Genomic DNA, 144,179 nt, shown 5'->3' with positions numbered 1-144,179 from the left:
GATCCAGGACACTCATCCCGGATCCCCAGCAGACAGTGCTCCTTTCTGCTGTATGTGCAACTCACACACATACAACAGAAAACATCCTCTCTGTGTGAGCCGCATCTGCGGCCTACACATAGAAGAGACGTGACCTCTTCCCCCACGCAGTGCAGGCGCTGATGACGTCACTCATTGGCACTTGCACTGTGGAGGATACTGTGCCCCTGCTGTGGAGATCGCTGTGTGGGACACATACAAGTGAGCCAAAAAAATCTTTTCTATCCTGGGGCTGGGGGGACCTAGGCCTGTACCTACCGCGGGGGACAGTGCTGCCTGTACCTGCTGTAGGGGACAATGTTGCCTGTACCTATTGTCAGTCATAACTATATAGGGGATTATTTAGAGGGAGGGGGTTGGGCCGTTGTGTGAGCCATATGTATTTTTTTTTTCTTATGTTAATTTATTGTTCATTTTGCTTTGTTCTTTTTATTTACAGCATTTATTTATTTATGTTTTATACGTTTTTATTTTACATTTTATGTCCCCACGTCAGGTCACAAAATACCTTTCGGGGGATTTTCTCACTACAATGCATTTTTTATTGCTGATTTCCCCATAACTGGGGCTGACATAGTTGCATCAAACAGAAAAGAACGATGTGGCACTCACCAGTACTGCAATCTTCTTCTTTATTATAGGTTACTTACATAGCGGGGACAGACATTTACAAATGACAGCAATGGTGTACAGATAAGAGGTGATCGCGGTTTTGTGCCTGCCGACATTTCGTCTGGCCTCCACACACATCCTTACGTCACTAGGGAGCGTATAAATACTTGCCCATACAATTAACCCTGTTAACACCGGTGACAAACACAGTGAATATAAAAACAAACTCCGGTCCTGTCATTCATTCCTCATTCCTGTCATTCATTCCTCATTCCTGTCATTCAGACCTATCGGGCCTAGTGCATCCAGTTAAATTATCCACTTTGCTTCTTTTTGCAATAGTATTTTGTTTCTGTCTCCTCCTCTCTTCAATATGTTAAGTCTCTCGAGTCCTGCAAATTTTAGGACTGAGGTGCCTCTACTACATGGGATATAAGCCTAGGGGCCCCTTTTCCAGATTTCACTGAATAGAAGTTTTCTCTAATTCTAATAAAGAGCTGTCTGGCTGTCTTCCCAATTTAATAGAATCCACACGGGCATATTGTTGCATATACTACAAATGCAGTCCTACATGTAATAAGTTGGTTCACTGTAATTTGATTACCTCCTAAATTAAAGTGCTTACATCCCATATTGAAATTACAAAAATTACAGTTATGGTACCATTTTAGTGAGCAAACTATGTTTTACACTTTCCTGCCTTTTTAGTTTATCACCTATGGTTATGTTTTTTTCTATATGTTACTAAAGGTTTTCTTACTACAATATCTCTTATCTCTGAATCACTTTCCAAGATATACAATTTTTTTCTTATTGCTTCTATAGCTTGATTATTAGAAGTGTTCTGAAATAAAAAAATAAAAAAAACTTTATTCCTTTTATCCTTTTGTTTTGTTTTAGATTTTAGGATATCTTTCCTTGTTACTTGACTGATTCTTTCTTGGCTTTTTTCTATAAATTTTTTGGGGGATATTTTTTTCCCAATAGCCTATCTTTTAATTCCTTGGCTTGTCTTTTATATGTCTCTTTTTCACTATTCTAACTATTACATCTATTCTTTTTAGACGTACTAGTTGTCCATATGGTATCCCAGTTTTGACACTGTTCGGATGTGAGCTATTATACTGTAAGATTGTATTTCTCGCCATCTTTTCTCTATATCCTTCTGTTCTTATGATCTAATTTTCAATGATCATTTTTAGAATTCTAATGATTCATTGCCAAAACAGCTAGTGAAACCTCATATTAATATCATTAATTATGTTTAAATATATTACAAATTCTTCAAATTGATCCTCGTCAAATTGATCCTCGTCCACAATCAGACAAATAATGTAATTCACTGTAAAAATGGATTCAGTGAAGAAAACACATCAATTTTTTCAAAAATTGCCAGGAATAAATTTGCATACGTGCAGGACACCAGCGTCCCCATCGGGGTCCCAGTGTCCTGCTTGTACCACTCATTCTCATATTTAAAAGTGCAGTTGCTTAATACCAAATCCAAAGCATTTTTAACGAAGAGTTTGAATTCCATCGTTTTTTTTCTGTACTATCAAGAAATTCTCTGATTGCCCTAGGGATGCTGGTGTACAGGCTCTCAACGTCCACTGACACCAGTCGGTAGCCTGGTTACCATTCGAACTCCTCTCGGATCTCTTGTAATTTGTAAGTATTTTTAATATATGACGGAATAGATGTAAGGAGGGGGCGCAATAACCAATCCAAGTATTTTGGTAATGCCTCGGTCACTGAGCCAATCCCTGCAACTATAGGTCTTCCAGGGGGTCAGCTCAGCGACTTATGGACTTTGGTGAGAGAATACCATTTTGCTGGCGCAGGGTGTAAAGGTAACAATTTTTCAGCTGTCCGGGAAGAAATTATGTTTTTCTCAACATATGTGCTTAACAATGTTTGCAGATTATTCTGTATTTTTTTAGTAGGGTCACACGATAGTTTAGTATTGGCTTCCTGGTTCTCCAACTGTTGTAGCGCCTCTTCTTTATAGTAATCGTTGCTCATCACTACTATACTTTCTCCTTTATCAAATCTACTAATACGGAGGTCACTGCGAGATTGTAACCATTTGATGGCTCTATTTTCTTTTACTGTTAGATTGTTTTGAGGAGTGGGCTATATTACAGATTTAATATCACTAATTACAGCTTTGGAAAATAAATATATTTGACTCATCGGCTGAACTGGTGGGGAGAAATTAGATTTTACCCCTTTCATAAATACCTCTAGTTCTTTTTTCGTATCACATATATTAATAACATACCCTTCCTCTGCCATTTCTACCAGCAATCTAACACACTTTTGTTCTTTCTCATCAAATTCTTGCACTATAGAGAAACCCAAGGGGCCTATCTCTGCTGGTATCTCTCCCTCCTAGTTTTGATGAGGTGCAATTTCAAAATGATTTATATAAAGGCATGAGAAAAATTAATCTGCGTACATTTTTCTGAAATAAAGGTGATGGTTTACAAAAAGGGGGAAATAAAAAGGAGAGCTAGATACCAGCAGAATAAATAGTGAAAAAGAGATTTATGAAAGACAAGCCCAGGAATTAAAAAATAGGCTATTGTATAGAAAATATCCCCAAAAAATTAATAGAAAAAAGCCAGGAAAGAATCAGTCAAGTAACAAAGAAAGAAATCCTAAAATCTAAAACAAAACAAAAGGATAAAAAGGAAAAAAAAAGTTGTTTTTATTGTTTCAGAACACTTCTAATAATCAAGCTATAGAAAGAGCAATGAGAAGCAATTGGTATATCTTGGAAAGCGATTCAGAGATAAGAGATATTGCAGAAATAAAACCTTTAATAACATATAAAAAAATCATAACCATAGGTGATAAATAGGGATGAGCGAATTGAATCTGATGAATCCAAATTTGTTACGAATTTCAGGAAAAATTTACTTCTCAACAAATGCAAATATCGCCACGATTCAATCGCACAAATCACTTCATTAAACTCCATTTAGTGCGGTCCAGGCTCTAGGGCATCTAAGATGGCAGCTCCACATGTCAGGACATAGGACAAGGAATGCTGGCATGGCGGGTAGGTGGGATGACCCTGAATCACATGCAGCCTATCAGCAGCCAGCCCTATATAATCGGCAGCCATCTTGCGGCCAGTCACATCAGCGTTCTATTGCAGAGAGAGAGGGACAGAGAGCAGTGTGTTGCACAGAAAAGCATTTTTACAGCAGCGATTCACCTCAAGGCTAAATCCAGCCTAGAAGCACTGATAGGGAAGGGAGAGAGATTGAGAGAGAGAGTGCAATTTTGGGTATAGTACACAGCGACTGTGTGCTGCAGCACTGGTGTGTACAACAGCTAAAAAGCTAATAATAACCAGCCAGTTAGGGTGAGCAGAGCACTAAAGCCATAATCCTCTGCTATTAGTGCCTAATACTGGTTGCGTAGCGGAGCGTATTGTCCTCTATTAAGTGTAACGTACATAGGTGGTGTACCATTTTGTTCCTGTTAAAGTCTTAAAGGCCTAGTTACTGTGAAAGGCCAGCCAAAAGTACACACCTGCTGCTGTTGTAGACAAATACTGTTTTAAGCGTAGTGGAGTGCATATTACTTCCCTCGTAAGTGCATACCACATATGTACATCTAAGTGGTGTACCATTTTGTTCCTGTTATAGTCATAATGGCCTAGTTACTGTGAAAGGCCAGCCAAAAATACACATCGGCTGCTTTTGTAGACAAATACTGTTTTAAGCGTAGTGGAGAGTATTGTACTCCCCTCATTTACGCACTAAGTATGTCAGGCAGAGAAGTGCCAGGACATGCACAGAGTGGCAGAGGCCTAAATTCATCAGGCACAGGCAGAGGTCGCAGCAGGCTAGGGGCAAGTGGCAGCAGGAGTCGCAGCGAGACGCCTGAGCTCCTGGTATCAGCTAGCGGTCGTGTCTCGACTAGCAACCCATCTGCTGTCATTGACTGGTTAACTCGGTCATCCACTTCAACACAAGTGACATCTGACACCCCCAGTCAACAGTCAGTGGGTTCCTCAGACACAACTATTAGTTGGCATGGCCCAGGAGCAATCCCTGTACTCCAATTGCCTCTGTCCTATGCTGTTCCCTCCCCCATAGAAATATCCTGTGCTGTGGGTTCAGCTCCACTTTTTAGTCAGGATGATCTACTAGAGGACAGTCAGCAGCTACTGCCTAGCCAAGAAGTGGAGGAGACATCCCTCGCTTCCTTCGCTAGGTGGGCAAGTAGTGATGAGGAGAGTGGCGTGGTAGGTGGTGTTGGGAGCATTCAGGCTACTGAAGCACTGTTCATGGACTTGAGGAGGACATCAGAAACGTGCAGACACAACTCGATGATGATGAAGCCGATCACACTTGGGAGCCGGGTGCAGTAGGGGCTTCATCATCATCATGATATAAGGGTGGCTGGTTGCCTGTGAGGCAGCCGTTAAGCTAGCAAGGTGGTAGCATGGTTGGGAGTCAGCATGGTGGCAGCAGTGGGAAGTCTGCAGCCTACCTGCCCGGGAGGTAGTGGAACAGGGGTCCCTGGAGTCGGCAGCAGTAGCAGTCAGTCAGTGGAGACTATTGGGGGGAAAATCAGCTACTCTGCGCTGTGGGAGTTTTTCATCAAGTAACCTGAGGATGTTAACATGGCCACAAGCAATTTAAAATAATATGTTTAATCTTTTCAATTGTGAGACCCTTTGGTCTCGTCAGGCTGCTGCCACCTCCAGACTGTGTCATTCTGTCACCATATGGTCTCCTCTTGTGGCTGCCACCTCCAGGCTTGGTCGTTCTGCCACATTTTGGTCTCCTCATGTTGGTGCCATCTCCAGGCTGTTCACTGTGCCGACATGTGGTCTCCTCATGCTGCTGGCACATTACATAAAATTTAATATGTAATTAATATGTTAATCTATTTGAAATCTTCAATTTAAATAAAAAAAAATCTTTTCGATTATGAGGCCCTATGGTCTCATCAGGCTGTTGCCACCTCCAGGCTCAGTCGTTCTGCCACTATATAGTCTCCTCTTGCTGCTGCAACCTCCAGGCTGTGTCATTGTGCCACCATATGGTCTCCTCGTGCTGTTGGCACCTTAAATTAAACTTAAAAAATTTTAATCAATCTAAAATCTTCAATTTAAATTTGACTAAATATCTTGAATTTTTTTCTATTGTGAGGCCCTATGGTCTCGTCGGGCTGCTGCCACCTCTTAGGCTCTGGGGGCGCTGAGAGGCAGGGGCTGCAACAGGTGGTCGCTCGCCTCGTGGAGGACAGCCAGCTCGATGCTTACCAGAATGGGTCCTGAAAAAAGGATTTAAAGGGTACCTCTCATCAAAAAAACTTTTGATATATTATAGATTAATGTATGCAGAATAACTTTACAATTGCATGTTATTAAAAAATATGCTACCAGTCCTGGCAGAAAGCATTTCAGACTCATGCTGGAGTCCTAAACACTACGAGCAGCCAGTCTGCTTTGTTCACAAAGGAGAACACTCAGAGCTGCCAGCCTGCTTTGTTCACAGCCTGTTTGGCTGTGAACAAAGCAGGCTGGCAGCTCTGAGTGTTTAGGACTCCAGCATGAGTCAGAAATGCTTGCTGACAGGACTGATCGGGAAAAATACAATAGAAAGAAGCCTATTTTTCATTAACGTGCTATTGGAAAGTTATTCAACATTCATTAATCTAAAGTATATCAAAAGTTTATTTGATGAGAGGTACCCTTTAAAAAAATGTAAATAACTTTAAATTATATAAAAATTACATAAAAATATCTCTTTAATCTCTTCAATTGTGAAGCCAAATGGTCTCCCGACCCTGCTGCCACATCCAGACGCTCTGCGTCAGTGATTCTAATAGCGATGCCTGTAATCTGCATGTCATACTGAATAACAGTACACTCCTTATGCCTGTTATGACAAGGCAAAGTGTTCTACACCCCTATTGAGGCTCTCTCTAAGCCAGAAATAGCCATTTTTAATAGAGATTTGCCGCAAATAAATTCGCACTGAAACAAATTTTTTGGGAAAATTTGGCGAATCAGCCGAATTGAATTTTTAAAAAAATTCGCTCATCCTAGTCATAAACTAAAAAGACAAGAAAGTGTAAAAGATAGCTGGCTCATTAAAATGGTACCAAAAGGAAAATTCTATTGACATAACTGTAATTTTTGTAATTTCAATATGAGATGTAAGCACTTTAATTTAGGAGGTAATCAAATTACAGTGAACTAACTTATTACATGTAGGACTGCATTTGTAGTATATGAAACAGTCTGCCCGCGTGGATTCTATTATATTGGGAAGACAGCCAGACAGCTCTTTATTAGAATTAGAGAAAACTTCTATTCAGTGAAGTCTGGAAAAGGAGCCCCTAGGCTTATATCCCATGTAGTAGAGGCACACGGAGCAGACACCTCAGTCCTAAAATTTGCAGGACTTGAGAGTGTTAACATATTGAAGAGAGGAGGAGACAGACACAAAATATTATTGCAAAAAGAAGCAAAGGGGATAATTAAACTGGATGCACTAGGCCCGATAGGTCTGAATGACAGGAATGACCAGAGCTCATTTTTATAAGGTTTTTATATTCACTATGTTTGTCTAAGGGTCCTTTTACATATATACCTCGTCCGTTGTCAATTCCCTCAGGCATTGCAAAAGCTGCTCCGAAGGGAAAAGGAAACCAGAACAAATCTCATTCGTTTGAATGGGAACGTTCTCAATCATCCGGCGTCTGTTTAGCCGCTGGATGATTTGACTAGCCGGACCGGCACAGACAGGGGAACGCATCTTGTTGCGTTCCCCTGTCCATGCCGCATACTGAGCCTGACACAATTGACATATGTCACCGGTATTAATAGGGTTAATTGTATGAGCAAGTATTTATACACCCCCTAGTGATGTAAGGATGTGTGTCGAGACCAGAAGAAGTGCTGGCAGGCACAAAATCGCGATTGCCTCTTATCTGTACACCCCTGCTGTCGTTTGTAAATTTCTGTCCCCGCTATGTAAGTAACCTATAATAAAAAAAGAAGATTGCAGAATTGGTGAGTGCCACATCGTTCTTTTCTGTTTGATGCATCTATTGGAATGTCTTTAATCATTGTCTGCACCACGATATACTGCTGGGCTCCACCATAGCAGTGGAGGGAAGTGCTGTGGGGGTCCCACCTGATACGAGCAGTGATAGATAATTCTACACCTGTGTTGGGGCTGACATAGCCATGGTTACGGGGAACTACAGCCTCATGACATTGTCTGCAAAGCTGATCTGGATCTGCAAATATCCTGCAGATATCTGGCATTGACAACACATGATCACCTGGCCAGGAAGCAGAAAATGGTGGAGATTTTTCAAACCTTCAGTACTTCTTTTTATTTCAGGTGGTTTGATAAGTCCTTCAGTCTGGTTGTGTTTAAAAATGGGAGGCTGGGTCTGAACGCTGAGCATTCCTGGGCTGATGCGCCAGTAATTGGACACATGTGGGAGGTACTGTGTTACAATAACTTTGATTTTCTTTAGATATATATAAATATTTTTTATAATGTTTATCCAGTGACATTGCATGACTGTAGGATGAGTACACTCAATCTGAAGAGCAGTCCCCCTCACATGTGATATTTGAATTTTTGTAGTTAGTTAACCGAGATGTTTGGTTTTGATAGGGGATACGTTTTACTGCATCTAGTACTCCTTTAATTTTGAGAAAACTGCAGCGAAATATTTGGCGATCTTTGTCTTTGAATTGTGCTTTTACATTTGTCATTGAAACTCTTTAGTTTGAAGTTTTATCATTTATCTAATGACTTTGTTGCCTCCTCCTCTTTTCTTCTTTCTATAATCCGTCTAGTTCATGTTGGCCACAGATTGTTTTGAATTGGGGTACACTGAGGATGGGAACTGCCAGGGAGATCCTGGAGTCGCATTGCCACTACCATTCAGACTGCAGTGGGATATTTCACCCATGGTAACTTTATATGTTTCGAACAATAATTTGAACAACATTTTGATGAGTTTGTGTGAATTTGAGAAAATGCCTTCTAACCCTAGTAGGAGATTAAAAGGGGGATTTTCTAAAAAGCAAAAATGTTGAAATTTGATGCATACCACATATGAGAACAAGTCTTATTTCTAGAAAGAATAATTTACATCACTGTTATTCTTTTTTTCTTTTGACATGATCACATCCTGGTTTTCTCTGTATTGTGTCCCTGCAGAGGTAGCCAGAGGGTTTACATCTTCTTTACTGCTTTTCGTGGCTCTGGGATTGATAGAGCCTCTCTTCAGCAGGCTCTATCAATCGAGTGCAGAGTACACAGATCAATGCAGTCCTATGGAACTACATTGATCTGAATGAGGAATCTAATGATTCCTCCTAAAAGTCCCTTATGAGTCTATTTACACGGCAGAATTTCTGCCGGCCGATTTCCGCTTGAAACGAAAGCCCATACACTTCTATCGAATTCCACATTCCCATTGACGGCATTCCACAAGCGGAAATTCCGAAGTGTCAATGGGAGTGTGGAATCCCATATAAGTGTATGGGCTTACATTTCAGGTGGAAATTCCGCTCCGAGTGATAAGACCCTAAGGGCTCCAACAAAGTGTAAAAAATAAAATTGAATTAAGATTTAACCCACATACATTAACCCCTTCCATATGAAAAGTTTTAATCACCCCCCTTTTCCCAAATTCCATTAAAAAAATGTAATCATAATAAAAATAAACATATTTAGTATTGCCACATGCAAAATTGTCTGAACTGTTAAAATGTAACATTATTTATCCCATACAATGAATCTCTTAAGCAGAACAAAAATACCAAATCTCAGAACTACGTATTTTTATCATATCATATACTCAAAAGAGGTAAAAAGCAGTCAAAAAGTCAGATCAGTACCACAATGGTACAGATAAAAACTACAGATCACGCAAAAAGTGAGCCTTCATAGAGTTCGGTAAGCAAAAAAATAAAAATGTTATAGTTGTCAGAAAATAGCATTTAAAAAAAAAATTCAAAATAAGTTTAGAATTTTTTTTTAACCATAGTAGAACGTGATGCAATCTATACAAATTGTGTATTGTATAAATCGTACAGGCCTAAAATATCAAGATTAAATTTGGTTGCTGGTCAATGCCGTAAAAAAAAGGAGGGTTTTTTATTTTTTCAATCTCACCTCATAAATATTTTTTTTTCTTGTTTTTGGATGGTCGCAATACTTTTATCAACCCAGAGATTCTCTAATAAAATATTGTCTGTCTTCTAGTGTCGAGAGGTCATTGAATCTTCATACCTCACAGCCAAAACACTTGCAGATGATGTGGATTTTTATTGCCTCCGCTTCACTGATTTTGGAAAAGGAGTTATCAAAAAATGTCGGAGCAGCCCTGATGCCTTCTTTCAGATTGCACTGCAGCTTGCCCATTATAGGGTAAATAGACTTTCCTTCCTTTAAAAAACTCTGTTAGTCAGAATGGACAGCAGGAAATCACTGTCAGACAGCTATGTAATGTCACCTGCATTTTTGTAGTCATTTTAACTACATGGATTTGACAGGTTAGGACATTTTAAGGCATTGTAAAAAGCTGTTTGTTTTGTGTAAATTAAATTTGCTGGCTTACTGTGACAAGAGTCAAGTTGCACTGCGCAGCAACACAACTTAACCCTTTCACTGCCAGTTTGCGGTGAACCAAACACTTTATGAAAGTTTGGTGAGCCAAACTTTCAGAAAGCTTGCTAAACTCTAATATTAAGATATTGATGTACAATACATACTTAACAGGTGAGATTCAATGGCTGAAACATAGCTCTATTGCTGTAAGGGTGCATTCTGAGGATGCTGTTAAGGGGTACTCTGAAAAAAAGTGAAAAACGGATGTTTTCAAATAAACTGGTGTCAGAAAGTTAAACAGATTTGTAAATTGATTATATTTAAAAATCTTAATCCTTCCAGTATTTATCAGATGCTGTATGCTCCAGAAAAAGTCATGCAGTCATTTCCAGTCTGACCCCACAGGACTCTCTGCCCACACCTCTGTTTGTGTTAGGAACTGTCCAGAGTGGAAGCAAATCCCATAGCAAACCTCTCCTGCTCTGGACAGTTCCTGACATGGACAGAGGTGTCAGCAGAAAGCTCTGTGGTCAGACTGGAAATAACTACACAACTTTCTGTGTAGTACAGAATAATAAGTAATGGAAGGCTAAAGATTTTTAAATAGAAGTAATTTACAAATCTTGTAAGGCAAAAAGGATTTGGATACCGCTCTCACCAGCGTCGGAAACCTCTCACACCTGTGCAGCAGACTGCCAGCAACGCCTCCGGCAACTCCTTATACTAGAAAAGAACTCCGTCCGGCACCAAAGTATGGGGTAAAAGGCTTGTCTTTATTTATTCCACAGCAGGTTACATACAGATCAAGATGTCTGACGCGTTTCGCGCTTTACAGGGCTTAATCGTAGACTAATGCACCTTGTAACAAACATGATTAAAATACTGAGCGATCCGGTCACATGACCTATCGCATCATCACATTAAAATTACACGGAAGAACTGGATACCTGGATAACACATGGATCGGGCTCTATTTGCATATCCTGAGGTAATTAACTACGCGCTAGTTCACACATTCCTACCTAGCGTTTTTTTTTTATGTTAATCTTTTTCTAGAATTATACGTATTTTACCGCAGACCTCATTAGTTTGTTATATCCATGACACTATCTACATACTTATATGTAACGATAGGACCATGTATATCCCTATACCGCTTGAGGACCAAAAGAAACCAAAAAACTACTACTACTAAACTGAGATCTAATTTAACGGCTACAAGGTATTATGAGAAGGCACCGAGGCTCACTCACTCCCCAAACTCCACAAGGGGATATTCCCGCCCCCATTAAGACCTATTGTGGCAGGTATTGGATCCCTTCTGGAGCGCTTGGGGGAGTGGATGGACCATCACTTGCAACCACTGACAAAAATCACCCCCACATTTTTACAGGACACTAAGCATGTTATCAATATACTTAACGGGGTGCACTGCGAAGATTCATTTTCATGGGCCACGTGCGATGTGGTAGTGCTCTACCCATCAATACCGTGGTCCCAGGGTCTAGAAGCACTAAAATTCCATTTGGAGAACTATAGTGGATACTCCCCTGGTCTGTGGGAATTTGTCGCAACAGAATTTTTGTTGAAACACAATTATTTCATGTTCGACGGTGACTTCTTCCTTCAGACCAGGGGAGCTTCAATGGGGGCGCAATATTCGCCCTCATTTGCTAACATATATATGTTCTTTTGGGAACAAAAATATATATTCAACCCTGACAGTCCGTTCTTTGGAGAGATCCACTGGATAGGAAGATTCATTGACGATTTGCTGATTATTTGGAAGGGTACTGAGGAACACTTTAGAGAATTTGTGCAGTATATTAGTAATAACAATTTAAACCTTAGATTTACCTCCTATTTCAGCAAGTCGTCGGTGAACTTCCTAGACATAACACTAACCAGCAATAAGGACAAAATAGAAGTATACCCCTTTAGGAAGGACACCGCAACGAACTCGGTGTTGTTGGCATCATCATGCCATCCAAGGCACGTGATCAACAATATCACATTCGGGGAACTCTGTCGAACCAAAAGGAACTGTTCAGACAAGGTGCGGTTTGAGCAGGTAAAAAAGGAAACAGTGGATAGGTTCAAAGAGAGGGGGTATGGAGAAAAAGTGCTCCTAGACTCAATAGAAAGAATTGACAATTTAGACAGGAAGGTGTTAACAACATACTCAAATAGAGAAAGCAGAAGAAAGAAATCAAAAAACAGAGATGATGGTATAAGAAAACCTTATTTTGGAGGGCGTGGCTTGGCGCCGACGGTGATGGCCGCACATTAGGAGGGCTCCTGCTCTGCTGGCCATAAAGGAGCTTTAAATCCACAAAGGTGACCCTGCTTTCAGATGGGGAAGAATTCCCGACGTGCACGAAACCCCTCCGCACCCGCCCGGCTGACTTTATCTACCTCCGGAGGCATACCACGCTACTTTCAGCCGTCCCCGGCCTCAGCTTCTTCCTCCCTCACCGCCATTACGGGACCTGCGCTGGGCCTGCGCTCCCGTTCCGGCGCTCACCCAGTGCTACCCACGAGGGATCTCTCTGCTTACCATCTGCCGAAGACACCAGGGACGCCTGCGCTCCGACTGCCGGTGACTGCAGCTGCTGTGACTGAGCCTGTGACCTCGCTTCAGCCGTCGGGGAGCAGCGCTACTGACCCTGCTCCGGATCTCCTGCCTGCTGCTGCGGCCCCTGTTGTGGGCTCTTCTCCTACTCTGGAACTGTTGCCTGTGGCGGTGAGTGCTGCTGGGGGACCTGTATTAACGGCAGATTCCCCCCCTATCCCCGCTCTGCAGCTGTCCCTGGTGGGCTCCTCTCCCTTGTCGCTGGGTGGACCTGCTGGGGCTCCATCTTGGGCCTCCTTGGTGGGGGGCCGGCCTTCTCCAGCAAGTTCTCTGCCGTGCTCAGCTACTCACTGCTGCTCGGCCTCCCACTCCCCTACACAAGTGGGACCTGCCTCTGTTCCCCCAGCCCATTCTCCTATTACCCCTCTGGACCCTCTAGCTGCCTGCTATACCCCCCCCCCCACGTTCCCCTAAGCCACAGAGGTCCAGGCAAGCTGCCATGCAGACCTCCATACCAGCTTCTGGGGCACTCCATCTGTCTCATAAGGGGACCGCTTGCTCTCAACCTGGGCCGGTAGCACCACCGGGGCCGACCCCAGCCCTTCTGTCCTGGGACTTGGCATCTGACTCTGATTTACCCTGCTCGGGCCTGTCTGTGCATTCCTCTGCTCTCCCTGATTTGAGCCAGCTCCTTTCCCAAATTCCTACTAAGGAGGACTTCCGCTCTCTTATTGCTGAGGTTAAAGAAGCCTGCCGAGCGGAGATCTCTATGCGACAGGACCTCCAGCATGTCTCTGACCGAGTGGATGGCTTGGAAGATGCTCATGATCACACCAGAGAGTATATTTCCCAGCTCCACTCTACCATTGCTTCTCAGAAGGACTTCCTTGGGGATCTCCATGCCCATGTTGAGGATCTGGACAATAGAGGGAGGCGTAACAATATTAGGGTGCGAGGGCTGCCGGAAGCTGCACGTGAGGAGGACCTTTTTGCCACCCTGGAAACCATTTTTAACCTGATACTTGGCGAACCCCCCTCCCATAGGATCAAACTGGACGGAGCTCACAGGGCGCTTCGTCCTAAATCTGCCTCGGGCGCTCCACGGGATGTTATTTGCTGTGTGCATGATTTCCAAGTTAAAGAAGCTATAATGGCTAAGGCCAGGTCCCTGAGACATTTTGACTTCAATGGGGCTCCTCTTCAACTTTTTCAGGACTTGTCCTGGTTAACCCTCAGGAAGCGACGACTGCTCCAACCCCTCCTGGAGGTCCTACGCTCTCATCAGGTGCCGTATAGGTGGAATTTTCCATTCGGGCTCCATGCCCGCAGAGATGGTCGCTCCGCTGTTTTACGCTCCTTTTCTGACCTTCAAGCCTTCTGCTCCACCTTGGAATTGCCTGTGCCTCAGTTGGAAGATTGGGACTTGATGTCTCCCCCTCCACCTTTGCCTCCTGTGTGGCAACCAGTCCGAGCTCGCCGGTCTGGTTCTCAGCGGAAGTCTTCACCACCCGCCCTGGGGGCCCCGACTCGGGCTCCCCCCTGAGTTTCTGACTGGGACGTTGTATTTTTTCCTCAATACTTTTTGCTTGGGGGTTCCTGCTGGACTCTGTCTGTCCCCTGATTGACGGAGATTATCCCCTCCGAGCGGTTGACATTTGTTCTAGTTTTATATTATCCCCATCATTATAGTACAGTTGCATTTTTTGGTCACCTGTGGTTCTTATTCATATGTGTTTTTTCTGCAATGGCTTCAGAGTTGGGCACCTACCTTTTTGGTGGTGGTTTTCCAGTTGGCTCCTTCCATTTCCCCTCCTGAGGCCATAGTTATGGATCGCTCATGCTTTGGTTCATGGTCCACATTGATGGTCCTGGCCTCCGCATTGGCTTCCTGGTCAATGGTTTATTTTACTATTATCTGTTGTACTTTATTTGTTTGTTTGTTTATCTGGTATCTGTTTGGTCTTTCGTCGTTTTGTTTGTCTTTGTGTTTTCTCTTGATTTGGTGTTGTTTTCTGTTGGTCTTCTGTTGTCTTGTGTGTCCTTTTCCCCTTTTTTTCTCCCGCCTTAGATTCCCTTCTCCTGTCCGTACAGTTGCTGGTCCCTGCTCTTTTCCAGTCCCCATTGAGGTTTTGGTGCTGCCCGGTGTATCCTACCAGGTTGTTCTTGTGAGTATGCTTCTTTATGGCTGTTTCTTTTTCTTCACTCACCCGCCATGGTCAGGTGTGTTTCCCTGAATGTTAAGGGGCTTAATTCCCCCACTAAGCGACGCCTACTTCAAAGGGAGTTGGTTGGTTTACATGCTGATATAGTTTTCCTTCAGGAGACGCACTTCGACCATTCTGGGTCTTTCCAATTTCTTCAACACCTGTTCCCCCAGTCTTACTCAGCTACCACGAGTAGGAAAACAGCGGGGGTGGCTATTCTGGTCTCTAGGTCCTGCTCGCTTCAAGTTTCTTCCTCTCTCTCTGACCCTATGGGACGATACGTAATCTTAGAGGGTACTCTGGGAGGGGTCCCCCTTTTGCTCTGTAATGTCTATGCGCCTAACACTTCGCAAATCCCTTTCCTGCGTAGGGTTTTTGCTAAACTCCAGAGGTATCCCCCATCTGCATGGTTAGTGGGCGGTGACTTCAACCTCATTTTTTCCCCATCCTTGGACCGCCATTCTGTTACTAGTGCTCCCCCTGCACCTGCGCAGCTGCGCCTGGCTTCGCTTTTTCGACGTCTCATACGTAACTCCTCGCTCTACGATTTGTGGCGGATTGGCCATCCGACGGAGCGCTCTTTTAGTTTTTACTCATCCCCACAAATTGCATACTCGTATTGATTATTTTTTTGGGAATCTCCCTATGGTGCGCATGCTCTCTGATACTTCTCTAGATCCTATCTCCTGGTCTGACCACTGTCCAGTTCTTCTCTCTTTTTCTTCTACCCCTTCCTCTCTGAGATCCTGTCATTGGAGGATGAACGACTCTCTTCTTATAACCTTACCTTCCCGTGAGTCAATTCAGCAGTGTATTTCCGACTACTTTACCACTAATGATGGCTCTGTATCCTCTCAGGCTATCCTTTGGGAAGCTCACAAATCGGTGATCCGGGGCCATTGCATTGCTCTGGGCGCCGGTCTCAAGCGGAGCGCTCTGAATCGATCTCGGGAACTTCGTATGGAGATTGCTCGACTGGAGGCTCTCTTGTTGTGTTCTCCTTCTGTTTCGACCCTGAGGAGCTTGGTGGCAGCTCGGGCACGCTTAAGCGACCTGGCTCTCCATAAAGTTGAGAGGCAATTGCTTTATGCTAGGCAGCGTTTCTATGAGAAGGGTAACAAGGCCCACACTATGCTGGCGAGACGGTTGCGTGACCGGGCTGCTGCTCAATCCCCCTCAGCTTTGAAGGACCCTGCTGGGGTGCTTCATTACCACCCTGCTGATACCTCTCGTCTGTTTGTTGACTATTACACTAATCTTTACTCACTTCCTTCCCAGTTGCCATCCGACCCGGGGGAGAGAGTGGCGGCCCTAGATGCCTATCTTTCTCAATGTGGATTGCCCTCTCTTTCAGGGGCAGACCAGGATGCTCTTAATGCTCCTATTACTGGAGAGGAGATCTCTGAGGTCCTTAAATCTCTCCCCTCTGGTCGCTCCCCTGGGCCGGATGGCTTCCCTTACCTGTATTATAAAACATTTTCATCTTTGTTAGTGCCTAAACTTGTCCCCCTTTTCAATTCCTTTCTAGACGGAGAAACGATCCCGCAGTCTTTCTTGCACTCCCTTATCACCCTCATACCCAAGCCTGGTAAGGATCCTCACGATTGTTCGAGTTACCGGCCCATTGCCCTCCTTAACTCTGACCTTAAGCTTTTTTCCAAGGTTTTGGCAGTTAGACTATGCTCCTTCCTCCCGGCCCTTGTTCATAAGGACCAGGTTGGATTTATCCCTTGTCGCCAGGGTGGAGACAACACTAGGAGGGTAGTGGACCTGATTGATTTTAACAATCGGAGATCTGAACAGGCATTAATTCTTAGTCTTGATGCTGAGAAGGCTTTTGATAGGCTTGGGTGGCCGTTCCTTTTTGCTACCTTACAGAAATTTGGGATTTCGGGGAAGTTTTTGACTGCACTGCGGGGTCTCTACTCCTCCCCTACAGCTTCACTTAAACTTCCTCACTCGCCATCTCCTACTTTTTCTTTGTTTAATGGGACTCGTCAGGGTTGCCCGTTATCCCCGCTGATCTTTGCACTCTGTATTGAGCCCTTGGCTGCCATGATCAGGGGCGATCCGGACATAACTGGTATTTCCTTACATGATAGGGAGTTCAAGGTTTGTTTATTTGCTGATGATGTCCTTCTTACGCTTTCTCGACCTCTACTGTCTCTTCCTTCTCTCTATAGGGTCCTGCATGACTATGGGGTGGTTTCTGGCTACAAGGTAAATCTTTCTAAGTCAGAGGCTCTTCCTCTTAACCTTCCCCCTCATCTTTCTACTCTTTTACGCTCTAACTTTTCTTTTCGGTGGTCTCCCTCTGCTATTAAATACCTTGGGGTCTGGATCTCCTCTCACTATTCCTCACTATACTCTACCAACTATCTCCCCCTATTCAGGGATCTCCGTGCCCTTATGGAAAAATGGCGCTCGCAATATATTTCTTTTTTTGGCCGCATTGCTGCGGTGAAAATGACTGTCCTTCCGAAACTCCTCTACTTTTTTGAAACCCTGCCAGTTCGGGTCCCGCTGTCGGCCCTGCGCTCCCTACAGGTGGCTATATTTTGGTTCATTTGGGACGGTAAAAGGCATCGGCTACCGATGTCCGTGATGTTGGCTGGGCGGGCGTTTGGGGGTCTGGCGGTCCCGGATGTAGTGAAGTATTACTGGGCTGCCCATTTGCGCCATCTCGCGGCGTGGTCCACCTATCATGCCTACAGCCGCTGGATGGAAATAGAGAAGCTGTGGTTAGCGCCTATCCACCCTATCGCTCTCCTTTGGACTCTTCCTGCCTCTGCTCCTACTCTCTCCCCTCTCCTGGGTCCTATGGCATTTTCTAAATATGTGTGGAATTACTGTTCTGTCAAATTTAAATTACTGTCTCCCTCTTCCCCTCTTCAATCTTTCCTTTATCATCCTAGTTTTCCCCCTGGCCGGACCTCTCTTATGGTAAGGCAATGGGGGTCTAGAGGCCTTTTTTGCTGGGCGGATGTAGTTGACCCTTTGATGCGTACCCTCTTGCCCTTCTCTCAGTTACAGTCTCGTTGGGATCTCCCCTCGTCTGAGCGTTTTCATTATTCACAGCTACGACACTTTATGTCCTCCATGCTGGGTGCGCTAGTGGTATCTTCCCCTACGGGGTTTGAACGGCTGTGTCGTGGTGGACCTCAGGCGAGGGGGCTTCTCTCCGATATTTATTCCTTGCTAATCCAACCTCAGGAGGGAGTCCTGGTATCTCATCACTATATGTCTCGCTGGGAGGAGGCGCTTAATACTACTATCACTCTCCCTCAATGGAAGATAATATGGGAGCGGGCCTCTAGGGCATCTATATGTACGGCTTATAAGGAGACTCAATATAAATTACTTATGGGTTGGTACCATACTCCAGAGTTATTGAATAGGCTGAATCCCGATATCCCCCCCCAGTGCTGGCGTTGTGGGGTGGGTTTGGGCTCACTGTTTCATGTTTTCTGGTCCTGCCCTCTTATCACGGGGTACTGGGAGTTAGTGAGTCGTTTGGTATCAGATGTCCTTGGAGTCTCAGTCCCTCCTGACCCTCAGGTCTACCTCTTGCACCTTTCACACTCTGCTCTGCCCAAGAAACTGTTTAAACTGGCTATGCATATGTTCTTGGCAGCTAAGACACTTGTTGCTAAATGCTGGAAGAGGACTCTTCCTCCCTCTGAATCGGACCTACTCTCCCGAATACGTGATATACGCTCTTTAGAATACCTCACTGCCTCTTTGAATAATACTATCCCTGCCTTTCTTTCAGTTTGGGAACCATGGGACCGTTTCTCTGACAGGCAACCTCCCTGAAGCGGTACTGACATCTTCCTCCCCCCCCTCTTTCCCCTCCCTCCTTGTTCCCCCTCCCCCCCCCTTTTCTGTTTGTTTGTTTGTTGTTGTTTGTTCGAGGTTCTGTTGTCCTTGTCTCCTTTTTGTCTTTGTTTCTGTCTTCTCTCTTTGTCTTCGTGTTGTAGAGTCTTAATTCTCTCTTTGAGTATTTGGCTATAAACCTATGTTCATTTACTACAGTCTTTATGGTTTATCTGTGGTTGGGGCTAGTTGTATTGGACTACAACTGTTTCTGAATGCTCTGGTCTCTAGCTTAGCTTGTCATTTGCCCTGATGTGATCGTTCTGGGCATTGCCCCAGTTTATGCTTTGAATGTGTTTTACTGACTTTCTGTTCTTTATGTGAAAATCTTTAATAAAAATTACAGTTGAAAAAAAAAAAAAAAGAAAACCTTATTTTGTTACGCCCTATAGTCTACAATTTAATCAAATAAAAAGCATAATTAATAAATATGTCCCGGGCCTTGAAACAGACCCCATACTAAAAATATAGTGCAAGATGGTATTATGTCAGTTTCATGCAGAGGTCCCACTTTGGGATCCACTTTGTCACCCAGTTTGTTTTCAAGCCAGTCCAATCCCAGAAAAAATAGGGGGACTTGGCTGGAAACAACAGGGTGTTGGAAGTGTGGACACACTAGGTGCATTACCTGTAATTTCATAGAACAAACAAATAAAATAATTTCATGTTGTACGGGCAAAGAATATAAGATTAAAGATTATATCAATTGCAATTCAAAATCCATTGTATACGTGGCCACATGCACTGCCTGTAAGTTACAATACACAGGTTGCACAGGGAATACATTGAAAACAAGATTCCGTAAACATGTAGCCGACATCAAAAATAATGTATCTAGTGTGTCCATGCTCTCTAAACACTTCATGTTCCTACTAGCAACTAGGCATCCACAAGGTCTAAATAAGAGACTAGATTTGATAATCACTTGTCCCTGAAAAATAACGCCTCAATTCATTGCGTTCCACATGAAAAATATTGGTTGACATTTGCTTAGCTTTTACCGTTGAAAATAAAATAAATTAAAATAATATTAACAATAGTGTAAATTATAAAGTAACACAAACAAAATAATAATGCAGCAAATTATAAAAATAATAAAAAATCGGTAAAAAAGATAATAATAAATAATAATAATAAAAACAAAAATAATATAAAATATAATAATAAACACATAACAATAAACAAATGTAACCAAAGTAAATAAGGTAACAGAAATTAAGCATCCCATAATTAATAAACATCTACATATGCGTAATAATATAAACTCACATGTGCAATGCATTATATGCATATATCCAAACCGTTATGTATAACGGAAATATGCATATTTTACTATAAAAATGAATATAGTCTATAATATCTAAAATAATAATAGCCTCGGTGCCCTCTCATAATACCTTGTAGCCGTTAAATTAGATCTCAGGTAGTAGTAGTAGTTTTTTTGTTTCTTTTGGTCCTCAAGCGGTATAGGGATATACATGGTCCTATCGTTACATATAAGTATGTAGATATTGTCATGGATATAACAAACTAATGAGGTCTGCGGTAAGATCCATATAATTCTAGAAAAAGATTTACATAAAAAAAAACGTTAGGTAGGAATGTGTGAACTAGCGCGTAGTTAATTACCTCAGGATATGCAAATAGAGCCCGATCCATGTGTTATCCAGGTATCCAGTTCTTCCGTGTAATTTTAATGTGATGATGCGATAGGTCATGTGACCGGATCGCTCAGTATTTTAATCATGTTTGTTACAAGGTGCATTAGTCTACGATTAAGCCCTGTAAAGGGCGAAACGCGTCAGACATCTTGATCTGTATGTAACCTGCTGTGCAATAAATAAAGACAAGCCTTTTACCCCATACTTTGGTGCCGGACGGAGTTCTTTTCTAATTTACAAATCTGTTTAACTTTCTGGCACCAGTTGATTTGAAAAAATATTTTTCCACCAGAGTACCCCTTCAATGAACGTGGACTGAACCCAGCCCTCATATGGTGGCTAATGACTACACAATCTCTCGGGTAATAAATTTGTTTTCACAGGCAAAACCATGTGGCCTTTGGCCACCATGGCTTCATATACAGTATATGTATATTATATCCATATGTATTTTCCACATTGCTGAACTGGAGCTCTACATGTATGTTTGGTCCAATTAGTGAGATAGAGCCCCTGTTGCTAATATGCAAATGTGTGGGAATTCTTAATGGAGTGCTAAATAACTCAAATATAAGCCGCCAAGTTGAGCAGGTTTTTTTATTTACTTGATCGGTGGTTTGTTAGTGAGATAGAGCCCCTGTTGCTAATATGCAAATGAGCTCCTTTAAGCTGTCAGATTGCCTTTAATATCTACCGTGAATTGAATCTCGTATGTAAACTTTTTCTTTTTCTGTTAAATGTGTTTTGGCAGGATAAGGGTCACTTCTGTCTGACATACGAAGCTTCAATGACTCGCCTGTTCCGTGAAGGTCGAACAGAGACTGTTAGGTCATGCACCTCCGAGTCTTGTGCATTTGTAAAAGCCATGGAGGATCCCAATGAAACTGTGTGTATATGCTTTGAGTCTTATTCTTTTCAATAAGTTTGATCTTATAACGGGAAGAATTTTACTCTGATCATGATCCCCTTTTTTATACAGAAAGAGAATCGCATGGCTCTTTACCGCGCGGCGGCAGAGCGTCACCAGCTTATGTATCGTTTAGCAATGACAGGCAAAGGTATTGACCGCCACCTATTCTGCCTCTATCTCGTATCCAAGTATCTGGGAACTGACTCCCCTTTCCTTCAGCAGGTGAGAACTTCATACATTCTGTTACTATGTGTATAGTGCGATATTTAAGTACCACTAGGCCGCACTAGGCAGAATTTTTTCAAAGTAGACCTTGCTTAAAGGAGTATTCCACCCCTAGACATCTTATCCAAAGGATAGGGGATAAGATGTCTGATCGCAGGGGTCCCACCACTGGGGACCCCCGCATTCTCAGTGGCGGCACCCCGCTGTCATCACAGCGCAGAGGAAAATCTTTTACATACATTAATCTGTGTAGTAGTTGCAGAGTTATGACTGTTTATTCACTGATTGCTATTCCGCTGCTGTGCGCAATAGAGGTGGTGAGCGGCTCACAGAGTTATCCCACCTCCTCTATATTCACTGCCTGTCCCATCCCTGTAATGAACAACACGGGGGAGCCCCTGGCAGGCTCTCCTTTTCTTTTTAACCCCTTAAGGACCAGGCCATTTTATACCTTAAGGACCGGAGCGTTTTTTGCAATTCTGACCACTGTCACTTTAAACATTAATAACTCTGGAATGCTTTTAGTTATCATTCTGATTCCGAGATTGTTTTTTCGTGACATATTCTACTTTAACTTAGTGGTAAAATTTTATGGTAACTTGCATCCTTTCTTGGTGAAAAATCCCAAAATTTGATGAAAAAAATGAAAATTTTGAATTTTTCTAACTTTGAAGCTCTCTGCTTGTAAGGAAAATGGATATTCAAAATAAAACATTTTTGGGTTCACATATACAATATGTCTACTTTATGTTTGCATCATAAAATTTATGAGTTTTTACCTTTGGAAGACACCAGAGGGCTTCAAAGTTCAGCAGCAATTTGGAAATTTTTCACAAAATTTTCAAACTCACTATTTTTCATGGACCAGTTCAGGTTTGAAGTGGATTTGAAGGGTCTTCATATTAGAAATACCCCATAAATGACCCCATTATAAAAACTACACCCCCCAAAGTATTCAAAATGACATTCAATAAGTGTATTAACCCTTTAGGTGTTTCACAGGAATAGCAGAAAAGTGAAGGAGAAAATTCACAATCTTCATTTTTTACACTCGCATGTTCTTGTAGACCCAATTTTTGAATTTTTGCAAGGGGTAAAAAGGAGAAAATTTTTACTTGTATTTGAAACCCAATTTCTCTCGAGTAAGCACATACCTCATATGTCTGTTAATTGTTCGGCGGGCGCAGTAGAGGGCTCAGAAGGGAAGGAGCATCAAATGGTTTTTGGGGGGCATGTCACCTTTAGGAAGCCCCTATGGTGCCAGGACAGCAAAAAAAAAAACACATGGCATACCATTTTGGAAACTAGACCCCTCAGGGAACGTAACAAGGGGTAAAGTGAACCTTAATACCCCACAGGTGATTCACGACTTTTGCATATGTAAAAAAAAAAAAAAATGTTTTACCTAAAATGCTTGGTTTCCCAAAAATGTTACATTTTTAAAAAGGATAATAGCAGAAAATACCCCCCAAAATTTGAAGCCCAATTTCTCCCGATTCAGAAAACACCCCATATGGGGGTGAAAAGTGCTCTGCTGGCGCACTACAGGTCTCAGAAGAGAAGGAGTCACATTTGGCTTTTTGAAAGCTAATTTTGCTCTGGGGGCATGCCGCATTTAGGAAGCCCCTATGGTGCCAGAACCGCAAAAAAAAACCACATGGCATACCATTTTGGAAACCAGACCCCTCGGGGAACGTAAAAAGGGGTAAAGTGAACCTTAATACCCTACAGGTGTTTCACGACTTTTGCATATGTTAAAAAAAAAAATTTTTTTACCTAAAATGCTTGGTTTCCCAAAATTTTTACATTTTTAAAAAGGGTAATAGCAGAAAATACCCCCCAAAATTTGAAGCCCAATTTCTCCCGATTCAGAAAACACCCCATATGGGGGTGAGAAGTGCTCTGCTGGCGCACTACAGGTCTCAGAAGAGAAGGAGTCACATTTGGCTTTTTGAAAGCAAATTTTGCTCTGGGGGCATGCCGCATTTAGGAAGCCCCTATGGTGCCAGAACCGCAAAAAAAAAACACATGGCATACCATTTTGGAAACCAGACCCCTCGGGGAACGTAAAAAGGGGTAAAGTGAACCTTAATACCCTACAGGTGTTTCACGACTTTTGCATATGTTAAAAAAAAAAATAATTTTTACCTAAAATGCTTGGTTTCCCAAAATTTTTACATTTTTAAAAAGGGTAATAGCAGAAAAATGTTGGTTTCCCAAAAATTTTTGATTTTTATTTTTTTTTTTAAAACTTTATTTATGAATTTTCATATAACACAAACCAGTACAGTTATGCACCCAAGAAGGGAGCACAAACAACAGAACAACAGTAAGGTCCTCAATATACAAAGTATAAAACAAGGAATAAGAGACCACCAATACAATCATAATCATAATACACATATCAGAGTGAGATACATCTTGCATACACAGTTAGCTAATCTATGACCCTAACTGGGGCCGAACAACTGTCCGTCCACTGGGACAGGGTAGCTATACGGCTATTAGAAGCCCCACACCTCTTCGCTATCAATCCCTCCAACACGAGGTTACTATGAACCTCCGCCAGAATGGCAGGAAGACTCGGCACCTCAGTCGACTTCCACCTCCGAGCAATGTGAGCCCTCACAACTGTCAGAATATGATACAAAATGGTCATATAATGCGGGGGAACTTGTTCTAAGGACAGGAATAGTAGCGCACTCTCTGGGCCCCATGAGAAGGGGCAGTCCACTAGGTTGTCCAATAACTTTTTAATTTTGGTCCAGAGAGGTGCAATCAACGGGCAAGTCCACCACACGTGTAGCAGAGTACCACTTTCCTGGTTACATCGCCAACACACCGGGGAAGTGGTAGGGTATATTTTAGCCAGACGTACCGGCGTGTAGTACCATCGGTATAGGAGCTTCCTGGAAGCCTCGAAATGGCTAACACATTTAGAATATTTTTTGTGCATGTTAAAGACAAAGCTCCACTGCTCAGCCGTGAATCTGCGTGCCAAGTCCTCCTCCCATCTGGACTTAAACGTACTGATCATTTCCCCCTCCGCCTCAGTCAAAGCTACATAAGCAAGGGAGATACCCCTAGCAAAGGAGTCCCTGCACAGGAAATGATGTTCATACGTAGTGCGAGGCCGAGAGCTATCCCAAGGGAGGGAACTCAGAAAATGTCTAAGCCTCAAATATTTGTAAAAGTCTTTCTGTGATATAGAGAACATGTGTACAATATCAGTGAAAGGCATCAACCCATTAGCATCGCTAATCATTGCCACAGTGAGGATGCCCGCATCTATCCAGGGCTTAAAATCTATGTCTAAAAGATAATCTCCTATAGCAGCTAAAGGGATATCCTTCACTCTAGGTGGACAAAGACTTTTGATCCGTGCCACCTTACTCCACAACCTGATAGCAGCCGCAATAGTGGAGAAAGGAGAAGAGGGAGCAAAGGTAGGGTTAAAACGCAATGCCCAGAGAAAGTTATTAAAGTTAGAAACATTAAGGACAGCAGCTTCAATATCTACCCACAGGGGGGGAACGTCCTGCCACCACCATTTTTTAAGCTGATCGAGTAGAACAGCGTGATAGTACAATTTAAGGTTGGGTACCCCCATACCCCCCTCATGCACAGGACGATACAGTATATTCGCACCAACCCTGGGGTGCTTACCATCCCAAATAAATCGTAAGAGCATTCTTTGTAGTTGTGAGAGGAAGGAGGCGGGCACTATCATCGGCAGGCATCTAAAAAAATATAAAATTTTAGGGAGCAGCATCATCTTAGCAGTGGCAACACGTCCCGCCCATGAGACAGGAAGTTTGGAGAAGTTATCAATTTCCTTGGTAAGCTGGGACCGCACAACAGCAAAATTAGAAGCAATTGTCTTATCAGGCGATGCAGTAAGGACTATGCCCAAGTAAGGAATCTGGTCAGTGACCCATTGAAAGGGATATTTAGCTTGTAGCCATCTCTGTTGCTCAGTGGGTATCTGCAATGGTAAGATACACGACTTTGTGGGGTTAATCTTATAAAAGCTAACCCGGCTAAAAGCATCAATAATGTCCATAACTGGGCCTAAAGAGCTTTGGGGGTTGGAGAGACTAATGATAACATCGTCGGCAAACAAGCCAATTCTGTGGTCTACTTTTCCTATTTGAATGCCCGCAATGTCTGGGGAGTCCCTGATGGATTGAGCAAGCGGCTCCATAACTAAGGTAAATATAAGAGGGGATAGGGGGCACCCCTGTCTTGTCCCATTGCTAAGTGAGAAACTATTAGAAAGGGTACCCATCGTGTAAATTCTAGCAGATGGGAGCGTATATAGAGCCATAATGGCGGATTCCAAAGAGTGGGGAAAACCAAACTTACGCAGCACACTCCGCAAATATCCCCAGTGCACCCGATCGAACGCCTTCTCCGCATCAAGGGACAGCAAGAGAGAAGGCGTCCGATCGGAATGCGCTTTTGTGATGATGTCGAGAAAGCGTCTCGTACCATCCACCGTTTGACGACCCTTGACGAAGCCAACCTGGTCCCTGTGAATTAGGTCCGGCAGAACCCTATTCAACCTAGCAGCTAGAGCCAGGGCGTACAATTTAATATCACTATTTAGGAGAGATATTGGTCTGTAATTTAGGGTAGAGTCCAGTGGCTTACCAGGTTTAGGTATGGTAACGACCAGAGCATCCAACATCTCTTTAGGGGGCACACCGTTCTCCTTAACATGGTTGAAGGCTCTGGTCAAAAAGGGAGCTACGGAAGGGCCAAATCGCTTATAAAATTCATTTGTAATACCATCAGGACCAGGTGACTTCAAGGGCTTGAGGGAACGCACACATTCAAGAATTTCTTCTGTGGAGAAGGGAGAGCAAAGATCAGATGCCTGGTCCGAGGACAGAGAGGGGAGGGACATAGAGGACAGAAAAGAAGAGATAACTGCTTCATCAGGCTGTGGAGTAGCAATGTCATGTTGAAGATTGTATAATTTGCTATAAAAATCTGCAAAACAATTGGCTATACTTTGAGGGTCAGTAACTATAGAACCATCAGATTTAGTAAGGAAGGGGATTCTCCCCTTATACTGGCGTTTTTTAAGTTGTTTAGCCAGTATAGAGCCAGATCTATTACCCTGCCAATACCATGTCATTTTGAGCCTTCTCAGTGCCATCTCATAGCTGTGTAAAGAGAGGGAGTGTAGGGTAGCACTAACCTGTGAAATTTCTTCCACTAGTGATGGAGAGTACGAGGCCTTATTGCGCCTATGTAAATCTGCAAGGCGCTGTTGGAGTTCTAGTGTTTTGGTCTGGCGGACCTTCTTGTCATAGGCTGTTTGGCTAATAAAGTGGCCCCTAATTGTAGCCTTAAACGCACACCAAAGCATGGGGTCTGTAACATCACCAGTATCATTAATGCGGAAGTAGGCATCAACCGCCAATTTGGTCGCTTCAGAGTATTCAGGGTTATGGAGTATTAGTGGATTAAGTCTCCAAATATAGGTCGGGCGGGGGCTATGCGATTCCTTAATGGTTACGCTTATGGGGGAATGGTCCGACCATTCTATGGGCATAATTTGGGCCTTTGAAACCAATGATAGGAGAGAGTGGGAGGTAAGGGCGTAATCTATTCTGGTGTATATCTTATGCACATGAGAAAAGAAGGTAAAGTCCCTTTCCGTGGGGTGGGATATACGCCAAACATCATATAGGTCATTTTGGGACACACTAGTGAAGAAACCGGTGGGTTCTTTTTTCAAACTGGGCGAAGTAGAATCTACACTAGGCCACATGGTCATATTAAAATCTCCTAGCAGTAGGCAGTGGCCCCTTCTCAAGGATTCCAATTTGCGCAAGAACGCCCTGAGGAAGGTACACTGTTTCGTGTTAGGCGCATATAAGGAGCCTAAGGTATATTGAACATTGTTCAGTAAGCACACAATAATTATAAAACGACCTCTATCATCTATCACAGAGTGTTGGACAGTAACCGTCAGGGTGTTCTTAAATGCAATCGCCACTCCTCCCTTCTTGTGAACAGCATGCGCCTGATAGATGTGTGGATATCTCTTATTTTGGAGTCTATGGGCATCTAGGGCTAATAAATGGGATTCTTGTATACAGAGGATATCGGCCGCCAGGCGTCCAGCCTCCCTCCACACCAGAGACCTTTTATACGGTGAGTTAAGACCACGTACATTCATAGACACAACCTTAATAACCATAATTAAAGTGTACATCAACGCAAAGCAGAACCATTAGCACAGTAAGCTGAAAAGGAGCAGGTACTCCCGTCAAACAGGATACATCTACACCTAGCATCTGCAAGAGGAGCCTCTCATATCCAATATCAGAGAAAGCAAGTGATGGAGGACCAACTGGACAGAAAACAAGTAAACAGAACGAACAACAAAGAACAGATAAAATGAGCAAGCAGTAGTAAAGACCATGTGGTAGGTCTTAATGGGGGTAAGTAAGCACATTCGACTGCAGTTAGGCCGAATGTTTAAACATTCAGGAAAAGTATCCAGAGCACTAAGAGGATAAGTAACCCACAAAATGGGGAAGGGTACCCCAGTCGCAAGCCAGTGAGTCAATTCGGACAGGCCTGTCCAAAGGCAGAGAAACAGTTCATGTCTTGCTTTTTTTCTTGCGGTGGGAAACAACCTTCCATTCCTCAGCTATCTTTGCAGCATGTGGTATGTCCAGGGACCTCTGAGCAGTCAGATCAACAGGTAAGTTCCATTCCGCACACATTTGCAAAAGGGTCTCCGGGGAAGAGACCACATGTTTGGACCCATTATTGGTGATAATCAATTTCACAGGGAATCCCCATTTATAAGGGATCCCTTTTTCTCTGAGAGCTTTAGTCCCTGCACTGAACTCACGTCTCCTGGCTAGAGTGGCAGCAGATAGATCCGTGTAAAGTTGGAGTCCCGAATACCTATCTGGCAGGGAGGGTGAGGAGCGCGCCACCGACATCAATTGCTCCTTAATATGGTAGAAGTGAAGGCGCAGAATCACATCCCTTGGTGTAGCAGCAGGTAGGGTTTTGGGCTTAGGGAGCCTGTGGACTCTGTCCATTAGCAGATCTAGGGTGGAAGCCTGAGGCAGCAAAAATGCAAAGTAATCCGTTAGGAAGCTGTTGAGGTCCTCCGTCTTCACAGACTCCGGCACCCCTCTTACCCTTAAATTGTTGCGGCGAGACCTGTCCTCCATATCCGCTATCTTGAGTTGAAGAGCGGTAACCTCATCCTCCAGGCCATTAGCTAGGTCCACTACTTCATTATGTGAAGAGGTGAGTTCCGCCATCTTGCTTTCAATATGCGATGTGCGGTGTCCAAGAGAGGAGATCTCATGTTGTATATTGGACACGGCTGCCTTAATGTCACCCTGAATGGAGGTATGTAACTCAGCGAGAAGCCCCCTCATAATAGGTTCAGTTAGGGGCGCCGACGAAGAGCTCCCATCAGGGCCTCCTGGGCCTCTAGCATGCTGGGTCCCCACTCCCAGTGACTTAGAAGAGATCGGGGAAGACGGTACCTGCGGGTCCTGCTGCACCGAGGGCGACCAACCTGTCAGGAGAGTCAGAGGAGTTGAAGGAGAAGCCTCCAGGGCGCAGCCCGTCTGAGAGGATGAAGACGCTGGTGAGGCGCTTCCAGTAGCCGGAGACGCCGACACGCACAGAGCCGCGCCATCTTGTGAGGCCTCCGCAGCAGGAAAGAACGCCGTGAGCTTCAGCGGGCTCTTTTTCCCTCGCCTCCGGGTCATCATTAGGGGCCCCGACAGATCAGGTACCGGTGGGCACAATTGCCGTAGCGATATGCTCAGGAACAACGCTGTTTAGCCGCTATTAGGCCTGGGCTGCAGCGGAGCACAAGGTTTATGCGACCGCCGCCATGCACTGCAGGACACGCCAACATTTTTGATTTTTAAAAAGGGTAATAGCAGAAAATACCCCCCATAATTTGTAACACAATTTCTCCCGAGTACGGTGATACCCCATATGTGACCCTAAACTGTTGCCTTGAAATACGACAGGGCTCCAAAGTGAGAGCGCCATGCGCATTTGAGGCCTAAATTAGGGATTGCATAGGGGTGGACATAGGGGTATTCTACGCCAGTGATTCCCAAATAGGGTGCCTCCAGCTGTTGTAAAAGTCCCAGCATGCCTGGACAGTCAGTGGCTATCTGGTAATACTGGGAGTAGTTGTTTTGCAACAGCTGGTGGCTCCGTTTTGGAAACAGTGGCGTACCAGACGTTTTTCATTTTTATTGGGGAGGGGAGGGGGGCTGTGTAGGGGTATGTGTATATGTAGTGTTTTTTACTTTTTATTTTATTTTTTGTTAGTGTAGTGTAGTGTTTTTAGGGTACAGTCGCACAGGCGGGGGGTTCACAGTAGTTTCTCGCTGGCAGTTTGAGCAGCGGCAGAAAATTTGCCTCAGCTCAAACTTGCAGCCGGATACTTACTGTAATCCTCCGCCCATGTGAGTGTACCCTGTACGTTCACATTGGGGGGGGGGGGGGGGGGAACATCCAGCTGTTGCAAAACTACAACTCCCAGCATGTACGGTCTATCAGTGCATGCTGGGAGTTGTAGTTTTGCAACAGCTGGAGGCTCCGTTTTGGAAACGGTGGCGTACCAGACGTTTTTCATTTTTATTGTAGGGGTATGTGTATATGTAGTGTTTTTTTACTTTTTATTTTATTGTGTGTTAGTGTAGTGTTTTTAGGGTACAGTCGTACGGGCGGGGGGTTCACAGTAGTTTCTCGCTGGCAGCTTGAGCTGCAGCAGAAAATTTGCTGCAGCTCAAACTTGCAGCCGGATACTTACTGTAATCCTCCGCCCATGTGAGTGTACCCTGTACATTCACATTGGGGGGGGGGGGGGGACATCCAGCTGTTGCAAAACTACAACTCCCAGCATGTACGGTCTATCAGTGCATGCTGGGAGTTGTAGTTTTGCAACAGCTGGAGACACACAGGTTGTGAAACACCGAGTTTGACAACAAACTCAGTGTTTTGCAACCAGTGTGCCTTCAGCTGTTGCAAAAGCTACAACCCCCAGCATGTACGGACAGCGGAAGGGCATGCTGGGTGTTGTAGTTATGCAACAGCCGGAGGCATACTACTTTGGCTGGGGATGCTGGGGATTGTAGTTATGCAACAGCTGGAGACACACTGGTTTGCTACTTAACTCAGTGTGCCTTCAGCTGTTGCAAAACTACAACTCTCAGCAGTCACCGACAGCCAAAGGGCATGCTGGGAGTTGTAGTTATGCAACCACCAGATGCACCACTACAACTCCCAGCATGCCCTTAAGCTGTTTGTGCAAGCTGGGAGTTGTAGTTACACAACAGCTGAAGGTACACTTTTCCATAGAAAGAATGTGCCTCCAGCTGTTGCAAAACCATAAGTCCCAGCATGCCCATAAGTGCATGCTGGGAGTTGTGGTGGTCTGCCTCCTCCTGTTGCATAACTACAGCTCCCAGCATGCCCTTTTTGCATGCTGGGAGCTGTTGCTAAGCAACAGCAGGAGGCTGTCACTCACCTCCTGCTGCTGCTGGATCGCCGCACAGGTCAGTCCCGCCGCCGCCGCCATCGTCGTCGCTCCTGGGGCCCCGATCCCAACATTAACGCCGGGGATCGGGGTCCCCAGCACCAGGGGTGCACGTCCCGCACCCGCTCACGTCCTCCGGAAGAGGGGCGGAGCGGGTGCGGGAGTGACACCCGCAGCAGGCGCCCTGATTGGTCGGCCGGTAATCCGGCCGACGAATCAGGGCGATCGTGAGGTGGCACCAGTGCCACCTCACCCCTGCAGGCTCTGGCTGTTCGGGGCCGTCTCTGACGGCCCCGATCAGCCAGTAATTCCGGGTCACCGGGTCACTGGAGACCCGATTGACCCGGAATCGCCGCAGATCGCTGGACTGAATTGTCCAGCGATCTGCGGCCATCGCCGACATGGGGGGGCATAATGACCCCCCTGGGCGATATGCCGCGATGCCTGCTGAACGATTTCAGCAGGCATCGGGCACCGGCTCCCCTCCGGCTAGCGGCAGGGGGCCGGGAAAGGACAGGACGTACTCCTACGTCCTCGGTCCTTAAGGACTCGGAAATGGGGGCGTAGGAGTACGTCCATTGTCCTTAAGGGGTTAAAGCTGTTCATTCACCTGCACTATAAGCCAGTATATTGGGTTTAGGTGAACAGTCTGCCAGTTTCTCTTTAAGGGTACGTTCACACGTACGCAGATTTGATTCACAGGATTTTCTGCTGCAGATTACAACATAAACTAAATGACTGATCACAGCTTCTAATCTGCCGTTACAAATCCTGCGCTTCAAATCTGCGCAGGATCCTGTATGTGTGAATGTCCCCTTAAGCAGTAATGTCATTTATATAAACTTTTGAAACATCACCTAGACATGCCAAAAGTTTTGATTGCTCCGGATTTCAGTCCTCAGACCCACTGTAATCGTGAGTTTTAACCAGGTAAAGCATGCCGCAGTCCCCAGCCGCCCCACCTGATCAAACTGATGTGCCCTATAGACTATATTAGAGAGCAAGAGTCAGATCAAGCAACTAACCATGCAGTAAAGCATGCTACCAAGTGCTTCACCTGGTTATAGCTCACAGTCACAGTGGATCTCAGGACTTAAACCTGGTTCAATTTAAACTTTGACTTGTGTGGAAGACATTAAAAGTGAAGATATCAACATCACAATAAAATCTTGGTTCATTTCTGCAGTGCATACATAAATAGAATCACAAAGGTTGTTCTGTATTAGGATAGGTTCGCAGGCTAGTGACTAGGAAATCCACTGAGCGTTACACCAACATTCACTTGTATTGGTCCATGGACAGTACACAATAGTGGCAGATTTGCAGAGTGCCAGTGGACCTGTTGAAATGAATGGTAGCGCAGCGGGAAACTTGTTCCCAGTTCGTCAACGTAACCTTAGAGTATATCTGGCTTCATCCATGAAGCCATTATCTGGCGAATGAGGTGCTGTCCTTTTACCTTGTGCATTAGACTGAATGTGCGGAAAATATGTTAAAAGTAAATATAATTGGCAGTAACACTTTAAATTGAATGTCAGAAACATGTTCTTTTTTACATACATTATTATGATGGGGGCTGCTGTTTTTGCCTGGGCTTTATGCACATCATGGCCCTAATTTACTAAGACTGTTGGATTTTTACTAGTGTGAAATGACTTGCAGGATTCCGCTCTATTCACTTTGGGAAATCAAAGATTTATAAGTCGGTAAAGTTTTCTGACCAGCTTTTTCTTGGTGGAAATTTTCAGCCATTTATTCAGAGGACTTTCTGTAAATTCAATAGTAAATAGGTCGGTTGTGAAACCATGCCCCTTATTGGACCTATCATGCCGCCCCTTTCCTGGCTGGTCACGCTCCTTTGCAGAGTTTGTAGGTTTATTTTGGTGCAGTTAAATCCGGCGCAGACACAATTATTGGCGCACTGCAACACATATTGACGCACACGAGAAAAGAAGTCTGGTTTACAGTTTTACAGCAAGACCTGTAAAAATCGGAACAATAAACGGGGGGGGGGGGCACTATTAACTTCTATAATCATGCATGACTATTGTGTCCAGAGCATTGAATGCTTATACTTCATTAAGGATTGTATTCTAATAAATACAGTTAATACAAAAAGCTTGCAGCAATGAGTATCAAGGCAAACCACTGATCTTGTCCATTGGGACTTACAGGTGTTGTCGGAACCCTGGAAACTGTCCACATCTCAGACTCCACAGCAGCAGCTGAAACTATTTGATTTAGAGAAATACCCAGAACACATTTCTGCCGGAGGAGGATTTGGACCTGTAAGTAAAGGGGGAGGGGTGGGCCGGGAATTGGTGAACACGTTATTCTGTTTCTGATATTTTCTTGCACATGATAATCATAGTTTTCTTAATGGGTTTGAAGAATTGGTTATTGAATGGTTCTTCTTTTACATTTGGGACACCTTTTCTGCGTTTGCAAATGTTATCTGTATCATCTGAACTGTAATGTTTGTAACTATAAGTGTATCCACTTAAAGTACATTTATATTGGAACCATGCATGCTGCTTGGTTTTATATACAATACCTGTAGAGATGTAGTAGAGCTAAATCTGAAATGTAGCTGTTTCTTTTTCTAAACTGAAATAAGTTCTTGGGTGAAGAAAACTTTACCCATAAGTAATCTGTAATGCATTTGTCACATGCAGTGGTGGATCCCAAGCCTCCTCATTCATATCTCAGATACTGTGAATATTTATTATATCTGCACTTTTCCCTATTTACAGGTGGCTGATGATGGCTATGGTGTGTCTTACATCTTTGCGGGAGAGAATGTCATCACTCTGCATATTTCTAGCAAATTTTCCAGCCCTGAAACGGTACAACTCCTAAATTAAAAAAAATTTTGTAGCTAGTAACATTAACCCCTTAAGACCCAAGCCCATTTCACCTTAAGGACCAGATCATTTTTTTGCACATCTGACCACTGTCACTTTAAGCATTGATAACTCTGGGATGCTTTTACTTATGAATTTGATTCCAGTATTGTTTTTATCGTGACATTTTCTACTTTAACATAGTGGTACATTTTTGTCATTACTTGCATCATTTCTTGGTGAAAAATTTGAAAGTTTTGCATTTTTCTAGCTTTGAAGCTCTCTACTTTTAAGGAAATAGACATACCAAATAAATTCTATATTGATTCACATATACATCATAATCATATATATAATAAAGTAGACAAGTTTTACTTTTTGAAGAAATCAGAGGGCTTCAAAGTATAGCAGCAATTTTTCACAAAATTTTCAGGGACCAGTTTAGTTTTGAAGTGCATTTGAAGGGCCTTTATATTAGAAATACCCCATAAATGACACTATTATAGAAACTGCACCCCTCAAAGTATTCACAATGACATTTAGAAAGTTTGTTATACCTTTAGGTGTTTCCCAGGAATAGCAGCAAATTGAAGGAGAAAATTCTAAGTCTTCATTTTTTACACTTGCATGGTCATGTAGACCAATTTTTTTTATTTTTACAAAGGGTAAAAGGAGAAAATCCCCCCCAAAATTTGTAACCCAATTTCTCTTGAGTAAGAAAATACCTCATATGGGGATGTAAAGTGCTATGTGAATGCACTAGAGGGCTCAGAAAGGAAGGAGCGACAAGGAGCTGCAGCAGCTCTGCCACCTGGAACGCAGCAGCGCCACTCCATACCCAGTAAAGTGGCACTGCACAACTCTTTAAAGGAAAATGGTAATCCTGGGTTATATTGTGGGTCAACAGGAGACTGATGAGGGGTCACTGACTAAAAAAACATACCTTAGGTCTAAGGTATGTCTCACCGAAGATCCACTTCTATGTTCTCTGAATTGCGCACTGGAGGCGGACCCGCCAGCTAAATTTGCAAATTCATTGTGACTCTACATCCTAGTGACCTCAAGTTCCTGGTCATGTGAGCACATGCGCCAACTGAGCGTTCACGTAACCAGCTACTATCAATATGCAAATTGACCCGCCAGGGCCACGCCTCAAGCACACAATTCAGTGAAGATAGAAGAGGATATTCGGAGGGACATATCTCGGACCTAAGGTACGTATTTTAGTCAGTGACCCCTCATCAGACTCCTGTTTACCCACAGTATAACCTAGTGTATTGGGTTTAGTGTGGGTGAACAAGATGACTGTTTTCCTTCAAGGCTCATTATCATTACGATGCACACATATGTGTGTATATGTAAATTCAAGAAAAGGATCAGCAATAAATCATACTACCTTTTATGGTTATTCTTGCGTGAGTATGCCCTAAAAATTATCAGCAAATGTAAATGCCATTCATGTTGACATTTCCATTTATACAACCCCATTTGAGCAGGACATCACCTGTATTAGGCCCCTTTCACACTACTGTTGTCACCCTGCACAATCTTCCGTCAGGAACGCCCATCTGAAAGTCCCTAATACGGTCGTCAAAATATCCCATTCATGTCATAGGGATTTTTTCACCATCCTGCAGTACCAGTTATGTCCCGTTATGACTAATGGCCGTTATTTTTGAAGGCACAAAAGACGGTGCATGCACTAATTTTTGTTCCGTCAAAAATAAAGGTGGAATAACGGCCGTTAAAATTTTAAAGTTGAAGTCTATGGGTGATGGACAATCAACATCCGTAAGTGCCGTTATTTTATTGCCAGTTATGATTCGTTATTTGTACTGCGCATGCTCAGAACATGGACATAAAATAATGGACTATAACGGATGAAACGGGTGATAATGGATGGAACATGCCTGTTATTTTGACAGAATGCCTGTTATAATAAGACATTGGTCATCCGCTATTATCCGTTACGTTCAGTTATTTTGTCTATTGTTTCATGACCTCTTTCAGCAGAAAAACGGCTGTCAAAGTGCAGGAACATGACGGTAGTGAGAAAGAAGCCTAATGCTTCTGGCACCTTCAAGTGATGATGCATGTGTAGTTGCTATGACCGCACTGTTTAGACTAGGTTCACACTACGGAATTTCCAACTGGAATTCCACTTGCAGCAGATTCCCATTGCCTGCAACTTAAAACAATGTGAAGCTCTAGAGGGGACTAACCCCTGCTTTTGCCGCTCTAGCCAGGCCTAGCCCATATTCAGCACTCCTCCCCTTTCTCCCCGCACTACTAGATATCAGGGATGCCAGGACTGATCAGACCTTAGATGTACGTGATATCATGCCCTGTTAACCTGCATTTCTTAAAGGAATATGCAGCAAATTAACCCTACACCTGCTTCTGATCACTCCCCGCCCTCCGGGGTAGTAGTTGTCTTCTGTGGTGGGGCACACAGGGATAGCTGCATCTGTAAATCTGTTTGACAGCTGTCACTGGTTGCTTGTCTGCCTCTGCAGCCAAAAAAATTCACCTGCATGCACTATTTCTTCCGTTCATTCGCCCGTCACAAAAATAATAATAAATTAATAATAACAGGCGATAACGAATTAAAACAGCTATTGGAAAAATCCCATAGACTATAATGGGATTTTCTAAAGGCCGATTTCCAGGGTTTTTATAACGGGCGTTTATAACGGAGGTATTTTTATAGTGTGAAAGCAACCTTACAAGAGTAAATAGGAGGAAATGACCCCCAAAATTTGTAACCCAAATTCTTCTGAGTATGGACATACCCCATGTGTGGACGTAAAGTGTTCTGTGGGCGCACTACAATGCTCAGAAGAGAAGGAACCACATTTGGCTTTTGGAATGCAAATTTTGCTGATATGGTTTTTAGGGGGCATGTCACAGTTGGGAAGCCGGAGCAGCAAAAAAAAAAATAAAAAAGCCTGCATGGCATACTATTTTGGAAACTACATCCCTAAAGCAACGTAACAAGGGTTACAGAGAGCCTTTACACCCCACAGGTGTTTGACAAATTTTTGTTAAAGTTGGACGTGAAAATGAAAAATTTGATTTTTTTCACTAAAATGCTGGTGTTACCCCAATTTTTTTTATTTTCACAAGGGGTTACAGGAGAAAATTTGTAAATGCTGTAAAAGCTCACTGCACCCCTTGTTACGTTCCGTCAGGGGTGTAGTTTCCAAAATGGGGTCACATGTGGGGGGGTCCACTGTTCTGGCACCATGGGGGCTTTGTAAACACACATGGCCTTCAATTCCAGCCAAATTCTCCCTCCAAAAATCCAATGCTGCTCCTTCTCTTCTGAGCCCTGTAGTTCACCTGCAGAGCACTTTATATCCACATATGAGGTATTTCCATACTTAGAAGAAATGGGATAACACATTTTGAGGGTCTTTTTCTCCTATTACCCCTTGTGAAAATAAAAAAAATTGAGGTAACAACAGCATTTTAGTGAAAAAAAATAAAATTTTTCATTTTCTCGTCCAACTTTAACGAAAATTCGGCAAACATCTGTGGGGTATTAAGGCTCACTGACCCCTTGTCACGTTCCGTGAGGGATGTAGTTTCCAAAATGGAGTCACATGTGGGTGTTTTTTTTTTTGCGTTTGTCAAAACCACTGTAACGATCAACTGTGCAAATCGCCTCAAATGTACGTAGTGCACTCTCACTCCTGAGCCAAGTTGTGCGCCCGCAGAGTATTTTACGTCCACATATGGGGTATTGCTTTGCAAATTTTACCTTTTGTGAAATGAAAAGTATGGGACAACACCAGCATGTTAGTGTAAAAATTTTAAATTTTTTACACTAATATGCTGGTGTAGACCCCAACTTTTCCATTTCATAAGGGGTAAAAGGAGAAAAAGCCCCCCAAAATTTGATAGGCAATTTCTCCCGAGTACGGAAATACCCCATATGTGGCCCTAAACTGTTGCCTTGAAATACGTCAGGGCTCCGGAGTTAGAGTGCCATGCGAATTTGAGGCTTAAATTAGGGATTTGCATAGGGGTGGACCTGGAGGCAAGCGTCGGATACCAAAAATATTCTATGCCAGTGATTCCCAAACAGGGTGCCTCCAGCTGTTGCAAAACTCCCAGCATGCCTGGACAATGAATGGCTGACTGGCATTACTGGGAGTTGTTGTTTTGCAACAACTGGACGCTCTGTTTTGCAAACACTGCCGTACAAGACGTTTTTTATTTTTATTTGGGGTGGGGGGGGGGGGGGGTAACTGTGTAAGGGGGTGTTTATGTAGCGTTTTATTTTGTGTTAGTGTAGTGCAGTGTTTTTAGGGTACATTTACACGGCGGGGGTTTACAGCAAGTTACCCGCTGGCAGTTTGAGCTGCGGCAGAAAATTTGCTGCATCTCAAACTTGCAGCGGGAAACTCACTAAACCCCCGCCCGTGTGAATGTACCCTGTAGCAAACCTCGAGCTGTTGCAAAACTACAACTCCCAGCATGCCCTTTGGCTGTTCGTGCATGCTGGGAGTTGTAGTTATGCAACAGCTGGAGGCACACTGGTTGCAAAACACTAAGTTAGGTAACAAACTCAGTGTGCCTCCAGCTGTTGCAAAACTACAACTCCCAGCATGTACGGTCTGTCAGTGCATGCTGGGAGTTGTAGTTTGCAACAACTGGAGGCACACTTGTTGCGAAACTCTAAGTTAGGTAACAAACTCAGTGTTTCGCAATTAGTGTGCCTTCAGCTGTTGCAAAACTACAACTCTCAGCATGCATTGACAGCCTAAGGGCATGCTGGGAGCTGTAGTTATGCAACAACTGTAGGCACACTGCTACAACTCTCAGCATGCCCTTTGGCTATCCGTGCATGCTGGGAGTTGCAGTTATGAAACAGCTGGAGGCACACTTCTTCAAAGAAAAAAATTGCCTCTAGCTGTTGCTTAACTACAAGTCCCAGCATGCACAAACAGCCAAAGGGCATGCTGAGAGTGTAGTTTTACAACCAGCTGCTGCACAACTACAACTCCCAGCATGCCCTTTGGCTGTGCATGCTGGGAGTTGTTGCTTAGCAACCGCAGGGGGCAAGCAGCTCACCTCCTGCTGTATCCTGCCACCGCCAGTGAAGACCCGGCAGCCGCTGCTGCCAGGGTCCTCTGCCGCCGGCCCTTCTTCCAGGGACCCCACCGCTTTTTCCAGGGACCCCCGCCTGGCCCGATGGACAGGTAAGGGACTTCCGCGATCACCGCCCAGCAGGCTCGGTGATTGATCGGTCGCCCGGACCAATCAATCACGCGATCGTGAGGTGACAAGAGTGATTGGGGCGGTCTTGGACAGCCCTAATCACCCTTTTTTTCCAGGTCCCCAGAGACCTGGAATCGCCGCAGATCCCGGTCTGAATTGACTCAGGACCCCCCCCCCCCAGGCATTGTCAAAGGATGCGAGCGGCGGGGACTGGAATTCCCATGGGCGTACAGGTATGCCCTTGGTCCCTTAAGTCCCAGGGAGCCAAAAGCACCACAATCACAATGTACAAATGCAAGGTAGATAAATAAACAAGATAATACTGTGAGTGATCTACATAGCATGTATACAGGGGCCAAAAAATAACAGCTGTAAAAGTATAGAGATGAATGCCTCTTTATAATTAACCAAAGCGCCATGAAGCCCAGCATTTGGCAAGTTTATTGGGAAGTAACTGAGATGTGATAAAATAATGCAAATTATATAGTTCTGGGGCACTTATACTTTTAGGAATCTTGAAAAGATGGTTCAAAAAAAAAAACAATTAAAAAAAAATCAGTGATTTCTGTCACCAGAATAAGGCAGTGTGCACACCCATACGTCAGCTGTGCTGTGCAATGAATGGCCAGTGACTACAAAACAAATGTGCATATTACCTTTGACAATAAAACAAATCAAAGATGACTTTTTACATGGATATCTGATGTTGCTTGTTTAAGCGTGCAATGATTTTTTTGCCTTGATATATAATAGTAGTGCTTGAAAGTTTATGAACACTTTAGAATCTTCTATATTTCTGCATAAAGTTTACCTAAAACTGTATCAGACTTTTAAGACCTAAAAGGAGATGAAGAGAACCATGCTAAACACTTTATATGCAGCAAACCTAGAATCTTTTTTTTTTTTTCTCTTTTTCTTCAGAACTCTCATCGTTTTGGACAAAGAATCTGCCAGTCCATGCGTGATTTGGCTGAACTCCTTATGGTCCCTGGGAATAAACGCTGAAACCTGGCCACTTTATGAGATCACATGACACATCACATAACTTGTGGTACTTTTTATTCACTTGAAGGCTAACCTGCTTGTTCTAGAGAAAACAAGAATGCAAAGTCTTGCATGTATAACTGGTGATAGTGACACAATCCATATGTTGCAGTGGCACGATCAGTATATATTGTACATGGCTACTGGTACTTGCACTGAAAAAAAAATTCTGAATGGATGTAAATAAATTTTATTATGCCAAATCAACAAATAGCATTGATCATTCTTTCTGAATATATAGTAATTCAAGGGCACCAATTCACAATAAAACCAATATTAAAGCATTGGCTACTCAACACCGTTGATCTGGGTAAAGATATTTTATTCAGATTTCTAGAGCACAGTAAAAGGTTCATATTGTGACCCGCCTTACGGCATTTCCCAGTGGATGATCATTTTTATATAGTTTGTAAATGCACACAATGTGGTTTTGTTTTCTACATGGAGCATCATTCCACTGAATAAACTCTGCAGATAGAGAGAAGTATGAACCATTAGCCAATCCTACTTGGATAACTAAACAGCAAAACCCCAAAAGGACATACTAGGGTCAATCTACTCACAACAATTTTAGGGGAACCCCCCTAGGGGAACCCTTAAACTAAGTACCCCCCAATTTAAAATGTACCTTTTATTATTCCATTTAAAATATAAGCTGTGATATACATAATTGTGTGATTCTACAAGTTGATGTAATGACACCACCACTAACTTTAAAACCACAGTTGCCACCGGACTCCTTGACTCCTGTGCTTGTCTTTTATAAGCTCCTGAATACTACAGAGTGAGCGTTTTGATAGCTCAATCTCCTACCTATTGGGAGCCGGTGGCTACTGCTTATTAAAATCACCAAAAATTAGCCAGCCCTACCACTAAGGACAAAAAAAAAAATCTACAAATAGGTGTGAGCGCTATATAAATAAAGGGTTATTATTAAAGGAAGGGCTGGCTAATTTTTGGTGATTTTAATAAGCAGTAGCCACCGGCTCCCAATAGGTAGGAGATTGAGCTATCAAAACGCTCACTCTGTAGTATTCAGGAGCTTATAAAAGACAAGCACAGGAGTCAAGGAGTCCGGTGGCAACTGTGGTTTTAAAGTTAGTGGTGGTGTCATTACATCAACTTGTAGAATCACACAATTATGTATATCACAGCTTATATTTTAAATGGAATAATAAAAGGTACATTTTAAATTGGGGGGTACTTAGTTTAAGGGTTCCCCTAAAATTGTTGTGAATCCTACTTGGATGGTTCAATATTCCTAATATCGTACAGGATTCCAATGTTATTTTTCCAAAAGTTCTGATTTATAGCAAACATACAAGTGACATGGTGTGCAACCTTCAACTATGTCTTCACTCCCCCTTTTATATGCATGACATGAGCGCATAGATGCACTAAATTCTTAGCTTAAAGGGGTGCTCCGGGGAAGTTAAGAAAAATTCAAATGCTCCAAAGCCACCACAATACATCTTCTGTGTCCCCTGTAGTTATTCATGTGATTTTGCTAGCTCCTATGGCCTCTGTTGTCTCCTAAATATTCTTATTCCCTTCTTGCAGTCCAGACTACAACTCCCAGAAGTCAGTGCAGCTCTGTGTAATGGCTGCCAGCCAATTGCTTTTACTATCTGTGTACATGCTGTGTTGTTGTAAATACAGTGAGCAGCAACTAGCAATAAATTATGCAACGCTCTGAATGGCAGCAGTCAGTGATTAGATCCACAGCAGGAACAGAGCAGCATTATGGGCTGAGTTGTGACTGAGAGTCATAACTGGGCTTCTCACACCAGGCCAAGCTCCTCACACAGGGAGGGGAGGGGGAGGGGAGCTGTGGCTGTGAAGCCAGAAATCATGTGGTGTTTGCAGGGCCGGTGTGGCCCTGGGCAAAAATAAAAAATGGGGCCCCCAGATTACGTGACCAATGGTCACTATGTTTCGCTCCCTGAATTGTGCTGGATCTCAGCTAATATGAGTAAATGAGATTGCGCTGCAAACCCCAAGTGGCTCTGACTACAACATAAGAAAACTTAATAATTCCATCCAGGATGAATTTGTGGCTGCAGTAATTTGGGGGTTGCAATGTGACCCCATTTAGTGCAAATCAACTCAGCTCCCCCCTTTGCAAGAACAAAGTGCATGGACAGCTGTGGAGCAACAGGTTGTAAGGACACGTGTAGAAAAATCCAGCGCAAAACGGCATCGTAAAATGTATGGTCACAGAAAACCATACATTTTTTGATGCCGCTTTAAGTGTTCAATAAACCACCTGAAGAGCAAGAGCTGATTTGCGCTGGATTTCTGTACGTGTGACCACATTAATTTACATAAACTTAGATTCAGCACGATTCAAGGAGAACAAGATGGTGATCTTTGTCTGTGCAACCCATTTCTGCCATGTAGCCCTAAACTAATACTGTCACCTTGTTCTTGTAATAGTCCATGCACACAGATAAACAGTGATCTTCTCAGTGCTGCCTGTCAGTAATAGCAACCACATATACTATAACAGTGATCTTCTCAGTGCTGCCTGTCAGTAATAGCAACCACATATACTATAACAGTGATCTTCTCAGTGCTGCCTGTCAGTAAAAGCGCTCTTTTTATTCTTTAGAGCGTCACTTCAAGAAAACAGCGCCAATTACCAGGTCTGCTTAAAGTGCAGGCTTTTTATTGCATCAGAGCAAAAAACAAAGCGACGTTTCGGCTAACAAGCCTTTCTCAAGCATAGTACAAACATCAATGAACCATACCTATATAGGTAGCAAATACATGTGATAGGTGGAAATACAGGTGCAATTAATACTATTATCAGTTGAGACCACCCTCTGAATTTCATAGGTTGAGCCATGAACCATGTGCTTTAAGAACTGTCAAGCAGTATAATACAATTTAATATGTAATAAATACATATGTGAAACATAAAAACTTTCGGGAGTGCGGGATGCAGGGGACTCCACATTGCTTCTCTGACTTGCTGATCTTTCATAAGATTTGTCAGATGTCCATAAACTGTGTTTCACTCGTGCTATGCTCCGTTTGTAAACAATAGCACTGCGGCTACGCAGGGAACTTGCATGACCTCCCGTCGATGATTCTGTCAATGTAAGAATTTTCGCGTGCACGTGTTCGTAGCGCAATTAGCGCCGTTTCTGCAGTGAGTACATGGAGCTGACTGTCAGATCAGACATGATCAATGACAGTGAGTCCATGTGATATACCTCACCCGGGCTTAATAATAGAAATATATACGGGAGGAACGTCCATTCAAGCATTTAAATAGAGCAATGTATAGGTGATATTCAGGATCGTGGAGTCCCCCATGCATTTTTATTCTCCCTCTGGCTGTGACATGTGGAAAGCCATGCTGGGGACTAGGAATGAGGGGAGCATGCATGAGGACTAGGAATGAGAGGGGAGCATGCATGAGGACTAGGAATGACAGGGGAGCCATGCATGAGGACTAGGAATGAGAGGGGAGCCATGCATGAGGACTAGGAATGAGAGGGGAGCCATGCTGGGGACTAGGAATGAGAGGGGAGCATGCATGAGGACTAGGAATGAGAGGGGAGCATGCATGAGGACTAGGAATGAGAGGGGAGCATGCATGAGGACTAGGAATGAGAGGGGAGCCATGCATGAGGACTAGGAATGAGAGGGGAGCCATGCATGAGGACTAGGAATGAGAGGGGAGCCATGCATGGGGACTAGGAATTTGAGGGGAGCCATGCATGAGGACTAGGAATGAGAGGGGAGCCATGCATGAGGATTAGGAATGAAAGGGGAACCATGCTTGGAGTTAGTAAGAAGCAATTTTAGGGACTATAAATGAGGGTATAACTATGCTGGGGAAGAGAATTGAGAGGGTAGCCATGTAGGAGACCAGGAGTAAGTAAGATGCCATGCTAGGAACAAGGAAGGAGATGAGGAGAGAAAAACTATTTTTATTTTTTTGAACCACTGAGCATCATAGGTGCTAAGGAAGGAGAAAGGAGGCTGTCAGAGAAGGGGAGGGTGCAGCCCACATCATGCTGCACTGTGTAAAGGAGCCATGCTGAGGACTAAGAACAGGAGGTGGACCCATTCTGGGACCAGGAATAAAAAATTAAGGCATCCTGGGAACCAGAAATGAAAGGGCCCTACACTAGAAATCAGGAATGATGTTGGAGGACATGCTGGGGACTTGGGATGAGATGGTGAACAGAAATGAAAGGAGAGCCATGCAGAGCAATCTAGTGAGGATATGCTAGGACTTGCAATGAGATGTGGAGCCATAATAGGGACCAGAAAAAATGTATAAAGGCTAATACTGGGCAACAGGAATGAGAGGGTAGTCATGCAGAAGACCAGGAATTAAAGAGGAGCCATTTATGGGTACTGAGATTGGGAACCGTGTTTAAGACAAGTAATAAGAGGGGAATAATGCTAGGGACAGGAATGAGTGAGGACTAGAAATAAGATGGGGAGCCATACTGGAGACCAGAAATGACATGGTGAGCCATGCTGGAGACTAGGAATGAGATTTGAGCCATGCTGGGGAGCCATGGTGTAGAGAACAACAAATGAAATGGGGTGCCATGCTGAGGACCACAAATGAGATGGGGAGCCATGCTGAGGACCACAAATGAGATGGGGAGCCATGCTGAGGACCACAAAATGAGATGGGGAGCCATGCTGAGGACCACAAATGAGATGGGGAGCCATGCTGAGGACCACAAATGAAATGGGGTGCCATGCTGAGGACCACAAATGAAATGGGGTGCCATGCTGAGGACCACAAATGAGATGGGGAGCCATGCTGAGGACCACAAATGAGACGGGGAGCCATGCTGAGGACCACAAATGAGATGTGGAGCCATGCTGAGGACCACAAATGAGATGGAGAGCCATGTTGAGGTCTAGAAATGAGATGGAGAGCCATGTTGGGGTCTAGAAATGAGATGTGAAGACATATTGGGCACAAGTTTGAGCTCCTTCATCATGATTTCTGTTTTGTATTGGTGTGTTTGTACATGATTGCTGCCTTTATTAGATATTTTTATCCTGCAGACTGTATACTTTTTTTCTTTGAGTAGTCCACCCACATAAAAGACCACTTTTTATGCGAGTTTGAGTGTCTGGGTCATAACAGTTTTACTGTACCAATTGTGTGCATTTTTTTAAGTACTTAAAATATAAAAATGAATACAAAAAATGAGGTTTATATTGCATAGTAAACACTATTAAATAGATGCATCCTTAAGTTGTTAAAGGGATATTACACTTTCAGCAAACGCATTTTATTTTGTGTATAAAGAGATATTCTTCAATTTTTCTTCTATATCAAGTCCTCCTGGTTTTCAAGATCTTTGCTCACTGTCATTCTGGAGTTTCATAGAATAAAAATCAGACTAGCCGAACGTCAGTAGAAAATGACTAAATAGCAAATTAACATTAGCCAAAGTAAGTTTATTTTCTGGTCCTAAAATAATTGTAAGAAATAGAAAAAGATAAAAAGTGCTTAAATGGGTACTCTCCCTGAAAAATAAATGTTTAAATCAACTGGTGCCAGAAAGTAAAACAGATTTGTAAATTACTTCTATTTAAAAATCTTAACCCTTCCAGTACTTATCAGCTGTCATATGCTCCACAGGAAGTTCTTTTCTTTTTGAATTTCCTTTCTGTCTGACCACACTGCTCTCTGCTGACACCTCTGTCCGTTTTAGGAACTGTCCAGAGCAGGATTGGTTTGCTATGGGGATTTGCTCCTACTCTGGACAGTTCCTAAAATGGACAGAGGTGTCAGCAGAGAGCACTTTGGTCAGACAGAAAGGAAATTCAAAAAGAAAAGAACTTCCTAGTACTAAAAGGATTAAGATTTTTAAATAGTAGTAATTTACAAATCTGTATTACTTTCTGGCACCAGGTGATTTAAAAAAAAAAATTTTTCCAGTGGAGTACACATTTAAGCTTTTTAATAATGCCATAATAAGCAATCAAATATATGACATAAAATACTTCAAATTAAATATATGTTTTCCCATATGAAATACCTGAAGATGTCATATAATTAGCTTTCTGTATAGCAGTTCAGAGGTGTATTTCTTACCTCCCGAATGTGGAGCAGATTATATGAAAGGCAGTGATAAATTATTAAAGGGGTACTCCGGTGGAAAACAAATGTTTTCAAATCAACTGACTCCGGAAAGTTAAACAGTTTTGTAAATTAGTTCTATTAAAAAATCTTCATCTTTCCAGTACTTATCTGCTGTATACTACAGAGGAAGTTGTGTAGTTCTTTCCAGTCTGACCGCAGTGCTCTCTGCTGCCACCTCAGTCTGTGTCAGGAACCGTCCAGAGCAGGAAGCCAATCCCCATAGCAAGCCACTCCAGCTCTGGATGGTTCCTGACACAGACTATGGTGGCAGCAGAGAGCACTGTGGTCAGACTGGAAAGAACTACACAACTTCAGCAGTTGATAAGTACTGGAAGGATTAAGATTTTTTTTAATAGAAGTAATTTACAAATCAGTTTAACTTTCTGGCACCAGTTGATTTGAAAACTTTTTTTTTCATCGGAGAACCCCTTTAAAGCGGTTGAAAGCCAGTAGCCCATTTTTGGAGCTGAACTGCAATATTTCTTGCAGAAACTTAGTCCTATATCTATTATTTCATGAAATTTTAAGAAATTTCATTTGCAGATCAACCCCATTCCTTATGCTCTATTTAATAGGGCCTTCCATTATTAGCCAGCCTGGGAGATCAACACCATGAATAGAGTGGACAATTCCTTTAAGATAAGCATATTAAACAATCTGAAAAACAATTGCTAAATTAAAGGGTACCTTTCATCAAAAAAACTTTTGATATATTATAGATTAATGCATGCAGAATAACTTTCAATAGCATGTTATTAAAAATATGCTTCTTTCTATTACATTTTCCACTTTGAAAAAATGACCACTAGGGGTCTCCCTACCAGTCCTTTTTTTTATAGATTTCAGACTCATGCAGGAGTCCTAAATCTCAGACTGCAGCCGGGACACAGACAAGCTCAACACTGCTCCCTGGCAGTGAGCAGTGCTGAGTTTGTCTGTGTTCCAGCTTCAGTTTGAGATTTAGGACTCCTGCATGAGTCTGAAATGCTTGCTGCCAGGACTGGTAGGGAGACCCTTAGTGGTAATTTTTTCAAAGTGGAAAATGTAATAGAAAGAAGCATATTTTTTTAATAAAATGCTATTGGAAAGTTATTCTGCATACATTAATCTATAATATATCAAAAGTTTTTTTGATGAAAGGTACCCTTTAACACTCTGGGTACAAATGACCCTCTAGAGCAGTGGTCTACAACCTGCGGACCTCCAGATGTTGCAAAACTACAACTCCCAGCATGCCCGGACAGCCAACGGCTGTCCGGGCATGCTGGGAGTTGTAGTTTTGCAACATCTGGAGGTCCGCAGGTTGGAGACCACTGCTCTAGAGACATATAACATACCTGCTCCTTCATTTGGTTTTATACATTTTCCTCAAATTTTTTTGGGAAGTGTTTAATTTGCTCTTGTGCCACAGATGTAACTGACTTTACTGTAAATATTTGCCTGGCAGCACCATTCGTCATAACCAGGCAACATTAGTTACATAACGTAACACAGAGACAGTACAAAGCAAATGAAGTATTTAAAAAAAAAATATTACTTTAAAAGATTGCAATAGATTATACAGACTGTCGCTACCTTTTAACCTTTTATAACTTGCCACCTTTTGATGTATTCCTTAAATACTGTATCTTCTATAGCTTGAAACATGTCCTACAGCTGCTTGATTTAGAAGATTTTATAACATAAAGCAGTATATCAGATGCCTCCAGCTGATGACAGTACAGCCCACCAATGTAAGCTATAAGGTAAGTGCCATATATAGCAGTGCATTTTTAAGCAAGGTGCGGTATTAAGTGGCTTGAGATTTGCAGGCTTCGGTAGGATGTCAGTTCAGACAAGCGGAACCATTTTCTGCGGCTAACTTAGAATCCTTCTGATGTGTTTTTCTCCAGAATGCTCACTGCTGTGGACAAAGTATCTGCCAGTCCAGTCGTGGTTTGGCTGGGCTTCTCACTGTTCCTCGTGGTAAACCTTGATACCCAGCCACTGTACAAGATCACATGACACATCACATAACCTGTTACTTTTTATTCACTTGAAGGCTAACCTGCTTGTTTTACAGAAAGCAATTATGCAAGTGTTTAGTGTGTTTTACTGATGATAATGACTATATATATATATATATATATATATATATATATATATATATATTTGCACAATTGAGTAGATGTAAATAAATTGTATTATGCCAAACCACCAAATTGCATTGCTTTCTCCCTCCCTCTCTATATATATAAATATCATAATTCAAGCACACCCGTTCCCATAAAGCCAGATATAATAGCAGGGATTACTGAACGAACACCGTTGATTTTGGTAAAAATATTTTATTCAGATTTTAAGCGCACAGTAAAACGGTTCATATTGTGACCCGCCTTATGGCATTTCCCAGAGTATGATCATGTTCTTACGGTTTGTATTTGCACACAAAGTGGTTTTGTTCTGTACACGGAGCATCATTCCACTGCCTGTACTCTGCAAATAGAGAGAAAAGAGAAATATAAACCATGTACTTGGCCAATGCTACTTTTACGTTATATGTTTACTGGATGGTGCCATACTCCTAATGTAGCAGGATTCCAATTTTTCTCCCCTCAGACTCTACAGTGCTGAATAATAAGAAGTAAAAGGGGACATTGGTTGCAACCTTTAGCTATGTCTTTACATCTCATTATAGAAATGAAGTGAACACAGGGAACCTTAGCTTAAAGGGGAAATCCTAGGATGCAAAGTTATCCCCATGCCATATTTCCCCTAAAAAAAAAAAAAAAAAAAAAAGTACCCAGAAAGATTATCAGAATTAGGGTTAGTTAGTTTAGAAACATAAAAATAAGGCTTAGGGGAGACCTAATAACTATATATAAATATTTAAGGGGACAGTACAGAGATCTCTCACATTTATACCCAGGACTGTATCTATAAAAAGAGGGCATCCTCTATGTCTAGAGAAAAGAAGGTTTCTACAATAATACAGACCGGGGTTCTTTTCTGTAAGAGCAGTGAGACTATTGAACTCTCTTCCGGAGGAGGTGGTCATGGTGAACTCAATAAAATAGTTCGAAAGGGGCCTGAATGCATTTCTGAAGAGTAATAACATTACTATTACAGGTTATGGTTATTAGATTTATAGGGACACATTTAGAGCCTGGAAGGAATTTTCCCTCCTAGTATGGGGCAATTGGCATCAGCCTCATAAGGGTTTTTTTGCCTTCCTCTGGATCAACTCAGTAGGGACACAATGGCCCTTATTTACTAAGAGTGTTGTGTAGGTTTCTTTGTGGGTTTTAATTACCTACAATTCATTTCCCACAGTATCTAATAAGGTTTCCCTACATTTTCCACTTTCCCTACAATTTATTTTCCATGGTATTTACTAAGGTTTCCCTACATTTTCCACTTTCCCTACACTTTGCTTTTTTTTACACACGCTCTGATCTTTAGGGTTTTCCTCAGCTCAAATCCCCCACATTTTATGTGGAAACCTTAGTAAATATGTTGGGTTTTTGTGAAAATGTCGGGAACACGCCCCTTTTCGGAGGCCATGCACCCTTTTCCCGGTGGCCACGCCCCTTTTTCAGGGTTTTCTTAGCAAAATGGAGAGTTAGTCTGGGTTTTTTAAATTCTGGCGCAAAATCTGGTGCAGACAGAATTTCTGCCGCAATGCGACAGAATCTGGCGCACAACCTGACAAAACATGTTGGGTTTGCAATAGTAAATGAGGGCCAATAGGAATATTGGTTAAATTTGATGAGCTTTTATTAACCTTATGAACTATGGGGGAGATTTATCAAAACCTGTCCAGAAGAAAAGTTGCTGAGTTGCCCATAGCAACCAATCGGAGCGCTTCTTTCCTTTTTAACAGGGCCTCTGCAAAATGAAAGAAGCAATATGATTGGTTGCTATGGGCAACTTTTCCTCTGGACAGGTTTTGATAAATCTGCCCCTATTTTAGTATGTTACTATAACTAGCTGACTTGAGCCGGGTTCCTTTGAAGCCTTATCCTACACTGCAAATATCTACCGGAGGGCAGCAGTCGACCTTCTATTATCCTACGCTTACATCATTGTTGTGTATGAATTTGCACAACCACCCAGGGTGAGCAAGTCGTTTGCACAATAATTATTTCACCACGGGTTCCTACGTTACTACTCTATGGAGCGCCTGTTTCTCTCTTTCCTAGATCTATCATTCAAGGAATATTGGCTGCCTGAATTTCTCCACAAATATATCTGTAATCATTTGCAATCTGGGATTACATTGCATCTACCCAACCTGATTCTTCTTACTACACAAAGTGTTTATTCTGCTCATGAATTTGCCCATGCACGTGGCATCATGTACATTATTTATGAGCAATGTAGTACCAGATTGCAAATGGATTCCAATATGGGAAATGTAGTATAGGGACATTTAACAAATAAATGAAACACAATATGTTGCTAAAGTGACAGCCACAAATAAAACCACTAAGGGTGTGTTCACGTGTTCAGGTTTTAAATTCAATTATTGAATACAAAGCCAAGAATAGATCTAAAAATATGAGTCCTTTATATTTACTCCATTTCTGGCTTTGTACTTAATTAATGTTATACAAAACCTGAATGTGTGAAGACACTCTAATAAATCGGCGCCCATGTATCTCAGATCTACGGTTGTGGTTGCTTTAGCAAAAATCCAAAACACTGGATTTATTGTGGATTTTGTCTTTCATTAAAATGAAATTTTTGCTGATAAATTGTCAATGGTATCTTCATCATGTGCTATTAAAGGGGTACTCCACCCCTAGACATCTTATCCCCTATCCAAAGGATAGGGGATAAGATGTCAGATCGCCGTGGTCCCGCTGCTGGGGAGCCCTGGGATCCCCGCTGCGGCACCCCGCTCTCATTACAGCACAGAGCAAGTTCGCTCTGTGCGTAATGACGGGCGATACGGGGGACGGAGCAGCGTGACGTCATGGCTCCGCCCCTCGTGACATCACGGCCCGTCCCCTTAATGCAAGTCTATGGGAGGGGGCGTGACGACCGCCACGCCCCCTCCCATAGACTTGTATTGAAAGGGGCAGGCCGTAACGTCACGAGGGGCGGAGCCGTGACGTAACGATGCTCCGGCCCCTGTACAGCCCGTCATTACGTGCAGAGCGAACTCGCTCTTCACAGTAATGATAGCACGGTGCTGCAGCAGCGATCCCCGGGGTCCCCAGCAGCGGGACTGCCGCGATCTGACATCTTATCCCCTATCCTTTGGATAGGGGATAAGATGTCTAGGGGCGGAGTACCCCTTTAAGTCTTGCAGTTATAGTTTATACAATAGTGGTATATGCTTGCTGCATCTAGTTGTTCTAATATATTTATGTATTCAGTATTTGTTATAATATGTGAGCTCATGTTTTTCTTTATCTTATAGTCTGCTTTAGGATGTTTTTGTATCAGCAAAGCTTGAACGGCCAAGTTGACCTTGGCAACATCAGACAGTCATATTGGCCGGCATTTATCAGTGTCTTTATCAGACTGTTTTTTGTGTCTACAAAAGGTGCTAAAAAGGCACAAGCAGGGTTTATTTTTTGCACCTTTTGGTTTACACATTTCTGCTGATTTTAAGTTGTAATCCACTGATTTTGGCAATACACATGATATGGAAGGGTTTTATGAACTTTTTGTGAAAAGGTGCAAAAAAGGCACAAAGCCACTGAAAAGTCTCTAGAACTATACCATCCCAGACTTAGCTTAGCTTTTTGGTGTATGTGAAGAGAGAAATTTCAGAAAATGTGACCTGCACAAAACTTATCAAATGCCCTTTGACCCTTTAATAAATCTGGTGCTCCTACACATTACAGCACACAAAAAAAGGTGTAGAAAAATGCTTCACTTACACCTACAATGATAAATGCCGGCCATTGTGTCAATTCAGGTGGTCGAAGCTAAGTCTTTTCCTCCGCCTGGGTTCTTAAGGGTTCTCCATGAAAATATGTTGGACATCACAGTCCTTGTTGTACAGTAAATATTTATTACTTACTTGTTTCTATGGCCAGCTCCCCACAGTTCTCAACGTTATTCAAATTGTTGGGCTCTCCATTCTTCCAAGCACGATAATTATACATTGAGCCATCATTCCATTTCCAGCGACGATTCTACGACAGAATAAATATGGCATAAAATAAACTGACATAGTATCAGTGCAAACTTACACAAACATTCTGAAAAATTAACTGATTCTGCCTTTATGGTTTTTTAAATTCCGTTCCGTTCGGTCCTGCACTAGACATAATACTAAGTATACAATTTAATATGGGTATTATTTAAGAAGAACGATGTACATTTTTTGTGTATGTAGTAAATTTATTACAATCTAGAAACATAAAAAAATTTGTAATATTTGTTACAATGGCACCTGTGAAAAGGTGGGATATATTAAGCAGCAAATAGACAATCAATTCTTAAAGGCAATGCATTGGAAGCAGAAAAAGGGCAACTGTAAGGCCTGCACATTGACCAGGTCCCATTGTGATGGCTAGATTAATACAAAAGATCTCCAAAATGGCAAAACTTGTAGCGTGTTTACAGTATCCAGATGTATGGGGAACAGAGGCAAGCCCAGTGGTCCATTGCCAGAAAACACCTACTGTACCACAAACTACTAAAAACGTTACTGTTAGCTGGGCCAGAAAGGTGTCAGAACACATCATGCATTATAGCTTGCTGTGTATGGGATTGCATAGTCAAAGACTGGCCAAATGGTCCATGCTGACCCGTTTAATGCCAAAAGTGCCTACAATGTGCACATGAGCATCACATCTGGATTATGGAAACATACTGTACAAGTGGGTGACCTGGTCTGTAAAAGGATATTTTCTTTCACATTATTTAAACAGCAGGCCAATATACTATTGTTCCCAAAGTTCTAAAATGATTTGTTGTACTGCACTTATTGCAAATAATGACTTAGTAACATAAGTTTGTTTGGTATTTCATAGTAAAACTTAAGTTTGTGTGTCAGGGTCATGTGGGTTTTGATGTGGTTTTATTAATGAGAATGGCCCTAATTGCTGAGTATTTTCTCATATAGGCGTCTTTGGTTTTTCATTATGTAATAGCAAGAGTTAAGTATCTGTTTAATGGATCACCACTGGGCATCTGCATATGTGCTCCAATGATTGAGGCTACACAGATATATCTGGCTTAATCAATGTGCACATTTTGACTACTCACCTGTTCAGGGTCATGAAGTCCAATCCAGATATCTACATTTGGGGAGTAAGCAGCCACATGACTGGCAATAATAGATGCTTCGGAGTCATCTATGACTGAAGCCAAATGTGCACCGTGTCCATAACTGACACATTCGAACTGCAAGAGAATAAAGTTATGGGTCATTAGAAAACAGAAAAAGCATAATATTCTTGTGATTCTTGCAGGCTGTGCACTTTCTTATCTTGTTTTCTTACCTCAGCTTCAGACCAGGGCAATCTGAACCGGAAATATCCATAACAATGAGATTTGTAGAAAAACCATCCAGGTGGACATGAAGAACGAGGTGCCCCTATGTAAAATATCAGTGTTTTCTATAGTCAATGTTATATTTGTCTAGTTGTAAATATTGATAAAGCAAGGCAACTTACTAACTATATATTACACTTATAGGGGGAGATTTATCAAAGGATTTAGACTGGTTTTTCTTGTCTAAATTTGTCGCACAGAAAGTCGCAGTCTAAATATGTGCGACTTTTCTGCGACTTATGCTCTAGAGGATTTTTAGAACATTATGCATGCAAGTCTATTTTAGACTGAAATGCATTGAAAAATGCATTGGTGCTGAATTTATCAAAAGCGACTTTTCAGCGACAAGTCGCATAGGCTGAAAGTACGCCGAAATGTCAGACCATGTTGGAGCAGATTTAAATATAGACTAAAGCAAAGATCATGCAGTCTGTGCACAGAATTTATCAAGAGCCGTGCGACATTTGATAAATTAGGTGCACAATAGACCGGCCTAACGCTCTGTAGTTTGGTCTATATTGATGCGGGACATAGACAGCTTTGATAAATATCCCCCATAGTGTCTGCGTATGTATTGTGGATGAACCCGACTGACTGCAGTTATCTTTGATTTAATTGATTTTCAACCTTTTAACCAAGAGAAGATCCCTGAAAATGTTTCTGTCCCTAGGATAGTTTTGCTAGCTGCAAGCTTAAAGCTACTGCTGATAAACTGGTACAATGAAAATATAATATAATGTTTTTTAAGCAAATTATTATGCTCACCACGACTCCCCATGGCATCCCAGCTGATTTGTTTTAAAATCAGACCCCCATAAACAGTCCTTGAAAATACAGCTGAGAGCTGGACAAAAGCCATCTGACCCTGTTTTTGTTTTCTGTGTGAGCTGCAGGGAAAGGCCTTGAAATATCTGAGCAGGTAACAGGGTTAGAGAAGCAGTGAATATAGATAAGGCTGGGTTCACACCACGTTTCGTTAAATACGGTTCCCGTATACGGCTGGGAGGAGGGGCGGGGCTTAATCGCGGCGCCCGCACTCAGCCATATACGGGAACCGTATTTAATGCATGTCTATGGGCTGACCGGAGTGAACCGCAGCCTCTGGTCGGCTTCGTTTTCGGAGCCGACCGTAGGCTGCGGTTCACTCCGGTCTGCTCATAGACATGCATTAAATACGGTTCCCGAATACGGCTGAGTGCGGGTGCCGCAATTAAGCCCCGCCCCCCTCCTCCCAGCCGTATACGGGAACCGTAGTTACAAAACGTGGTGTGAAAAGGGAGGTGTGTGTGCCTCAGCCAATCAGGGACAATCTGAAGCTTTAGGCACACTAAAATGCTCTTTGCTCTCTAAGCTGAGGAGAAAAGAGGGAGGCCTGTCAGGCCCAAAATGGCCTCCAAACCCAGAACGCTGGTGCCCGATCATGTGTGTTAAGGACTATTGGACTTCCTGCCTGGAGTAAAATCGGATAGAAACAGGGTATATGCTCAGCAAAAATTACTCTTTACATTGCAAAATTTTATAACTTTAATGTGTGCAACTATATAAAGGTAATTTAATTTGGCTTGAGTTTTCCCTCTCATACACCTATGTAGCAATTTTCCAGAATATGCTCGATATACAATCAGGCAACAAGGAGTGTCTCAACTTAGACATTTATGATATATTCATATTATATGCCATAAATGCCTAATAGGAGGGAGTGTCATTTCTTGAACCCCTACCTCTTAAGCCGACATAGAGTTTCTATTAAATTCAGCATAAGTATACTATATTCCTTCTATGCTGCTTTGAAGAAAATGCCAACATGCTTTAAATGCCAATGTGCATTATCCACCATAAGATGATTTTAGTATGTACCTGCCAGACAGTAATGGACATGCTTAGGAAGGATCTTGTCTTGGGGCTAAATGGATATGTTGTGTGTCCAACGTAACGCTGTGGCTATCTTTTTATGAACTGAGTATTTCCTGTTGGAGTTTGTTCTTTCAAACTACCAATTCAATGGTTCCTTGTTTGTAAGTGTGAGGTCACTATTCTCCCTCCCACACATCAGCCATGCCACTCATTGAAACAGAAATAAGCTGCATTCCGTTCAAAAGACCAGTGTTTTCTAAACAGGGTGCCTCTAGCTGTTGCAAAAATACAATAGGTTGCAGAGTGATCTCTCCTCCCACCCAGTGGTTAGGCCTTCAATTGAAGCAGGACAGTTGATGTCATGTCTTGGCCGCACTGCAACCTGGGAAAACCTGTGTAATTTTTTATGCTGTTAAAAATTAATATTGGGGCAAAAATCACATAACAATTGTGAGACCACCATCACACACAGGTACATACACTATATTATGAACTACTCTAACTTTACAAATAAGAAAAAATCCTGGAATACCCCTTTAATGACTTCATACACTTATCTAGTCAATTCTACGTACCTTCTGAGAATGACACCCCAAGGATCAAACAGCCCAGAAGGGCAATGGCCAATGAAGATGACATCCTAAAAGCAAAGAGAAGTAAATTAATATGGCACTCCCTCTAGTCAAGTAGGAATCCCAATCCGTATAATGTCTTCAAAACAAATTTGGCACTCGATTTGCAATTGATATTAGTGTATTGTGCAGTCCGTATAAATACAACAATTGATGTTTCGTCCTACCCAGACCTTCATCAGAATAATACCGGACTATTGCGGAGGTGAAATTAGATGAATATTAGGAGGCCAGGTGCCATGCTCAGAGGAAAAAGTAACAGTGACCATAGTCACTAAAGCAATCTCATTATTCATCTCATTTCACCTCTGCAACAGTCCGGCAATATTATGATGAAGGTCCGGTTAGGACCGAAACGTCAATTGTTGTATATATAAGAACTGCACAATAAACTGATATCAATTGCAAATTGAGTGCCAAGTTTGTATCTATCTATCTATAATATTATTACAGGATATAGCAGGTAATGATAGTTTATAAAACAATATTCTAAAGCCAAGAATATAGTTATTAAGACATGCAAAGATAGCAGCCACACCTGGGCTCTGATGCCCAAATCTCCCTGTGACATCTGCGGGCATTTTAGATGCAGGACATCTTGTAATTCCAAATAGAAAATGGTCCTGTGGCAAGGTTAATGTGATATTATTTCTGTGTCATATATTAACACTTACTATGTCAAATATGAAGATTTTATACAAATACTTGCACATGGTCCCTATCTATGTATTCCCATTTTGCATGTAGAATATACTAAATAAAGACTTACCTATTCCAGGAAGTAAATCTGGCTATGTGAGTGAGAAGAAATGCTTTTGGAGGGGAACTTTATATGATCGCCTGCTGCTCTTTTTGACTTATGCCTCCCAGAAGGAGGGAATTGTGTAACAGATGGAGAGCAGGTAACAGAACACAGACAGGATTAGGCAATAAGGATATGGATATTACAGTCAATTATAGGGCTTTACCCTCACACCCTTATGTTAGACTCATCCAGGGAACATATCATAAGATAATCATATAAATACCATTTTAACTTACAATGTGGTACTAAACCTAGATAAACCTCACAACTCATTTGAAGCAAACATATCAATAGTTATATGTGCCCTTGGTAAATACTCTGGATGTACAGTTGGTGCATAGTTGTTTAACACCTTAACGACTCAGCCCATTTAGGCCTTAAGGACACAGCCAATTTTATTGTTGTGTTTTCATTTTTTCCTTCTCGCCTTCGAAAATCCATAACTCATATATTTATATTCACAGACCCATATGAGGGCTTGTTTTTTTGCATGACCAATTGTACTTTGTATTGACATCACTCATTTTAACCTAAAATGTATGGTAAGTAATTTTTTGTGTAAGGAAATATTATTGAAAATCACAATTTAGCAAATTTGGAGGGGGGGGGGGGGTTTCGTTTTTGCGCTGTATACTTTATGGTAAAAATTACATGTTTTATTTATTTTGTAGGTCAATGGTTACATACTTTTCTACTATTGTACTGTTTTCAAAAAATCTCAAACTTTTTAAATGTTTTTTTTTTTTTTTTGGACAAAATCAGTACATTTAAAATTGCCCTATTTGAACCACCTCTAACATTCAAATTTTTCCGTATACAAGGATGTGTAAGGGCGGATATGTGACTTTTTGATCGCTTTTAATAAAAAAAAAAGTGATGTGACCAAAAAGCTGAAATTTGGGACTTTTCTTTAACATTTACGCTGTTTATTATCTTTTACACTCTATTGATTAAAATGGGGGAAAAGGGGTGATTTAAATCTTTCTTGGGGAAGTGCTTTTTCAAATTTTCTTTTTTTTCCTTTTTTTGAACTTTTTTTTTTACATTTATTTTACACCAGATTTCTAATACTGTTCAGTGCTATGCATAGGCATAGCACTGATCAGTATTATCGACGATCTTCTGCTCTGGTGTGCTGAAAGGCAGATCAGAGCAGAAGAACCCAGGGAGAGTGGCAGAGGCAGGTGAGTCCGTTCGCCATCTTGGCTGATCTGATCTCCATGGCAGTGTTGCGGGCAATCAGATCAGCCATTTAAGGTGCGGCATTGCCGTAGATGCCGTGATCTGTATTGATCACAGCATCTGAGGGGTTGATGGCGGACATCAGCACGATCGCTGACAGCTGCCGGGACCCGCCGTGCATGAAGCCAGCACAGCTTCTTTGCTTGCGTCATAGCTGCGCTGTAAATGTACATTTACGGCGCAAGTTCTAAAGGGGTTAAGGAAGTTTTCTCTGTTTAAGAAAAAGCAACTGTTCGGCACTGTTAGGGGATTGGTGAGAGGTATAGGCAGACTTTGCAGCCCTCAGGTCCTCCAAGGCAGGTTTTTATCATGTACTTTGCACCCACAACCCCATATATTAAACACACAGATTCTCCAAGATCCTAAGATATGTCTTTTTGGTATAGTAGATGAGGAATTATGGCAGCATTACCCAAGAATAGAAAATTGAGAGAAACTTTCTTGTTATCGAGGAAACATATTTTGCATTAGTTAAAGATCTGGGTTAGGTGAGACTTAGGCTTTTTTTTTTTTTAAGAAAAACTGCCACTGCAGTTTTTGAGACAAAAACAAAAGTAGATCCAAAAGGAATGGGAAATATGAAGGAAGGACTTATACCGCCCTACTTCATGGATCCACTTTTGGCTTTGACTTCACAACTGCAGTGACATTCTTCAAAAAATACCAAGTGGAAACACAGTCTTAGGAATAGGGTTTGATTAGTTAATTCCATTGTTCCATTGTGGCTGCCCACAAAAGCTTTCTAAAATCTGGAGAGTCTGATTTTGCTCACCTTTACCTGTATCTCCTGGAGATAGTCCCTAAAAGGTGGCTCAGCCTAATAGTTCTTGCCCTTTTCTTAATCTTGCCCTTCATGCCTACCCCAGTATATTGAGACTCAGCTGGTATCTCTTCATTTATCAAACTAGCAAGTAGCTTTGGTAGTTTTTAACATTTAGTTTTCTTTCTTTTATGTATATTAACAAGTGACATCTGTTTTATATGTAATCTACGTCTTTCTGTACAACTGTTATACCTTTATGTATGTCTTCCCATACATTTTATTCTTTTGTAAGAAATACTGGCTGCATAAGTGGTAAATTATTATTAATATACCTGTCCTACCCCAACTGTCAATAAAAATCAGTTTAAACAATCTCTTGATGGTCGTGGAATCATGCCTTTAAAAATATAAATGGTAGTGGTTTCCAAAACTTTGAAAACTTGTGGAACAGCCTGGCTGTAAGTGTATGAAATCACGTACAAATCTTGTACGAAAACACTAGATGTCTTCCAAGACATTGTACAACACAGTCTTATTTTATGCAATAACAAACTTTGGAAAAATATTTCCAAATATATGGCCTGTAATTATGTCACTGATTCTTTGACAGTTAACGTACTTCATGCATACAGTACATTCTATGTTAAACATGCTCTATTTGATTTGGTCCGGATAGGCCATCAGTCGCTGATCGGTAGGGTGCTGACAGTACTGCACAGTGAATGGGACTGGAAGCAGTTGACTCCATTCACCGTGCAGTGCCTGGGCTGGTTAATGCAGCTCAGTTCCCATTAACTTGAACGGGAGCTGGGCTGTAGTAAAGTGCACCACTATGCAGTGAATAGGGCCAACTGCTTTTGACCCTGTTTATTGTTTAGTGCAGGGGCCAAAAATGCAGCTTTGTCAAGAGGACAGCGGGCACTGAGAGAAAAAACGCCATGCAAGGGGTTTTGAAACCTCCTATGAAGACATCATAGGAAAGGAAGTGCAATAAAGCTGTATTCTGATAGGACAGCTTACGTTCAATCCAATCATTCAGGCTGACAGGCAGGTACACCTATAACAAAGTGCTGATTCCAGCGAATCAGATCCACCTCCAGGTAAGTATTCAGGCTAGGTGGATCTGATTCACTGACGTGTCAGCGCAGTGAACCCTGCGCCAACACTTAATTCATTTGAACAGTGCTGCGCGATGACTCCTGCGCTAGCACTTAAACTTCATGCATGGAGCTCCGTGCTATGGACTTCAGCATGATTGCTCACACTGTGCTGCGCAGTGAGACCTGCGCTTGCACATAGTGTGAAATCAAGAGACTCCGTGCTGTAAGCATACATATGATTTCTATATCAGTGTAGCAAGATGAGGATTAGCTGAGCTGTAATTCTAAATGAAAAAAGGAATTATGCACCACTTATATGTATCATATTACATTTGCCCATATGTATCTTATAATCATCTGAGTAATTTTGTAGGACAATGTATCAGTCATGTCAATAAAATAGATTGCAGTATTCTATGTATAACTATTTCTGGTCGCATCTTGATCATCTCTTGATGGCCACCTGGATAACTGATTCAAGTAAAACTGTCATATGTGATTACCTGTGTCATCATTTATTATATCTTTCACTTTTATCAATTTTTATATACGGTACCTTTATATCCATATACCTACTAACTATTGGTGTATTAGGGACCAGTAAGAAGAGAAACAAGTCCAGCGTCCGATAACTCAGAGGATGATATTTATTTCATCAGATGGTCATAAACAGGAACACAAGGTACAGTGACGCGTTTCGGCCTTACAACAAGGCCTTAGGTGTATGACTAAGGCCTTGTTGTAAGGTTGTTTATGACCATCTGGTGAAATAAATATCATCCTCTGAGTTATCGGACGCTGGACTCCTTTCTCTTCTTGCTGCAAATTTGGGTTGAGGTCCACGCCCTGTCCGTGCGCACCTGGGGTGAGCTGAAGCACTGTTGTCTCCCTGCTCTATTAGGGACCAGTGTATAATTCCTTTTCTGTCATCCTTGCAATCATTATATTGTGTTATATCACCTCAGATTAAATGACCTGTCTTTAGGCCTGGATTGGACAATATTCCTCCATTTCCATATGAATACATCAATTAAATGGCTTTTGTGTCAACTAAAATGAAGTGCCTATTGTATTTATTATTGATGGCGGTGTGAGGTGAGAAGAATTGTCAGATAAATGCAGAGAAAGTAAATCCTTCATTTAGCCCCAAGGGGCTCAAACTTTTAAGCCTCTGGATCCATTTAGCCTCCTCCCGGGGCAACTTTTTATCGAGGTTCCCTTGTCTGGGACCAAGGATCATTTTGGTGAGCCCCCAAAATTTTAGGGTCATCACCTCTCCTCCATGTGTGTCACGTATGTGCCTGGCTAGGGGCATATCTGCTTCAGTGCGGATGGTACTCAGATGCTTGGAGATCCTTCTCTGAAGTTGTTGTGAGGGTTCACTGTGCTGACACGTCAGTGAATCAGATCCACCTGGCCTGAATACTTACCTGGAGGTGGATCTGATTCGCTGGAATCAGCACTTTGTTATAGGTGTACCTGCCTGTCAGCCTGAATGATTGGACTGAACGTAAGCTGTCCTATCAGAATACAGCTTTATTGCACTTCCTTTCCTATGATGTCATCATAGGAGGTTTCAAAACCCCTTGCATGGTGTTTTTTCTCTCAGTGCCCGCTGTCCTCTTGACAAAGCTGCGTTTGCAGCGAAACATGTTGAGGAGGGCTGAGAATTGTTTTTAAAACAGTGTTCACTCCTAATCTGCCCAGCACACTGCAGGTGCATGCGGAACTTACAGTTCACAGTGTAGGTGAACGGACAGGCACCATAACAGTTATATGAACGGAGTGAATTAACACTGTTTTTTTTTTTTTTAAACTGCCTGTTCATTTGTGTGAAGAAATCAATAAAGGAAAGTTTTAGTATATGGGAAATAGGGTATTTTTGGATCACCTTTGGTGAACTATAGGTTAGTGTAGGGGTGTAAGCTTGTCTCGGATTTCAAGCCCAACCCCTGAATGACATCCCCATCTCCAGCTTACCCCCCCCTAGTCACATCATTAGAGAGTACACAGAGTTTAAGGTAAGACAACTCATATATTATTTTATAAAAATATGATATTGCTGAATATATAATGTATTGTCCTTGCAGTTATACAGTAGTGGCTTTCCATGGATATTATGGCTTTAATATCTATACACCAATCAAAAGCCAGTAGGAGTTACTCAGGATTAGTGTGAGGTTTGTCCTTATCAAATAAGTATTTAAATGGTACCTGTCATTAGTAATAAAATTAATATGTTATAGATTAAAGGGGTACTACAATGGAAAACTTTTTTTTTTTAATCAACTGGTGCCAGAATGTTAAAGGGGTATTCCAGGATTTTTTTTATTTGACTTTGCTACAGGGGCTGTAAAGTTAGTGTAGTTTATAATATAGTGTCTGTACCTGTGTGTGACGGTTTTCTCACAATTCTTCTGTGATTATGACTATTGTCTGAGATTTTTCCCAGCTTGCAATGCGGCCGAGACCTGACTCACTAGTCAGCTGATGACAGGGAGCCTGTCTGCTTCAATAAAAGAGAAAGAAAAAACAAGGTGCGCTCCTAGTGTAGGCGGTTTAAGATAGCTTCAATATGCACCAAAAAATGGAGGCTTACCAGACGGTGTTGTGCTAAGAGCCAACACCTCAGAGGGCATATAGATTTGTGGTGGTGGTGGTCAGCAGCCACGGTAACCTTTCCAGATGCCCCTCGGTCAGCTGGATTAGTTTGCAGGGTTGTGGATACAGTCCAAAAAAGAAGGATATCCCAAATGGCGCTTCTCCTCCCAGGAAAGATGTGAGGCAGCAATCCACAGTAAAATTATGTGATTTTATTGCAACATAAGTTTCAAGCCCATACTGGGCTCTTCGTCAGGCATAATGTTAAGCAGTGTAAAATATAGTGTTTAAAAAGCCTGGGGACAGAACTTCAACCGGGTCATAGATCATCATGTAATGCATACATTAATTTAAAACAGTGTATATGGTTAAGAATATTAGATCTTAATAATTAATATAAAAAACACAATTGTAAAAGAAGCATATAAATGGTATTAACCAGAAAGTATAATGTGATGTGGCATTTTTTCTGCAGCGCTGGTACCCGCACTGGTGGCACCCACTGTCAGCATCTGGATGAATGAAACTCAGAGCGAGGCTGGTAAATAAACAGTAATAAGACCGCTTAGCATTGTCAGACAGTGATCACTGTGTAAAGCTGTTCAGACAACAGTAAGTATATCATTGTTGTCACAGTATGCTGTAATGGGACACGGATCCTGGCAGGCTGCGCTGACACGGGTGCGATGTGACCGGCAATCCTGTCAGACTCCGCTGACAAGAGCGCAGACTGGGTTCAACAGACTTTATTCCAGCTGTAAATGCGTTGAGTAACGACGTTGTTACAGGTTGTGGTAGTGGACATTCATTGTGCTTCTTAGTTAGATATATTTGGTTGTGTTTGTCCCAATATAGGGGAGGATGCCTGAGCATGGAGCGATCCAAAACACTTGGGACATACATATGCTGACCAGGTTAAGGGGAATTGTGGAATTATGAGCATGGTGAGGACATAAAGAAGGTATATGTTACCAACAGAATATAGTTATGATCATGTATATAAGGAAGAAATAACATAATAACAAACTGACAAAACTTCTTATTAGGTTATATGTAGAGATACAGTTGGTGACAGGTTGATGATAAATGGGGATAGAATGATGTGAAAGGTGGGAAGGGAGAGGGGGGGGGGATCAAACAGTGTAATCAAACAGCGCAAAATCCTCACCACTCATTCCACATCTCATCCTGGATCCTTCAAATGCAATCATGTAAGATGTATGTGTTGCAAAGAAATTAGAAATGGAATTAGAGAATTCAGCTCTAACAGCACTGGTGAAAAACACAATTTAAAATACAGGCTTACATGCCAATCCTTTATTTATTAGACTGTATTTGCAGATTACAATATGTTGGATGGACCATCCAGCCACTACAGAACCGCCTTAATAAACACGGACAGAATATCAGAAATAATTTCATGCTCCACTGTGTATTCAGGCACTGCGCCACTTCACATCCAGGTAGTGAAAACCTCATTTCGGTTATGCCTATTGACCATATACCCAGTAATCTAGCAAACCGGTTCGAAACTCTGAAAAAGAAGGAAGTCTTCTGGATGTACAAACTGTCCACCATCTCTCCAAAAGGACTCAATGAAATGGTGGAGACCATCATATGAACTCATCTGGCAGTTCCTTTTGGAAAAACCACCCTTTCATCAATTCCTTCCCCTTAATTCCATGCCCCCCCCCCCCTTGGGTTCCGTTCTCCCTCCCTCTCCGCCCTCCCACCTTTCACCAGAGGCGTACCGTGGGGGGTGCAGAGGGGGCTGGCCGCATCGGGCGCAACATCTGGGGGGGCGCGCTCGCACTCGCAGTTCTCTGCCCCTGCCTGGCTCACTCACTCTCTCTGCAGTGCTGGCTGTGCGAATCCGATCTGAGCCGCCGGGTTGCCGCCCACTGTGGAGGCAGTAGCGGATCCAGGGGGGGGGGGGGGCGCAACGGGGCAATTGTCAGCTGTCCTGCTCCACCACCCCTTTCTCACACCCGTCACCTTGCTATCACACGCCGCGGCTGTTCCATTCCTGCAGTCAGTGAGAGCCAATCACGGCAGGCCGGCGCGATGACATCACATCATCGCGCCGGCGCCCAGAGATCACGTCCCCGCGGCTCTCACTGACTGCAGGAACTGAGCAGCCGCAGTGTGGGAGAAAGGGGAGGGGGGAGCAAATTATAAGTGAGAGGGACAAATGATGAGTAAGGGGCACATGTCAGGGGGGCATTATATGTGGGGGCACATGACAGGACCCCCCCGTCATGTGCCCCTCATATATAATACCCCATGTCCTGTGCCCCTCACATATAATGCCCCCCCTGACATGTGCCCTTCACATATAATGCCCCCCGTCTGCCCCCTCAGGGGGCATTATATGTGAGGGGCACATGTCAGGGGGGCATTATATGTGAGGGCCACAGGACATGGGGCATTATATGTGAGGGGCACAGGACAGGGGACATTATAAGTCAGGGTCACATGTCAGGGGGGCATTATATGTGGGGGCACATGTCAGGGGGCAATATATGTGGGGGCACATGACAGGGACCCCGTCATGTGCCCATATAATGCACATATAATGCCCCCCTGACATTTGCCGCATACTTATAATACCCAAAGTCATGTGCCCATCACTTATAATACCCACTGTCCTGTGCCCCTCACATATAATGCCCCCCTGTCATGTGCCCCTCACATATAATGCCCCCCCTGTCATGTGCCCCCCACATATAATGCCCCCTGATATGTGCCCCTCACATATAATGCCCCTCTTATAATGCCCCATGTCCTGTGCCCCTCACATATAACGCCCCCCTGTCATGTGCCACTCATATATAATACCCCCTGTCCTGTGCCCCTCACATATAATGCCCCCTGTCCTGGATGCAGCTCATTTATGTTTCAATGGGTGGGGTGGCTGATATGTGGGAGGGAAGAAAATGGAATTATGGGATTTGTAGTAAAAAAAAGAAAACTGAAACAGAAAATACCAGTTCACAAAAAGCTAGCCACAGTGTTATGGTAATCTCCTGACATAGCCATTTAGCCCCAAGACAAGCTCAGATCCTTCCTAAGCATGTCCATTACTGCCTGCCAGGTATGTGCTAAAATCACCTTATGGTGGATAACCTCTTTAAACAGATTTGTAAATTACTTAGATTTTAAAATCTTAAAATCTTAATCCTTACAGTACTTATTAGCTGCTGTATACTACAGAGGGAGTTCTTTTCTTTTTTTAATACATTTTCTATCTGACCACAGTGCTCTCTGCTGACACCTCTGTCCATGTCAGGAACTGTCCAGAGCAGGATAGGTTTGCTATGGGGATTTGCTCCTGCTGTGGACAATTCCTGAAATGGACAGAGGTGTCAGCAGAGAGCACTGTGGTCAGACAGAAAAGAAATTCAAAAAGAAAACAACTTCCTGTGGAGCATACAGCAGCTAATAAGTACTGAAAGGATTAAGACTTTTTAAAAGAAGTAATTTACAAATCTTTTTAACTTTCTGACGCCAGTTGATTATTTCGGAAAAAAGAATGTTCGGCATGCTGAGGCAGCGTAGTACCCCTTAAGACCAAGCCCATTTTGACCTTAAGGACCAGGCCAATTTTATTTTTGCATTTTCGCTTTTTCCTACTCGTCTTCTAATAATCGTAACTCTCTTATATTTTCATCCACAGACTAGTATGAGGTCTTGTTTTTTGCGCTACCAGTTGTCCTGCATAATGACATCACTCATTTTACCATTAAATGTATGGCGCAACCAAAAAAATACTATTTGTGTGGGCAAATAAAAATTTTTTGCTAATTTTGGAAGGTTTCGTTTTCACGCTGTACAATTTACAGTAAAAATTACGCGTTCTTTATTTTTTTGGGTCAATACGATTATTGTTGCGCTTAAAAAAATTGCAAACTTTTTAACCAAATTAGTATGTTTATAATCCTTCCATTTTGACAACCTATAACTTTTTTATTTTTCTGCATAAGCGGTGGTATGAGGGCTCATTTTTTGTGCAATGATCTGTGATCTGTACTTTTTATTCATACCACATTTGTGTATATAAAACTTTTATAAATTTTTTAAAATATTTTTTAATAAAATGTGAAAAAAACAGCAATTTTGCGATTTTTTTATTTTTATTTATTTCTACGTTCAGGCCATTCACCATACGGGATCAATAAAATTATATTTTAATATTCACATTTACACATGTGGCGATACCAAATATGTGTATTACATTTTTTTAGTTTTTTACTCTTTATTGGGATAAAATGGGAAAAAAAGGACATTTTACATTTTTATTGGGGGAGGGGGTTAATACTGTTCAGTGCTATGCATAGGGCATAGCATTGATCAGTATTCTCGGCTATCTTCTGTTCTGGTCTGCTCGATCTCAGATCAGAGAAGAGGACCCGTGGAAGGTGGCGGAGGCAGGTGAGGAGACCTCTGTGCACTGTTCTGGATGATTGGAACACCGCGGCAGCGCTGCGGGCGATCCTATCATCCATATTTCTGACCACACTGCCGCAGATGCCGTGATCTATATTGAGGGGCATCTGAGAGGTTAATGGCAGACATCCGCGTGATCGCGAATGTCGGCCATTACCAGCAGGTCCCTGGCTGCGATCAGCAGCTGGGACCAGCCGCGCATGATTCAATCGGTCATGCATGATCGCGGTCATGTACAGGACATAAATATATGTCCTGGTGTGCTAAGTACTGCAGCACCAGGATGTAAATTTACACCCTTCGTCGTTAAGGGGTTACAGAATTGAATTTAAACATCTGTTTCATCTCACATATTTTTCTCTCCCTCTAAATTGGAAACTGTCCCACTAATACAGTATGTCTGATATCTCTGACACTGTCTCCAATCTGGCAGAAATGTTTTGTGCAGTAGTTGTCCTGTTTCACCCACATAGGGGGGCATTTACTAATCTTTTACTATGTAGTCTGGTTTTTACCCTGTTTTTTTCTACTTCATTTTTGACTATGTGCGACAAATTTACTAAATTGCTGCACGGCATTAATAAATTTGGCACACATAGGCAAAAGTGGGAAATTTACTTCATGTAGTAGAAAAAATAGTCTGTTCCTTTTTCCTGCTGTCTGAATAGGTTTGGCTGCTGGTTTCCTTCTGGATCTTTTGTTTTTGAGTTTTTTTTTAGCTTTTTCACCACATCTAAATAATTCAATAACTACAGTGGTCCCTCAAGTTACAATATTAATTGGTTCCAGGAAAACCATTGTAAGTTGAAACCATTGTATGTTGAGACCATAACTCTATGGAAACAGGGTAATTGGTTCTAAAGGCACCAAAATGTCATCCAAAAATAGGAAAAAGTGACAAAGAAAAATAAGTAGATAACTGATATAGATAAAGCAAATCCTTACATATAAAAGTAATAAAGATCTGCTGGGAGCTGTAAATCACTGTCTATGTCAGTGTTTCCCAAGCAGGGAGCCTCCAGCTGTTGCAAAACTATAACTCCCAGCATGCCTGGACAGCCAAAGGCTGTCCGGGCATGCTGGGAGTTGTAGTTTTGCAAAAAATGGGGCCACCCTGCTTGGCAAACACTGGTCTATGTAGAGGACAGGAGCTTCTTCAGGGGTCCTGTACAGTACAGGCAATGTCCAAAACAAGTAATGGAGTTGCCCTCACCTGGTGTCCAAAAGAGCAGCTAACCCTGATACAGGTAAAGTGTACAGAACATGTAATACCAGTCAGTGCATACACTTCAGTAATACAGGGGTTTTACCAGTGAATGCCCATTTTGATTGGTTGGTTCTTCCAGCCATTGACACGTTTTACAGATCTGGACTGTCTGTAGCATTGTATGTTGAGTCTGGTTTCAACTTACGATGGTCCAGAAAAGACCATTGTATGTTGAAACTATTGTATGTTGAGGCCATTGTAAGTTGAGGGATCACTGTAAATTGTAGTCATGGCTCAGAAGTGGTAAACGGCGTTTAGTGTGTGTGTGTGTGTGTGTGTGTGTGTGTGTTTATTACATTTTTTTAACACAGTTTTTTTCTCCCTAAATGTACTTACACTTTTTTTTTTTTTGGTTACTTCTTCTACAGATCTGTGTATCCTGTGGACTCCTTCGGATTCGGTGGACTACTTCGATGACCAGCGTTTTTCTTTGCTTGATGTTAATAAAATGGTTAACGAGGGCTTGTGGGGGAGTGTTTTTTGTAATAAATTTTTTTTAAAACCTGTTGTGTTTTATTTTTATTTTACTTTACTAGACAGGCTTAGTAGTGGAAGCTGTCTTATAGACTGAGTCCATTACTAAGCCGGGCTTAGCGTTAGCCACAAAAACAGCTAGCGCTAACCCCCAATTATTACCCCGGTACCCAACACCACAGGGGTGCCGGGAAGAGCCGGTACCAACAGGCCCGGAGCGTCAAAAATGGCGCTCCTGGACCTAGGCGGTAACAGGCTGGCGTTATTTAGGTTGGGGAGGGCCAGTAACAATGGTCCTCGCCCACCCTGGTAACGTCAGGCTGTTACTGTTTGGTTGGTATTTGGTTGAGAATAAAAATAGGGGGACCCTATGCGTTTTTTAAATATATTTAATTATTTATTTAAAAAAAAAAAAAACGCATAGGGTCCCCCCTATTTTCATTCTCAGCCAAATACCAACCAAACAGTAACAGCCTGACGTTCCCAGGGTGGGCGAGGACCATTGTTACTGGCCCTCCCCAGCCTAAATAACGCCAGCCTGTTACCGCCTAGGCCCAGGAGCGCCATTTTTGACGCTCCAGGCCTGTTGGTACCGGCTCTTCCCGGCACCCCTGTGGCGTTGGGTACCGGGGTAATAATAGGGGGTTAGCACTAGCTGTTTTTGTGGCTAGCGCTAAGCCCAGGTTAGTAATGGACTCTGTCTATAAGACAGCTTCCACTACTAAGCCTGTCTAGTAAAGTAAGAAAAAAACACAACAGGTTTTAAAAAATTTTTATTACAAAAAACACTCCCCCACAAGCCCTCGTTAACCATTTTATTAAAATCAAACAAAGAAAAACGCTGGTCATCGAAGTAGTCCACCGAACCCGAAGGAGTCCACAGGATAAACGGATCTGAAATGAGAAGAAAACAAAAAAATGGGTTAGTACATTTATTATCATCTCCCGCCCCGCACGACTACAACTGCCAGCATGCCCTTACAGTAAGGACATGCTGGGAGTTGTAGTTGTGTGGTGCAGGAGATGTGTGAGCAGGTGATAATAAATGTGACAAGCTTGTCCCCTGCCCCCAGCTGCAGGACTACAACTCCCAGCATGCCCTTACAGTAAGGTGGGGCGGAGGCCGGGCACAGTGTTTCCCAACCTGGGACTTGTAGTTTTGCAACATCTGGAGGCACCCTGGTTGGGAAACACTGTTTTAGGCCAGTGTTTCCCAACCAGGGTGCCTCCAGATGTTGCAAAACTACAACTCCCAGCATGCCTGGACAGTCAAAGGCTGTCTAGGCATGCTGGGAGTTGTAGTTTTGCAACATCTGGAGGCAACCTGGCTGGGAAACACTGGCCTAAAACAGTGTTTCCCAACCAGGGTGCCTCCAGATGTTGCAAAACTACAAGTCCCAGCATGCCTGGACAGTCAAAGGCTGTCTAGGCATGCTGGGAGTTGTAGTTTTGCAACATCTGGAGGCAACCTGGCTGGGAAACACTGTAATAAAACAGTGTTTCCCAACCAAGGTGCCTCCAGATGTTGCAAAACTACAAGTCCCAGCATGCCTGGACAGTCAAAGGCTGTCTAGGCATGCTGGGAGTTGTAGTTTTGCAACATCTGGAGGCAACCTGGCTGGGAAACACTGGCCTAAAACAGTGTTTCCCAACCAGGGTGCCTCCAGATGTTGCAAAACTACAAGTCCCAGCATGCCTGGACAGTCAAAGGCTGTCTAGGCATGCTGGGAGTTGTAGTTTTGCAACATCTGGAGGCAACCTGGCTGGGAAACACTGGCCTAAAACAGTGTTTCCCAACCAGGGTGCCTCCAGATGTTGCAAAACTACAAGTCCCAGCATGCCTGGACAGTCAAAGGCTGTCTAGGCATGCTGGGAGTTGTAGTTTTGCAACATCTGGAGGCAACCTGGCTGGGAAACACTGGAATAAAACAGTGTTTCCCAACCAAGGTGCCTCCAGATGTTGCAAAACTACAAGTCCCAGCATGCCTGGACAGTCAAAGGCTGTCTAGGCATGCTGGGAGTTGTAGTTTTGCAACATCTGGAGGCAACCTGGCTGGGAAACACTGGCCTAAAACAGTGTTTCCCAACCAGGGTGCCTCCAGATGTTGCAAAACTACAAGTCCCAGCATGCCTGGACAGTCAAAGGCTGTCTAGGCATGCTGGGAGTTGTAGTTTTGCAACATCTGGAGGCAACCTGGCTGGGAAACACTGGCCTAAAACAGTGTTTCCCAACCAGGGTGCCTCCAGATGTTGCAAAACTACAAGCCCCAGCATGCCTGGACAGTCAAAGGCTGTCCAGGCATGCTGGGAGTTGTAGTCTTGCAACAACTGGAGGCACCCTGGTTGGGAAGCCTGCGCAACTTACCGGCTTCCGTAGGATCCAGCGCTGCACGACACTGCCGCGCGACACTGCCGCGCGACGATCTCCGACAGCGATCGTCGCTGGAGCCTCGGAAGGGTAAGTGAACTTCTTCGCCGGTCCCCTTCAGCTGTTTAGTTTTGCAACAGCTGGAGGACTACAGTTTACAGACCACAAACCAGGGGTCTGCAAACTGTGGCCCTCCAGCTGTTGCAAAACTACAACTCCCAGCATGCCTGGACAGCCAATGGCTGTCCAGGCATGCTGGGAGTTGTAGTCTTGCAACATCTGGAGGCACCCTGGTTGGGAAACACTGTTTTAGGCCAGTGTTTCCCAACAAGGGTGCCTCCAGCTGTTGCAAAACTACAACTCCCAGCATGCCCGGACAGCCAATGGCTGTCCAGGCATGCTGGGAGTTGTAGGCTTGCAACATCTGGAGGCACCCTGGTTGGGAAACACTGTTTTAGGCCAGTGTTTCCCAACCAGGGTGCCTCCAGCTGTTGCAAAACTACAACTCCCAGCATGCCCGGACAGCCAAAGGGTGTCCAGGCATGCTGGGAGTTGTAGTCTTGCAACATTTGGAGGCACCCTGGTTGGGAAGCTTGCGCAACTTACCGGCTTCCGTAGGATCCAGCGCTGCACGACACTGCCGCGCGACACTGCCGCGCGACGATCTCCGTCAGCGATCGTCGCTGGAGCCTCGGAAGGGTAAGTGAACTTCTTCGCCGGTCCCCTTCAGCTGTTTAGTTTTGCAACAGCTGGAGGACTACAGTTTACAGACCACACACCAGTGGTCTGCAAACTGTGGCCCTCCAACTGTTGCAAAACTACAACACCCAGCATGCCCTGACAGCCAAAGCCTATGGCTCTCAGGGCAGGAGCCCGGGCTGACATTACAGTGCAGCCGCCCGGGCTCCTCATACGGTCTCCCCGCTACCCACCCCCCCCCTTGTCTCCCGCCCGGGCTCCTCATACGGCCTCCCCGCTACCCCCCCCCCCCCTTGTCTCCCGCCCGCGCCGCTCAGCTCCCGCTGCTACAAGACTACAACTCCCAGCGTGTCCTCACTGTAAGGCCATGCTGGGACTTGTAGTCTTGCAACAGCAGACAGATGGGAGTTGTGTGGCGCTGGCAGGTGAGAGGGGGGGGGGATATAAATCACTGTAGTGTCCCGGTAGCGCAGTGAGGGTAGCGGGGAGAAAGTATGTCGGAGCCCGGGCGGCAGTAGCTTTTCCTGCTCCATGTTGGAGCTGGAGTAAATTTTAGTCAATTTTTATGGCCGTTGCGACAGTTTATTGCGCAACTGCGACTGTCTCAGTTAATAAATTCCTGACCACTGCAAGTCAAAACTGAAAACTTGCGTAAATTAAGCGGGAATTTTTTTTTTGACTTTCTAGCTCTTGCTAGGGAAAGTCGCACAATTTATAGGGTAGGCGCAATTGCGACAATTTTGCGCCAAAAATAGTCAGAAAAAAATGACTAAACCCCTTAGTAAATGCCCCCCATAGAGAGCAGTTAAGTATTTTGCGCACATGATAAAATTGACCACATTAGATGATTTGCAGAAGATGCCATTGATGTTATGATGGGAGACAGAGTTTGGTATGGACATAGTTTGGTATGGACATAGTTTGGTATGGACATATGTGCACATATTTTACACCTTTTTTTTTTTTGAGACAGGGTTGGGTGTCATTTTGTGCATTTTTGTGTAGGGCCCTCCTTACTATAATTTGCGTTAGGTTGGTAGGCTGTCTGAAGGCCAATATGGGGGGCTGTTGGAATATTTTTTTAAGTCTGTCATCGGAGTGCAGTGTTGTTTGAAGTTTCTTTGATATTTTGCGCCAAAGATATAAAACAAAGAGAAGGATTGAGAGTGGAGATATTCCAGATGGAAATATTAAGGATTGTTTTAGCGAGTCTGAAATTTGATATGGAAAGGGCTAAAGTTAGATAAACATTTTTCCATATTAAAGCTGGGCTAGAGGACTAGACAATGACCAAGTCTGGTTTTTCCATAACAACCATTTACATATTACAAGAGCTTGTTACCATACGTAAATGAGCTTTGATTAGTTGTTATGGGTAAAAACAGACATTTTCCAATCTTAGGCAGGTTGGTTCATCTGGGCCAATATATGGAATTTTCCCACTCGAGTGGTAAATACAGATGGAGAATTATCATTCTGTCACTTGACAGAAAGCATCTTTTTATTACAGTAACAAACACCGGCAGCATTTACACGCTGTAAAGAGCAAATATTTATTAAAGCAACATGAAACAAAGAGCATATTGTAAACGGATATCAAGGCTTGAATTTACAGACATAGTTCTTGAGTCCTCCACATCCAACATCGTTCCATTTCTTATATTCTACAAAAAAGTTGAGAGGAGAATAATAAATATTTATCATTTACACTTACAGTTCCTTATGCTTGGGACATAAAAGAACAACTGTGTGGATTGTCGTCTGAAATGGGAAATGACCATGATGCATGCGAATGCATTGTTCTGCTGCTTGTAAAATGAATACTACATGGCTAAAAGGCCCATTTGAATATTTATTTTTCTACAATTTCTATAGATCGACAAGGATAAGGTTGTAGCTTTATGTCACACTACAATTTTATTTATCAAGTACAGTAGCATAGATTGTTTATATGATTCTTCTGTCCAGTGTTCATTTTGTTGACTTTTTAAAATCCTTTTTCAGTGACTAAAATTAATAAAAGCAAAGTTATGATGACTAAAACTATAACTAAAATCTATTGACATTTTAGTCAACTGACTTAAAGGGGTACTCCACTGGAAAAAAAAAACATTTTAAATCAACTGGTGACAGAATGTTAAACAGATTTATTTAAAAATCTTAATCCTTCCAGTACTTTTCAGCTGCTGTATGTTCTAGAGGAAGTTCTTTTCTGTTTGAATTTCCTTTCTGTCTGATAACGGTGCTCTCTGCTGACACCTCTGTCCATTTTAGGAACTGTCCAGAACAGATCAGGTTTGCTATGGGGATTTGCTGCTGCTCTGGACAGTTCCTAAAATGTAAAAATTTCTAAAACATACCAAATATGTTTATAAAAAAAAAATGTTTACACTTTTTGGGGGTACAATGGGAAAAGCAGACAATTTTCATTTTTATTGGGGAGGGGATTTTTCTATAGCAATCATTTGATTGCTAATACTGTTCAGTGCTATGCCTAGGACATAGCACTGATCACTATTATCGGGGATCTTCTGCTCTGGTCTGCTTGATCTCACACCAGAGCACAAGACGCCGAAAGACGGATGGAGGCAGGTGAGGGGACCTCCGTCCACCATTACAGATGATCGGATCGCCGCGGCAGCGCTGCGGGCGATCCGATCATCTATTTTAATATGAGCATTGCCGCAGATACTGTGATCTGTACTGATCACGGCATCTGAGGGATTAATGGTGGGCATCTGCGCGATTGCTGCTGATAGCAGCCGTAACCTGCCGTGTATGACGCGAGCACTGCTTCAATGCTTGTGGTCATACACAGGATGTAAATGTACGTCCTGGTGCGGGAAGTACCGCCAAACCAGGACGTACATTTACGGCCGTAGTCGTTAAGGGGTTAAAAATCTTAACCCCCCCCCTAGTACTTATCAGCTGCTGTATGCTAGAGATAAATTACAGAGAAATGTGTGAAGTTCTTTACAGTCTGACCCCAGTGCTCTCTGCTGACACTTCTGTCTGTGTCAGGAACTGTCCAGAGCAGGAGAGGTTTTCTTTTGGGATATGTTTCTAATTTGGACAGTTCCTGACATGTCAGCAGAGAGCACTGTAGTCAGACTGGAAAGAACTTCACAAATTTCTCTGTAGTATACAGCAGCTGATAAGTACTGGAAGGCTTCATATTTTGAAGTAGAAGTAATTTACAAATCTATTTTAACTTTCTGTCACCAGTTGATTTGAAAACATTTGTTTCCCACTTGTTTCCACTGGAGTTTCCCTTTAATAGGTGTAAGCAGTTCAGAGCTCCAATCTTTGAGCCAGAGCGAAAGGCTATTCGCAAAGAACAACTCTCAGTCTGTATTACTTACCAAATCAGTTGGTGTTAGGGTATGTTCACAAGGGAAGAAAAGAAAGCTCCAAAAACTCGACCCAGAGGTGGTTTATGAAGGAGTTTTTGCAGGAGGATTTAAAGAGCCTTTTTTTTTTTTAAAGAGACGACAAACCAGCGTCTATGTGGTACGATGTTATTTGCAGTCTCTTTAATGAAATAAGTTGCATTTTGATATTTTGATTTGAATATACACTCACTTGATCCACTGCCTAGAACCACACAAAATTCTTTCCCTTTGGCATTATCTGGAACACCATTTTTCCAGGCATGATAATTATACATGGATCCATCTGTCCATTTCCAACGGCCATTCTGTAAATCACACCATAGAAAGTTAGATATAGTGACACTGGTTTACCATTTCTGACTTCTATACTCTCCATTGATGTGTAGGCTGCATTCTACCAGCTGCTATGTACTAAACTAAAAAGGCAAAGATAGCACAGTAGGAAATAATGAGTAATAAAGCTTAAAGGAAATCTGTCATCAGAATCACCCGCACTAAACCTGTTACACAGGCTTGTAGTGCGGGTGATCCTGATTAAAACGCTTCTTACCTGGTTAAAAATGGTTCAGCGGTTCTGCAGATATCTATATCTTTAGTTTTCTGTTATTCCCTGGCTTGGGACTCAGTGGGAGGTGTTATCATCTGGGACTCGGCCACACGTCATTCTAGCTGGGCGAAGCGGCCGCCCGGCTCATGAATATTCATGACCTTATCCTCATAGTCCAACTCCTTTTTCTAGGTCTGGTGGGGAGGGCCGCGCATGCGCCGCGTTCCGTACACCCAGAAGCGGCGTTCTCCCCCCGGCTTCACTCGAGCTGCGGCCCAATACAAGTAAGAAGACGGGCTGCATGAGTGAAAAACCGGGGGGAGAACACCGCTTCCGCATGCGCGGCCCTCCCCACCAGACCTAGAAAAAGGAGTGAGACTACGAGGATAAGTTCATGAATATTCATGAGCCGGGCAGCAGCTCCGCCCAGCTAGAATGACGTGTAGCTGAGTCCCAGATGATAACACCTCCCACTGAGTCCCAAGCCAGGGAATAACAGAAAACTAAAAATATAGATATCTGAAGAAGCGCTGAACCATTTTTAACCAGGTAAGAAGCGTTTTAATCAGGATCACCCGCACTACAAGCCTGTGTAACAGGTTTAGTGCGGGTGATTCTGATGACAGATTTCCTTTAAAATAACATAGGGGGAGATCTATCAAAACCTATGTAAAGGAAGAGTGGTGCAGTTGCACATATCAACCAATCAGATTCCTTCTTTCATTTTCAAACAGGGCCTCTGAAAAATGAAATAAGCGATCTGATTGGTTGCTATATGCAACTGCACCACTCTTCCTTTACACAGGTTTTGATAAATCTCTCCCATAGTGTATAGGTTAATTTAAAATAATAAATGTTACAAACCTTGTCAGGGTCATGCAGCCCTATCCACACTCCGTCTTTGTCCTGGCTAGCAGACACATGACTTGCAATGATCGCTGCCTCAGAATCATCCATGATGGAAGCTAAATGAGCTCCATGTCCATAACTTCCGCACTCATACTAAAAAAAGCAAACATAGTTCATCTGGCTGTGTTGAGTTAGTAATAGGCAAAACAAACCCTACAGAGTAGAAATGAGCTAACAATATGAAGATTTATCAAAACCTGCGTAGAAAAAGAGTGGTGCAGTTGCCCATAGCAAGTACCGTATTTTTTGGCATATAGGACGCTCCTGCATAAAAGGCGCACCCAATTTTAAAGGAAGAAAATCTAGAATCCAATGTAAAGTATAGGACAGTGATCTTCAACCAGTGGACCTCCAGATGTTGCAAAACTACAACTCCCAGCATGCCCGGACAGCCATTGGCTGTCCGGGCATGCCAGGAATTGTAGTTTTGCAACATCTAGAGGTCCGCAGGTTGAAGACCACTGGTATAGGAGGTAAAACCCACGTGTCCCCGCTGCTCCGGAGCCGTCACCGCTACCCTGGATGTCGCCCTCCATCGCTGTCGTCGCGTCCCCATCGCTCCGGAATGTCTCTGCTGCCCGGTATCCTCGCTCTCCATTGCCGCCATCACGTCGCTACGCACGCCGCTCCTATTGGATGAAGGGACGGCGTGCGCGACGATGTGATGATGATGAAGGAGAGCGCTGGCCATGCAGGGGATCCCGGCACGGAGCATACACCGAGGAGGCAGGTAAGGTTCCTTCCCGGTGCAGCTGGGTTAGTGTCACTTTCGCTTCAGATGCGGCGGTCAGTTTTGATCGCCGCGTCTGAAGGGTTAATACAGGGCATCACCGCGATCGCTGATGTCCTGTATTAGCCGCGGGTCCCGGCCGTTGATGGCCACAGGGACTGCCGCGATAGGACAGGGTTTTAATGTGTATTCACCGTATAAGACGCACCAACTTTCCCCCCCCCCCCCCAGTTTTGGGGAAGAAAAAGTGCGTCTTATACGGTGAAAAATACGGTAATTTACAAATCTGTTTAACTTTCTGGCATCAGTTGATTTAAAAAATATATAATTTCATTTTTGGAGGGGAATCGCAAGGGTCCTGCATTACCCCCTCCAGCTCACATCTACCCTTTTTGTATTTTATCTAATTTCTTCATTAAATTCATATATTTTTTACTCTATGGTCTAATCTCTCTTTTTTGTTCACCTCTATTATCTGAATCCTTCTTCTTCCTATTTTCCCTCTCCTCATCCACCCCCCCCCTGCCCCCCATTTCACTAGATCATTTGAGGACTGTTACCTTATTTTTTCATATCTAATATATGACTACTTTTTCTAACAGTTTGTTGGATATACATAAGAATTGCATGCACTGTATAATTCATATTACAACACTCAAAAATTGGTGTAATAAGCAATTTGCAGCAGAAAACATTTACCTCTGCATCAGCCCATTTCACTGGGTTCTTGCTGACAGCATAGCAGTGTGATCTATAAAAGAACCAACCAGGGGGGCATGAAGAGCGGACTGAAGCAGCTTAAACAGAAAAACAAAAACAAATTAATTATGTGTAGTAAATGATAGTAGTATATAACCTGTTTTTCGTTATTGTTTTTAAACTATTTATCATAACTCTTTATTGTCATGATTAGAGATAAGCAAATCGAATCTGACCAAACTGAATTCATTGCGAATTTCAGGAAAGATTTGATTTCCAACGAATGCGAATATCGCCGCGATTCTATCACGCGAATCGCTTCATTAAACTCCATTTAGTGTGGTCCAGGCTCCAGGGCATCTAAAATGGCAGATCCACATGTAAGAACATGGGGCAAGGAATCCTGGGAAGGCGGGAACAAGGGTAGGTGGGATGACCCTGAATCACATGCAGGATGCATCCTATCAGCAGCCAGTCACCCCTGTGATGTCCCAGCCCTATATAATCGGCAGCCATATTGCGGCCAGTCACTTCAGCCTTCCACTGCAGAGATATATATAGGGACAGACAGCGCTGTATGTTGCACAGAAAAGCTTTTTCCAGCAGCGATTCACCTCCTAGTCAAGTCAGCGTTCTGTTGCACAGAGAGAAGGACAGAGAGCAGTGTGGGTTTCACAGAAAAGCATTCTTACTGCAGCGATTCACCTCCCAGTCACTACAGCATTCTATTACAGAGAGCAGTGTGTTGCACAGAAGAACAGCAGTGATTCAGCTCAAGCACAAATCCTGCCTAGAAGCACTGATAGGGAAGGGAGTGAGATTGAGAGAGAGAGAGTGTAATTTTGGGTGTAGTACACAGCGACTGTGTGCTGCAGCACTGGTGTGTACTGCTGGTGTTGTGCACAAATACTTTTTTAAGCATACTGTAGCGCATTTCTCTCCCCTCTCAAGTGCATAGCACATACGTACATCTAAGTGGTGTACTATTTTGTTCCTGTTAAAGTCTCAAGGGCTTAGATACTGTGAAAGGCCAGGCAAAAGTACTCTCCAGCTGGTCTTGTACACAAATACTTTTTTAAGCGTACTGTATCGCATTTTTCTTCCCTCATAAGTGCATACATCTAAGTGGTGTATAACGTGACATGGCAGGCGGTGGATCCTCTGGGCTCGTCCACACAGGTAGCTGGGAGGTGGCATGTCACAGAAGGAGACTGGAAGGATGTGGCAAGATGGCAGTAGGTCAGGGCAGGTAACACAGGTGCAAGGGAGGTAAGGTAGCAAGGAACAGGTACAAGGTAACAGGGACACAGGTCTTTCACTTTGGCACAAGATAACCAAAGATCCGTCAGGGAAACAAGTGAGGAGCTGATATTTAAGGGCAGGGGACAGGTGTAGACACTTGTTTAATAGAGCACTGGCCCTTTAAGTGAAAGAGCTCTGGCGCACCCTCGGAGGCATGGGCATGCGCGCAGGGGCTGCGAGGACATGGAGAGGTGGAAGATGAGGAAAGTGAGTGATGTGCTGGGATTTGCATGCGGGCGCGTCCCGCGATGCAAATCCCAGCTCCGCTGGCAGCGGCGACATAAGCAGAGAGCGCTCAGGGCCGGCGTGTCTGGCCAGAGCGCAGGTGTTACATGCTGTACTATTTTGTTCCTGTTAAAGTCTCAAGGGCCTAGTTACTGTAAAAGGCCAGCCAAAAGTACACACCTGCTGCTGTTCTAGACAAATACTGTTAAGCGTAGTGGATGCATTCTACTGCCCTCATAAGTGCATATCACATACGTACATCGAAGTGTTGTACCATTTTATTCCTGATAAAGTCTTAAAGGCCTAGATACTGTAAAATGCCAGCCAAAAGTACACACCTGCTGCTGTTCTAGACAAATACTGTTTTAAGCGTAGTGAAGCGTATTGTACTCCCCTCATATACTCACTATGTCAGGCAGAGAAGTGCCAAGAAGTGCACAGAGGAGTGGCAGAGGCCTAAATTTATCAGGCGAGGCAAAGGTCGCAGCAGACTAGGGGCGAGTGGCAGCAGGAGTCGCAACGAGAGGCCTGATCTCCCGGTATCAGCTAGCGGTCGTGTCTCGACCAGCAACCCATCTGCCATCATCGATTGGATAACACAGTCATCCATGTCATCACAAGTGGCATATGATACCCCCAGTCAACAGTCAGTGGGTTCCTCAGACCAATCCTCAGTTCGCATGGCCTGGGAGTAGTCCCTGTCCTCCCATTGCCTCTGTCCTATGCTGTTTCCTCCCCTACAGAAGTATCTTATGCTGTAGGTTCAGCTCCACTATTCAGGGAGGATGATCTAATGGAGGACAGTCAGCAGCTACTGCCCAGCCAAGTGGAGGAGACATCAGCCGCTTCCTCCGCGGGCAAGTAATGATGAGGAGAGTGACGTGGGAGGTGGTGTTGAAAGTGTTCAGGGTCCTGAAGCAGACACTGTTGAGGAACCTGAGGAGGACATCAGTGACATGCAGATACTTGTTGATGATGATGAAGCCGATCGCAATTGGGAGCCAGGTGCAGAAGGGGCTTCATCATCATCAGGAGAAGAGGGTTGCAGGTTGCCCGTCAGGTAGCCCGTCAGGTGCTTCGCGGCAGCCTACCTTCCCGGGAGGTAGTGGAACAGGGGTTCCTGGAGACGGAGGCAGTAGCAGTCAATTAGTACAGACTGGGAAAATCAGCTGCTCGGCGGTGTGGCAGTTTTTCATCAAGCATCAGGAGTAGGTTAACATAGCCAAATGCAAGATGTGTCGACGGAAGGTGAAGCGTGGCCAGGGTCCCAATGTTGGCACCACGGCCCTGCGTCAGCATATGTTGCGCCACCATAAAGCGGCCTGGGAGAACCATGGCTCCGATGTGGTGGTCCAGCCTGCTGCATCACCCAGTGGCACGCCGCTCCCTGTTTCAGCTTGCCAAGGCTCCACCACCCCAGCCGAAGGGAGCTGTGTGCCATACCCTTCTTCTGTCGCTCCAGATGCTCCTGCAGATGCTACTTTGAGTTAGTCATTCCGCCAGCAAGCCATCAGCGAAGCCATGTCCAAGAGACAACAGTATGCGCCCACTCATCCAATGGTGCAGAAGCTGAATGTGCTCCTGTCCAAGTTGCTGTTGCTGCAGTCCCTCCCTTTTCAAGTGGTGGACTCTGCACCTTTCAGAGAACTAATGACTTGTGCCGAGCTGAGGTAGAGAGTCTCAAGCCATCATTTCTTTGTGAAGAAGGCAGTACCAGCCCTGCAGAATTTTGTGGAAGAGAAGGTGGGCCAGTCCTTGAGCATGTCAGTGCGTACCAAAGTGCATGGCAGCGCCAACGTCTGGAGCTGTAAGTATGGTCACAAACAATACATGTCCTTTACGGCCCACTGGTTGAATGTGGTTTCTACAACTTGGACAGGTCACGCCGCTTCCTTCTCCACGCTCTCAGGCCTTTGGTCCTTTGACAGTGTGCGACTCCGCCTCCTCATGCTCCACCGTTTCCTCAGCCTTCACTGCCCGGACATGTCTCCGTGCCCCTTCAGCATACCATGTGTGCAGAGCATGGCGGTGTGACGCAATTCTTCACATGGTTTGCCTTTGCGAATGGAGTCACACAGGGGAGGAACTGCTAAAAGTAATTCATTAAGAAATTGGAGCATGGCTTACTCCATGAAAACTGGAAATGGTGAGCGACAACGGGAAGAACATCTTATTTGCTCTGTGACAAGGAAGCCTGAGACATGTGCCCTGCTTGGCACACGTGTTCAATCTGGTTGTCAAGCGGCTCCTTAAGTGTTCCCCCCATCTGCAAGACATTCTAACAATGGGAAGGAAACTTTGCATGCACTTCAGCCACTCGTACACCGCAAAGCACACCCTCCTTAAGCTGCAGCGTCAGAACGGTATCCCCCAACACAGTCTGATTTGCGACGTTTCAACACGTTGTAATTCCACCCTCCATATGTTGAACCAACTATCACCGATTTCTTAATGATCTAAGCGGATAGGGGGAATCCCCTGTGTAACTTCAATGTCAACCAGTGTCAGCTCATACATGACACACCTTACGTTTGCTCAGGCCCTTCGAGGAAGCCACATTATTAGTCAGTTGCCAGGATTATGGGATGAACAACGTCATTCCACTGCTTCATTTCCTACAACACGTGTTGGAAACAATGGCTTGTCAGGGCACTGGAGACGTAGCGCCTATATCTCATGGCCACATGAACCCTTTGGGGGCTGAACTGGAGGAGGAGGGGAGGGCACAGTGGAGCACAGTTTAGGTTTCACGAAATGGATGGTTTTTCTAGTCATTTGACAGGAGAGGAGGAGCATGAGCAGCTAAAGGGTTCTGCAAGACAGAGGACCTAGACACACCATGGCAGTATGTAGTGGAGATGGAGGCAGGGAGTCCCTCTGAGTCACTTGCACAAATGGCATGATGCATGCTCTGTTGCTTGAGTAGTGACCGCCGAATTGTCAACATTTGGCAGCGGGATGACTTCTGGCTCTCCACCTTATTGGACCCTCGCTTCCGGCACAAAATGGGGGCCTTTTTGTTACACCTATTGAGAGGGAGGACAAACTGACCTACTACTACGGAGTCAGTTGGCCGATGCCTATAGGTGCCATCGTCCATTCTCGCGCAGGTCTGACTCGGGGTGCCTTCTGCGCTCACCTTCCACTGCCATGGCTGCTGGGGACGGGTGGGGTGGCAGGAGCGGCTCCATCAGCAGCAGCCTGAGTCTACAGTCGCTGATGAATAGCTTTCTTCACCCGTATAGTGAAGTAACTCATCATCAGCAGGTACAACTGGAGCAGGACCTGAACCAGCAGGTGGGGCATACCTTGACATGATCATGCCAACACACCTTGAAGATCCACTGGACTTCTTGGAAGCCAAACTTGATTTGTGGCCACAACTCAAAGTTTGCCCTGGAAAAGATGTCCTGCCTGGCCAGTAGTGTGCCATCAGAGCGGTGTTTAGTATGGCGGGGGCCATAGTAACCCCAAGGAGAACTCGTCTGTCCATGAAATATGTGGAGAGACTGACCTTTGTGAAGAGGAATCAGGCATGGATCAGCCAGGATTTCCACCCACCAATGCCTGATGCATCAGAGTAGAATTACCATGGTGCCACACCAAGACTTCACAAATATGGATAGTGCAAAACAGATTTAAGGCGCTGCTCCCCAGTTACAAACATTCCTCCGCATCAGACCTTTTTTCATCCACCTTCGTCACCGGGTACTGGTATTGCCAACTACCGCACGCACCGGGTCACTTTCAGGACTCCTGATGCTGCTGCCACCTCCAGGCTGTATCATTCAGCCACCATATGGTCTCCTCATGCTGCCGCCAACTCCAGGCTGTGTCATTCAGCCATCATAGGGTCTCCTCATGCTGCCGCCAACTCCAGGCTGTGTCATTCAGCCATTATATGGTCTCCTCATGCTGCTACAAACTCCAGGCAGTGTCATTTAGCCACTATATGGTCTCCTCATGCTGCTTGTAAATTACCTAAATTTTTTTTAAGGTAGCACTAGCTACCATAAAACTTCAATTTAAAAATTTAAATTTATCTTTTAAACTTTGGGATTGTGAAGCCCTATTGTCTCCTCATGCTGTCGCCAACTCCAGGCTGTGTCATTCAAGCACTATATGGTCTTCTCTTGCTGCCGCCAACTCCAGGCTGTGTCATTCAGCCACTATATGGTCTCCCAATTTACAAGGTATATTACTATATATGACATGTGGGTGAAGGGGATATTAATGTACTGGCTTTGCAAGGAGCAATGTGTGGTGTCCCGGTACAGGACCTGTCCCTGTCCCTGTCTAAAGCCCCCTCAGTTATAGTCCCTCCATTTCCACAGGGTTCTCCTGTAGGGCTTGCCCCTTGGTCATCTCATAGGAATGTATTTTTGTACAGTGTATAAATGTATAGGACCTACCCGGGTCACGTGATCTATTATAATGGTTGTATAGATATTTTGGACCTTCCGGGGTCATGTGATAATGTCATGTGATGTACCCAGAGTTCTCTGGGTTCAGGACTTACAGGCTTTGCAACCAATGGGATTAGTCCAGCCCCCCCTAGTATATAAGGGGCGGTAGTCACTAAACTCTCTCTTATTTCCTGGCTAAAAAGCAAGCAACTCTCTTCGTTCCGGACTACCAAGCAAGCACAAGTCAGCCTCAATCTCAATTCAGCTAGGCCAAAGCCTATGAATCCAGCATCCACTAAAACCGTGAGTTACAAAGCTCTACCTACAAATCCTGTGTGACTACTACCCACTCAAATATTATAATTAGTAGCACAGTGGCCTGCTTAAAGCTAAAGACTATCTGTCCCAGTAAAGCCTGTGAGGAACCTGCATCCCGGTTACCTCTAGAGAGACTGTTCATTTGTAAAGACTGTTGCATAAAACGTTCAAGTAAAGTTTACCAGTTATCTCATAAAATCTGCTGTGGACATTCCGTTTATTATCCCTGCCGTTTGTGGGCTGGTTGGTGGCAGGACCTTCAATACTGAGCAAACCGCACCCTGGCGTCCCAACAAGTAAGGGTTAATACCACCAGACCCTGTAATATCATTGTAACACCCCAGACACCACAAATGTAAGCAGAAAACAGCAACAACATCACAACAAGAAAGAGGTTACATAACCAAAGCAGCCCTTGTCTAAGCAGTCAATTGAGGCGGTGGGATGACAAAAAAGGAAGGGGGAGGGGGATTACATTCAGGAGGTGTACATATAAACAAAACAAGAATTTACACAAGGGGCAGCTGCACTGTACTTTATGGGTAGTCAGAGATAGGAGAGAAGCCACATTGTGCCTGAAAGGGGCAGGTAGTGTGTGCATACACTCAAAGCTTTGCATGGCACTTTCTAAGCTCCACCCACACTTCATGTTTTTAGTCTTGGTCTCTCTGCTTGGACATTTGAAGGAAAGTAGGACACTTTAGTTTTTTTCTGGGATATAGAATGATTATAGATAAATGAAGCAATTTACAAATATTTTAGAAATATCCAAGGCTGTCAAATAGAGGGAAGTTTTTAAAGGCTTATGGTAAGAGAAAATGACATACAGGAGCCAAATCATAGATAACAGAGGCCATACAAGGCCGATGTTAATAAACAGGGAACATTTCAGCTCACAACTCTGTGCCTTTTTCAAGTTCAGTTGTGAGTTGAAATGTTGCCTGTTTTTCCACATGGGTAAATATTTCATTTTAATTTTTGAATATTTATTTTTTTGAAATACTACTTTTATTTTTTATTTTTTCAAATATCTTTGGAGTGCTACAACTCTTCAGTCAGATAGAATTATAGACTTATAAGCCAAAACTAGGAGTGGATCCAAAACACAGATGTATAAGTCTTTCCATGATACTTTTTCCATCTTAAAAATTCAAATAAAATGGTGCATAGTACTGACCAAAATGCATTGTGTAAAAGCAGACCTAAACTCCTATCACACAAAGGAGCTTTTTGGGGAAAAACAAAGAGTAGGAGGACTTTTACTTCTCTTTCCTACTGGATCCACTTCTGGCATTGGCACACAAATTGCAGTGTGTGATGTTAGCCTCAAAGACATCTGTCTATAAGCATACAACATATATGAATCCTGTAGAGTCATTAAAAAAAAGAATAACTCACCTTCTGTGATCCCCACCATGATGAGTAAAACTCCCAGGACAGCAACGATGCACCCTGAGAAGACCGCCATTGTGTATTTCTAGCTGACTTGATCTTAGGAGTAAAGATGTGCTAAAGCTTCTGATGTTTCTTTACAACAGTATTGGCATGTTTTATTTGTTCTCTACAACTCTTTATAGTATAGACTTACAAGGGTGGGCATTTAGCCTGGGAGTAGTCTTTGGTAGTGGTGAGTCAGATATTGGAAAACTACATATGTTTCATGGATTAAAGCACACATGTTCCTGTCCCCTAGGTGCACACCCAGATAAGCAAAAGACATCTGTTAATGCCTGCTAATAATAGCAAAAGGATATGATCTCCTTTACATTCAAAGAAACAAAAAATGAAAAATGTAATGTAGTAGAAAATAGTTTTAAATAAATAAATGTATGTAGTAATTGTTAATGGGAAACAGATGGCAGTGATAACCTCCTATCCCATCTGGTTGTATCATTGAACATCGAGAAAGCATCTAAATACATCATCCATTTAGTCATTTACCACCTGAATAAAAAGCTTTACCTTTAAATAATAGAATCCCCAAATGCGAAACAAAGTTATTCATAAATTGTATGAAGCTGCTACTAGAGAGGCCATGACCAGTCTTGGCCCAGTCTTGGCCCGGCTCTGTATAAGCAGCTATGCAGGAGGATATTATCATTAAAATGACTGTTCTTTAAAATATATAAAAAGCTTCCGCACCAGATTAGAACACAAAATGACCAGCTCTACAGGGCGGTATTCACAGCTTGTGCTGCCCCAGACACTTGGACTGATCACTGTATTACTCTCTGACGTTGTTGAGAATTTGTATCAGTTGCCATATATGATACATTCGGAAAATGTTCCGACTCTTTCTCTTTTTCACAAGTTACAGCCTTCTGTTAAAATGCTTTTAAAAAATCAGGTCCCCCCCCCCCCCCATAATTTTTCATCCAATACTCAATAATGAGAATAGGAAAACAACATTTTAGAAATATTTGTTTGTTTATAAAAAGTAAAAAAACACATTTTTGCATGGACAGAAGTATTCAGACCATATGGCACTGGACATTTAGCTTAGTTTAGCAAATTCAGTTGATTGGACAGGATTTGGAAAGACACAACCATAAGTTCTCACAGCTGGCAATGCATAATATAGCAAAAACCAAGCCATGAGGCGGAAAAGAACTACCTGTAGAGTTCAGAGACATGATTGTGTAGAGGCACAGACCTGGGGAAGAGTACAAAAAGAACATTCTGCTGCACTGAAAGTTCCAAAGAGTCCACAACCAGTCTGGCACAACCAGGACTCTTCATAGAGCTTACCGCCCCACCAAAATAAATAATCAGGGAAGAGGAGATCAAGAACCCAATGGTCCCTCTAGCTAAGATCCTAAGATACTGTGTGCAAATGGGAGACATTTTCAGAAGCCTAACCATCACTGCACCAATCAGGTCTTTGTAACGCCCCAACTGGTCTGGAGCCACCGTGTCACCTAATGATTTGATGTTTGGCCAAACCTTGGAGCAAAAGTATTCCCCTACTTTTTACCCTTTGTCTAACTCCAGGATGCTGAAGTTTGACTTCTGCTGAAGGGGAGATAACCAAGTAGTTTCTGCAAGAGTGGTCCCGATTATGGGGAAGCTGACCAGGCCGGCCAGAACGCCCTGGTGCCAAGCAGAAGGGATAGAGGCAGGAAATGTGAAATGTGCTGTTTTATTCACAAAGAAAATACCACATTGCAAAACCACAGTGGTTAGCAGTAAATTAAATGTGATTTAATACTATCAGTAATACTTCGAGGCCTACAACCCCCCCACCCGCCCCCGCCCCCGCCCCGCTCCGCTCCGCTTTTCACTTTTTGTTGCACAATAAGGTATAAGTGCAATGTTACGCCTAGCGCTCCGGGCCCCCGCTCCTCCCCGGAGCGCTCACGGCGTCTTTCTCCTTGCAGCTCCCCGGTCAGTCCCGCTGACCGGGAGCGCTGCTCTGTCATGGCCGTTGGGGATGCGATTCGCACAGCGGGACGCGCCCGCTCGCGAATCGCATCCCAGGTCACTTACCCGTTCCCGTCCCCTGCTGTCATGTGCTGGCGCGCGCGGCTCCGCTCTCTAGGGCGCGCGCGCGCCAGCTCCCTGAGACTTAAAGGGCCAGTGCACCAATGATTGGTGCCTGGCCCAATTAGCTTAATTGGCTTCCACCTGGTCCCTGACTATATCTATCCTCCTCCCATGCACTTCCTTGCCGGATCTTGTTGCCCTTGTGCCTAGTGAAAGCGTTTTGTGTGTTTAAAGCCTGTGTACCAGAACTTCTGCTATCTCCCCTGACTACGAACCTTGCCGCCTGCCCCCGACCTTCTGCTACGTCCGACTTTGCTTCTGCCTACTCCCTTGTACCTCGCCTATCTTCAGCAGCCAGAGAGGTGAGCCGTTGCTAGTGGATACGACCTGGTCACTACCGCCGCAGCAAGACCATCCCGCCTTGCGGCGGGCTCTGGTGAAAACCTGTAGTGGCTTAGAACCGGTCCACTAGCGCGGCCCTCGCCATCCCTCTCTGGCACAGAGGATCCACTACCTGCCAGCCGGCATCGTGACAGTAGATCCGGCCATGGATCCCGCTGAAGTTCCTCTGCCAGTTGTCGCTGACCTCCCTACGCTGGTCGCCCAGCAAGCTCGTCAGATCGCCCAACAAGATCACCAGCTGTCGTACTTGACCACCATGACACAGCAACTCCAGTCACAACTACAGCAAGTACAGTCACAGCTACAGCAGCAACAACCATCTCCTCCGCCAGCTCCTGCACCCCTTCCGCAGCGAGTGGCCACTCCTAGCCTCCGCCTGTCCTTGCCGGACAAATTTAATGGGGACTCTAAGTTTTGCCGTGGCTTTCTTTCGCAATGTTCCCTGCACTTGGAGATGATGTCGGACCAGTTTCCTACTGAAAGGTCTAAGGTGGCTTTCGTAGTCAGCCTTCTGTCTGGAAAAGCTCTGTCATGGGCCACACCGCTCTGGGACCGCAATGACCCCGTCACTGCCTCTGTACACTCCTTCTTCTCGGAAATTCGAAGTGTCTTTGAGGAACCTGCCCGAGCCTCTTCTGCTGAGACTGCCCTGCTGAACCTGGTCCAGGGTAATTCCTCCGTTGGCGAGTACGCCATACAATTCCGTACTCTTGCTTCTGAACTATCCTGGAATAATGAGGCTCTCTGCGCGACCTTTAAAAAAGGCCTATCCAGCAACATTAAAGATGTTCTGGCTGCACGAGAGACTCCTGCTAACCTGCATGAACTCATTCATCTAGCCACTCGCATTGACATGCGTTTTTCTGAGAGGCATCAAGAGCTCCGCCAGGAAAAAGACTTAGATCTCTGGACACCTCTCCCACAGTCTCCACTGCAATCTGCGCCTAGGCCTCCCGCCGAGGAAGCCATGCAAGTGGATCGGTCTCGCCTGACCCTGGAAGAGAGGAATCGCCGTAAGGAAGAGAATCTTTGTCTGTACTGTGCCAGTACTAAACATTTTTTGGTGGATTGCCCAATCCGTCCTCCACGTCTGGGAAACGCACGCTCGCACCCAGCTCTCGTGGGTGTGGCGTCTCTTGATGCTAAGTCGGCTTCTCCACGTCTCACGGTGCCTGTTCGGATTTCTACTTCAGCCAGCTCTTCCCTCTCAGCCGTGGCCTGCCTGGACTCTGGAGCTTCTGGGAATTTTATTCGGGAGTCCTTAGTGAATAAATTCCGCATTCCGGTGACCCGTCTTGTCAAGCCACTCTACATTTCCGCGGTCAACGGAGCCAGGTTGGATTGCACCGTGCGTTTCCGCACGGAGCCCCTCCTAATGTGCATCGGACCTCATCACGAGGAAATTGTATTTTTTGTCCTTCCTAATTGCACTTCTGAAGTTCTCCTTGGACTACCCTGGCTTCAACACCATTCCCCAACCCTGGATTGGTCCACTGGGGAGATCAAGAGTTGGGGTCCCTCTTGTTCCAAGGACTGCCTTCAACCGGTTCCCAGTACTCCCTGCCGTGACCCTGTGGTTCCTCCTGTATCCGGTCCCCCTAAGGTCATTAAGGACTCTGCCTGCCACAGGAAATGCCTCTCCCCCCCTCCCAGTCCCATCAGGCAAGCCCCTGTGTCCCCTCATGGCCCTCGTCCTGGTGTCACACTGCCCCGTGCCAGGTCTCGCCCTCTGCCCTCTCTCCCCATTCCTACTCCTGCTGTTCTGCCTGCCGTTGAGGAATCCCTCCATCCTTTCCCGGTGTCCTCATCCCAGGGGAGGCAGTTACCGGATAAAGAGAAGGGGAGACCTAAGGGGGGGGGGGTACTGTTACGCCTAGCGCTCCGGGCCCCCGCTCCTCCCCGGAGCGCTCACGGCGTCTTTCTCCTTGCAGCTCCCCGGTCAGTCCCGCTGACCGGGAGCGCTGCTCTGTCATGGCCGTTGGGGATGCGATTCGCACAGCGGGACGCGCCCGCTCGCGAATCGCATCCCAGGTCACTTACCCGTTCCCGTCCCCTGCTGTCATGTGCTGGCGCGCGCGGCTCCGCTCTCTAGGGCGCGCGCGCGCCAGCTCCCTGAGACTTAAAGGGCCAGTGCACCAATGATTGGTGCCTGGCCCAATTAGCTTAATTGGCTTCCACCTGGTCCCTGACTATATCTATCCTCCTCCCATGCACTTCCTTGCCGGATCTTGTTGCCCTTGTGCCTAGTGAAAGCGTTTTGTGTGTTTAAAGCCTGTGTACCAGAACTTCTGCTATCTCCCCTGACTACGAACCTTGCCGCCTGCCCCCGACCTTCTGCTACGTCCGACTTTGCTTCTGCCTACTCCCTTGTACCTCGCCTATCTTCAGCAGCCAGAGAGGTGAGCCGTTGCTAGTGGATACGACCTGGTCACTACCGCCGCAGCAAGACCATCCCGCCTTGCGGCGGGCTCTGGTGAAAACCTGTAGTGGCTTAGAACCGGTCCACTAGCGCGGCCCTCGCCATCCCTCTCTGGCACAGAGGATCCACTACCTGCCAGCCGGCATCGTGACATGCAATTTGTAGTTAACCTCAGTATATCCTAATAATGTGAACTGCACTCTACTTGCTGCTATCTTTTTCAGGTCCAGGAGATGCCATTATCTGTTTTTTCTTCATGTGTGACCCCTCCTTTTTTTCTTTTCTTTTCTGACTATTAATGTTTACCAATAAATATATTTTTGATTTTGTATAAAAGTGAATCCTTTGTCTTTTTTTGGTTTCACATGGTACAGAGTTAATATTAGAGCATTATTACTAACGGGCCACTGTGAAATTTACTATTATACTACATGTGGGATATCCTGTAATTTCTTGCCTTTTAATTATACATAGCTGTTTGAAGAGGCAGCTTCTTCATTGCGTACTTTGCTTGTTTTTGTAACTCCTGTACTTTTAGTAGCAGCAATATAAGGAACTGCAGCATTGTCCTAATTTAGTGACCGGGACAACACTGCAATTTCTTGCACAACAGCAACTGTAAGGAGAGGTACAAGTTAAAGGGGTACTCCGGTGGAATTATTATTATTTTTTTCAAATGAACTGGTGTCAGAAAGTTAAACAGATTTGTAAATTACTTCTATTAAAAAAAAATCTTAATCCTTCCAGTTCCTATCAGCTGCTGTATGCTCCAGAGAAAGTTGAGTTGTTCTTTTCTGTCTGACCACAGTGCTCTCTGCTGACACCTCTGTCCATGTCAGGAACTGTCCAGAGCAGGAGAGGTTTGCTATGGGGATTTGCTCCTGCTCTGGACAGTACCTGATATAGACAGAAATGTCAGTAGAGAGCACTGTGGTCAGACAGAAAAGAACAACTCAACTTCCTCTGGACATACAGCAGTTGATAAGTACTGGAAAGATTAAGATTTTTTAATAGAAGTCATTTACCAATCTGCTTAACTTTTTAGAGCAGGCTGATATGATGAAAAAAAAAAAAAACTAGATTTCACTGGAGTACTCCTTTAACCCCTTAAGGACCATGGACGTATGCATACGTCTAAGCACCCTGGTATTTAAGGACGTACGCGTACGTCCGTGGGAATTTCTGACCCCCTGGGTGCAAATGCCCAGGGGGGTCATCAGACCCCCCCCCCCCATGTCGGCGATTGCCGCAAATCGCAAGTGAATTCACACTTGCGATTTGCGGCTATTCTGGGTCATACGGGTCTATGGTGACCGGAAAATAAGGGTGATCGGGGTTGTCCAAGACACCCTCGATCCCCCTGAAGGGATAGGAGTGAGGTGGCAGGGGTGCCACCCCTCCTATCCCTGCTATTGGTCGTATAGACTTTCGTTTTCCCCTTTCTGCCCACCCACAATAGGTGGGGCAGAACGGGGAAACTGAGGAGGACCGACGCCGAAGTCCACTTACCCTGCGGGCGAGTCTGCAGGCGACGAGCGGCGTCGGAGATCGGCGGGCAGCGATGTCGTGCAGCTGGCTGAGCGGAAGACGGTGAGTTGCCTAGCAACATTTGGAGGGCTACAGTTTGAGACCACTATACAATGGTCTCTATACTGTAGAACTCCAGATGTTGCAAAACTACAACTCCCAGCATGCCCAGACAGCTGTTTGGGCATGCTGGGATTTGTAGTTTTGCAACAGCTGGAGGGCTAAAGTTTGAGACCACTATACAGTAGTCTCTAAACCATATCCCTCCAGATCTTGCAAAACTACAACTCCTAGCATGCCCACACAACTGTTTGCTGTCTGGGCATGCTGGGATATGTAGTTTTGCAACATCTGGAAGGCCACAGTTTGGAGATCACATGTTGCAAAACTGCAAATCCCAGCATGCCCAAACAGCAAACAGCTGTCTCGGCATGCTGGTAGTTGTAGTTGTGTACCTCCAGCTGTTGCATAACTACTTCTCCCAGCATGCCCTTCGGCAATCAGTACATGCTGGGAGTTGCAGTTTTTCAACAGCTGGAGGCACACTGGTTGGAAAATACTGAGTTAGGTAACAGAACCTAACTGAAGGTTTTCCAACCAGTGTGCCTCCAGCTGTTGCAAAAGTACAACTCCCAGCATGCACGGTCTGTCAGTTCATGCTGGGAGTTGTAGCTGGAGGTTTCAGCAGGGTACATTCACACGGGCAGGTTTACAGTAAGTTCCCTGCTTCAAGTTTGGGCTGCGGCAAATTTTTCCCTGCAGCGCAAACTCCTAGCGAGGAACTCACTGTAAACCTCCGCCAGTGCGAATGTACCCTAAAAACACTACGCTACACTAACAAATAATAAAGGGTAAAATACTACATATACACCCCCTTACACTGTCCCGTCCCCCCCCCCAATAAAAATGAAAAGCATATTGTACGGCAGTGTTTCCAAAACGGAGCCGCCAGCTGTTGCAAAACAACAACTCCCAGCATTTCTGGACAGCCACTGACTGTCCAGGCATGCTGGGAGTTTAGAAACAGCTGGAGGCACCCTGTTTGGGAATCACTGGCTTAGAATACCCCTATGTCCACCCCTATGCAATCCCAAATTTAGTCTTCAAATGCGCATGGTGCTCTGCTCTCTCAGTATTTCCGTACTCGGGAGAGATTACACTACAAATTTTGGGGGGCTTTTTCTCCTTTTACACCTTATGAAAAGGAAAATTTGGGGTCTATACCAGCCTGTTAGTGTAAAAAAATTATTTTTACACTAACATGCTGGTGTTGCCCTTTACTTTTTATTTTCACAAGAGGTAAAAGGAAAAAAAGACCCCCAAAATTTGTAACGCAATTTCTCCTGAGTACGGAAATACCCCATATGTGGGCGTTAAAGTTGGATGGGAAAATGAAAAAAAATAATTTTTGTTCACTAAAATGCTAAAATCCCCCCAAAATTTGTAACCCCAAAATATACCCCATATGTGGATGTAAAGTGCTCTGTGGGTGCACTACAATGCTCAGAAGAGAAGGAGCGCCATTGGGATTTTGAAGAGAAAATGTGTCCGGAATTGAAGGCCACGTGTGTTTACAAAGCCCCCATAGTGCAAGAACAATGGACCCCCCCCCACATGTGACCCCATTTTGGAAACTACACCCCTCATGTAATGTAATAAGGGGTACAGTGAGCATTTACGCCCCACAGGTGTCTGACAGATTTTTGGAACAGTGGTCCGTGAAAATGAAAAATGTAATTACTGTTCCAAAGATCTGTCAAATGCCAGTGGGGTGTAAATACTCACTGCACACCTTATTAAATTCTGAGAGGGGTGTAGTTTCCAAAATGGGGTCACATGTGGGGGGGGGGGGGTCCACTGTTCTGGCACCACGAGGAGCTTTGTAAACGCACATGGCCCTGACTTCCATTCCAAACCAATTCGCTCTTCAAAAGCTCAATGGCACTCCTCCTCTTTTGAGCATTGTAGTTCGCCCGCAGAGCACTTGATGTCCACACATGGGGTATTTCCATACTCAGAAGAAATGGGGTTACAAATTTTGGGGGTCATTTTCTCCTATTACCCCTTGTAAAAATGTACAATTTGGGGAAAAACCAGCATTTTAGTGAAAAAATGTTTTTTCATTTACACATCCAACTTTAACAAAGAGTCGTGAAATACCCGTGAGGTGTTAAGGCTCACTGTACCCCTTGTTACGTTCCTTGAGGGGTGTAGTTTCCAAAATAGTATGCCATGTGGGTATTTTTGCTGTTCTGGCACCACAGGGGCTTCCTAAATGCGACATGCCCCCCAAAAACCATTTCAGCAAAATTTGCTTTCCAAAAGCCAAATGTGACTCCTTCTCTTCTGAGCATTGTAGTTCACCCGCAGAGCATTTTACGTCCTAACATGGGGTATTTCCATACTCAGAAGAGATGGTGTTACAAATTTTGGGGGGCATTTTCTCCCATTACACTTTATAAAAATGGTAAATTTGGGAAAAAACCTGCACTTTAGTGGAAATTTTTTTTTTCATTTACACATCAGACTTTAACGAAAAGTCGTCAAACACCTGTGGGGTATTAAGGCTCACTGGACCCATTGTTACGTGCCTTGAGGGATGTAGTTTCCAAAATGGTATGCTATGTGGGGGGTTTTCTGCTGTTCTGGCACCATAGGGGCTTCCTAAATGTGACATGCCCCCCAAAAACCATTTCAGAAAAACTCACTCTCCAAAATCCCACTGTCGCTCCTTCCCTTCTGAGCCATCTAGTGAACCCGCCGAACACTTGACATACACATATGAGGTATTTTCTTATTCGAGAGAAATTGGGTTACAAATTTTTAGAGGATTTTTCTCCTTTTACCCCTTGTAAAAATTCAAAAACTGGGTCTACAAGAACATGTGAGTGTAAAAAATGAAGATTTTGAATTTTCTTCTTACCTTTGCTGCTATTTCTGTGAAACACCTAAAGGGTTAACACACTTACTGAATGTCATTTTGAATACTTTGAGGGGTACAGTTTGTGGGGTATTTCTAATAAGAAAGCCCTTCAAATCCACTTCAAACCTGAACTGGTCCATGTAAAATTCCGATTTTGAAAATTTTGTGAAAAATTGGAAAATTGGTGCTGAACTTTGAAGCCCTCTGATGTCTTCCAAAAGTAAAAACATGTCAACTTTATGATGCCAACATAAGGTAGACATATTGTATTTGTGAATCAAAATATCATTGATTTGGAATGTCTATTTTCCTTACAAGCAGAGAGCTTCAAAGTTAGAAAAAGGCTAAATTTTCAATTTTTTCATAAAATTTTGGAATTTTTCACCAAGAAATGATCGACAAAATTTTACCACTAACATAAAGTAGAATAAGTCACGAAAAAACTATCTCGGAATCAAAATGAAAGGTAAAAGCATTAATGCTTAAGTTAAGTTATTAATACTTAAAGTGAAAGTGGTCAGATGTGCAAAAAACGCTCTGGTCCTACAGTGAAAAATGGCCTGGTCCTTAAGGGGTTAATATTGAAAACCCCTCAATGCTAGCACGCCTCCGGTTAGAACATGGAATCTTGCCAATACCATATTGATGGCCTGGTATTTCTCTCAAAATCTGTGATGTGACTTCTGACAATGACCAAACATCTATATAAATTTTGAACTTTATTCACATGGATTATTGCAGCCGGCAGTAAGAAACATTACAGATAATAATCTTAAAGGGGTACTCCGGTGGAAATTTTTTCTTTTTTATAAATTAACTGGTGTCAGAAAGTTAAACAGATTTGTAGATTCCTTCTATTACAAAATATTCATCCTTTTAGTACTTTTTAGCAGCTGTATGCTACAGAGGATATTCTTTACTTTTTGAATTTTTTTGTGTTGCCCACAATGCTCTCTGCTGACACTTCTATCCGTGTCAGGAACTGTCCAGAGCAGCATAGGTTTGCTATGGGGATTTTCTCCTGCTCTGGACAGTTCCTGAAATGGGTATCAGGTGTCAGCAGAGAGCACTGTGGACAACACAAAAAAATAAATTCAAAAAGATTTTCCTTTGTAGCAAACAGGTGCTAAAAAGTACTGAAAGTGGAAGGATTAAGATTTTTTTAATAGAAGTAATTAACAAATCTGTTTAACTTTCTGGCACCAGTTCTTTAAAAAAAAAAAAAAAGTTTTCCATCAAATTACCCCTTTAATACTAAAGCAGGAATTTGCTTCTTTATTAAAAGTGCATGTTAGAGGTTTGGAGTGAATTGTACATTCATCAACATTTTCTTCCACATGATGCATTTCAATGTTCAGATTTTTCACACTTAGAAACCTTATTTCTTGCAAAGCTCTATATAGTGTAAGGCTTGGTCAACACCGTGTTTTAGCAGTCCGTCAGAGGTATCCGTCGGCATCTTATCAGAAATGGGATACAGATGTATACAGTAACAGCGGATGCCATTCATTTCAATGGACCAGACGGAGACCCTGCCAGGACATATGTGTTATGTGGACCTAGCCTTAAAGAATTTCACTTTACAGCTTGTAATGGCAGTAATGTAATCTATTACTGCATAAGCTCCACATAATTAGAAGGAAAGAGTCCACGGCGCCCTCTGCAGTATCCGCTCCACCAGCCCTCATCGATCATCTCAATATCTGTGATGAGATCCTGAGGTTCAAATGAGATCTCATCATCGCCACCTGTAAAACACAAGTCCATATATATTCACTCTGTAGTCACGTGGAATACAGTTCTAAAAATGTCTTACTGTATTTACTGCAGATCTACTTTCTGTAGGTAAAAGGCTTTTGTAACCAATATATGGGTTAGACTTCATGCACAGATCCATATTATGGCTCCATTTATTAAAGTGTTACAGTTAGATTGCAGTTTTTGTGGTAGTTTTTTATGTTGTGTTTGGAGTCAAACCAGGAGTGAACTCAAAAGGTGAAACTTTATTCATCTGTTTGAGACAAAAATGAGTCTGATTTTTGTCTCAGACAGATAGCAATCAATCACAGCTAAGTTTCAGAAATGAAAGCTGAGCTGCGATTGGTTCCTATGTTTCTACTTAATAATACAAGGGTAATTTATCGCACTCTTATAGTAAGATTCTCAGTATTGTCAATGGAAACCAATCACAGCTCAGCTTTCATTTTACCAGAGCAATATGAGATATGAAAGTTAAGCTGTGATTGGTTTCTATTGGCAACAAAAAATCGTACTATTAGATTAATCAATGTCCCCAGTGTGTGTATTATTAGCTGTTTTTCCCACTGAACTCAATCACTGAGAATCTACAGCCTCTTTTTTTCCGTCTTTTGTACCATACAAAAGAACAGGGCGGGGGGCAATGTGTGGGCATAGCCTATGACTGCAAGCTTTTTTTTTCTTTAATTTGCAGATACTGTACATATTGCCAACTGCATGGAAAAACATTTTGTGTAATCATCAACTAAAGTGTAAAGTAATTCATTATAATTAATAGTATTGGTGGTTGCATTGTTTCATATATATAACAAAACACTGTTCAACAATTGTGTAACATTCTGTGGCAAAACATCCTTACAAAATTTTACTAAACCTACTGTGACAGCTACTAGAGGTCTGGAGCATCTCTTCAGGCACACAAGCATAGGATCAATCACTCATCCTACACGTGTGTCCCAAAGGAGGAGACCTCTGATGGCTGCGGGCATGAAGCGGCCTGAGGCCCTTAGGATTAAAGAGCATTGGTAACTGTAGGGGAGATGGGAGCCTTGTTAGTATGTTCTCTGTTTTCTTTTTTTTCTCTTTCTGCTGGGGCCTATCTACCTATTGGGGTCTGTCTACAGGAGGAACCCAGCTACTCAGGGCCTCTCTACAGGAGTAAACTACCTACTTGGGTGAACAGCGCAGATTTGTGCAAACAAACGATCCAGTCTTTATTGATTAAAACTTTATGTGCAGTTACCTACTAGGGTCGATCTACAAAAGGGAACAGGAAACTACTTATTGCGGGGTATCTACAGGGGGAAACTTCCTCCTGTGGGCTATAAACATGAGGAAACAACCTTTTTACAGGGGGAACGTACCTACTGGGGGAAACTGCCTACTGTGGGAAATCTATAGGAAAAAGCTACTTTTTGCCAGCTATCTACAGGGGAACTGCTACCTACTGGAGCTATCTACAGGGAAAAATATATATTGGTACAGAGCCCATATATGTGGGAAACTATTCACTAGGGCCCTATCTACTGGGAAACCTACCTGCTGTGGGCCTATAAACTATAGAAACTACACACTGGTGAAGCCCACCTAATGGGGTGAACTACACACTGTAGGGGGGGGGGGGGGCTGTTTACTTAAAAGAGAGTCCTGCCTACCTACCCCTTTCTCCCTAACCCACTTTCCTACCCACTTTATTGCATGGGACACCTAGGGTGAATTATTACCATTTAAGGCACTACAGATGGGGGAAAGGTAAAGCGGGTATTGGAAAAGTGCAGAGCCTAAGATGTGGAAGAAATCTTCCTGGCCGCCTTGGACGTATGAATACATAAAAGGGGAAAGTGACTAACTCCAATCAGGGACCAATGCCCTGTAATTAAGAATCTTCTCTTCAGAAACTGTGTAGATTTAGTATCTACCACTGTATGGGCACTGTAAGGGTGATATTGGTTTGTGTGTAGTCCTATTTTATTTAGCAACAGTATGTGATAATATGTGGTCATGTTATTTCAGAATTTTATTTTATTTTTTAAAACCCCTCGTCTCTTGAGAAATTCCAGTATTCGCCCCTCACATTATGTGCCCCATCCCTCCCTGATATCATTTAGATGCTGTGTCCTCTAATATGGACCCCAGTCAAATTTAAGAGAGCTTACCTCCTTCATAATCATACAAGGCAATTGCAGTCATCCCAGAGGATCCTTTCTGTTTAGATGGCTCTGAAAATAGATATATCTGATTAAGCTTTTATCATGTTATCATATATACTGTATATATATATATATATATATATATATATATATATATATATTTATCTATCTAGCTATCTAGTCACTTCTATACTTGAAAACTACATACAGAATGCTAAAGAAAGTTGCAAGAAATTTGCAACATTTCTAAACTAAATAGCTGGCGTAGAGTTTTTATAAATTCCACCTTATTTACAGTATCTATTTATTCATCTATCTGTCTCTGTTTATTTTCAGGCAGAGCGACACCCTTAGGCACCAAGGTCAAAGGTGACTGCAAACTCTATAATCTTTATAGCCACTTCCTTGTGTCTGTCTGTCTGTTTTTCTATTGCTATATTCCAGTTTGTATGTTAGTATACCAGCATTTTTCATGTTAACCTGTCAAACATTTTTATTCTCACCATCTTCACTCTCCTGTGGTAATTCTTCATATAAAGAATCTTCTTCAGCAACTGGTTGATCCATGATTTCATAGTCTTCAGTTTCTTCCTCTTCTAGCCTTGGTGGAGGGTCTGGGATGTCTTCATACTCTTCTTCTGTATCAAGGGGGGGTGCGGGAATGTCTTCATAAGTGTCATCCTGGACAAAGGGTTCTGGAGGAGGTACAGTGCCCTTCATCATTTCAGGGAGTCTGGGAGGAAGAGCTGGAGGAGCCTCATATTCAGAATCTACTGGTATCTAAATTAAATGAAGTTGTAATCCATCAATAACAATTGTGATGTTCAATTTTAATCTTACAGTCTACTAGAAAATACTTACTTCTTGTTCTAGAGTTTGTGCAGTTACTGAAATATGGGGAATTGGGACAGGATCAAAAACTGGAGCCAGTTGCTTCTTCATCCCACCCTTGAGAAAATCTGGCATTAAGGCATTCTCCCCAGACTTTATAAGCCCCATCTCTCCTTGATATAATTTAGATGCCTTGACCACTATGGACCTCAGCCAAATGTAAGACAGCTTACCTCCTTCGTAGTCATACAGGTGTCATTCTGGACAAATGGTTCTGGACGAGGTACAGTGTCCTTCATCATTTCAGGAAGTCTGGGGGGAAGAGCTGGAGGTGCCTCATATTCAGAATCTGTTGGTATCTAAATAAAATACGGTTGTAATACATCAATAACAGTTGCTATTATTTTTTAATCTTAGTCTACAAGAAAATACTTACTTCCTCTTCTGGAGTTTGTGGAGTGACAGAAATACGGGGAACTGGGACAGGAACAGAGACGGGAGCTGGCTGCTTCTGAGACTGCCCAAAATCTGAGCTTTGTTGAGTCTGCAAAAAAAACAAAAAACCCAGCTAAATATAATGTGTTAAAGGGGTTATCTAGTCTGTAAACATTGATGGCTTATTCTTTGCAGAGTCTGGGTAGTGAGACTCCCACCAAATGTTAGCACAAGTCCTCAGCAAAGCACATTTTCTTTCTGCCAGCAAAGATGTATTCTAAAGAAAGTCTGTGAGTCTGTTTCCTGCAATGAGGACAAGAGCAGGGACAGACTCAGGACCTGATCTAAACTTTGGTTTACAAGTAAAAAATGACTTCTTTTGTGTAAAAACATGTTTAAAAAACTGCATTATAATGTTGTTACAGAGCTGATGCTGTAAAGGTACATCATTATTTTATACAACATGTCATAAAAATCACTTCTTTAATTTCTAAGCAGACCTTTGAAAAATGAAAGAAGTGTCTGATGGTTATGGGCAACTGGTCAACTGGTCAACTCTTCCTCTGCACAGGTTTTGTTAAATCTCCACCATAGTTCCTAAGCTAAGCAGGCATTAAATGTTTATGTAAAAGGTTCTCAGTCTTTAGGCAAAGATCACGTGTAATATAGCTAGAATGAGGGACGCGGGTAATGTATAGGCATGTTAACACAAGGATGTCAAGTGTGTACACATGTTGGCCTGTATGCTACCTAAAGTTAGTCTATGACTATGACCTATGTATTGAGGTTGGTCGTGCCCTTCAAATGGTGTCCCAGTGAGTACCTAAAAATCATTTGGGGATGGCAAGGTACTTTTGCATGAATACTTATTCCTTTACCCTATCAAATTTAGTCCCCTCCATGTCATGCTAATGTACACATATGTGTATTCCATGGAGTCACTGAGCACGAACTGTCCCTACAGTAAATATTTATGTACATAAAGTCACTATATTTGGAGAATAGCAAAGAAATTTTTTTTTGCCTCACCTCCTTCTTTGCTTGTTTCTCTCGTTCCATCTTGTCTTTAATCTGTCTCCTGGCTTTCTCTTCCTCTGCTTTCTGCCGGTTTTCTTCTTCCGCCACCTTAGCCATATTCTCAAATCGAGATCTTAGATTCTGAGCCCCACTTGTCACTGGAAGCATTTTATTTAGGGCAAGAGGTCAATATTTAAAGACATTACTATTGTCTGTGTCAGAGATCCATGAAAAGATTGCCTTGGTGAAGTCAGTGATCGCAGATAGACATTGTTATAAAGAATGAAGATGATCTATAAAATGCCCCAATTTCCTATTATTGAACACCTGACACAAAATCAAAAAGATATTGACAAATAAATATATATATATATATATATATATATATATATATATATGTGTGTGTGTGTCATATATGTCAGTGCCAGATTCCTATTGTGTCAGATTTTTTAAATATGTAATGAAACCTAGAATGAAAAATAACTAAATGATGGTTTGTTATTTTTTCATACATCTTCCTGAGGAAACAAATATGTGTCTTTATTAAGGGGTATTTTGGGAAAACACTTTGTGATACTTCTCTTGGGAGTCTCTATAACCTGCAATAACAGTGAAGCATGCATATGCTGACATTTCACCACTATGAAAGGGATATGGAACTAATAATGGTTCCACCAGGTGGACCCTTATCAATTCCATTTTAGGACTCATTTAAAAGGTGTCCCTAAAATACTTTGTTCATGTACAGTATATAATACTTACTGGCTTCAAGAGGCTGTGTTTTCTCATATGCAGAACTGGGTGATTCGATCTCACCAAAGCCTGCAGCAGACTGTAAAAAAGAATGTAATGGAATGTAAAATTGCCATTAGATTTTACCATATATAAGGTGTGGCAACGCATTCTATATAGTAAAGTAAACTTCCTCAACATCCCTGGGAGACGTTCCTGCTCACAGGAATTGTGAGGATATTCCATGCCAGCAACATAGGAGCTATACTCACCTAGTCTCCAGCTGTAATCGGGCCCCCTCAGTGTGATTGACAGCCCAGTCACCACTTTTCTCCCTAAGCAGACGGAGCAGAGCGATAACATGAGCCGTGTCGGTGCTGTCAATCACACTGAGGGGCATGATAACAGCCAGAGCAGTGGGGCTAGGTGAGTTTAGCTCACTGCCAAGGAGACTACTTACAGGGCCGGAGAGACTTTCTTACACCGTATCCTCACCATCCCTGTAGGCAGAAACGTCTCCTAGGGATGGTGAAGAAGATTTTACCATATATAATGCATTGCCACGTGTTATAAATGATAAAATCTCATGACAGGTTCCCTTTAAAAGAAGAAATGTGTATTCCATTTGCCTGGATCATATGTATAAGAAGTTAACTTTTTTTTTTTTATAAAGCATCATAGATTTTAATCAGTATTACAATACTCTCTTACCTTGTCCACTCGGTCAGTCTGTACACCATATCGGCCCCCAAACCCTTTTGCATAGTCTGTAGTAATGAAGATATTTTAGCGATTAGCCATTACAACCATTCACAGGTGAAACTAATAACACTGATTATTTTGTGTCCGTAATAACTGTAAAGGATTGGAATGGGCAAAAAATTAACAGTAAATTCTTTAAGTGGATGCATAAAACTAATGTTCACATTGCTAGTACAACTCCTGGGGCCTGGGGCGACCGTCACATCCCCTTCAATAGACTTGCATTGAAGGGGCGTGGCCTGACAACACAAGGGAGCGTGGCTGACCCCTGCAGTGCGCGCACAGCGCTCAGACTTAAATGTTCCGAACACTGGCCAGTAGAGTACCCCTTAGAGCTACTTGTACTAGTGCCTGGTCATTTGTGACTAAATAGTATGTACAGGATTCTAAAGGTGTTGCAAAAAGGTGTCAGACGAGGATGTTATTTATTGTTTTGATGAATAGACAGTTCACAGTCAGGAATATTGCAGCTGAATACAACATCTAAGGCACAGCTTGTCATTTAGTTACATTAAATGACCAGTTTAAGTACCATTGCTGTAAGGGAAACATGAAGGTAAGTGGCAAAAAAGTAAAAAAGATAAATAAATAAATAACTGAGCACTGGGAAAACATTGCCTAGTCAGACATTGTTGGGATACATTTTCAAACTTAGCATTGGGTTGTAATATATCCACTGAATAGGACATGTAGACCATAGAAATAAAGAAAAAATTAGGAAAAACTCCATGTATAATAAACATCGTTTTAGGATTAGTGGGGGAAATGTTACCTTTCTGAGATTCATGGAGCTGCACATTTTCTTTATGACTCCAAGCATGAGCTGATTTATCTTGTCTATCTTTCTGTACCCCAAATTTTCCCCCAAATCCTACAGAGTGATCTGGTGTAAGAGGAGGAACAGTATTAAACAATGACTAACATTTATTAACATCCAATAGAAAATAAAACTGGACAATCTAAAATAAAAACATTGGGGGAAATTCATCAAAACCTGTCCAGAGGAAAAGTTGCTGAGTTGCCCATAGCATCCAATCAGATCGCTTCTTTCAATTTTTGTAAAGGCCTCTGAAAAAAGAAAGAAGCAATCTGATTGGTTGCTATGCTTCTTTCCATTTACAGATCACTTCTTGGCTCTTTGTATCTGCAGTGAATAGCTTAACATCCTCCCATGTGTACATGTATGAAAAAGGAATAGCTTCTTCCAGTGTTTCCTTATAATTGTGTATTGTTTTTCTGGATCTTTAAGCTAATGGTAATGTGGTGTGCCACTATAGTGAATAGTGGCAGAGCCACGGGTGTTGCAGTGAGTGGTGGGATCAGATGTTATTAACCCCGGGGGTCGGGTGGTATTAACCCCTATGTGTTCGTGACGCCAGTGTGGTTTTCGGGTTCTGGAACACCACACACCCGGATTCTCCGCTATCCCACGGGCTAGTAGTGAATAAAGAGTCCACAACCAGTTGCAGGTAAACTGAGGCTTTACAGAATTGAAGACAGGTGTAATTATCTTCACAGCTATGGCCAGATTGTTCCAGAGATGTCACCAGTACCCAGAGGACCTCACAGCTTGCTTGACCAATACTTGTAATTAACTTGACTTTAACTGGTACTTTAGACTTGACTGTTATTAGACTGGACTTGACTATGTGCAGGACTTGACCAACTTCAGTGACAGCAGACATAGACTTGAGACTTACTGGAAAGTTGTAGCTTTGTGGATTTCCAGATGCTGAACACTTGTCTTGAGAGTCTCTGGTATCTACTTTAGCAAAGACTTGTTCTCAGATGCAGGTGGTAAAGCTAAGAGAGTGAATTAAAGATGGCTGCCCCTTATATAGAGAGGGGGCTGGACTATAGCCCATTGGTCAAGCTGTGGGTCATAGGTTAAACCTGGTGATCTCTGGGATTACAAGTTGCAACAAATCATATAACAGTATAACATAACATGTGATCAGCTTACTCACACAGATCATTGGAGTCCTCCAAAGATCTTATATACTATCTATATATTAGAATCCTATCTATGGTCTTAAGGTAATATACACCACATTTAATAAACTAACAATATAACACAAGGAGTCCCTGTAGGGGAGCCCCCAGGTCACTGAGGGACTCAACCTGACAGGGCCTACAGGTAATACAGGACTATGTACCTGTAGTGGGACACCACAGTAATCGTAAAGGGGTTTTCTGAGACCTTGATATTGATAACCCTTCCTTAGGACAGGCCATCAATGTCAGAACTGTGGAGGTCTGGCTCCTATCCTTAAAATAGGCCAACACTATAAAATCACAGAAAGCCCCTTCAAACAAAGGGAACCTGAGAAAGCATCTGACAAAGATTCAAGTTTAATTGCACGTGTGTTTCTAATAAGAAACCTTCATCTTGTTGTCTTCACTAATACCCCACCAGACTCCTGTCAGTAACATCTGTGATGTCTTGCTCAGCAGTTATGCCATGTTAACCCATTGACTATATCATCCTATGATTTTAACAAACCTGTTCTGCTCCTTCTGTCACTAACCTTGCTGAGATGAATGCTTCTGCAACTGCTCCTTATGTTCAAATCCTAGGGCAGACTGAAAAATACAGTACAACATATAAACAGAAATGCATTTAGATTTGCATCAGAAAATAAGAAAAGCATAAATCTTTCCAATAAAGAGGTATTCGGGTGTGCCATATGTATTAAAATAATGTTATACTTACCTTAACATGGCCCCTACAGGTCCTTCTGCTGCTCCCTCTGGTCGGGTCTCCCCAATGCTCTTCTTTTATATCTGATTCCGAGCTTAAACTTTGGAACAGGATCTGCATGCTCAGCCAATCACTGGTCATGATCAGACTCTGCTGCACCAATTGTTGGCTGGGCAGAAAGGTCCTACTTCTACATCTCGTCTTAAATGCAGGCAGAAGAAATGGGCATCAGGGGAACAAAAAGGAGCTGCACTCAAATCTACAGCGGGAGCTGTGGGGGACCAGGTAAAGTATAATATTTTTTTGCTTTTTCTTATCAGCCCCAGAATTATTTAAAAAATTGTGGCACTTCGGAAAACCCTTTAGATATTTTTTATTGTTTTGCAGGGCACAAAGGGCTTTCTAATTTTTACAGTTTGGAATAGATAGTTTTTTATTTTTCAGTTTTTATATAAGGAAAATGGGCACATCGCAGGAATTTTTTTTTTACTTATCTATTCTTGTTTTTATTATAATACTAGCTGAGTACCCAGCGTTGCCCGGTTTTTCCTTCCTAATCCTTGTTGGGGAGGAAAATAAACAAAGGAGGAAGCTTTTGGCTTCATATCCCATCATCATATATTGTTGTCATATCCCAACCCCATATCCCGTCCTCCTATCTCGACCTCCTATCTCGACCTCCTATCCCGACCTCCTATCCCGTCCTCCTATCCCATCCTGCTATCCCGTCCTCCTATCCTGTCCTCCTATCTCGACCTCCTATCCAGACCTCCTATCTCAACCTCCTATCCCGACCTCCTATCCCTATCTCCTATCCCGACCTCCTATTCCAAGCTCCTATAACGTCAACCTTTCCTGTCCTCTTATCTCGACCTCCTATCTCAACCTCCTATCCCGACCTCCTATCCCGACCTCCTATCCCGACCATCTATCTGGACCTCCTATCCCATCCTTCTATCCCATCATCCTATCTCAACCTCCTATCCCGTCCTCATATCTCGACCTCCTATCTCAACCTCCTATGTTTGTTGTTGACATATAAGTAACGTGTGCCAAGTTTCATGTTAATATCTTTAGCTGTTTGGACATAATGCTGGAACATACACACACACATACATACACACATTGAGTTTTATATATGTAGAAAATAATACAGTATAATAATAGAAATAATAATAATTATTCTATTATTATACTGTATTCTTTTGAAAAGTAGTTGGTTCAGTTTATAATATTTTCCTAAAAATGAATCCTCCCTGGAGTGAGAGATATCAGAATGGCAGCTGCAGGGGATTGGGGCCAGAAGTATGCGTTGTTTTATATTTTGAAAGCACTTCCACTCCGTAATAAAACATTTTTTTATGCCCAGAAACCCCCTTTAAGATTATAAAGCTGGATTTAAAGCGCAAGTGTCATGAGTTTTGGGGCATATAACCTAACCACAGTGTGTGTATGGTGTGTAAAATATGTCTGTAGCTTTGCTTTTATCCCTCTTATTTTATTTTTATTAGCTCAAAAACACTTTTATATGCTGCCACTGACAGTCGGATAGGCATGGCCAGGGGTTCACTATTCCCCCACGGCTGCCACGCCTATCCCCTGTACACCAGCGCTGGGACCACTGTGTGATTGACACACAGGTCCCAGCACATGCGTCCCTTATCTTTCATATGTAAGTGCTGAACGACAAGCACTCTGCCTGAGATCTCCGTGCGCCCGGGCAAAAAGTGAGTGCTCTCTGCCTCTAATGAATGCAGAAGAGCCCAGCGCGAAGGTGGGGGAAAAAAGGAGAACTTGGTATCAGATGTGTGGTATCAGGCGGGTGGCAGGATCAGAATAGTAGCTGAGGCAGGTAGGCAGAAGAAAAAGGTCTCTTTTGTAAAAGTGTTAGTGTGCACAAGTAAGTATTGAGGATCTGTATTACGTAAAACTTAACTTTTAATTTTGTTCTTAGGATAAAATATATGTACCCCAAATTTTTTTTTTAATCAAACAAAAGGAAAGGTGTGCAAAAAACACCATGTGCCACCTACACCACCAAGTACTGATGTGATGCAAAGACCTCTAAAAGGTGGTATGGTTCATTGTAGCAGGTCGGGGTAAAAAATTCCCCTGTAAGGCCCTACTTGCCCTATTAATTCCCTTCCTGGCAAGTGTTACTCGCCCTTAAAAGGGTGGTCCCACACAGGAAACTCTCCTTATTTCCACCTAAAAACCCTGAGAAATGGCAGTGTTTGAAGGGGGAAAATAGGGAGTAGTTCCTGTGTGGGGCTGCACTTTTTAGGGCGAGTAACACTTGCCAAGAAGGGAATTAATAATGTGAGAGTAAGGCCTTACAGGGGGTGTTTTTACCCCCACCGGTTACAATGGACCATACGTTGTTCCCTTCCATCTTTTAGAGGTCTTTGCATCACATCAATACTTGGTGGTGTAGGTGGCACATGGTGTTTTTTGCACACTTTTCCTTTTGTTTTATTTCAAAAAATTTTTGGGTACATATATACTATCCTAAGAAAAGTTACATTTTAGCTAATGCATATCGTCACTACTTGCGAGGAATGTCTGTAACTGTTGAGCAGCACCGTAAATATGTTTTGCACTATCCGTATTTGTGAAGTGTTGGTGTGGCACCATGGTCAATCTACTCTGATGCATCAGACATTGGTGGGTGGAAATCCTGGCTGATCCATGCCTGATTCATTGTCACAAAGGTCAGTCTCTCCATATTTTCCGTGGACAGACGAGTTCTCCTTGGGGTTACTATGGCCCCCTCCACACTAAACATCCGCTCTGATGGCACATTACTGGCCGGGCAGGACAGCTTTTCCAGTACAAACTCTGCTAGTTGCGGCCACAAATCAAGTTTGGCTGCCCAGAAGTCCAGCTGATCTTCAAGGAGTGTTGGCATGGCCATGTCAAGGTATGCCAACACCTGCTGGTTCAGGTCCTGCTCCATGTCTACCTAGTGCTAATGAGTTGCTTCACTATGCGGGTGAAGAAAGCTACTCATCAGTGACTGTAGACTCAGGCTGCTGCTGATGGAGCTGGTACTGTTCCTGCCACCCCTCCCCAGCAGCCATGGCAGTAGAAGGTGAGCGCAGAGGGCCCCTCGAGTCAGACCTGCGAGAGGATGGATGATGGTGCAGATAGGCTTCGGCCAACTGACTACGTAGGTTGTCTCTGTAGTAGGTCAGTTTGTCCTCCCTCTCAGTGGGTATAAAAAGGCCCCCATTTTGTGCGGGTAGCGAGGGTCCAATAAGGTGGAGAACCAGAAGTCATCCCGCTGCCAAATAGTGAAAATACGGCGGTCACTACACAAGCAAGTGAGCATGCATCATGCCATTTGTGCAAGTGACTCGGAGGGACTCCCTGCCTCCATCTCCACTGCATACTGCCACAATGTGTCTGGGTCCTCTCTCTCACCTTCCTCATAACCCTCTTGCTGCTCCTGCTCCTCCTCTCCTGTCAGATGACTAGAAAAAAACGCCCATCTCGCGAAACCTAAACTGTGCTCCACTGTGCCCCTCATCCTCCTCCTCCTCCAGTTCAGCCCCCAAAGGGCTCATGTGGCCATGAGATATAGGTGCCACGTCTCCAGTGCCCTGACCAGCCATCGTTTCCAACACATGTTGTTGTAGATGAAGCAGTGGAATGACGTTGTTCATCCCGTAATCCTGGCGAATGACTAATAATTCCTCAAAGGGCCTGAGCAAACGGCAGGTGTCACATATGAGCTGCCACTGGTTCACATTGAAGTTACACAGGGGAGACCCCCTATCCGCTTGGATCATCAAGAAATCGGTGATTGCTTTTCTCTGTTCATATAGTCGGTCCAACATATGAAGGGTGCACTTCCAATGTGGGGAAATGTTGCAAATCAGACTATGTTGTGATACCGTTCTGACGCTGCAGCTCAAGGAGGGTGTGCTTTGCTGTCTGCGAGTGGCTGAAGTGCATGCAAAGTTTCCTTCCCATTGTTAGGATATCTTGCAGATGGGGGGAACACTTCAGGAACTGCTTGACAACCAGATTGAACACGTGTGCCATGCAGGGGGCATGTCTCAGGCTTCCTTGTCGCAGCGCAGACAAGATGTTCTTCCCGTTGCCAGTCACCTTGGTTCCCATTTCCAGTTTTTCTGAAGTAAGCCTTGATTCAATTTCTTGATGAATTACTTTTAGCAGTTCCTCCCCTGTGTGACTCCATTTGCCAAGGCAAACCATGTGAAGAACAACGTGACACTGCTGTGCCCTGCACACATGGTATGCTGGAGGGGCACTGAGACTTGTCCATGCAGTGGAGACTGAGGAGACAGTGGAGGATGAGGAGGTGGAGTCGCACACTGTCACAGGACCAATGGCCTTAGAGCGTGGATGCTGAAGCGGCGTGACCTGTCCAAGTTGCTGTTGTGGCTGTGCAGGAACCACATTTACCCAGTGGGCCGTAAAGGACATGTATTGTCCCTGACAGTAGTTACAGCTCCACACATCTGCATTGCCGTGCACTTTGGTACACACCGACAAGCCATCAGTTCTCTGAAAGGTGCAGAGTCCACCACTTGAAAAGGGAGGGGCTGCAGCACCAGCAACTTGGACAGGAGCACATTCAGCTTCTGTGCCATTGGATGGGTGGGCACATAATGTTGTTGTTGTTGCTGGCGGATGCTGGCTTCAAAGTAGGAGGAGCAGGGGCAGCTGGAGTGACAGAAGATGGGTATGGCACACAGCTCCCTTCGGCTGAGGTGGTGGAGCCTTGGCTGGCTGAAACGGGGAGCAGCTTGCCACTGGGTGATGCAGCAGGCTGGACCACCACATCGGAGCCATGCTTCTCCCAGGCCCCTTTATGGTGATGCTGCAAATGTTGACGCAGGGCCGTGGTGCCAACATTGGGACCCTGGCCACGCTTCACCTTCTGCCGACACATCTCGCATGTGGCCAGGTTAACATCCTCTGGATACTTGATGAAAAACTGCCACACCGCCGAGTAGCTGATTTTTTCATGATCAGTCCGAGCTGATTGACTGCTACTGCCGCCGGCTCAAGGAACCCCTGTTCCACTACCTCCCAGGAAGGTAGGCTGCCGCGAAGCAGGTGGTCTACCCCAGGCACGTTTGGGTCCAGACTTTCCACTTCTGCCACCATGCTGACTGCAAACCATACTACCAACTTGCTGGCTTAGCTGCTGCCTCACGGGCTACCTGTAACCCTCTTCTCCTGATGATGATGAAGCCCCTTCTGCACCCAGCTCCCAAGTGCGATTGACTTTTACAGGAACAAAATGGTACATCACTTAGATGTGGTGTGCACTTATGAGGGGAGGACAATGCGCTCCAGTATGCTTAATACAGTATTTGTCTGCAACACCAGCAGGTGTGTACTTTTGGCTGGTCTTTCACAGTAACCAGGCCCTTAAGACTTTAACAGGAACAAAATGGTACACCACTTAGATGTACGAACAGTTTACACTTAATAGAGGACAATATGCTTTTAGTGCTCTGCTCACCCTAACTGGCTGGCTACTATTAGCTTTTCAGTTGTTGTACACACCAGTGCTGCAGCACACAGTCGCTCTGTACTACACCCAAAATTGCACTCTCTTTCGCTCAATCTCACTCCCTTCCCTATCAGTGCTTCTAGGCTGGATTTGGGCTTGAGGTGAATTGCTGCTGTAAAAAAGCTTTTCTGTGCAACACACTGCTCTCTGTCCCTCTCTCTCTCTGAAATAGAACGCTGATGTGACTGGGAGGTGAATCGCTGCTGTAAAAATGCTTTTCAGTGCAACACACACTGCTTTCTGTCTCCCTCGTTCTGTAATAGACCGCTGATGTGACTGACTGCAAGATGGCTGCTGATTATATAGGGCTGTGACATCACAGGGGTTGCCGGCTGCATGCTGCATGTGGTATGTGGTTAAGGGTCGTCCTGCCGACCATTGTTCCCGCCTTCCCAGGATTCCTTGCCCCTTGTCCTCACATGTGAATCTGCCATTTTAGATGCCCTGGAGCCTGGACCACACTAAACGGAGTTTAATGAAGCGATTCACGCGATCGAATTGCGGCGATATTCGCATTTGTTACTAATTGAATTTTTCCTGAAAGTCGTAACGAATTCGGATTCATCAGCATTTCAGGACTTTTAGTATGAAAATGATGCAAAGTGTATAGAAATGGAACCTGAGTAAACATTATGGAACCTGAGTTTTACCATTATTAGATATTATTAGCCATATTACATATAACATAGCTTCTCAGATTTGTCATCCTCTGTCAGTAGCAAAATGAATACCATCAGTGTATAAAAATGTATAAAACTAAGCTATGTTCACATTGCTAATAAAAATCCTGGGGCCTCTGCCAAAACTTATCCATAGATCTCCACTTACCCAACAAACTATAATATTCTGGTATTATTTTTCAACGCGATAATAAAATGTAATTGACTACGCTTATCTATGCATAGTCATCCTGCAAAAAAAAAAAAGGAGCCTATGAGCTACACATGCCGCTGTATACCTAAACTGTGGCGTATATTGGAATCTCCTCCGGAAGACCTACATGAACTGTGTAACTGTTACACGACATTTATTTATCTTTAGCTGGTTCCCTTTATAACTCCCCTATTTACTTTAGTCACTAATAACAGCTGTCCTCCCTTTATCATTAAGTAATCATAGGCCTTGGACATCCCCGCTGTAAATACTTTTTCACTGTATCATTGTATCACCTTGTCCACACGGTCGGTCTGAACCCCAAAACGTCCTCCAAAACCTTTGGAATGATCTGTATAAAGAAAAATGAAACACCCATTTATGGCAATGCTAAGTACAAATCCATGACTATTAACAGGTGGGTGGGAAATAGGTGGCGTTCTGGAATTCCCATAGCAAACAATTAACCAGGCTGAAGTCGGTTTCTTATTTGAGCATTTTCTATAAATGACCATTAAAAAAAAACGTTTCTACTTTTATTCATATGAAGTAAACCTGTTTTAATAAATCATAATCAGGAAAAAATTTATTATTATTTTTGTTTTTGTAGAAAAACCTTGAGCCACAGATCTCACCATGCCAACATACAAAGAGGGATGCCCCACATTAAACTCGGCGCACATTGCCTGCTTTGATGCCAGTTTTTATACCCAGAACAGGTTTGGGCCAGGCTTGCCTTAATTCATTTTTATGCAGGGCATCCCTCGCTGCGTGTTGGTGGTGTGAGATCAGTGGCCCAAAGTCATTTAACCCTTCGGCAACACTTGTTACATAATCAGATAGGGAAAATGCCAGTATGCCCACTTTGATGCCAGTTTTTAGACCAAGAATAGATTTGCGCCAGGCTGAATACAAATGATTTCGATGTGGGGCATCCAATCCTGTGTGTTGGGCATATGAGATCAGTTGCCTAAATTCATTTAACCGTTTGAAAATATCAGTTACTTATTGAAATCACTTAGAATGGTAGGAGTATTTCACTGATCCTTTCTTTGGCCTTTGTATTTGCTGTGTATTATTATTATTTACTTATAATTGTACATTGGTTTTTCGATCTTTAAACTAATGATAATATTAAAGGGAATATATCATCAGTATCACCCACACTAACCTGTTCACCCTTGTAGTGCAGGTGACACTGATGACAATGATACTTACCGGTCCCTGCTCCATGCCTCCGTTCTGCTGCAATTTCCAGATCACCACTCTGCAAAGGCTCAGCACAGGGGAGGAGACGTTACTCTGAGGATTGCCCGCTGGAAGTCACTATGCAGGGGGTGCTTGGGTAGCCCCCCCATGTACTAAGCAGGACATTTGCATATAACAAAGAATGGGGATTGCACTGAAATGGAGGCACAGAGCGAGGATTGGTAATTATTATTGTCATCAGTGTCACCGTCACCTCAAGCCGGAACAGGTTAGTGTGGGTGATACTGGTGACAGATCTCTTCAAAGGGTTTTTCTGAGACTTTGATATTGATAACTCTTTCTTAGGACAGGCCATCAATGTAAGAATTGTGGAGGTCAGACTCCTATCCTAAGAATGGGCCAACACTATAGAATTACACAAAACACCAATAAACAAAGGGAACCAAAGGAAACATTTTAAAAAGATCTAAAATATTTCATTGTAAATGTTTTTCATAGGAAACATGCATCTTATGATGTCTTCACTAATTCCTTACAAACTCCTGCAGTAACATATGTGATGCCTTGTCTGCCAGTTATGCCATGTAATCCCATGGACCATTTCATCTAATGATTCTAACACTAGATGCTTGCAGCATACAGTATAAAAGGTATCATATATAGCAAGTATTAAGTAGGCCATATCACTAATATTGTTCTTCTTGACTATTTGGACTAATATTGTTGTATTTGCACTATATATATATATATATATATATATATATATATATATATATATATATGGTGCAAATATAACAATATCAATGATAAGTCCTATATTATGTAAAACCACAGAAGAGGTCCAAAACTTTTCATTATAGATTCTCTTTGTGATCAAAATGCTGCTGTGTTTAAGTTGCCTAAGGAAGAAAACAAGGGTGGAATTGATCCTAGTCTTTAAAGGGGTACTCGGGTTGAAAACAATTTTTTTCACTTCTCATTCCCTATATATATTCAGCAGCATAGGAAGTCCATTATGCAGGTGTGGGAGTAAATGGCACAAAATATGGTGGTGCTAATCGTGATAGCCCAATGCAATTGGTAAATCAACTTGTGAGTAGAATAGAAGACAATTGCACTCACCAATCTTCGTTTATGTGCTTTATTTCTTCAGAACGAGGGGTAGAGTTTGCTGGTGCAGGTGTGAGCGACACGTGTTTCACACTATTCAGCGCAACGTCTGGCTCTCAGACGATGCGCTGAATAGCGTGAAACACGTGTCGCTCACTCCTGCACCCGCAAACTGTACCCCTCGTTCTGAAGAAATAAAGCACATAAACGAAGATTGGTGAGTGCAATTGTCTTCTATTCTACTCACAAGTAGATTTGTAAATGACTTCTATTAAAAAATCTTAATCCTTCAAGTACTTATCAGCTGCTTTATACTACAGAGGAAATTATTATATTTTTGAGTTTCTTTTCTGTCTGACCACAGTGCTCTCTGCTGACACCTCTGTCCATGTCAGGAACTGTCCGGAGTAGGAGAAAATCCCCATAGCAAACCTATGCTGCTCTGGATGGTTCCTAAAATGGACAGAGGTGTCAGCAGAGAGCATTGTAGTCATGACAGAAAAGAAATCGAAAAAGAAAAGCGTTTCCTCTGTAACATACAGCAACTGGAAGGATTATCAGTACTGGAAGGATTAAGGTTTAAGTTTCTGGCATTAGTTTATTTTAAAACAAAAAAGTTTTCCACCGGAGTACCCCTTTAGGTAGATATAAACTTATGCAGTGTGATATCACTAATTATAGGAAAATAATATCACTGTGCCTGTCCTGCTGCCTGCTCTTTGCAATACCTTTTGTTATACCATTGGGGTTGTGTTGACATACTATATTTCTCACTGCCAGTAATCCACATTTCAATCCCATAAGAGTCACAGAAACTTTGAGATCTGTTGCTTGTGAACACACCTTTTTATCACTAACCTTGCTGAGATGAATGCTTCTGCAACTGCTCCTTATGTTCAAATCCTACGGCAGACTGAAAAATACAGTACAACATATAAACACAAAAGTGTTACAATATCATGGCATTTTTTTATTTGGATCAGAAAAAAATATAGAATGTTTGTATAGTGGCTTAGTAATAATACGGGGCAGCATGGTAAGAACATAGTATTAGTAATACATATATAAATAAATAATACGGGGCAGCATGGTAAGAACATAGTATCAGTAATACATATATAAATAAATATAGGCAAAATATATTACATATGTAGATATAGGTATGAAAATACATATATTTTTAAATTCTTACATTTTTATTAATTATTTAATGTTCATTTTTAAACAGGGATCAAAAAATGTAGCCGACAAAAATAAAAATGTAGAAAGGGGCCATTGAAATGCAAAAATAATACATTTTTTTATTAGTAATGTATTTTAATATTGTGTGTAATAAAGTGAATATGTGTATGTGTGTTTCACTTTTTTTTTACATTTTTTTTTTGTAGTACTACTACTCCCAGCATGAAACAGACTGTTCCATGATGGGAGCTGTAGTACCTGTACTAAAAGACAGATCGCCCTGGGTGTCACTCCTGACACCTGATGCGATTTACCTATCTATTGCAGAGATGGAGCAGATTTCTCCTGCATTGGCATCTCTGCACTATACTCCGGCATGCCAGTTATGTGACTAGAATTCACATCACTTATTCATATTTCCCAAGGAGAGCTGTGATTGGCCAGATGGTTCCAGCCACTCACAGCTCTCTGTGGAAAATATGAGTAATTGGTATATATACAGCTTATACTCATACTACAGTGGGGCAGGAGAAGAGCGGACGGCCACCTGCATCTATACATTATACAGGACGATCGCATCGGGTGTCAGAAATGACACTTGCTGCGATCTGTCTATTAATGCAGGTACTACAGCTCCCAGCATGGAGCAGAGTGTGCTCCATGTTGGGAGTAGTAGTACCTGCAGTTAAGGACAGGTAACAGCAGGTGTCACTCCTGACACCCACTGCAATCGTCCTATCTATTGCAGAGATGCTAGCACAGGAGAAAGCCGTTCGCATCTATACATTATACAGGACGATCCCAGGGGTGTCACTAATTAAGAAATGTGTTATTTTGAATTGAGTCGAAGTTCGGATTCGCTCCGAATCAAATTTTTCATGTAATTAGGAAACAATTCGACTTCCTCCAATTCTATTTGCTCATCTCTAATAGGCATCATGTAAAAAAATAAAAATAAAAGTGTATACTATTTTTTTACATGGGAGCAGCCTATGAGTGTAACATTTTACTGCATACCTATACTGTGGCGTATGTTAGGACATCCTCCCATATATACCTCTAGAAGAAGACACAAATGAACTGTGTAACCGTTACATGACATTTACTTTACTTATCTCTTGCTTGTTCTCTCCCTGTTACTTTTAGGTCACTAATAACAGCTGCCCTCCCTTTATCATTAAGTAATTATAGACCTTGTCCATCCTCGCTGTAAATACTTTTTCACTGTATCATTGTATCACCTTGTCCACGCGGTCGGTCTGGACTCCAAAACGTCCTCCAAAACCTTTGGAATGATCTGTGTAAAGAAAAATTAAGTACAAATGTTTATTCTTTTAACTAAACAGTCCTGGACTTATTGTTGTCCTAAAATTGGTGTAACATAGTTACTAAGGTTGAAAAATATATCCCTACTGTGTCCCTACTATGTTGATCCAGAGGAAGGCAAAAAACCCTGGCTGATGGCAATTGCCCCATACCAATGAAAAAAATCCTTCCTGACACCAAATATGGCATCAGAATAAATCCATAGATCACTGTTCTCTCCCTATTAATCTAATATCCAAAACCTGTAATATTATCATTATCCAGTAATGCATCAAGTCAGCTTTTGAACTCTTTCATTGAATTCCCCATGACCACTTCCTCTGGCAGAGATTTTCCTAGTCTCACTGCTCTTACAGTAAAGAACCCCCATCTGTGCAGGTGTAGAAACCTTCTTTCCTTTACATGTAGAGGATGCCTTCTTGTTATAGATACAGTCCTGGGTATAAATAGGTCATGACAGAGATCTCTCTCTACTACCCCCTGATATATGTATACATAGTTATTAGGTTGCTTTTTTCTAAATTAACCCCTTAAGGACAATGGACAATGGACGTACTCCTACGCCCCCGTTTCCGAGTCCTTAAGGACCGAGGAAGTAGGAGTACGTCCTGTCTATTCCCGGCCCCCCGCCGCTAGCCGGAGGGGAGCCGGTGCCCGATGCCTGCTGAAATCGTTCAGCAGGCATCGCGGCACATCGCCCAGGGGGGTCATGATGACCCCCCATGTCGGCGATGGCCGCAGATCACTGAACAATTCAGCCCAGCGATCTGTGGCGGATTCCGGGTCAATCGGGTCTCCAGTGACCTGGTGACCCGGAATTACATGCTGATCAGTGCCGTCTCTGAAGGCCCCGAACAGCCATAGCCAGCAGGGGTGAGGTGGCACTGGTGCCACCTCACGATCGCCCTGATTGGTCGGCCGGTTTACCGGCCGACCAATCAGGGCACCTGCTGCGGGTGTCACTCCCGCAACCCGCTCCGCCCCTCTTCCGGAGGACGTGAGCAGGTGCGGGAAGAAGATCCCGGGAGCTGGGGACCCCGATCCCCGGCGTCAATGTTGGGATCGGGGCCCCAGGAGCGGCGGCGGCGAGGGACTGACCTGCAGCGGAGCAGCAGTTGGAGGTAATTAACAGCCTCCTGCTGTTGCTTAGCAACAGCTCCCAGCATGCAAAAAGGGCATGCTGGGAGCTGTAGTTATGCAACAGCAGGAGGCAGACCACCACAACTCCCAGCATTCCCTTATGGGCATGCTGGGACTTATAGTTTTGCAACAGCTGGAGGCACATTTTTTCTATGGAAAAGTGTACCTTCAGCTGTTGTATAACTACAACTCCCAGCTTGCACAATCAGTTAGTGAATGCTGGGAGTTGTAGTGGTGCATCTGCTGGTTGCATAACTGCAACTGCCAGCATGCCCGTTGGCTGTCGGTGACTGCTGAGAGTTGTAGTTTTGCAACAGCTGAAGGCACACTGGTTGTGAAACACTGAGTTAAGTAGCAAACCAGTGTGTTTCCAGCTGTTGCATAACTACAATCCCCAGCCAAAGTAGTATGCCTCCAGCTGTTGCATAACTACAATTCCCAGCATGCCCTTCTGCTGTCCATACATGCTGGGGGTTGTAGCTTTTGCAACAGCTGAAGGCACACTGGTTGCAAAACACTGATTTTGTTACCAAACTCGGTGTTTCACAACCAGTGTGCCTCCAGCTGTTGCAAAACTTCAACTCCCAGCATGCACTTATAGACCGTACATGCTGGGAGTTGTAGTTTTGCAACAGCTGGATGTTTCTCCCCCACCCTCCCCCCCCCCCCATGTGAATGTACAGGGTCCACTCACATGGGCGGAGGTTTACAGTAAGTATCCGGCTGCAAGTTTGAGCTGCGGCAAATTTTCTGCCGCAGCTCAAACTGCCAGCGAGAAACTACTGTGAACCCCCGCCCCTTTTGTGACTGTACCCTAAAAACACTACACTACACTACACTACACTAACACAAAATAAAATAAAAAGTAAAAAACACTTCATATCCACATACCCCTACACAGTCCCCCTCCCCAATAAAAATGAAAAACGTCTGGTACGCCTCTGTTTCCAAAACGGAGCCTCCAGCTGTTGCAAAACAACTACTCCCAGTATTGCCAGATAGCCACTGACTGTTCAGGCATGCTGGGAGGTTTAAAACAGCTGGAGGCACCCTGTTTGGGAATCACTGGCATAGAATACCCCTATGTCCACCCCTATGCAAATCCCCAATTTAGGCCTCAAATGTGCATGGCGCTCTTTCGCTTTGGAGCCCTGTCGTATTTCAAGGCAACAGTTTAGGGTCACATATGGGGTATCACCGTACTCGGGAGAAAAAGGGTATTAAGGTTCACATTACCCCTTGTTACGTTCCCTGAGGGGGTCTAGTTTCCAAAATGGTATGCCATGTGTTTTTTTTTTTTTTGCTGTTCTGGCACCATAGGGGCTTCCTAAATGCGGCATGCCCCCAGAGCAAAATTTGCTTTCAAAAAGCCAAATGTGACTCCTTCTCTTCCAAGACCTGTAGTGCGCCAGCAGAGCAATTTTCACCCATATGGGGTGTTTTCTGAATTGGGAGAAATTGGGCTTCAAATTTTGGGGGGTATTTTCTGCTATTACCCTTTTTAAAAATGTAAAATTTTGGGGAAACCAAGCATTTTAGGTAAAAAAAATTTTTTTTTTACATATGCAAAAGTCGTGAATCACCTGTGGGGTATTAAGGTTCACTTTACCCCTTGTTATGTTCCCCGAGGGGTCTAGTTTCCAAAATGGTATGCCATGTGTTTGTTTTTTTTTGCTGTCCTGGCACCATAGGGGCTTCCTAAAGGTGACATGACCCCCAAAAACCATTTGTCGCTCCTTACCTTCTGAGCCCTCTATTGCGCCCGCCGAACAATTAACATAGACATATGAGGTATGTCCTTACTCGAGAGAAATTGAGTTTTAAATACACGTAAAAATGTTCTCCTTTTTACCCCTTGCAAAAATACAAAAATTGGGTCTACAAGAACATGCGAGTGTAAAAAATGAAGATTTTGAATTTTCTCTTTCACTTTGCTGCTATTCCTGTGAAACATCTAAAGGGTTAAAACACTTATTGAATGTCATTTTGAATACTTTGGGGGGTGCAGTTTTTATAATGGGGTCATTTGTGGGGTATTTCTAAGATGAAGACCCTTCAAATCAACTTCAAAACTGAACTGGTCACTGAAAAATAGTGAGTTTGAAAATTTTGTGAAAAATGTCAAAATTGCTGCTGAACTTTGAAGCCCTCTGGTGTCTTCCAAAAGTAAAAACACGTAAATTTTATGATGCAAACATAAAGTAGACATATTGTATATGTGAACCAAAAAAATTTTTGGGGGGAATATCCATTTTCCTTACAAGCAGAGTGCTTCAAAGTTAGAAAAATGCAAAATTTTCTTTTTTTTCATTAAATTTGGAGATTTTTCATGAAGAAAGGATGCAAGTTACCATAAAATGTTGCCACTATGTTAAAGTAGAATATGTAAAAAACAATGAGTAAAAAACAATCCCAATCAGAATGATAAGTAAAAGCATTCCAGAGTTATTAATGTTTAAAGTGACGGTGGTCAGATTTGCAAAAAACGCTCTGGTCCTTAAGGTGTTAAATGGCCTGGTCCTTAAGGGGTTAAAATAACTCTAATTTTGGCTATCTTGCTAAGTTCTGTAGTCATCCCATGCCATGTATTACTTACTGGTTGCTTGTCTTTAAACCCTCTCCAGCTCCACTATATCTTTCTTATACACTGGTGCCCAGTACTGTACACAGTATTCTATGTGTGGTCTGACTAGTGATTTGTACAGCGGTAGAATTGTTTCCTTGTTTTGGGCATCTATGCCCCTTTTGATTCACACCATGATTTTATTTGCATTGACAGCAGTTGCCTGATACTGGTTACATCATATAAATCTACCATTAACTAAAAGTCCTTTTCCATGTCAGTAGTCCCCAATATTTTCCCATTTAATACATACTTCCAGCCTGGATTTTTTTTGTCCCCATGTGCATAACTTCACATTTATTAGTGTTGAACCTCATCTGCCACTTCTCAGCCCAAACCTGGAAACTATCCAGATCCATTTGTAACAGTGCACTGTTCTCTATTGTGTTAACCACTTTACATGTGTTGTAGTGTCTGGAGAAATATAACCTAAGTTACCTACAGTGCAGATAAACCCAAGTGAATACAACAAATCCCATTCAATGTAAAAACATTTAACACATGATGCCAAATACAGCAAGGGTGGTAACACCTTGAAATATAACCTCAACATACAACTTGCCACATTATAGTTACATAGTTTCAGAAGTCTGTTGTTGCACAGGTTTTACTTACCTTGTTGCGATGAATGCTTTTCTGTTTGAGCCTTATAGTCATAGCCAACTGCAGACTAAAGAAAATTCATGTGTCACATTGAGAAAGCTACTTTTGTTAGCACTACTAATACAAAAACCACTAATACAGCTACTTATTTTAATAATAATGAAAACAATAATACTATTTATCCATATCTCTATAACTGCATAAACCCGCAATGCTTAGATATCTGCACCCCCCACCCGAAAAAAAAGAAAAACAAAAAACATAGGGGCGATTTATTGCTCTATTAAATAGTTATGTATACAAATAATTGGTAAAAACAATACATAGGAACCATAAATAAATAAATTAGGACCAAGTTAAGCCCCAAAAAGAGGCCAGTAGTATGTAAATAAACCAAAATATTTCATAGAAAATTTGTAAATGCATAATTCACTGACCGTCCCATAAAATGCCAATATTGCCAGCATTTCACTCAAAAGTTGATGACTGATAATTTTTGTCCCTACGGTAACGGAATCCTTAAAACATGTTAGACAATGTACCCTGTATTATTATTTCACCACACTTTTGCTTACCTTATCACATCTCTCCTTCTGCACACCGTATTTCCCCCCAAACCCTTTAGCTGCATCGGTCTGTGAGGAATGCTGTTCCATCTCTGCCCTATAATCATGTCCCAAGGCACTCTGAAATGTCAGGGGGTAAGAGGTAAGTCACCAGCAAACATTTAGAAAACTAACTATATAGACAGGCTCATGCGACTGTGGTCCCAGATGCCAGAGTTTTGGAACACACTTAAACATATTGTTATATATGTTATATTTCCAAACAAGATTTGTTCTGTAGTTTTACAACTTTTATCTAAAAGTAAAAAAAAAAAATAATCCTTTAATGGAATGTTAGTTATATATAATGAAAACACTGCGGCATTCACTTCCTTTTATATTTGTACCTTTATAACTAGCAGAATATATTGTGATTATTGCACAAATCCCTTTGCCTACATGACATTCCTTCCACAGGAACATGCCCAAGACATACTGTACAAGTCAACAGAGTGAAGATAATGATATATGCACTAGCTGTTAATCCCATATCAGATGATCTACTAAGATTTTTGTTTGATATTATATTATGTTAATATCTATAGTTGAATTAATAATCAGTGTTCTTAAACCACACTATAAACTATTCTGGGACCGTTTTATACTAATCTAATACTTGCATTATAAAGAGTACAATTTCTTAAGTTACATAGACACTGTCACCCAAAAAAAACTTTGGCCATTTTGTAGGATCATGTCAAATTTTTGATCGGTCAGGTTCTGATTGTTCAGACGCCAACTGATCCCTAGAATGAGCCAAGAGAAGAGCACGCTAACAGGACAGACTTACAATTTAAGTCTATAGTATTGTCTCGGTCAGCGCGCACTTTTCTCCCCGCCCATTCTAGCAATTGGTCAAGGACAGACTTACTCAGACCCTGACCAGTTAAAACTTTTGTCTTGTCTCAAGGACATGTGAAAAGTGTTTTTTTTTTTTTTTTTTAAGTGATGAGTGTCTAGCCATTAGACTGCTAAGACTATCTTAAAAATAGAGGCAACCAATCCACTGTTCTTGGTGGAATGACTGACAGCAGTTTCTATGATAGTAAATTGGAAGTATAGAAGCAGCCAAGAGACCTATAATGGGAAGTGACCCGTGCTTCATTTTAGACGCGGCAATCAACTTTGAACATAGTCTTAAGAAAAAATTGTAGCCAGCTCACTACTTATATGGTCTTATTGATCCAAGCACTCTGCATCCGTATTCTGGAAGCATGGACGCCGCTGAGCCGTTTCCTCGGTATAAGTACAATGCAAGAAAATCCCATAGGGAAGAGTGTCCAGCTCCCAGACGAAATTATATTAAAAGTCCAAAATTTAATTAATCCATTTCAAAATTAGATAGGATGAAAAACAAACCACCCAGTGAGTTGAAAACACAATCCCGATGTGTTTCGGACTAGGTCCTTGGTCCTTAATCAACTTTGAACGCCGCGTCTAAATGGTTAATAGCGCGCGGCACAGCGATCGATGACGCATGCTATTAGCCCAGGGTCCCGGCTGTCATTAGCCGCTGGGACTCACCCGGTATGATGCAGGGTCACGGGGCGACCCCGTGTTATATTACAAGACCCAGCGCAGGGTGTACAGGTACGTCCTGCATCCTTAAGAGGTTAAAATTCAGTGTTGTACTGTGGAGAAGCTTAAGGTCTACAACTCATACTGTCCTAACCCTTGATACTGAATTCACCCCATTAGCTTAATTCCACAAGGATCAAACATTTTTTCATACTAATTTTTCACAAATCTAGTGGGTAAAAAAAGGTATGAGTTACATGTGGATTTTGTTTCAGATTTCCCGTAGATCTCACTTCTATGCACAGAAAGAGACAATATCAATCACAAATCCCAACTCAATGAACATGCTGTGGCTGCAGGTAAAATTTGCAGCTGTTCTGACCCTTGTGGCTTCACCCAAGGAATTATGATGTTACTGCATTAGTGAGATTCTCGTTCTACTGTAGACACTTCCAGCTTTCCAAAGTTGTGAGCCAGTTGCTCTGCAATGACTGATAGTGGAGTAGCGTAGAAGAAGGTTTTTTACTCCACTATCAACTTAAGAGTGTATCCCTGTTTAGTGGCAGAGCTTGATGTTGTGGGCTTGAGGACATTATTCTGCTTTGAATGACCGAAGGTTCCGTCTATGTCAGATTATCGGGATTATCAGGATAGCTTTCTATATCAGAGGCATGAATTAGATAACAGGCTATGGTAAGCCAATGCTATGAAACACCAAGCTGCCTTGGTGCCTTGTTTCTGCCCATAGCAACCAATCACAGCTCAGTTTTCATTTTACCAGAGCAATAAAAGTAGAGCTGTGATTGGTTGCTATGGGCAGTCCCATGTAAAAGGGCATGTGCGGCTGACAAGTAAGTAATTTAGAGAGAGAGAATATTAGAAGTAGTATATTATGCAGATTACCTTGTCCATCCTATCTTTCTCTGTTCCAAATTGTCCGCCATATCCATAAGATGCTTTGGGACCTTGCTGAAACTCATTCTTCTTCAATTGCTCATGCTCTTTAGAGACATTGCTTCTTAATTCCTTTATGCTTTTTAGAAAACAAGAGTGTACACATTATGTGTTTTAGTAAAGAAATTGTGGATTAGCATTTGCTTAATACACTGGGGCAAAAAAGTGTTTAGTCAGCTACCAATTGTGCAAGTTTTCCGACTTAAAAAGATGAGAGAGGTCTGTAATTTCCATCATAGATATACCTCAACTATGAGAGACAGAATGAGAAAAAAAATCCATAAAATCACATTGTCTGATTTTGAAAAAAATGTATTTGCTAATTATTGTGGAAAATAAGTATTTGGTCACCTACACCTTCTTATTTAAGAGTCTCCTCTGTCCTCCACTGGTTACCTGTATTACTGGCACCTGTTTGAACTTGTTATCAGTATAAAAGACACCTGTCTACAACCTCAAACAGTCACACTCCAAACTCCACTATGGCCAAGACCAAAGAGCTGTTGAAGGACACCAGAAACAAAATTGTAGACCTGCACCAGGCTGGGAAGACTGAATGTGCAATAGGCAAGCAGCTTGGTGTGAAGAAATCAACTGCGGGAGCAATTATTAGAAAATGGAAGACATACAAGACCACTGATAATCTCCCTCGATCTGGGGCTCCACGCAAGATCTCATCCCGTGGTGTTAAAATGATCACAAGAATGGTGAGCAAAAATCCCAGAAGCACACAGGGGGACCTAGTGAATGACCTCCAGAGAGCTGGGACAAAAGTAACAAAGGCTACCATCAGTAACACACTATGCCGCCAGGGACTCAAATCATGCAGTGCCAGACGTGTCCCACTGCTTAAGCCAGTACATGTCCGGGCCCATCTGAAGTTTGCTAGAGAACATTTGGATGATCCAGAAGAGCATTGGGAGAATGTCATATGGTCATATGAAACCAAAAGTAAAACTTTTTGTTAAAAACTCAAATCGTCTTGTTTGGAGGAGAGAAAAAATGCTGATTTGCATCCAAAGAACACCATACCTACTGTGAAGCATGGGGGTGAAAACATCATGCTTTGGCGCTGTTTGTCTGCTGAGTAATAGCAAAAGGGGATCAGAGGGAAGGGGGAATAATGGCACAAGGGGATTAATATGGAGGGGAGGGTAATCATTATCCCCCCTCCATCTTAATCCCCTTGTGCCATTATTCCCCCCCTCCCTCTGATTCCCTTTTACCATTATCCGATTATGGCAAAAGGGCATCAGAGGGAGGGGGGAATAATAGAACAAGGGGATTAAGATGGAGGGGTGAATATTGACACAAGGATCTTAAAGGGGTACTCCGCCCCTAGACATCTTATCCCCTATCCCCTGTTGTTTTTTTTCTGTCTAAGTCCTCTCTGATGACACCTGTCTCGGGAAACGCCCAGTTTTGAAGCAAATCCCCATAGCAAACCTATTCTAAACTGGGCGTTTCCCGAGACAGGTGTCATCAGAGAGCACTTAGACAGAAAAGAACCACCTTAACTTCAGAAGCTCATCAAGTACTGAAAGGATTAAGATTTTTTAATAGAAGTAATTTACGAATCTGTTTAACTTTCTGGAGCCAGTTGATATATATAAAAATTTTTTTTCCTGGAATACCCCTTTAACCCCTTAAGGACCAGGCCATTTTACACCTTAGGACCAGAGCGTTTTTTGAACATCTGACCACTGTCAGTTTAAGCATTAATAACTCTAAGACGCTTTTACCTATCATTCTGATTCCAAGACTGTTTTTTCGTGACATATTCTACTTTATGTTATTGGTAAAATTTTGTCGATACTTGCATCGTTTCTTAGTGAAAAATTCCAAAATTTGATGAAAAAATTGAAAATTTTGCATTTTTCTAACTTTGAAGCTCTCTGCTTGTAAGGAAAATGGATATTCCAAATAATTTTTTTTTTATTCACATATACAATATGTCCACTTTATGTTTGCATCATAAAATTTACGATTTTTTACTTTTGGAAGACACCAGAGGGCTTCAAAGTTCAGCAGCAATTTTCCAATTTTTCACAAAATTTCCAAAATCACAATTTTTCAGGGACCAGTTCAGGTTTGAAGTGGATTTGAAGGGTCTTCATATTAGAAATACCCCATAAATGACCCCATTATAAAAACTGCACCCCCCAAAGTATTCAAAATGACATTCAGTCAGCGTTTTAACCCTTTAGGTGTTTCACAGGAATAGCAGCAAAGTGAAGGAGAAAATTCACAATCTTCATTTTTTACACTTGCATGTTCTTGTAGACCCAATTTTTGAATTTTTACAAGGGGTAAAAGGAGAAAATGTATACTTATATTTGTAGCCCAATTTCTCTCGAGTAAGCACATACCTCATATGTCTATGTAAATTGTTCGGCGGGCGCAGTAGACGGCTCAGAAGGGAAGGAGCGACGAGGGGATTTTGGAGAGTACGTTTTTCTGAAATGGTTTTTGGGGGGCATGTTGTATTTAGGAAGCCCCTATGGTGCCAGAACAGGAAAAAATACCCACATGGCATACAATTTTGGAAACTAGACCCCTTGAGGAACGTAACAAGGAATAAAGTGAGCCTTAATACCCCACAGGTGTTTCACGACTTTTGCATATGTAAAAAAATGTTTTAAAAATGGCACTAAAATGTGTGTTTCCACCCAAATTTCACATGTATGCAAGGGTTAATAGCAGAAAATACCCCCCAAAATTTGTAACCCCATCTCTTCTGAGTATGGAGGTACCCCATAAGTTGACCTGAAGTGTACTACGGGCGAACTACAATGCTCCGAAGAGAAGGAGTCATATTTGGCTTTTTGAGAGCAAATTTTGCTCGGGGGCATGTCGCATTTAGGAAGCCCCTATGGTGCCAGGACAGCAAAAAATACCCACATGGCATACCATTTTGGAAACTAGACCCCTTGAGGAACGTAACAAGAAATAAAGTGAGCCTTAATACCCCACAGGGGTTTCACGACTTTTGCATACGTAAAAAAAAAAAAAAAAAATTTCACTAAAATGTGTGTTTCCCCCCCAAATTTCACATTTTTGCAAGGGTTAATAGCAGAAAATACCCCCCAAAATTTGTAACCCCATCTCTTATGAGTATGAAGGTACCCCATAAATTGACCTGAAGCGCACTACGGGCGAACTACAATGCTCAGAAGAGAAGGAGTCATATTTGGCTTTTTGAGAGCAAATTTTGCTCGGGGGGGGCATGTCGCATTTAGGAAGCCCCTATGGTGCCAGGACAGCAAAATAACCCCCACATGGCATACCATTTTGGAAACTAAACCCCTTGAGGAACGTAACAAGGGGTACAGTGAGCATTTACCCCCCACTGGTGTCTGTCAGATCTTTGGAACAGTGGGCTGTACAAAATGTTTAATTTGCACAGCCCACTGTTCCAAAGATCTGTCAGACACCAGTGGGGGGTAAATTCTCACTGCACCCCTCATTACATTCCGTGAGGGGTGTAGTTTCCGAAATGGGGTCACATGTGAGGTTTTTTTTTTTTTTTGCATTTGTCAAAACCGCTGTAACAATCAGCCAGCCCTGTGCAAATCACCTCAAATGTACATGGTGCACTCTCCCTTCTGGGCCTTGTTGTGCGCCCCCAGAGCACTTTGCGCCCACATATGGGGTATCTCCGTAGTCGGGAGAAATTGCATTACAAATTTTGGGGGGCGTTTTTCCCTTTTACCTCTTGTCAAAATGAAAAGTATGGGGCAACACCAGCATGTTAGTGTAAAAAAATTTTTTTTTTACACTAACATGCTGGTGTAGACCCCCAACTTCACCTTTTCATGAGGGGTGAAAGGAGAAAAAGCCCCCCAAAATTTGTTAGGCAATTTCTCCCGAGTACGGTGATACCCCATATGTGGCCCTAAACTGTTGCCTTGAAATACGACAGGGCTCCAAAGTGAGAGCGCCATGCGCATTTGAGGCCTAAATTAGGGACTTGCATAGGGGTGGACATAGGGGTATTCTACGCCAGTGATTCCCAAACAGGGTGCCTCCAGCTGTTGCAAAACTCCCAGCATGCCTGGACAGTCAACGGCTGTCCGGCAATACTGGGAGTTGTTGTTTTGCAACAGCTGGAGGCTCCATTTTGGAAACAGTGGCGTACCAGACGTTTTCATTTTTATTGGGGAGGGGGGCTGTGTAGGGGTATGTGTATATGTAGTGTTTTTTACTTTTTATTTTGTGTTGGTGTCAGTGTAGTGTAGTGTTTTTAGGGTACAGTCACATGGGCGGGGGATTACAGCGAGTTTGAGCTGCCGCGCAAAATTTGCTGCATCGCAAACTTGCAGCCTGATACTCACTGTAAGCCCCCTGCCCATGTGAATGTATCCTGTACATTCACAGTGGGGGGGACCTCCAGCTGTTGCAAAACCACAACTCCCAGCATGCACAGTCCATCAGTGCATGCTGGTAGTTATAGTTTTGCAACAGATGGAGGCACACGGGTTGGGAAACACTGAGTTAGGAAACAGACAATGTTTCCCAACCAGTGTGCCTCCTGTTGTTGCAAAACCACAACTCCCAGCATTCTCAGGCATGCTGGGAGTAGTAGTTCGGCAATATCTTTAGAGCTAGCTGTTGCCGAACTACAACTCCCAGCATGCTTGGAGTTGTAGTTTTGCAACATCTGGAGGACTACAGTTTGCAGACCACTAATAGTGGTTCCCAATCTGTGCCCTTCCAGATGTTGCAAAACTACAACTCCCAGTATGCCAAAACTGTCCAGGCATGCTGGGAGTTGTAGTTCTGCAACATCTGAAGGGCCAAATGTTGCAGAACTACAACTCCCAGCATGCCTGGACAGTAAGGGCATGCTGAGGATGTGTAGTTTTGCAACATCTGGAAGGGCACAGTGGTCTCCAAACTGTGGACCTCCAGATGTTGCAAAACTGCAACTCCCAGCATGCCCAGACGCCAAGGGCTTTCTGGGCATGCTGGGAGTTGTAGTTTACAGGGTCCCTTTACAGCAATGCATGTCGCTTTACGGCGACGTGCATTGCTGTAAAGGGCCCGACCGCGGCTGAAGATCTACTCACCTGTCGCCGCCGCCGCCGTCTCCGCCGCCAGGATCCGGGTCTTCAGGGACGAGGTAAGTACCGGGGCCGGTCCCCAGCACTCCCCCGTCCCCCGCCGCGTCCTCCGGTCTTCCTCCCGTCCTCTCCGGACTTCAAGGGGCCGGGCAGGACGGGAGGAAGTAACCGCCCCCCCTCCTGCGATTGGTCGGTTAACTAACCGAAGAATCGCAGGGGATCGGAGGAGGTGGCCGGCTTGCCACCTCGCTCCGATACTCCAGCATGGTCCTGGCTGTCTGTGACAGCCGGGATCATGCGAAATTACCGGGCGGTCGGGTCCCAGAGACCCGATCAGCCCGGTATCGCCGCAGATCGCAAGGGCGATTTCCCTTGCGATTTGCGGCGATCGCCGACATGGGGGGCCTACATGGCCCCCCTCGGCGTTTGCCCTGGATGCCTACTGAAGGATTTCAGCAGGCATCCAGTTCCGATCTCTGCCCGGCGAGCGGCAGAGACCGGAAAATGCCATGACGTTGTGGAACGTCATTGGTCCTTAAAGCCCAGGGTGCCATGACGTTCCACAACGTCATTGGTCCTTAAGAGGTTAAGTATCGCATTAGAAAGGTAAGCACACGCCATTACGAAATTAAGTACTTTTATGACTTATGTTGTCCAAGGGTACCCCTTGCACGTAATTTTTGCGCAAACTTAGGAGCGGGGGGTATGCGTGGACATACTTTCTCCCTTTGGAGGTACAGTCACGAAAAATGTTGAGAACCACTGCTCTAGAGGAGATCTGCAATGAGGAATGGGCCAAATACCAGCAACAGTGTGTGAAAACCTTGTGAAGACTTACAGAAAATGTTTTATCTCTGTCATTGCCAACAAAGGGTATATTACAAAGTATTGAGATGAACTTTTGTTATTGACCAAATACTTATTTTCCACCATAATTTGCAAATAAATTATTAAAAAATCAGAAAAATCTGATTTTATGGATTTTTTTTCTCATTATGTCTCTCATAGTTGAGGTATACCTATGATGAAAATTACAGGCCTCTCATCTTTTTAAGTGGGATAACTTGCATAATTGGTGGCTGACTAAATACTTTTTTATCCCACAGTAAAAATTCTTTGGCCTATTGTTTTATTCAACATCCAATATGAACAAGAAACTATGCAGTTCACGCAAATCTGATTGAAATGCAGCCAGATTTTTCCTTAGGGTAAAAACACATGATCAGGTTGCATTGCAGTATTCAAAACTGCAATAAAATTCTTCCATTACTTACTATTGGAAACTGACATGATGGAGTTTAAGGGTATGTTCACACATACGCAGATTTGATGCACAGATTTGATGCACAGGATTTTCTGCTGCAGATTTCAATGGAAACTAAATGACTGATCACAGCTTCTAATCGGCAGTTACAAATCCTGCGCATCAAATTTGCGCAGGATGCTGTAGTGTGAATGTACGCTAAAACTGCTACGCAACCTGATCATGTTTTTTCACCTGTATACCTGTCGTAGTTGCCAAAAGTTGGACCCCCTACACTATCTTCATATCTATCTATCTCTCTATTTACATGTATCTCCTATCTATTTATCTGTCTATTTATTTATTTATTTATCTACCTATATACTACGTACCTCTATCTATCTATTGTATCAATTATGGTCACCAAAAAAAAAAAAATCGATAGTGATACTATCTGTGGTTGCATCACAATATTATCACCAAAAAATAAATTACATAATACATAATAACGTCATTTAATAATAAACTTTTATTGTTTAAAAACAAAAAACAAGAACAACATAAATGAGTACAAAATAAACATATGTTCAGGTGCGGCAATTAGCACAAACAGAAAGTGGAGGGATGTCACAAAAGCACATAGATAAGGTAAGGTACAGTATTATAGGTATATAAATGTAGGAATATACAGCATATTAAGAAAAGCAATACAAATGCATAGAGAAAAGGAAGGCTGAGTACCTACAAAGTTAGTAAAAAAGGAATAAATGGACTGTGCACCTAATGGAGAGACATCTCACCTCCAGCCCCAAACACGCGTTTTCGCCCTGTGCACGTCAGCGGGTGTGTGACACACGCCCTCTGACGAAGCACAGGGCGAAAACGCGTGTTTGGGGCTGGAGGTGAGATGTCTCTCCATTAGGTGCACAGTCCATTTATTCCTTTTTTACTAACTTTGTAGGTACTCAGCCTTCCTTTTCTCTATGCATTTGTATTGCTTTTCTTAATATGCTGTATATTCCTACATTTATATACCTATAATACTGTACCTTACCTTATCTATGTGCTTTTGTGACATCCCTCCGCTTTCTGTTTGTGCTAATTGCCGCACCTGAACATATTTATTGTGTACTCATTTATGTTGTTCTTGTTTTTTGTTTTTAAACAATAAAAGTTTATTATTAAATGATGTTAATAGATTGTATAAATTATCTCACATCTGACTCTATCATTAATCTCTCACGAGAATAGGGGTCACTTGTCTGCCAAATAAATGCTATGGAAACAAGGAAGTAAGCGCTCCATAGAATAATATTGTTGAGCCCAGGGAGCCAATTATATATAAATTAAAACTGCTCACCCTGGGTGGTTGTGTAGGCACATACACAACAATGGGACAAGTATGTAAAAGAAGATGGCCGTCTGCTGCCCTCCGGAGGATATGTGGTAGTGGATGTAGGGCTTCAAAGGATCCCGGCTCACGGCGCTGATCGACCAAGCAGGAAGATATGCTTAAAAAAGGATTTATTGACCAGAATGCAACGCGTTTCGCTGCGCATGCGCATATGCCTGAGGGAGCTGCGCATGCGCAGCAAAACGCTTTGCATTCTGGTCAATTAATCCTCTTTTAAGCATATCTTCCTACTTGGTCGATCAGCGCCGTGAGCCAGGATCCTTTGAAGCCCTACATCCACTGCCAAATAAATGCTATGGGCTGCCAAAGATAGACAAATTCTGTACTCTCTTATAATCGGTAGGTTTCCCCGCCGTCAGACCCCATTTAACAGATAGGTGATACGTTTTAATAAGGATAAGAGAACACAGAGTACTAGGGCCAACCCTACTTGTATCTTGCTAATATTTTTGGCCTATCCTATGGTATTTTTCTAATAAGCTTTTCTTGGATTTGAACAACACCAACACCAACAACAAAAATACATTTAAAGAATGCTATGAAAAATACCTGAAAGTTAACACTTTACTTTACAAGTATTTAAAAATGCTGAATCAAGGTATATGTGTAAAAGAGGTCTAAAGTACTTTTATTCCATGACAGAGATGCATTTACGCACTACATGTTGTAATGGATATAATGACTCACTCTATATGCTGTGGACGGCCAGACCCTTGTATGGTTTTTGCCCCCCACCGCTGCTCTTCTTCTGTGATATCATTCTGAGAAAGAGACATTTTAATGTGTCAGGCATGAATAGTTGTATTAACTTCTACCAAGTTTACAGTAAACAACTCAGAATTTTTAGGTAACATACATTTCTTTCCTAATAACTAACTAAACTGACAACAGCTAATAAAGAACACAGATATTTTTCATCAGATGTATTTTCCCTGAATATCTCTCAAAGGCATTGCAAAACGCAGTGTAAATAGTCTGGCAAATAAGTTTATTTTTAAAATAAATTCAAACGACAAAATGTAGGGTCTAACTGATACATACCTGCAAGCCAGAAACCGTATTATTATTAATTTGAGGGTAGGGTCACATATAGCACATCCGCTGCGTATTTGACAGTATTTGAATGCGCTACTGTCTGTCAGAGACATGCACAGACAATTTGGAGGGCAGGGGCCCATGTAAAAAAAAAAAAAAAAAAAGGCACTTCCTTGTGTATATTATGCATGTACTATGTCATCACTCTGTGTATTATGTCTATACTGTGACATCACTGTGCATAATTATTCTGTACTGTGATATCATACAAAATGCAATATATATGCCTGTCAAAAGGGCAGGTGCAGAAAAAGTGCAGGGGCTCAAGTGCCCTTTTATGTCTATGTATGCACGTCCCTGCTGCCTGTCCCTAGAGTGTGCCTCCAGCTGTTTTTCCCCACGTCCTGTTCGCCGCAGCAATCCGCCAGTATGAGCAGACACAGAAGGAGCTGTGAGTCGCGCCCATGCACAGTGTACTGCAGACATCGCGGCCGCTCTAGGCCTTGCTCAGGGAGCAGGGGGAGCGACCGGGATGCAGGGAGAGCTGCGCATTGCGCACGATTTGCCGCTCCCTCTGTGTCTGCTCTTCGTGGCGGATTGCTGCGCCGAGCAGGACACAGGGGGAGAACAGCTTGAGGCACACTCTAGGGATGGGCAGTAGTGCATCCGCAGCATCAAATTCACAGCGGATGCGCTACATGTGACCCTACCCTTAAAATGGTTCCCTGCTAATCTAACTGATCTCCTACAACACACTGGCATCATCAAGTAGTGATAGCAGTAATAGGGTAAGTGAATGTAAAGGCCACTGACTGGCTGCAGTAGTCACAAAACAAAACAGAACATTGCTAGTAGCCTGTAAATAAGGACCAGCAGGGGACTGCTGTACCATCTGTATTGTGTAAGAAGGGAATTGAAAAGGGGAGTACTTTTTCAATTTCAAACTATTGGATGACCTGTAAAACTATGCATTCCAAAGTTATAGATAAACTGAAGACTGAACCTACGTGTTTTCCCTTATGTCCAGTTACTGGCTGCTATTGACCTTTAATTTTGGGTAATAAGTAACAGTGATACAAAGCCTTTAGAACATTTATACAGTGGTCGTCAAGTTCCAATATTGATTTGTACTGGGACAACTTTGTAAGTGAAAACTATTCTAAATTGACACCATAAATCAATGCAAAGCTAGGAACTAGTTCCTACAACCCACAATAAGTCAACCCAAGATAACAGAATATGATGTTTGAAAGAAAAATAATCAAATAACTAATACAAATAAAGCAAGCACAAACATATAAAAGAAAAAAAAAAGAGCTACTGGAAGATGGTAAATAACTATATATTGAGTTCTTGACCTTCTTCAAAGTCCAGTACTGTACGCACAGTGTATTTATCTTCTCCTGTTACCTATGAAGCGGCTTCATACTGGTCCATATATAGTGTAGAGCAGAACTTGTAGAATGCTACTTTACTAAGGGGTGGCACGATCAGTGCTTGTACAAAGGACCATTTAGACAGCTTTGTTGTTGGGAATAAACAGTTACACACAATCGCTATGGCCATTCACTTCAATACTTCCTGGCATCACATCCATGGTTACATAAGGAGAAATACTACATTTAGTAAGTTTTATGCCTGCACAAAAGATCGACTGCAACTTTCTATAGAACAGACATATGCTAACATTTTTTAATTATCGTATGGTGTACAGTGGCAGATATTAGACCTTTACATTTGGTGCATAAGATATTATAAGGTTTATAGGTGAAACAGTAAAACACAATATGACCTTACAAAAGGACAACTGAACAGTCATATTGACTTTTAATATTTGCTTTTGCTTTTCATGTTTTATTTGTAGAAGGCAGATGTTTATTCTGGATGGTTTCAGAATTATTGTTATCTGGGTGCATTGCAATATAGAGTAAGTTTACATATTCTAAAGTTGTAAACTCACCACAAAATCTGGATCAGTTTCCCAGTCATCACCTCCTGCAACTTCAGTCACTTTTACATTTTGTCCCACGGCAGCTTTCCACATCTATAGTAGATAAAAATAAAGGGTGAGTGCTGTGGTCACCGAAGACCCCTTGTAAAGAATCGGCACTTATCATGGCATACAGACACAATGTTACCTCGAAGATAATAAATACCAGTTACACATGATATGAACAGTAAATACACTTAAAAGACTGACTAAGAATTAAGATGAAGTTCCACCAAGGGATGACCTTGTTTTTCCCCTCAAAGGATTACAGTATGTGTGTATTTATAAGAAGGGTAAAGCTGTCCAGATAAAATGGCTGATATTGGTAATTTTTACTTTTCATCATTTCAAAAGGGTCCACCATTAGTCAGGAGGGCTTTTGTCTGCCAAAAATGTCATTGGCCAGGTTGTTTTCTTTTTTTCAACTGTGTGTATGGAACCGCTGATCATTCACCACACACCTTATCTGCTTGTTTAGTCTGGAATATTGCCGGTGATATTGACCATAAGAACTATACCATGGACAATGAATTGACCCTATTTTGTCACGCTATACAGTATGAACAAATAGCACTTGGGTGTCTCCATAGTAGGGGCCTCTAACACTACATTAGGATGTTTCGTAGCAGGTACTGTTTTCCCCACAGAAAAAACATTTTTGGGGAACTATATGGTTTTGTTATTTGACACTGGTTTTTTAGCCTTAAAGTAACTATAAATTGTTCATTGTTTCACTGTAGCCCTTTCTCACCTCTAAACACATGAGTGAGACCCCCTTCACAACGTTTTGGCCAGATACATGCACAGACTTCTATCCTACCCTGTGTGCACAATATAAATGCTGTCTCTATTACAATAAACCTAACCTTGTCACTTCACCAAATATGCAATGCCGGATGTAAGAGGAAGTTCTAAGCAAACACTGTCTCCTTATATAGCATAGCATATAATCTGTGTAAGCATAGGAAACTGGTTCATTCTAGCTCCACAGCATGTTTCTATTTATGAACGACATCTATTTAAAAAAAAAGAGTCTCATTCAGTCTAAATGAACAATTAAATGGTATATTATAACAATGGTATTCGATTGGCACAGATTTACAGAAGTATAAGTTTGTTCATTACCTTTAATGTAGAAGAAAATGGATAAAACACAAATGATTTTAAGTGTGGCTATTGGTTGACACACATAGGACAAACAGATTAAGAAACGTATAACTGAGTGATGCAACACCTAATAATACAATGGTGTAAATCTAGCTTTGTACAAATAACTACCAATGTAAGAGAAAAGACAAGCCTTTAAAGCATTACTGTCTTTAAAAACAACTTTTCACATGTCAAAAGATGTTGATCGCCCCGCATCTCACCCCTGAGACCCACTGCATACATGAGTTATTAGCCGGGGAAGCGGGTGGAATTGAGCTCCAGGCACGAGATCCATCCATTTGTCAGAGGTGGGTGATCCACATGGTAAGTTGGACATTTGCCTCCTTGTGAGGGGTTAATATCTTTATCATGATTAATATGACATCATAGAGGAAAAACTATAAATACCCCAGCCTCATATACGGTCAGCAATTGCCTTTTAGCCTCTTGAAAATGCTGTTGTTATAGCCAAACATGTTGTGGCGGGCACATGTTTTATTTTAAATTATCATACTCTGGTGTGAAAGTTTCGTAGGTGTGCAGTCTCTGCAATACATTGATATGAATAGTTCATAGAAATACAAGACAGTGCTCAACTTCATCCCATGTGCTGGTACTCGGTAGTAGTGCAGGTGATGGCAATTCCAAAGCTGTTTGTCTTTTTGTTCCCATATGGTCCCATTCACGAGTTTTGTTCAAAAATTCTGACATGAAAATGAAGCCTCTCGGTGCATAATAGAAGAGAATTTGTCTGAAGGACCTGTGGTGATGATGATGTGACAGGAGCGGGTGGGCAGAAGACTGCTGGGAGGCTGGGAATGCCCCTAGTGGACCAAAACATTTCATTTGCATATTTTGATTTTGGGGCATAACTAGGGAACAGGCCCATATAGGAAAAAAAGATAAATAGCTTTAGAACCAGCATCACCGGTATGACAGATTCCCTTTAATGAAAATGGAAAGAGCTGCTCATAAGGTGATGTCTAAGTTCTTGTCTATGCCTGTAGTTTACCCAATAGTTCACTATGTAACTGTAAATATCTTCGATAGCTTGATACATGTCCTACAGCTGATTGATTTAGAACATTTTATAACATATAGCAGTATGTCAGATGCCTCTAGCTGATGACAGTATGGATGGATGGAGGGAATAGGCCACAGGATTAAAAGGGTACTCCGGTGCTTAGACATCTTATCCCCTATCCAAAGGATAGGGGATAAGATGCCTGATCGCGGGAGACCCGCCGCTGGGGACCCCCGTGATGTTGCACGCGACACCACGTTTGTAATCAGTCCCCGGAGCGTGTTCGCTCCGGGTCTGATTACCGGCGACCACAAGGCCGGCGGCGTGTGATGTCACGCTCCGCCCCTCAATGCAAGCCTATGGGAGGGGGCATGACAGCTATCACGCCCCCTTCTGTAGGCTTGCATTGAGGGGCGGAGCGTGACATCACACGGGGGCGGAGGCTTGATGTCAAACACCGCCGGTCTTGTGGTCGCCGGTAATCAGACCCGGAGCGAACACGCCAGCGGCGGGACTCCCGCGATCAGGGATAGGGGATAAGATGTCTGAGCACCGGAGAACCCCTTTAAGTCTCTTCTTGACTTTATAGGGACCCAAATAGCGAGGACCTAGTTTATAACTGGGTATCTTGAACCAGATATATTTAGTTGATAACCAGACTTTGTCACCAGGAGAAAATTCAGGAGGAGGACATCTTTTCTTGTCCGCTTGGAATTTCATGCGAGAAGTAGCATGTAGAAGAGAGCGACGTGTCTTCTGCCAGGTGGAAGAAAAATTCTGCACTTGTACATCAACAGCAGGAACTCCAGAGGAAGAAGATAAGGGGTGAGGAGGATGAGGGTGAAGTCCATAGACCACAAAGAAGGGTGAAGTACCAGTGGAATCGGAATCTTTATGATTGTAGGAAAACTCTGCCCAGGGAAGCAGATCAACCCAGTCGTCTTGACGCGCAGAAATGAAATGGCGTAGATAGTCTCCCAAGATCTGATTCACCCTCTCAACCTGTCCATTGGATTGAGGGTGGTAAGCAAAGGAAAAATCCAGCTTAACTTGAAGGCGTGAGCAGAGGGCCCATCAGAACTTAGAGATGAATTGGACACCATGGTCAGATATTATATGGGAAGGAAGGAAGCGAAAGATATCCTGAAGAAAAGCTTAGCAAGCTGTGGTGCAGAAGGAAGTCCGAGTAACTGTAGAAAATGAGCCATTTTGGGAAATCGATCTACTACCACCCAGATGACTGTATTGCCACGGGAAGATGGAAGGTGGGTAATGAAGTCCATGGAAATATTTGTCATGGGAAGCTCTGGAACTGGCAAGGCTGAAGAAGTCCCACTGGTTTGGAATGAGGGATCTTGTCCCGAGCACAGACTGAGCAGGATCGGACAAAATCAATGACATCCCGTTTTAAGGTAGGCCACCAGTATTGTCTGAAGATGAGCTGTAGGGATTTACGAATACTGGGATGGCTGGCCAGAAGAGAAGAATGTCCCCATTTCAAGACTTGGAGCTTCATACGGGGAGATATGTAAGTCTTTCCGGGAGGCAGACGCTGAAGACTTGCAGGTGCTGCAGAGATGAGACGTTCAGGAGAAATAATATGCTGCGGAGGAGATTCATGGTCATGCATGGACCTGGAAAGGGCATCTGCTCATAAATTATTTTCCGCAGGACGGAAGTGGTTGTAGAAGTCGAATCTGGAGATAAATAAAGACCACCAAGCCTGCTGTGGTTTGAGTCTATTGGCTGTCTGAAGATAGAGCAAATTTTTGTGGTCTGAATAAATATTGACAGGATGTACAGAGCCTTCCAAGAGGTGATGCCATTCTTCTAACGCCAACTTAATGGCCAAGAGCTCGCGATCTCCGATGGTATCATTTTTTCCCGCAGGGGAGAAGGTTTTAGAGAAAAATCTGCAGGTTAAAGTTTTCCCCTTACTAGACATTTGTGTTAACACTGCACCTGCTCCAACTGAAGAAGCATCCACTTCCAAGATAAATGGTTTGTTAGGATCCGGTCTAGATAGAACAGGAGCAGATGCAAAGGTGGACTTTAACTGTTAGAACACTTCTTCATCCTCCGGAGTCCAGACTTTTGGATTAGCAATCTTTTTGGTGAGTGCAACAATGGGAGCAACCAGAGTGGAGTAGTGAGGAATGAATTGCCGATAGTAATTGGTAAAGCCGAGGAAGCGGTGAATCGCTTCCAGACCAGTATGTTGTGGCCAGTCCAGAACTGTGGATAACTTGTTGGGATCCATTTGAAGACCTTGACTGGTAACAATATAGCCCAGAAAAGGGAGGCAGGTCTTTTCAAAAGTACCTTTCTCCAGTTTAGCGTAGAGAGGATTTTCACGGAGACACTGTAACACTTGGCGGAGGTGAAAGCAATGAGTCTGGACATTGGGCGAGTAAATGAGTATGTCATCCAAATAAACAACAACACAGGAGTACAGGAGGTCACGGAAAATATAATTGACGAATTCCTGGAAGACTGCTGGAGCATTTTAGAGTCCAAAGGGCATCACTAGATATTCGAAATGTCCGTCACGAGTATTAAACACAGTCTTCCATTCATCCCCTTCACGTATACAAATCAGATTATAGGCCCCACAAAGGTCTAGTTTAGAGAAAATCTTGGCACCTCGCAGACGATCACATAACTCAGAGATTAAAGGAAGTGAGTAGCGGTTCTTTACTGTAATTTTATTCAAACCTCGGTAGTCAATGCATGGTCGCAATGACCCGTCTTTTTTTTCCACAAAGAAGAAGCCGGCTCCGGCAGGGGAAGAGGACTGATAAATCCCTTCTGAAGGTTCTCCTTGATGTAATTAGACATGACCAGAGTTTCTGGAACAGACAAAGGGTAGATTCTGCCCCTGGGAGGTGTGGTGTTGGGTAGCAAGTCAATTGGACAATCGTAGGGACGATGCGGTGGTAACACTTCGGCTTGCTTTTCACTGAAGACATCAGCATAGTCCTGAAGAAAGGAAGGCAAACCGGGCATAGGACAAGATGATGGTTCCATATGTGGATACAGTGGTTATTGCAATGCGGACTCTAGCGAAGAACTTCTCCAGTTTTCCAATTCAGCTGCGGAGCATGGAGTTGCAACCACGGTAGGCCAAGCAAAAGAGGAGAAGTACAATGTGGGAGAACATGGAAGGACAAATTCTCCATATGTGAGTCTCCAACCTGCATAGACAATGGTTCTGTGCGATATAGCCAGTCTTAGTCCAGTCTTTCACCATTGACCGTAAAGATGTACAGAGGCTTTAACAGGCGGGACACCGGCAGACGATGCCTATGTACTAGGGAAGCATCAATAAAATTTCCTGCGGAGCTAAAGTCCAAAAAGGCAAGAATGGTGATGATCTCTTTCGAGGGTAGGAAAAGCTGGACCGTCATATTTAAGCATGGAAAGGTGATATTCACACCTAGGGAAACCTCTCCCACAAACCCTAGGTGCGAGCGTTTCCCTGTGACTGAGGACGCAGAGGACAATCTTGATTTGACTTGATAATCCTCTCTTGAAGATGGCACAAAAAGCTTCATCATTCCATGCTAACTCCGCTGGGTACAAAACCCAATGGCATACTCTCCCAGAGAGGAGTTTCCCTGAGTAAGACTCAGCAATGCCGTCTCAGCGGAGGAAGCTTGAGCAGGTTCTTCGAAGACACCCCGTTATTCGGTGAGAAACACCTGGAGATTGGTTGTGAGGGCATCCCTGCGATCCCAAAGCAGAGTTGCCCAGGCCAAAGCCCTTCCAGTTAAAAGACTGAGGATGAAAGCCACCTTTGCTCGTTCTGTAGGGAAATTATCCACCATGAGCTCAATGAGCATGGAGTAACAAAACCACGACAGGACTTGGGATCCCCCTCATATTTCTCGGGAAGAGACAGACGGAATCTTGATCCGGAGATGACTGCAGGAGCGGGAGGTGCCACCGGAGCAGAAGGAGGTTGTGGTTGTGGTGGTTGTTGCTGTGCAGTTAGCAACTGCTGCATCATGGTGGATAACTGGCTCAACTGCTGTGCCTGCTGGGCCAACTGCTGTGACTGGAGTGCCACGATGGAAACGAGATCCGGACTATCAGGCAGAGGAACCCCAGGGGGATCCTTGGCCGGATTTTACTGTAATGGAGTAGGATGTGGATCCTCTTACCTGTGTGGCTGATGACTCGGACCGTATCGGGGAGCAGAGACTAAGGTGCCGCTGGTCTTCACCAGAGTCTGCTGCAAGGCAGGATGGGCTTGCTGTGGCAGGTGACACCCAGGTCTCTACCTCCGACACGGCTCGACCACACAGGTAGCTGGGCAAGGCGAGGTACCGAAGGATAAGGCAGTAGCGTAGTCAAATGTAGCAGAAGGTCAAGGCAGGCGGCAAAGGTACGGAGTCTAATAACGTGGCAGAAGGTCTGGAAACACGGGTAAGGCTAACAGACTATAAGGGTTGCTTAATCTCAGGCTAGGGGCACTGAAGATCTGGCAGGGAAGTGTGGGAGGGGCAGGGACTTAAAATGTGGTGTCTGGTGCCAACACTATTTATGAGCGCACTGGCCCTTTAAATTTCAGAGCTCCGGCACGCGTGCCCTAGGAGATGGGGACGCGCACGCTGGAGCTGAGACACAGAGGCAGCGGAGCGAGGTGAGTGACGGGCTGGGATTCGCATGTGGGCGCGTCCCCCGATGCGAATCCCAGCCCCGCCGACAGACACCTAGACACTGCGCTCATGGCCGAAGCTTGCAGCCGGAGCAAAGAGCGTAACAATAACAATTCCACTTTTTCACTTAATATGTTTCAGTATGTGGAATATGAGGTGTTTATACATACAATGCATTCATATGTAGAGCAGAATAAAAATTCCATGTGGACCATGAAGGAATAATAAAAAACACCAGTGGCCATTTCTCAATAAGTCTATGAGGGGGAAGGGAAGTGACAATTTACTAGGGCGGTTAACAGAGTGAACCTTATTCATACTGCAAGATCGTCTAAAGTTTGTGTTTCATACTGAGCTATTATTATACCTGATGTCTCTGGCTTCTTACACTAGCGCCCACATTCGCTGCTACAAAATGTTCTCACCGGTGATTGATGTATAACCCTAGGAATCCATTTCCATAACAACACACTTTGGTAATAGGCTGTAGCATAAGGTCTGAAAGTCTGAGCTGCTGAGAATGTTCCTAGCTATTTGTCTGCGTCATAACATATTTTACTTTATAGGAACCTGTCGTAAGTTATTACTTCTATTATTTAAGGGAAGTCATCATTTAAAGACATGTCAACATTTGGGTATAAAATCGAATCTCCGCGGGCATCTGCCCACCCTGCTGTGCTTTATTGACAGGTCTCTTCTTTCTTGTGTAAAGTGAGAGACCTAGCCAAGTGAGGTGGAGGGACACAAACCCAGATAAATCTTTGCCTTGTTTCCAGTGTTTTATTTAAAAAAGGGGTTATGCAGGATTAGAGAAACATGACTGCTTTCCAAAATCAGCACCACTCGTGTCCTGTTTTTGTGTGTGGATTCGCAGTTTAGTTCCATTAAAGTGAAGGGAGATGAGTTGTAATACTGCACATAACCTGAGAACAGGTGTGGTGCTGTTTTTGTAAGAAAGCAGTAATATTATTCTGTTCCTGGATCACCCATTTGAGAGTTCATTGATTTCTTCCTTTTAGTGTTTTATGATATTGACTAGACACCATTATCTTTAATCTATATATCTCTTATCTCTTTGTACAAGTTAACATTTAGCATCATGGTGTATTTACATTGCTACAAACTACAAGGAGAGAAGATTATATATTTTTTTAGTATCCTTTTGTTAAAAAAAAACAACCCTCCCCCAACATATGTGCCAATGTCATAGTGCCCTGGCCGCTCCTACACAGACTGCTATTGTTTAACCCTGTACTTGCTATGACACGTGAGGAGAGTAACAGGGATACAGGCGGACAATTACTTACCGTGTTCACCGGCAATTTTGTTTCTGTAAATTGTTTCGTCTCGTTAGTATGCAATATATATGTTTCTTTCTTTTTTTGCTATGTAGGTGGTTAACTGTTCCGTCTTTATAGATTTCCTGCTGTCATAGTTCCTTTCTTACGTGAAGTGCCTGTAAAAATTCACTTCCTCCTCTGTGGTTTCTTTTTGCAGTGTTGAAAATCATTGAACGCTTCCCCTTACATGTTTAACCTTTATTATTAGCACAACCCACTCAAATGAATAACCAACAGTATTCAGTGAAAAAAGCACCTTTTACCAGACGGCCCACTGAAATGTATGTAGCCACTGTAACGACATTTATTTATAACCGGCATCCCCAATCCCAGCAGTGGAAACCCACCTTATGGACCCCCAATGATAAAGAGGTTGTTTCTGTAGAGTGCACTAAGGTTTTTTGTAAGCCCCATTTAATTAGATGGAACAGACACAAAAGTTTCTTCAAAAAATAACATATTATAAGCATTATGTACAAACTGATAGATGTTATTATTTTGTATGTATTGAGCTATAGCATTTTTGGAAAATTTCCTTAGTTGAATTGGTTTTACCCTGTTTTTGTGGTGTGATTTTTGACACAATTTGTCGCATTTGCTATTTGGAGGCTTTTCATTACCACTTTTGCTTTCCATGCTTTTTG

General features: G+C 43.1%; 4 protein-coding genes across 5 annotated transcripts in view; 1 reads left to right on the top strand and 3 right to left on the bottom strand.

The window, feature by feature from the left end:
• CPT1B (carnitine palmitoyltransferase 1B) overlaps positions 1 to 40,571 on the top strand; it is a 67,371-nt gene extending 26,800 nt beyond the window's left edge. The window contains exons 12-19 of the mRNA XM_056573008.1: positions 8,034 to 8,139; positions 8,501 to 8,617; positions 9,918 to 10,082; positions 21,327 to 21,461; positions 21,555 to 21,707; positions 33,435 to 33,548; positions 34,014 to 34,106; positions 40,251 to 40,571. Coding sequence (XP_056428983.1) covers positions 8,034 to 8,139; positions 8,501 to 8,617; positions 9,918 to 10,082; positions 21,327 to 21,461; positions 21,555 to 21,707; positions 33,435 to 33,548; positions 34,014 to 34,106; positions 40,251 to 40,334 — 967 coding nt within the window. The 3' untranslated portion in view covers positions 40,335 to 40,571. The remainder of the gene's footprint in view (positions 1 to 8,033; positions 8,140 to 8,500; positions 8,618 to 9,917; positions 10,083 to 21,326; positions 21,462 to 21,554; positions 21,708 to 33,434; positions 33,549 to 34,013; positions 34,107 to 40,250) is intronic.
• Positions 40,572 to 48,825: 8,254 nt separating this feature from the next.
• On the bottom strand, positions 48,826 to 59,391 carry LOC130367425 (regenerating islet-derived protein 4-like). Its single transcript, XM_056569842.1, has 6 exons — positions 59,315 to 59,391; positions 56,433 to 56,497; positions 53,952 to 54,046; positions 53,716 to 53,853; positions 52,523 to 52,637; positions 48,826 to 48,981 (listed from the first exon to the last, which is right to left on the bottom strand). The coding sequence occupies exons 1-6, from the start codon at positions 59,389 to 59,391 to the stop codon at positions 48,914 to 48,916; spliced, it is 558 nt and encodes a 185-aa protein (XP_056425817.1). The 3' UTR covers positions 48,826 to 48,913.
• Positions 59,392 to 73,792: 14,401 nt separating this feature from the next.
• Positions 73,793 to 86,250, bottom strand: LOC130368788 (regenerating islet-derived protein 4-like). The gene is made up of 5 exons (XM_056573007.1): positions 86,181 to 86,250; positions 78,532 to 78,629; positions 77,058 to 77,195; positions 75,837 to 75,951; positions 73,793 to 73,918 (listed from the first exon to the last, which is right to left on the bottom strand). The coding sequence occupies exons 1-5, from the start codon at positions 86,248 to 86,250 to the stop codon at positions 73,851 to 73,853; spliced, it is 489 nt and encodes a 162-aa protein (XP_056428982.1). The 3' UTR covers positions 73,793 to 73,850.
• Positions 86,251 to 96,252: 10,002 nt separating this feature from the next.
• On the bottom strand, positions 96,253 to 143,687 carry LOC130368787 (src substrate cortactin-like). Of its 2 annotated transcripts, none has more exons than XM_056573005.1 (19): positions 143,503 to 143,687; positions 135,332 to 135,415; positions 133,024 to 133,097; positions 124,566 to 124,695; positions 122,115 to 122,225; positions 121,552 to 121,606; positions 117,089 to 117,144; positions 115,524 to 115,578; positions 112,643 to 112,698; positions 105,750 to 105,804; positions 103,994 to 104,104; positions 103,171 to 103,226; positions 102,490 to 102,559; positions 101,740 to 101,885; positions 100,712 to 100,819; positions 100,509 to 100,634; positions 99,948 to 100,224; positions 99,451 to 99,513; positions 96,253 to 97,284 (listed from the first exon to the last, which is right to left on the bottom strand). In XM_056573005.1, exons 2-19 carry the CDS (start codon positions 135,413 to 135,415, stop codon positions 97,148 to 97,150), a joined length of 1,770 nt encoding a protein of 589 aa, XP_056428980.1. In that variant the 5' UTR covers positions 143,503 to 143,687; the 3' UTR covers positions 96,253 to 97,147. The 2 variants fall into 2 exon arrangements, with proteins under 2 accessions (XP_056428980.1, XP_056428981.1); XM_056573006.1 differs by lacking the exon at positions 143,503 to 143,687 and adding an exon at positions 141,698 to 141,740.
• Positions 143,688 to 144,179: the final 492 nt, after the last annotated feature.

This window comes from Hyla sarda, chromosome 4 (assembly GCF_029499605.1).
Source record: "Hyla sarda isolate aHylSar1 chromosome 4, aHylSar1.hap1, whole genome shotgun sequence".
Classification (NCBI taxonomy): domain Eukaryota; kingdom Metazoa; phylum Chordata; class Amphibia; order Anura; family Hylidae; genus Hyla; species Hyla sarda.
Note: the sequence above shows the minus strand (reverse complement) of the source record. Positions and strands in the feature narration are given on the sequence as shown.

What these genes read in the sequence shown, in the direction of transcription:
- LOC130367425 (XM_056569842.1), bottom strand. Translation starts at nt 59,391, where the DNA reads ATGAAGGGCAAGATTAAGAAAAGGGCAAGAACTATTAGGCTGAGCCAC. An exon ending in ACTATCTCCAGGAGATACAG is followed by an intron (nt 56,498 to 59,314) that starts GTAAAGGTGAGC and finishes CTTTGCTTTTAG; the next exon opens with GATGTCATCTTCATTGGCCA. An exon ending in TGGGGTGTCATTCTCAGAAG is followed by an intron (nt 54,047 to 56,432) that starts GTACGTAGAATT and finishes TATTTTACATAG; the next exon opens with GGGCACCTCGTTCTTCATGT.
- LOC130368788 (XM_056573007.1), bottom strand. Translation starts at nt 86,250, where the DNA reads ATGGCGGTCTTCTCAGGGTGCATCGTTGCTGTCCTGGGAGTTTTACTC. An exon ending in CATGGTGGGGATCACAGAAG is followed by an intron (nt 78,630 to 86,180) that starts GTGAGTTATTCT and finishes TTTCTGTTTAAG; the next exon opens with CTGCTTCAGTCCGCTCTTCA. An exon ending in TGAAATGGGCTGATGCAGAG is followed by an intron (nt 77,196 to 78,531) that starts GTAAATGTTTTC and finishes TGCTTTTTTTAG; the next exon opens with TATGAGTGCGGAAGTTATGG.
- LOC130368787 (XM_056573005.1), bottom strand. Translation starts at nt 135,415, where the DNA reads ATGTGGAAAGCTGCCGTGGGACAAAATGTAAAAGTGACTGAAGTTGCA. An exon ending in AGACCGACCGTGTGGACAAG is followed by an intron (nt 105,805 to 112,642) that starts GTGATACAATGA and finishes TGTATTTTTCAG; the next exon opens with TCTGCCCTAGGATTTGAACA. An exon ending in AACACAGCCTCTTGAAGCCA is followed by an intron (nt 101,886 to 102,489) that starts GTAAGTATTATA and finishes AAATGCTTCCAG; the next exon opens with TGACAAGTGGGGCTCAGAAT.